The sequence below is a fragment of the Arctopsyche grandis genome, chromosome 2 (genome assembly GCF_051622035.1).
Source record: "Arctopsyche grandis isolate Sample6627 chromosome 2, ASM5162203v2, whole genome shotgun sequence".
NCBI classification, from domain to species: domain Eukaryota; kingdom Metazoa; phylum Arthropoda; class Insecta; order Trichoptera; family Hydropsychidae; genus Arctopsyche; species Arctopsyche grandis.
The window spans coordinates 3,633,918-3,778,096 of NC_135356.1; the positions used below are offsets into that span (position 1 = coordinate 3,633,918).

The following is a 144,179-nucleotide window of genomic DNA, read 5'->3' on the forward strand; positions in this document are numbered from 1 at the left end:
AAGTTATGTGCCTTTATACATACAAATGTATTGTTAGTTAGTAAGTTCAATTAATAAGACTGATTCAATGTGATACTTATTAATAGAATATGGTGTGTTCGATACACACCCTTTTATTGTACGGTTTTTAGAATGTGTATGCATTAGCTATTGGTCAGTTGTTCCGATAACATACATATAAGACTGATAAATTCAATGTGATATTTGTTAATTGAATATTTTTTAAGAAAATATTGTGATTTTTATTATAGAATTTTTAATTTGTGGTGTAGGGTATTAATTACAGTCATATAATACTACACTAGTGAGTTTATTTAATTGTTATTCAGTATGAAATCTAAAATATTTATTAAATATAAACATTTCAAATAGATGTTCCAAGAACTACACTGATATTAGAGTACAATTTCCTTAATAATTTTTGTATTCGATGTAGACCTCTTTTGGGTAACATCTCGTTATAATATTTAGTATTTTACATAAACGTAGCCTTATATAGCAAAGCTATTGAATATTGTAATTGGCAAAACAAAGTTATGTGCCTTTTTACATATGTATATACTATCAATAATTAGTAAGTTCAATTAATAAGACTGATAAGTTCAATGTGATAGTTGTTAATAGAATATACCTGTTTCAACCAAATATGGTGTCTTCGACACGCGCCCTTTTATTGTACTTTTTTTATAATGAGCATGCATTAGCTATTGATCAGTTGTTCCGTTAACATATAAGACTGATTAATTCAATGTGATATTTTTAATTGAATATTTTTTAAGAAAATATTGTGATTTTTATTATAGAATTTTTAATTTGTGGTGTAGGGTATTAATTACAGTCATATAATACTACACTAGTGAGTTTATTTAATTGTTATTCAGTATGAAATCTAAAATATTTATTAAATATAAACATTTCAAATAGATGTTCCAAGAACTACACTGATATTAGAGTACAATTTCCTTAATAATTTTTGTATTCGATGTAGACCTCTTTTGGGTAACATCTCGTTATAATATTTAGTATTTTACATAAACGTAGCCTTATATAGCAAAGCTATTGAATATTGTAATTGGCAAAACAAAGTTATGTGCCTTTTTACATATGTATATACTATCAATAATTAGTAAGTTCAATTAATAAGACTGATAAGTTCAATGTGATAGTTGTTAATAGAATATACCTGTTTCAACCAAATATGGTGTCTTCGACACGCGCCCTTTTATTGTACTTTTTTTATAATGAGCATGCATTAGCTATTGATCAGTTGTTCCGTTAACATATAAGACTGATTAATTCAATGTGATATTTTTAATTGAATATTTTTTAAGAAAATATTGTGATTTTTATTATAGAATTTTTAATTTGTGGTGTAGGGTATTAATTACAGTCATATAATACTACACTAGTGAGTTTATTTAATTGTTATTTAGTTTGAAATCTAAAATATTTATTTAATATAAACATTTCAAATATATACGTTCAAAGAATTACACTGATATTAGAGTACAATTTCCTTAATAATTTTTTTATTTGATGTAGAGCTCTTTTGGGTAACATCTCGTTTTAATATTTAGTATTTTACATGAACGTAGCCTTATATAGCAAAGCTATTGAATATTGTGATTGGCAAAACAAAGTTATGTGCCTTTCTACATATGTATATACTATTAATCATTAGTAAGTTCAATTAATAAGACTGATAAGTTCAATGTGATAGTTGTTAATAGAATATATCTATTTCAACCAAATATGGTGTCTTCGACACGCGCCCTTTTATTGTACTTTTTTTAGAATGAGCTATTGATCAGTTGTTACGTTAATATATAAGACTGATTAATTCAATGTGATATTTTTAATTGAATTTTTTTTTAAGAAAATATTGTGATTTTTATTATAGAATTTTTAATTTGTGGTGTAGGGTATTAATTACAGTCATATAATACTACACTAGTGAGTTTATTTAATTGTTATTTAGTTTGAAATCTAAAATATTTATTTAATATAAACATTTCAAATATATACGTTCAAAGAATTACACTGATATTAGAGTACAATTTCCTTAATAATTTTTTTATTTGATGTAGAGCTCTTTTGGGTAACATCTCGTTATAATATTTAGTATTTTACATGAACGTAGCCTTATATATCAAAGCTATTGAATATTGTGATTGGCAAAACAAAGTTATGTGCCTTTCTACATATGTATATACTATCAATAATTAGTAAGTTCAATTAATAAGACTGATAAGTTCAATGTGATAGTTGTTAATAGAATATACCTATTTCAACCAAATATGGTGTCTTCGACACGCGCCCTTTTATTGTACTTTTTTAGAATGAGCATGCATTAGCTATTGATCAGTTGTTCCGTTAACATATAAGACTGATTAATTCAATGTGATATTTTTAATTGAATATTTTTTAAGAAAATATTGTGATTTTTATTATAGAGTTTTTAATTTGTGGTGTAGGGTATTAATTACAGTCATATAATACTACACTAGTGAGTTTATTTAATTGTTATTTAGTATGAAATCTAAAATATTTATTAAATATAAACATTTCAAATATATACGTTCAAAGAATTACACTGATATTAGAGTATAATTTCCTTAATAATTTTTTTATTTGATGTAGACCTCTTTTGGGTAACATCTCGTTATAATATTTAGTATTTTACATGAACGTAGCCTTATATAGCAAAGCTATTGAATATTGTGATTGGCAAAACAAAGTTATGTGCCTTTTTACATATATACTATTAATAATTAGTAAGTTCAATTAATAAGACTGATAAGTTCAATGTGATAGTTGTTAATAGAATATACCTATTTCAACCAAATTTGGTGTCTTCGACACGCGCCCTTTTATTGTACTTTTTTTTTTAGAATGAGCATGCATTAGCTATTGATCAGTTGTTCCGTTAACACATAAGACTGATTAATTCAATGTGATATTTTTAATTGAATATTTTTTAAGAAAATATTGTGATTTTTATTATAGAATTTTTAATTTGTGGTGTAGGGTATTAATTACAGTCATATAATACTACACTAGTGAGTTTATTTAATTGTTATTTAGTTTGAAATCTAAAATATTTATTTAATAAAAACATTTCAAATATATACGTTCAAAGAGTTACACTGATATTAGAGATTAATTCAATGTGATATTTTTAATTGAATATTGTTTAAGAAAATATACAAAGTCTATTCTGTAACTTGAAGATTTAATCGAAATATAATTTGGTATTGAATAAGGTCTTTTTATTTTATTATTTTCTCCCATTGTCTATTTTTGCCTGCTTATATCTTCTTGCACAATTGGATTGACTTCAATTCTTTGGTCCAATAATGTAAGAAGCGAATGGGCATCACAAATATTTATTATGAAATTTTTATTTTTGAATAAATACACTCTTGTTTTCAATGAAAATATATATTATCACAACTTTATGACTATTATAATAATTTTTAATACTAAATAACAAGAATGTATTATAATCTCAACGTCGCAACTAGTATTTCTATGTACATATGGATCTATAAACAATTTTCGCTTGAAATGCCATTTTTATGTCATTTGACTTATTGACCATACCGGTGACCAAATGCAAACATAATACGAAAGCCATGTGAAATGCAAAGGAGGTATGTAAAAAATAGCATGCACAGCCCATATGGACGAGCCGCCACTGGTTCAGATTAAACTGTAGTAAATCGCATAGGTAAGTGTGATCGAACCGAGTGACGTTCGCAGCCACTGGCGAGTCACTTGTCTGAAAGGAAAGGAAAGGAAAGGCAGTGAAGATGGAAATGATTCGCAATTCCAGTCCCACGACGAGATGGACCGAGATGAGTTGCCGCCGCACGATCGTGTGTTTTCGGATTTCGCTCGGCTTCGCGCGGCAACTGAACTAAACACCGCGTTGTCGCGCCATTACTATACCACTAGCGTCCTTCTATAAAATCATGATATCTATTGTCATATAAAAAATCAATTAATCGATTTCACTTATTTATATTTTTTTATTCGCTTCGTCTATTTTGTACAATTTTTTTGATTCATACCATAGTTACTTGTGTATATTTAACATGTCAAAAAGACGTTACGTTATCACATGATAAGTTTTTATTTTCATTCGGGAATCAAGTACGCGCGCGTCTTTGCTTATTCTAGTTTACAGCAGGCTGCTTTTTGAATTTTCTTCAAATGTTACTTCATACACACTGTTTTTCATATACATATAACATGTCGATATTATTTTGAATAACTGAAATAAAAGACACTGTATATTTTTTGTGGCTTGGTCGCTATCTATATATTTGGTTATATTTGTGCTAAACGACGTGAAATTGATGTCTCTGCAATGTTGCGTTTTGCATTTCGCTCGAGTGAGGTTGGTCAGTATGGTCTACGACTGTTGCTGGAGGGGAAGGAGGGGGAGGGGAAGGTTATTTAAGTCGGGAGCATGTAAATTGGTCGAATGCTATACACCGAAATCCATTCGACCATTACTTTCGACTTAATACAATAATATTTAACCTATTTCCAAACTGATAAATAATTTTGTTTTCGATTGTATTTTATAAATTAAAATATATTTTGACCTATAAAATTAAATAATTTAAATTTACTAGGTTATAAAATAAAATAATATTTAAACTGTTGTCAACCGGATAAATAATTTTGTTTTCGATTGTATTTTATAAATCAAATGCATTTTGATCGATAAAATTTACTTTAGTCTTTTTTGAAAAATAAAATTATATTTGATCTGTCGTCGACTGGATAGTTTCGACTGGAGTATTTTTATTCGATGGTAATTTTTAATTTTTATTTCGATATTTTGTACGCTACTGGTTCTAAAGCCGATCCTCTTCGCTTGCCTTCGTTGGCTTAATGTGTACGCACCATTATAAAAAGTTGTGTTTTATTACACAATTTTTGTTTGTTTACTACACAATACAATATTTTGTAAAATTTTGTCTAATTCTGGTGATTGGCGGAAATTAGTGTTGCAACTCACTCTTTTACTTTGTGTAGGGTTGCCAGATTTCTTCCAAGTACATATTATATAATCACAGAATAGAGATACATAAATTTATACACTTTAAGCTTCTCTGGGTGTGCAAATCTTGCAATCCCAAATACGCACCCAGAGGTGAATCAAAACTAAATTTCACAAGCAATACGAATTCGATTGAATGGAAGGTTATCTACAAACATGAAACATATAACTACATTTATTTGATAGACTTACATAAAATCGACATGTACCTAAAGACGTCTTCAAATTAAAATATAATAAAAAAAAAAAACATTTGACAAGTCCCATATTATGCCAGTCGTAATTTTTTCTTAAAATCGTAATGGTTCCACATGACTTATATTTTGCGATTTTGCGCAGGTGCGTTTTGTCTTAATAATGTGTACAAGTCATGAGATGAATTGGAGTGGGTGTGGGATGTCCTTCGGCGCAAGCTCCAACCCCTAAATAATGGAAAATGTAAAGAGAAAAACTTGATTATGAAAATTTTTAATATACATACATACATTGTATGTAGGTATTTCAGTGATTTTATTAATTAGAATACATACTTATATGTATGTATATGCAGTGCCAGCTTTACCTGAAATCAGAACAACGTTTAAGAAGAGTATTGTCGTATACATAAAGCACTATACGTAAATTAAATTAAAAATCAAAAAAGGCTCAAAATTATATATCTGTAAGTTAAAACGCGATTGTAGAATTGTCTTGTACTTGTCTCTGTTGAATGTACTTGTCTCTGTTGATTGAAAGATTTGAGCTTTTAACAAGTCATACTCAAATTTTCAATTTTAATGAACTTTGTATATTGGATAATAATAGGCTGTAGCGATTTACAAACTGCTCTGAGTGAAGGAAAATAAATAGACGTAGTTTAGTGCAGTGCTACTCAAACGCTAGTCCGCGGACAAAGACGTAATTAACAAATTAAATCAATAGCTTATGACAACGTTGCATCATATTATGTATATTATATAAAGACAAGCCCTGCAAACTCGAGAATATTTGGGATACTATGCCAATATATGGGCGCTGATTATAAACGACTATTATCGCATGTTGCCATACGTTGGTTGTCAAGCGGTAAAGTGCTGAAGAGAATATATTTCAGCTCAGGGATGAGATCGCCATATTTCTACAACAAAACCAACAAACTATGTCAGAACTATTTCAAAACATAAACATAAAGCCAAGCGAGCTTTTTTAAAAGATATTTTTTGCATTTTGAATGGCCATAACTAATCCATGCAAGGAAGAATGTCATCTTGTTTTACAATAGCAGACAATACATATGGGTTGAAACGAAAACTATGTAAAATCATGGAAGATTCTTGCTTCAAAAGATTGCCACGACTAGTCACCGGACCCAGAAGGTGCCGCGTATTGCTCAAAGGTTGTGAATGCATCGTTAAAGGTTTGCCGAACCTTTTTTTACAAAGGATTTACAACAATGGAATGGAATGTGACTATCCGGTGTCTAGCCATGACATGTTTCACAATTCGGCTGATATTATTCACGAAGGAGGAGAAGAGCTAATGACATGACGTCTTTGCGCGATGTAATCACTTGTCATTTGACAAATTTATCAGAAGGATTCGATTTCCACCAGTTGACGATCCCCGAAAGAGATAACTGGAAGATATATCAGTTATATTTTTCACGATGGAAGATATATCAGTTAATTTGGAAGATAAACTAATTGATCTGCTACAAATCAATAATTAAAAAAGTGTTTTGAAATCACAACTTCACTTGCGACATTTTTGGAACAAATATAAAGCAGAATTCCCAAAACACTTTTACCATTTTTGTACATCAACTTACCTTTGCGAGACTGGTTTCTTAACCATGAGTTTAATGAACACAAAAAATCGTTATAATGTGGATATCCAAGATATATTACGGGTACATACTCAGAATCGATCACTGATCACTTTTTCATGATCTAGAAAAAATGTGTGTGTGTGTGTACACAAATCTATATATAGGTATATAAAAATGGGTTCGGTGATTACTGGTCACAAATTACTCGTCACAAAGTCACTAAAATCTCTATAACGGAACATCTGGCAGCCGAAAAGTCCCTCATACTAACGATCACTATCATAGTAACGAGAACTTGAGTGCCAAATATTGTGTATTCGCGATTTGCATGACAAAAATTGTCTTTGTGACCACCCCAATGTGACGAATAGTCCAATTACCCAAAAAAATGAATGTCTGTTTTTCTACTTGTCTGTCTGTCTCGCATAGGCTCCTAAACCACTCAACCGATTACGATGGAACTTTCAGAATTTGTTGTATGCATGTCCGGGAAGCTTACTGTAAAAAAATAAGCGTAAAGTAAAGAACGGGAACGGGAGCGAGAATTGCATGCGTTATTATGGCATTGCAACGCATGTCGGGTTCAGCTAGTGATTTGATAAGTGTTTTTCTTAATTTATCTACATATTTCATTGTGCATACTATTGACACTTCCAGTATCGGTAGCTACTGGGGAAAGATCATTTTCGAAGCTGAAATACGTAGATAAAATCGTATCTCCGTGCTACTATTTCCCAAGAGAAGTTTTTAATGTTTGTAACTTTCAATAATATCTATAGATAATTAATTGTGTGAAAAAATTGAGCTAAATGAATTGTTAAGCGAATTCGTGTCCGAAAATTTATATTTAAATTCTTTATGTACTAACTTAGAGCTGATAAGGTTTTGGCCAGAATTCGTAAACCAGAAGTAGTATTTTTTTTTAAACAATATTTCATTATTTTATTTTGACCTCATAAATTATTTTCTTGATATTTAATGTGTATGATATTTATCGTTATTTTACAAAATCCGACAATCCTACATTTGCGATCAATTTGTATCGAAAATGCTCTCATAAACGGTATCAATGAACGTGTATGTACATATGTTTAATTATCGAATTTTGTTTTGTGACCTTCTTATATTCCTCAAATACATAGATAAAGTCATGGGTTGGTCACATAGCATGAGATAATAAGAATCTAATGAATTGATTTCACTTACTCAATTAACTGGTGCTCAAACAGCAGACTATAAATTCACATATGAATTTATATGCGCCAGGGTTAGGACATGTTGTCACGTGAGACAAAAGAAAAACTTTGCACCCTATGAAGCTTTTTTTTCAATAATTATAATATACTGGTATTGTGCCCGTTGAAATTCCAACGGGTAGTCTCAGAAAGGAATTGATACATGATTTAAATTAGGGTTACGAATAATACCGGAATCGGAACCGGAACCGAAACGGTTGAAGAATCTCAATTATCTCATTAAATGGTCCCAAAATTGACTTGATAATGTATTGACGAATTATTTTATACCATATGTACGAATGTATTTACATATGTATGTACATACATACATTCGAAAATGCTATGTTATTTATGTGTTGTAGCTGGTCGCTTCTGATAACATAAACTCAGATGTGATACACACCGGATGTGAGCTGCAAACGTTCGCCACAAAAGACTTTTTATATACATATGTATTAGAATACTATATTAGTATATCCAAGTGGAGTATATCTCGTTCAAAATTTTACTCAACTTCAAAATCGATACGGGTAGACGGGTATGATATGGCGGGTATGGCTTGAGCACAGGAATAGCTCGACGATCTACCTGTTGCGAAGCGACATATAATACATAATATATTATCATACTGTATAATATACATATGTATGTACTACTAGCTGAACCCGGGAATTGCATGCTACAATGAAGCATGCAATTCCCGTTCCCATTCCCGTTTCAGGCGATGTTTGGAGCTCAAACATCACCTGAAACGGGTTTTTATATAATACAAAATAAAACGTATATATATATATATATATATATATATATATATATATATATATATATATATATATATACATATATACGTATATACATATATACTAGTGGTTTTACCCGGCTTCGCTCGGTATTTGTAATATAAACCGCTTAAACATGACTAATTTAATAGTAAACATTTTATTAAATAGTTTTATTTTATATAAATTTATTTGTTTTTTTTTATTAAATTGACTGTCACGAACCAGAGAAATGTTTGAATCGAAAAAAAAATCGAATCATTTGTTCGATGACGTCGCGGATTTCTACGACCCAATAATAATAAAAGCGCCTTTTCGAATACATTTCTTGTTTCAATAAAACGCGTACCGTTTCCATAACTACGCAATATTGTACGCGTACGCGTATGCTCTTGCCGAATGTCGCTTCCATATACGATGTTAATTGAATAATATGTTACTTTCATGATCAATTTACTTATCAAAATGTATCCCATGTTGTGTATCGTATGTTTTTGAATGCACCGTGCAATTGTTAACGATGCACTTGCCCGTTGACCTTGCCCAGAGGAGTTTTTATCGGACATTATGTATGTACGTCGAGCACCAAGCATCAAATACGACTGATGCTAAGACTATTTAGGAATATCTGTGGACAATCGTCACTTGACAACAATATAACGCCTAAAGCCACTTCTATTATTATAACATTTCTCTGTCACGAACAAACAAACACATATATATATATATATATATATATATATATATATATATATATATATATATATATATATATATATATATATATATATATATATATATACATATATATATATACTAAGTCTCTTTTGAAATTATATGTATACCAGAATCCGGCGGCCTCCCCGACGCCTTTGGCCCCAGGGTCTTCGAATCCTTTGAATCGAATAAAAATCGAATCGGCGCCTATGAATTGTTGTTTGTGTTGTTTAAGAATACCCAACCAATGATACATATATGCTGATGCATATATACAAAGTCTCTTTCGAAATTATATATTAGATATATATATATATATATATATATATATATATATATATATATATATATATATATATATATATATATATATATATATATACCCATGGAAACCATTAGGGTGATACCACTGCATACACGTTAGAGTTACACCCCATCGCGACCAATAGCATTTCGAACAGACAATGAAACATATGTACATATATTGTCTGCAGGAAATGCAAGCGGCTTAGTATAGTCAAAATATATTTAAACTTTTAATATATTTTATATATTTTTGTCAATTTCAACAAGATACACTTCAACTATAACATCTATGTACATAACGAGAGTTGCTATCAACGTTTACTACATATGTATGTACGTTGTATTTTCTCCCCCCTCCCCCCCCCCAAAGTCTCCTTCATGTATCCAATGTATCCAATATACATACATATGAGATATATTATATATTTGTTGATCAATAATGTAGTTTGAGGGACTGTGTTTCCTATACATTTAAAACGTGCATCATAGAATTTGATAAAATCACTACTTTACTACATATGTATCAGTGCATATAGCAAATGCAGAGTTGAATCTGGTTTGCAAGCAGGGAAATGGAAATTTTCACGAATGGTAGCGCTCGGAAATTTTCAAAACAAGCTTTTGATTTTTTTATTATAAATTTATTATATACAGAATGCACTACAGATCGATGCAAATCTTGTTAGAGGTAATAGAGGAGATTGTTTAGAAAGCGTCTAGCCACCTTAGTACAAAGTCTGACAGTTTCAAAGAAAATCCTGAAATATCGTAATTGTGGTCTGATAACACACACACACTGATTAACGGTGCCATCTTTATTTTTTTGTCATTTTCTATTACTACAGTGCAGCGTTTCTCAACGTGGGTCCACCCTTGCCCCCTCGGGAGACCCAGACCCTCTCAAGGGAGGCACAAACCAAAATTCTACTTTTGGGGAGGCATAACGAGCTCTAGGGGAGGCACAGTCAGAATAAAATTATGAAACTTTTATTTTTAAACTTGCTGAAACCGGCATGCGTTGCAATGCCAGTATAAGGTATGCAATTTCAGTTCCCGTTCCCGCTTCAAGTGATGGTTGGAACTCTACTAACGTCTCTTCAACCCCGTGTCGTCATAAACGTGGTCATAAATGTTTTCATTGGTAACGTGGTTACCAATGAAAACATTTCCTTGACTACACAATGGCGCTTCATAATTTCGCGTCGGTGAAATCTTAATTACGAATATTATTATTAAGAGATTTTTTCCCAGTAATCTTCCCGGACATGCATACAACATATCCTGAAAGTTCCATCGTAATCGGTTGAGTAGTTTAGGAGCCTATACGAGACAGACAGACAGACAAACAGACATTCAATTATATATATATATATATATATATATATATATATATATATATATATATATATATATATATATATATATATATATATATATATATATATATATATATATATATATATACTAGTGGTTTTACCCGGCTTCACTCGGTATTTTTAATATAAACCGCTTAAGCATGACTTATCTAATAGTAAACATTTTTTAAAATTTATTTGGATAGTTTTATTTTATATAAATTTATTTGGATATTCATTTTTTATTTTTATTAAATTGACTGACGCGAACCAGAGAAATGTTATAACAATAGAAGCGATCTTATATAATATCGATAAAAGAGCTTAAATGTTTTATTTGCCATCAAACTGAATATATGTACGTTTGCATTTCGGAAAATATATTAGATGGGGCAAATAGATGCTTCAATGGTTGGCAAATATCGAGGATTTATCGAAAATTTAAAAGTAGATGTGCCAAATATATTTTTTTAAATAAGGTTGGGAAGGTGTTTACACGAATCTGGATTTAGTCGAGTTATGCATCTCCTCTCAAAAGCTCGTAACCGACTTTATTTTGTTAAAACCTAATTAAGAAATCACCAATTCTCTCCGTTAACTTTGATCATGAGTATGGCAAAGTGCTCAACTGCCATAGCGAGAGGGGGGCGAAAAAGGAAAAAAATGATCAGAACAGTGTGGACCAATGGAACGATAGACGTCACCATGAAAGAAGATGCAGTATTATCAAACGTGTCTATTGCGATTATTTTTCACCATGGTAATGGCGGACGTCATTTCCACTTATATTGATGATCAAACCGAGCAAAATGGCAAAGTTTGAAAACGATCGGAAAATAACCCAAACGACAAAATCGATTCTGAACTAAGAAGAGGTTAGTAATAAAAAAAAGACCATATTCGTATGTCACTAACAACATTTGAGCCAGATATATGTAAATAAACTCGCCAGTTTACATCAGGCACAAGGATAACACTAAATAAAATTATCTTTCAATTTATTATGTTAAAAAATAAATATTACGTATGTACATATGTTCAAATTTGTAATTATAAAATAAAGTTTATATAATATATTCTAAGCCCGCTTTAAAGGTCAAGGAATTTGACCATTAAAGACCTCAACATGAGGTCACCACCCCCCCAACGAATACAGTAAAATAAGTGAACATATATATAATATATAATATTTTTTATATGTATGTTCTTCTATGTATTTTCCAGGAAAAAGGGGGGGGGGAGGCAAAGAAAAATATTAAAGGTAAAAGGGGGGCACGGTCCAAAAAAGGCTGAGAAATGCTGATCTAGTGTGCATTTATCCCGTGATATACGTTAATAAGTGTTTTTGACAAAAAGTGCTTTTTTCTCATGGCGAATTGAGGGCTAGAAAATATATTTAAATACATTTTAAAATATCTCTGGTTTTTGTCGTATCGAATGGAATATCCTAGAAGTACATATTTACGGCGTGCGCAAATAAGTATTTTTTTGTAACTTTGGAAATTCTCAAATATATTCGAATACTTGCACTCCTCTGGGCTTCAAATCTAAATCCAAAAAGTTTTTCTATTCTAAGCATTCGATGTTTTATTTATATTTTTAAAAAAACATGAAAACGTGATCAGTGGTCGATCAGCAGTAGTGATATTTCCAGCAGATTTCCTTGAGTTTCCGAAAACTATTTATTTAAAGTATAAAATTGTCAATTGCCAACAAATTTTTCATTTTTGGCAACGAAGTATTTTCGAATAAAGATAAGTGGTGTGTTCTTGGATCTCAATGGGGGATTTGGATCTTGAATGTTCACTTATTTATTTAATAACCATCAAACAACTCGTATTATAACCATTTCTATACAACCCCAAATTACCATAGAAAAATGTATGTATGCTAAATTGGACTCATTGAGAGGCAAATCGAGTATCATCTATATATGTATATAAAAATCAATGTTTGTCTGTCACGTATGCGTTCCTATACCGTCAGTGCTGGCCTTACACCTAATGGCGCCCTCGAGCAATTGGATTACCATCCTCCTTTTTCCGGGCTTAGGACCTTGCTACAGTTTCAGGCAGTGCCAGCAAAAGCATAGCAACACAAATGTTTGGATATAATTCTTGTAAATCATGCTGTTAAATGCATATAAAATGAATTACAATGAGTGGATTAATTTTACCTTGAACTCTATTTGAAAGAAGGGAGCTTGCTCTCTAGAGAGCAAAAATAAAAGGTTAACAATAGAAATTAACAATAGGAAGCCATTTAATTCGAGCCGGCACCGTGATGCGCCGGTCTTTACTCATTAGTAGAGATCGGCAGTCGAGTTGCCGCCATAAAATAACAATAGATCTGTCCGTTGTCCGAGAAAGCAGGAGAGCAAAAGAAATGGTTGACAATAGAAATTGACAATAGAAATTGACAATAGTGAATCACTTTTTTATCTGTCGGGCATCTTTTCCGCCGGTCATTAGTAGAGGTCGGACCGGAAGCGTGCCGTTCTTTGTTTATTGTTCGTTGTGCATTGTTCATTTTTATGATGAACCTTTGTTAAAGGTTCGCCGAACCTTTTTTTATTGCACTCTGGCTTTGTGAATAGACCCAAAATGCCGTGATTCCTGGAAAAAGCACGCTCTCTATCCGCCCTTTAGTCATTAGTAGTCATCGGACCCAGAAGGTGCCGCGTATTGTTCAAAGGTTGTAAATGCATTGTTAAAGGATTGCCGAACCTTTTTTACAAAGGATTTACAACAATGGAACAAAGGATAGCACTGTGACTATCCTACCTCTAGTCATTAGACATCTGTACATATATAGTGTAATTTCTGGAATTTCGGGATAGCAATAATTAAATACTCGCATTGAAAGAGTTTGTTAACCCATTAGTATAAAAACTTTTTTATCTTTCTTGGCGGACTTTAGAGGGACGTTGGGTGATCTAAGACCTTGAACTACAATTTGAAGACAGAGAGTTATCAGACATCTGATAGCTTAAATGCTTTTCAGTATTAACCACTTGTGTTCAAAATTAAATTTGAATGATCATGATACACATTTTTTTGTACTGCTTTTGTTCACCCTGACAAAGAGATTACAAAAACGCTTTTCAAAACGAATAAAAGTATAAACATTGAACAGCACTATTATGCACAGTGGAATATATTTTTGAATATCGATCATATATGTACATGCTCGATTTTTCCAATTCGACATTTTAGTTCATGTAAAGTAGTATAACTGGGTCTACTTTGATTTTCCGACATCAAGGACAGCTGAAAGTCGACTAATCGAAATGTTTTAATTCAAGTTTGACCTAATCCAACCTAACATGCATCGTAAGATGATGAATAAGAAGCCTACTTGTTCTATATGTGTCAAAGGTTATCAAAGCGCTCGTCAGCAAGCTCATAGAGGTGACTTTCGAAAAGAGAAAATATTCTATTTACTAATAGGATTCTTAATATTTTACAATACGTCTTCATGAATTAAAATAGATATATGTATGTATGTACCTATCACTTCATAGTCCCCAAATTGTTCACAATTTATGACTTTATTAATTACGCAGACATCCAATCCAACGTTAAATATTCGAAAAGAAATTAAGCATCTCCTTGAAGGAGACAACAGACGAGGCCACTTATCAAGCGATAACTCGCTCAGCAAATTGCATGCTACGGTCATTATCGTAGCAAGCAATCATACCAGCGACCTTATGGGGATTTACCCGACTTCATATCCGACAACTTTTGATGAACAAAGACTCCTTTGTCAAATGCAATTTTAGAATTACAATGATAAAAGAAACTACGCGTCGTCGTTTCACATTGTATCGTTACATACATGTATCTAATATATAGTTTCTAAAGAGACTTTGTATGTAAAGTTTAATGTAACTATGTATGTAAGGTTTGATAGGAACATCGAAAACAAATCAAAGTTTCTATAAGTTGAATATTATTTTTTTTCGATTCACATAAATTTAATAAAAAAACAAATGAATGATATTAGATTATTTTGCCATGTTTAAACTGTTTATATTACAAATACCGAGCGAAGCCGGGTAAAACCACGTGTAATATTTATATATGTCTAGCTAAGACCCCATTAACCCCATGATTTAATGGGGTCTACGTGACGAGCCAGAATGTTAAATTACAGAAAACACAAATATCGGAAGGCAAAGATCGAAAATCAAAAGATCTTAAGTCGAAAGATCAAAAAAAAAGGGTGCATGGTAAACGGTACATACTCACTTAATTTGCGCGAGCAGGGTACAACAGGAACAAGAGGAACAGGCTTTTCCTCCCGTATTCTGCGCGCGCACATTAATACGGGAGGAAAAGCCTGTTCCTCTTGTTCCTGTTGTATCCTGCTCGCGCAAATTAAGTGAGTATGTACCGTTTACCATGCACCCTTTTTTTTTTGATCTTTCGATCTTTGCCTTCCGATATTTGCGTTTTCTGTAATTTAACATTCTGGCTCGTCACAGAGACCGGATTTAATGTCACGAGCCGCTAATGATGATTTGACAAATTTTAGATAAATAATTTATAAAAAAACTACAAACAAAAGATTTCATATGTGGCTAATTTATTATGTTTATAAAAAAGGAAACTTGATGAAATAATTTCCTTGTCGGAAAAAAAGGACACTTGTCGAAATAATAAGATCGTACAAATAAATAATGACATGAAGAAACGCCTTTCCCAGCTGGAAACCACGAGCACGTGTATGGTGTATGATTCAGTGTGTTTGCGCCTTTAGTTAACACGTCTGGTTAAAAGAGCTAATAGATATTTTCAAATTTATCTCAATCGGAAAATAAATTGAATTTTACAATTTGAAAATCAGAGTTGGAGTCGGAGTTAGATTGCTGGAAAATGTCGAATTTAAAGTCAAAGTTTTTTTAACGGCTCCACATTCTTACTCATTAAATGAGAAAAAACATAATTTAAATTTTTAAAATCTTAAAATTTTGTTTGAAATTTTTCAAATCGGAGTCGAAGTCGTGTTTTTATAACGACACAACCCCGATTCTTACACTTTGTATAAGAAAAAAATTAATTTTTAAATTTTTTAAATCAGAGTCGAAATCAAACTGCGGGAAAATGTTAGACCAGCTGTCCTTTTTTTCATTAAAGGCTCCACAGGCTTGAGCCTTACACATTGTACATATGTATAAGAAAAAATATAACTTGAAATTCTTGAGTCGGAATCGTATTTTTATAACGACTCCACAGCCCTAATTCTTACGCATTGTATAAGAAAAAATATAATTTTAAATTCTTAAAATGGGAGTCGGACTCGGGGTCGTGTTTTTAAAACATCTCCACGAGCCCCGATTTCTACACATTGTATAGGAAAATATATTTGAAAATTTTGAATCGGAGTCGTGTTTTTTACTAGCCTCTTCTATACTTCACTTCAAACAGATAGACAGAATAGCGATATTATGGGTCTGGTTCACGGCATGGAAATTCGAAAGATCGAAAAGTAAATATCGGAAAGCAAAGATCGAAAATCGAAAGATCTTAAGTCGAAAGATCGAAAAGAATGTATGCAAGTGGTTGAAGGAGCGGGTCGACCGAGCCTCGCTTCCGAGCCTAGAGAATTCCGATTTCTACCGAAAATTTGTAGTGCTCCACTAAAAATTTTCAAATATATGAATTGTACATAAATTTTATTGTACATTAATCATCCTTCAAATAGTGGTGACATATGTATGTAGTAGGTAGGAAGGATTTATAGCCAATTTTTAAACGAGAACCGTTTCAACAATGAAATCAGATAAAATTGGCAAACTCTGATAGGAAACCGATCGACCTGGAGCACAATATCCAAGTCTGACCAGCAGCACTACAGATGTACTCAGAAAAATTATTTTCCAATCGAGGTCAGCTCATGGGATCGAACCCGGCGACTCTCGGCGTTAAACAATTGTGCAATTTTTAACGATGCACTTGCCCAGAGAAGTTTTTATCGGACATACATACATACGTCGACCACCAAGCATCAAATACAACTGATGCTAAAATTATTTAGGAATGTCTGTGGACAATCGTTACTTGACAACAATATAACGCCTAGAGCCACTTCTATTATTATAACATCTATCTGCTTCGAATCATTTGTTCGATGACGTCACGGATTTCTACGACCCAACGAACGAAGGTTACATATATACAAAGTCTCTTTCCAAATTATATATTAAGAAGAGTCAATATTTGATAGTTTTTTATCCTGGAATCATTTGACATGTGTATCCCGCACGCCACTGATATATATATATATATACATTCTTTTCGATCTTTCGACTAATTGAGGCAGCGAAATGCAAGGCGATGCGGGGTATATCCTCAATATATCCAATATTTAATCGCCATAGTTCTTTATCAACGCTAAATAAAATAAAATTATATCGCGCGCTCATATTACCATTATTAACCTATGCTTCACCTGTATGGAATAACGCCTCGAATACTAACCTTTCCAAGCTCCAAGTAATACAAAATAAATCCCTAAAAATAATTTATAATACACCCATATATACTAACCTGAAAAAACTGCATGCCAAATATAATATTCCGTTTGTTACAGACATTACTAACAAACTAACCAGTAGATTCTATGACAGAATCACTAATAACCATACTAACACACTTGTGAAGAGTCTCGGTGATTACAACAAAATGTCTATACCCTTCAGGTATAACACACAGATTGCCTAAACACAATCTGCTTTAGGTCATCGACTTTAGAGAGTCTTTAATTAATATTATGTATTAGATGTATTATGAACATTTATAAGGATTGTAAATAGGTTTTTGAGCTCTTTTTCCTATTATGCTTTAGATTAACATTAGAATAATATAATACTGTGATTACTAACCAAATTAAATTAAATTGTAAAATAGAAAATGATCAGTAGATCAGTAGCTATTAAAATAGATATAACATGTATTGTGAACATAATTTCGTAATAATAAAAAGCATTTAAAAATCAAAAAAATATTCATTCAAAGATTTGGATCTACCTATGGCTTGACGATCATAAATAAATCATATCAACAATGTACATGTGTGTGTATGTAGATACATACATACACACATACATACATACATAAATATACTACTGATATTTAAGAAATACTCACTATAATCAAATTGGATAATTGGATAAGAAACGCTAAGCATCACTATACGATTACATAACACATTTTTTATTTTATTTTATTTTATTTTATTTTTACATATATACCAGGAAGGCCTTACAGGTAAATCCCAATGCAAATACAAATACAGCATTTTTATTATAAGTCGTTGAATTGCGAGACACTGAAAAAACTCGCAAATTATCGAGACATCTATGAATTGTACATAAATTTTTATTGTACATCAATCAAATTTTTCAAATAGTGGTGACATAGTAGGTAGGAAGGATTTTTAGCCAATTTTTTTTTCCGGGAACCGTTTCAACAATGAAATCAGAGAAAATTGGCAAACTCTGATAGGAAACGATCAACCTGGAGTCACAAATCCAGGTCTGACCAACAGCATACTCTGAAAAATTCATTTTCATTCAGGGATAGAACCCGGCACCTTCTTGACGGTAAGCAGAAGCTTAACGTCCGAGCTATGCTGCTGGCTAAAAAGCATATAAAGTCTAGCCTTTTAAGCAATTTAATTTATATTTAATATAATAATAATATAATACACAAACACTCACTTATTGAACTGGATCAGTTACTTACTCAATATGACCGAAGATGACCGAATTTCATCTAATAATTATAATATTTTTTTTTTAGAGATGTGGTCTTTGATTAATACAAACAGTAAGATACTTTTAAGAATCCACATTTTTTATTAATAATCCAAGAATAATACAAACTATTCATCTTGGAATAATTTGTAGGTAGAGGTAGAATATGTGTATATGTATGATTATTAACTGACAAAATCAAATCTTTTGACTTAAGATCTTTCGATTTTCGATCTTTGCCTTCCGATATTCGCGTTTTCTGTCATTTAACATTCTGTCTCGTCACGGAGACCGGTGTATTATGGTGCGTACGCACCAAGCCAACGAACGGCCCACAGGCCAACTTTAAAAACCAGTAGCGTACAAAATATCGAAATAAAAATTAAATTTAAAAATTGAAATTAAATATCAAAATTAAAACTATTATTATTATATTAAAATTAAATTCAAGTATCAAAATAAAATTATAATCATTATATTAAAATTAAAATTAAATATTGAAAGTTAAAACAGAACATGCACAATTTAAATAAATTTTCGAGATTGACCTAAAATTAGATCATCAACAATCACATACAGGTAATCCTCGACTTTTGTTTGTCGAAGATGTTTTGACTTACGAAGATACGCACTAAGATCGAAAAAAAAATTAAAGAATTATTATTTTTACTTCCCCGTAATGCGCAGTTACTGAGAATATATCATGTGTTAGTATGGGTGATCCAACGATTTTTGCTAACCCGGGGTGTTGTCGGTCACATCAAACGGATTTTTTTATTCTTCAATTGTTTCTCTCGTCGAAATAAATCAAGTAATCAAATCATTTCAGAGGTAAAATTTATTGGATAATGTGTGATTATTAATTTTATTTCGACGAAAGAAAAAAAACCATTTGACAAATCACCGACATTCGACACCGCGTTTTTTTATGAATTGTTTTTTTTTATCGATCATCCAAGTGGAAATACAGTAACATCTCGTGACGACTTTAACAATATTTTTTTTCGCTCGTACGCAGAGAAATTATAATATTTCTCTAGTTTTAAATGCGGTATCGTCGTAATTCAAAACATTGTTGTAATTCAAAACATCAACGATGATCTAATTTTAGCTCAATCTCGCTCTTTAGCTTGATTTTGATATTTAATTTCAATTTTAAAATTTAATTTTTATTTCGATATTTTGTACGCTACTGCTGGTTAAAAAGTTGGCCCAAAATCGTCGTTGGTTTAGTCCGTAAGCACCATTGATTACATCAATGAGTGGAGCACTACAAATTTTCGCGCTCCGGCTCCGCTCCTGCTCCGCGCAAAAACTCGTTGCTGCACTACTCCGCGCGCTCCTGCTGTAAAATAGTATTCTACAACAGACATTCATAAATGGTTACTTTTACCTCACATACATTCTCCACCGTGTTTGGGATTATGAAATTAAATTCGTTCAATATGTATGTATGTATGTATGTATGTAGTACCTGAAGTTTCCAATTAGACTTTGTCGCGCCAGGATTGGCAGGCCCCGTTCACCTGCAAAATTGATACGGTCGCATTCAGCATTGTGTGGTGCTATGCAGGGTGGTTGTGGTGGTGGTGGTGATAGTGATTCGAGTGGTGTTGGCGGTGGGGGTAAAAGGTAGGCCATGGTGGGGGTTGCAGCATCCGATCAATATAACGGGCGGCGGCCAGACGGAGGGCGAACATTCGTCTGAGTAGCACGCGCCTATATCAGGTATGAAGTCGAATCTCCATCCAACCCCTTTTCACTCCAACCCTTGCTCAAACTAATCGCCTAATCTAAACTACCCCGCCTATTTACAAACCAAACACGAGAAAAAAAAATTCAATCAAATCCTCCCCCATCCACACATCCACACATACATACATATGTTTCATATACCCATTTACAAAAGAAAAAAAAACAGATACACAGTAAGCAAATAAAAATCCAAGTCGAAATTTCGAACATATTGGAACTGATAATTCCAATATAAAATAAAAATATCATTTTATATAATTATTTTTTCATATTCAACTCAATAATTTTTGCTTTGAATTAGTATTAGTATATAATCTTTCAGAAAAGTGTGTGATTTTATTTTGCTTATTATGTATGTATATCAAATTCGCGGCGCATTTTGCGTAGTATCTACATACATATGTATATCTACAATTTTGTATGTATATTTTGCTGCTAATATTCAATGTCGTATGGCGAGTCGAAATATAATGCGAATTTATTTCAGATGTAGTTTGAAAGTGAGTGTTTAAATATTCATTTGATTTTAAATATACGTGATATTTTATCGAAAATCGTATGTATGTATATTAGATTCGTCCGCGCTCTATGCTTGCCGAAATTTTTCATCATTCGTATTTCGCAATATTTCTATATAAAGATTCAAATGGTGAAGGTCTCTCAGTTTGATCAATTTTTTTATTATATACATATACATATATATATATATATATATATATATATATATATATATATATATATATATATATATATATATATATATATATATATATATATATATATATATATATATATATGTATATATTCGGTTTCGCCAGATTGCCAGATGGTATAAATTACAAATAATATAAATGCAAACTTTCATCATATTTATGGAGCCATTGATTCATTTATACATATATGAATTATATGTAAACGTGTATATGCCAAAAAAAAAATCTTATCTTTCGTACTAATTCAATTTATATCGTTTCTATTTGATTCATTATTATTACAAGTAATATCAGTTCTAATTATTATTTCTCAATACTGTCAACCTTTGACAATTTTAATTTATTATCGTAGAAGATTGCTGTTCAAACTATAAATATTTACGTGTATATATATATATATGTATATATATATATATATATATATATATATATATATATATATATATATATATATATATATATATATATATATATATGTGGCGCATTAGGTTCTTTCTGTAATGCCACAATGGTCCAAAACTTTTAAATAAATAAATAAAAAAAATGATATATATATATATATATATATATATATATATATATATATATATATATATATATATATATATATATATATATATGTATATATATATATATATATATATATATATATATATATATATACATATATATAAATATATATATATGGATTTAGCCATGTGTAATTTAATACTATAATATCTATGTACATATGTATTTGTATCGTCGAGTCTAAAGAGCACTCGCAAGCCAAAATGCGTTGTATTTAAATAGCATTGCTGGGCGATTTCTTTTTTCAGTGCGAATTCTTTTACACGTGCTCTTTTTTATTTTCAGCTTAATAAAAAATTGTTTGAAATTCGTCTTCATTTGAACTATTGATCGTCGATCGCCCAAAGATTGTAGATCAATTGGTCGCGGTCTTCATTATTTTCAATCAAATTTAAATTCAATTGTAAAAACGGGATAAAACGCTTCAACAGCAGTCGACCCGTCAACCAAGATACACTCATCAAATCCAATCACGTCGTAACGAGTCGTAAATCACCGTGCAAGACGAAGAGTCGTTGGGACTAAAAGCGATGGGCCAGCTCGCTATTTGTGTCGCTCAATTCGAATTGAATCCAATTGACTGGATCCAGACCTCTATCTAAGCATCAAGCGATAACCCCATAGTCCGGTTGTTGCTCACAATACACAGCCATTTGTTTGCGTATGTGTGGATTTTTTCAATTTTTTAATGCCTTCTGCATTATTTATTTTTTTTCTCTCCTTATCGGAACGTGGGGAATAAAGATAGCCACTGGCAATTGCTATCCTCTCCACATACATATGTATGTACTAATCGCTCGTTGCAGCGCATTTCTCTTTTGCATTATATATTTCTCTACGTATAAATTTATGTCTGTGTGTGTGTGTGTGTGTGTGTGTGTTCGTTGTGACCTATTTGCATTGTTGAACAGGAACAGGAGCATTATCCCTGGTACCGATAACTTGTTGAATTAATCAGACACCAATGTAAATGTACCGTTGTTGTGCATCGTCGTACCCAACTCAATTATTCTAATTTACATATTTATATACCCGAATTTATAATCGGCGAGACTATGATGGGGTAAATGGTAGAATCTGGCCAGATCAAGTTTCTAACGACTATTCTTTGAATGATGTTTTTTTTTTTTTTTCAAAAGCTACCTACATATATTTAGATTTTGGTTGTGAATTTTGATATTGTATAGTTGGTATAATAATTGAAGTTTTTAATGAAATCACCAGAATTAAATTTATTTATTTTATTATAATATACAAAATAGTCAAATTGCTCAGCGTTGCTTGGGTGGTAGAAAGTAGGAATAAAAAAATAAAAAATTATAGTTAATGATTAACATGGGCAAGTGTACCAAATTTGATGGTCCTAAATTGAAACTATTGCCATACGTACATGTATAAAATTAATATTTATATGGTAGATAAAGCAATTTTCTTTGTATCGATTAATCACAGCCAAATTTTAAACATTTATTTTTAGAAAACATTTGACTTTTAAATTACGGAATTTCACTGACTGGTTAGATTAAATATCAGCGTGTACTCGACGATTACAGTTTATCATCAAATTGTTTAATATTTTCCACATTAAATTTACGTAACTAATCTTATAGCGATAGTATATGTATCTACGTACATATATGTACATATTTAAAATCTACTTTCTATATAATCCTGATAATCGCTGCGTCTCGTGTTTTTGATGTTTTGATGAATCGCATACGCCATAAAGACATTTATTATACATATGTAGATGTGCTTGCAATATTTGTTTGTGCTAATGTAATCGAGTCTAAATCTTGTTTCAGGGTTGTAAACACTCTATCGGAGTTCATTTCTACTTTCCAATCAAAGTGTTCAGATACTTAAGGTAGCTTCATATATTATACATACATATGTGTTTTATTATTATTTTTTTTTTTATTATAATTGTGAACTTTGCGTTTATGTTGGACTGTGCGAAAATATATACCTATACATATTCACATTATATTAGAAAATAAACTGATTATTTTTTATCAATGCCTACATCCCAGCATAAAGTCAAGGTTCACCGACTTCTAATGAACTCTATTGTTCCCCACGCATGAAAATATGAAAAATTAAAATCTATAACCGCAAAGCTTTATTAAATAACTTCCAGATGAAGTGGATTGTGTTGGCTTTGTTACTTCTGTCGATCGTATTCACCGTCTCGGGTGATGGTGAAATATGGGAAGACGAAGATCACGGAGAGGTACTTATTCGAAATGAACGGGGAGCAAAAGACAAAGGTAAAGGTAATATGTCTTCATTTAACATGAAATCGAAATTACATTTAATATTTCTAAATATTGTATAATACAATGAAGTTTTCAGTAATAAATAGATATCACGCCTCTGAAATAATTTCGAGTATTCATCATATACATACACATACATATGTACTATATACATGTATATATATATATATATATATATATATATATATATATATATATATATATATATATATATATATATATATATATATATATCAATTTTCAATTTGACTATTCCCAGATGCATGCCGATACAAGAAAGGAGAATGGTCGGAGTGTGATTTCAAATCTAATATGCGTTCAAGAACATTGACCTTAAAGAACGGTGGTGATACATGCGAACCGACGAAACTTATTCAGAAGAAGTGTAAACGAGGTACGTTTTTTTTATTTTCATAGTTATTTCTCCTCTAATTATAGTTTTAAATCATCACATTATTATTAAAATCATCGAAGAGAGGAATACAAAATATAAACATATCTTGAAAACATTCCTCGGGAAGTAAAATCTTGTAAGTATGCCAAAAAATGAACAGTTATTGTGTGGAGTGTTGTAAAATACCAACAATGTGTAAAAATTACATCAATATATGTATCTACCTATAATCAATAAAATTCGATATGCAGCTTGCCGATATGAAAAATCTCCATGGAGTCAATGCAAGGAAAATGGTGAAATGACACGAACAGACATATTAAAAGCAAACAGTGATGCTAGCTGCGAGCCTAATCGCCTTTTAACAAAAAAATGCACTGGAAATAAGCCCGCCAAAAACAACAAAGATAAAGGTATTGCATAATACATATGCATTTGAAATATTGCCAATGGCAGATGGTCACGTAGTAAAATAATGTTCATTGAATTGTTCCAGGTAGTCGACGCAATCGTCAGTAAAAATGATAAAGAGTATTAATCTCATCATGTTTCTAAAATGAAATGAAAATTAATTCAATGTATTTATAGTTTCTGATAACTGCTATCAGTAATATAATTAAATGTATTTCATAGTTTATAAACTACAGTAACAGTATATGTATAAACAAATATATCACATCGCATTACTTCCATATAAATACATAGATGTAATTGCTTCACATATGTAGTTCATTTTACAGTTTTTCATTACTATATTATATTTAACGACTGAAAAATGTACATTGACTGCTTGCATTAAATAACCTACAGTCATTATAATGTTGCCAAATCATTGAATTTTTCACATACCAATAAAATAGATATTCCATTACATATGTAGGTTAACGCTTAATTATCCCCACATTTTATTATATACCAATTGTATAGTTAAGGAAAACGTAGTCAGTTTTGTTTTAAATACGTCATATCGCATTATAGATATGACATTGTATTTACAGTTAATAATCATACATATACACATATTCTACCTCTACCTACAAATTATTCCAAGATGAATAGTTTGTATTATTCTTGGATTATTAATAAAAAATGTGGATTCTTAAAAGTATCTTACTGTTTGTATTAATCAAAGACCACATCTCTAAAAAAAAAAAATATTATAATTATTAGATGAAATTCGGTCATTTTCGGTCATATTGAGTAAGTAACTGATCCAGTTCAATAAGTGAGTGTTTGTGTATTATATTATTATATTAAATATAAAAATTAAATTGGTTAAAAGGCTAGACCTTATATGTGTCACGTAATCGTATAGTGATGCTTAGCGTTTCTTATCCAATTATCCAATTTGATTATAGTGAGTATTTCTTAACTATCAGTAGTATATTTATGTATGTATGTATGTGTGTATGTATGTATCTACGTACACACACATGTACAAGTATGTATGTATATTATTATTATATATTTATATATTAGTATAGTGAAATATAAAATAATAAAATTCCTATATGTCTTTTATTTATTTCTTCACATGATTATTATGCTTCCAGTGATAACTCTGATAAAATATCATAAGATAAGTTATTTGAAAAATTACGATTACAACATTATGATTTTGAGAGTTGGTCAATTAAATAAGATTAAAAAAAACCAATCATCTATCAAGTTTTCGAGGAAAAAAAACCACTTAGCTGGTTGATATGATTTATTTATGATCGTCAAGCCATAGGTAGATCCAAATCTTTGAATGAATATTTTTTTGATTTTTAAATGCTTTTTATTATTACGAAATTATGTTCACAATACATGTTATATCTATTTTAATAGCCACTGATCTACTGATCATTTTCTATTTTACAATTTAATTTAATTTGGTTAGTAATCACAGTATTATATTATTCTAATGTTAATCTAAAGCATAATAGGAAAAAGAGCTCAAAAACCTATTTACAATCCTTATAAATGTTCATAATACATCTAATACATAATATTAATTAAAGACTCACTAAAGTCGATGACCTAAAGCAGATTGTGTTTAGGCAATCTGTGTTTATACCTGAAGGGTATAGACATTTTGTTGTAATCACCGAGACTCTTCACAAGTGTGTTAGTATGGTTATTCGTGATTCTGTCATAGAATCTACTGGTTAGTTTGTTAGTAATGTCTGTAACAAACGGAATATTATATTTTGCATGAATATATATGTGGTAATATATCAACCTTGGTCAATGATTGATAATCCATCATCTAAATTTTTTTTGACTAAGTCTTCAAATCAAGAATATGGACCCAATGTCGTATTTCCACGTGAATCCACACTAGGAAGATATTGTATACCAAAAGTATTCAGTGAAGAAATTGAAAAAATTAAAGAACAGCTTAGTCAAGAACATAGAAGGCAAATATATTTACGTCAGTGTGGATGAAACAATGGACAAATGTGGTAACAATATAGGTAATTATGGAAACTATGAAACATAATTGTGGAGGCTTTACGTGAAAATTCTATTATTAATAAAGCACATTTAATATCACATAAAAAATTATATAAAACGAATTCCGAATAATCGAAAAACTAGTTAAAAATAGTTTATTTGATTTATGGGAACATATAAATGATAAAGTTCTTTCATTGTGCATACAGTTTTAATTTTTCCAAGTTCTCATTTTAACTTTCAAACATGTATTTATACAAAAAATAAGTCCTTAAAATTTATGGTCCAGTGTTTTAGACTCGTTTGCCCAACTTTTTCGATGTATTTCATCGTCAAGTTTGTATATACATACATAAACAAAACGGGTCTACCTCACGGGATCGAAAGTGAAAAGCCCGAAAACGCAAATATCGGAAGGCAAAGATCGAAAATCGAAAGATCTTAAGTCGAAAGATCAAAAAAAAAGGGTGCATGGTAAACGGTTTTATGTATATATAATATATATGAGTGGCATGCGGTGAAATTATCTATCTTTTGTCATACAGCCTTGTTTAATGTGCGAGCTTACTTTAATGTGAACTCACTTAATTTTCGCGAGCATGATATAACAGGAACAAGAGGAACAGGCTTTTCCTCCCGTATTAATGTGCGCGCGCAGAATACGGGAGGAAAAGCCTGTTCCTCTTGTTCCTGTTGTACCCTGCTCGCGCAAATTAAGTGAGTATGTACCGTTTACCATGCACCCTTTTTTATCTTTCGATTTTCGATCTTTGCCTTCCGATATTTGCGTTTTCGGGCGTTTCACATTCGGGCCCGTGAGGTTAGGGTTGCCAGATGGTATCCAAAAGGAGGACATGTCCTTCTTTTCCATGTTTTGTCCTCCCGTCCTCCCTTACCTATTGTAAGTCCTCCTTTTTTCTAAACATCGGGCGGGACTGGCGTAACATAATTCCGTTCTGGAAATTTCAAAGATACTTCTATCCGTACTTCATATGCTTCGTAATCGAAGAAACAACAATTTTTTGCCACTAAGCGTAAGAGAACAGCTTCGTGATAATGACGAAGCCGAGTAGTCCATTTCCAACGAATTTTTCAGTGTTTAAAAGGCTTGTGAAGATTACTTGATGGAATGGATGAAACCCTTGGAAAATTTCAAATGTTTTGAGTGGATGACATTGCTGAAAGAGAACGAAAACCTAAAATATGATGATATAGTTTCATGCATTGAGTTCTTGAGCATCAGAGGTGTAGAGATTGACGATGTTAAGCTACACGATCAATTTTGTAACTTGATTTCATTTCTTAAATCAAAATCAGATGAAGATGAAGCATATTATGATTTGAAGTTACACGAGCAGTGGACAATCTACTTCAAAAGTGTTAAAAACACTGAATGTTTCTCAGAACTGCTCAAGATCTGCGAGTTTTATTTTTGTATAAGCGCACATAACGCAAATGTGGAAAAAGTTTTTTCACTGATTAATACTCAGTGGAGCAAAGAAAAGAATAGACTAAGTGTGCAGTCAGTTAAATCTTTAATTGTTACTCGATACAACTTCAAAAACATGACATGTGAAGATTTTTATAATTATTTGTTAAAAAACCAAGAACTTCTTTCCAAAATTGGCAGATCAGCTAAATATGATTAAAATAAAGTAAAATAATATAAAAAATTCGTTTAATTTCGGAATGTCCTCCTTTTTTACAGAAAATCCTCCTTTTTAGACCCATCTGCCCTCCATTAACAAATTATCATCTGGCAACCCTACGTGAGGTAGACCCGTAAATTTTGTACTGCATCCATTTTGCATTGTATTTTTCTTGTGTGCATTCATTTTGTACGTATTTTAGTCCAAATCGCCAACTACTATTGTGTACATGGCCAATGACAGTGGTATTACTTCTATTTTATTGACTTTTTTCATTATTTTTACAATGGCAACATTACGAAAAATTTTACTATGACAACACATTTCCACATCACACTAATGACAGCTGTCAAAAAGGAGTTAATTCAATTCGTGCTAACGTATTCTTGTACATATAAGGCATTTCTATGATTAGGTATCACAAGATGATAAATTTTCTTGTGACATATAGTGCAACAATGGCTGAGAGTAATATTGCAAGTTACTCGATTGTACACTAAACGGTAAATATTCGCATTCAAACTAGTAACGATTTAACCTCAATTTATCGACAAAAATTTACACACCATGCGTATGGAAACAGCATTTTTCATGTATTTCACTATCGTTTTATATAAGCGATTATGTTTCGTATCAACAAATATGCAATATTCATTATTTGTACTAAAAATTTCACACCACACTTGAATTTATACTTGTTGATTCAAAACTGCGATTATTTTGCCTGCGATAATTGTGTTTGACCTCTGCACTTCCTTGCAATTTGCGAATTGTGAAAATGTGCAGTTGCGATTTGTGTATGTGTAACACATGTTTGTAATGTTTCGTCTATATCTAAACTATCCTGAATATTTTAGACTTGAATCTATGCGATTAATCGCCACAGAAAATATATAAATTATGTCTGGGTTGTAGACACTATCGTTAGTATACATAAACAGCAAATAATGGAGGTAAGATTTCCAGTTGAGATTGAATTTTTGTATTTTATCTTTAACTACTTCTAACTACTGATTTTATATGTATTGTTTTTAGATGCATCGTACAAGAACGAAAATCCCGATTAAAATGGTGTGCAAAGATAATGAAGATGAAGATTTGCTATCTTTATCGAATACTACATCGACAAGTACATATTATATCACGATAATGCATTTTTTTTTGTTCATTTAAATTTATATAGATTTTTCATTCCCGGTGTGATTGATTTACAGGCATCAATGAGCGCATCACATACTATCCCAGAGGTCAAAACTGGCGTAAAATGTTCGACGAGGAAACGGGGTGTGATATAACAATAGATGTGGACGGGGCTCTTATCAGAGCTCATAAAAGTGTACTTATGTCCAGGCAATGAAATACAGATACTTTATCAGATTATAAGATTTTTCGATTTGGTTATCAATAGCGGTTACCTGACAACTCGGTTCACAGATTTTCCGTAAACCGAGGATGCGCTCCAGGCATTACGTATACAGCCGTCTCTTTCTCACCCCGTCTGTTCACCAAAATCTCGTTTACTATGCCATCTCTTTCACAGACCGTCTGTTATCGGTGAACAGAAGGTTTGTGAAAGAGATGGCTGCATACGAAATGGCATAGTAAACGAGATCTTGGTGAACAGACGGGATGAGAAAGAGATGGCCGTATACGTAATGCCTGGAGCGCATCCTCGGTTTACGGAAAATCTGTGAACGAGTTGTCGTGTCACCATCAATAACATGCTAATTTGTCCTATAGGTGTCAATATTTTGCGGCTATGTTTAGTGGAAAATCCAAAGATTCCATTAACATAATGTATTTGGATGGGTGTGTATACTATAATATATGTATTTTATAGTTTTGGTGTTTGTTTAATTATCTACTTGGCGTTTAACTTTACAGATTTTCATTCGAGTGTGTGCATTTTGCTCTGTGCCAGATATATTCTGGTAATATGAATGTCCCCCAGAATATAGATATATTCGAGCTGGCCGATTTGGCTGATTTGTTAAATTTAGAAGGACTCAAAGAGCTAGTCACACACATTCTAGAACTCGAATATTTCCACAGTTTTCACAAGGTACTTTATCTATTTATTTTATTTATTGCTGTCAGCTACAACCTTTGTAAATTGATTTTTTACTTTCAAAATAACCATTATTGTTTGTAATTGCATGATTTCACTTTTAATATAGGATGTCCAGTACTATATAGTTGACTACATTACACTGTCTCGAATTATTTAAATACAAATGTAAATGCACTGAACTCGGAGTCCGTATATTTTGTATTCCTCGGAAGCATATCAATGCATTTAGATAAGCTATCGCAACATTAAATTATTAACAAATGAGTGGTCAGACAGCATTTGGTCTGGCACCTTCGTCCAATATACATTTATTTGTTGTTATGATCAGAGAAATGTTATAATAATAGAAGTGGCTTTAGGCGTTATATTGTTGTCAAGTGACGATTGTCCACAGACAATCCTAAATAATGTTAGCATCAGTCGTATTTGATGCTTGGTGCTCGACGTATGTCCGATAAAACTTCTCTGGGCAAGGGCAATGGTCAAGTGCATCGTTAAAAATTGCACAATGCATTCAAAAACATACAATAAACAACATGGGATACATTTTTATAAATAAATTCATCATTTAAGTAACATACTATTCAATTAACATCGTAGTTTGACAGTTTTTAAAAGTGTCATGGCGATCGCTCGCATTCTACATAACATTTCAGGGGTGGCACCAGAGAAATGTAAAAACATTTCTCTTGGTGGCGCCGAATACTCAATTATATTAATAACCAATTATTTAAGTTGAATATATATAATCATCGTTCATTTTATATTATATATATTTTTGTTGAAACTATACATTACACGTTAATTTAAGAGTTCCCAAGGACCGACAAATACAAAAAAGGGGATAAAAATAATCCGCTAACTGTGAAAAGAAACGGATTGGCCACCATATACTCAAATTGTAAATAAATCTATATCAAAATAAAACTTTAATTTCTGTAGTGAATATGTGATGACCCTGATTGTATTCCGTGCGTTTTAGCGTATTTATAGAGACGCGTTATTTATTCATAAAGGCGCTTCTATTATTATAACCTTTCTCTGGCTATGATACCTTTTTGTCGTTTCTAGCCTATATTTCGCATTAATTATCTTTTTTTTACATCAAATCTACGTTACTTAAATTGAGATAATTATTTTTTAATATTTTAATTATGAAGGCTTAAACCTTAACATGATCATGATAGGTAAGGTTTATTACAGTAAAAGGAAGGTTGACCTTCAAGCATTTTCAGAATAGATAACCTGTTATATAATACTGAAAAATATGGAGCGTACATTCAGTGTTGGTTTGCAATAGAAAAGTGTGTATTTATGAATAAAGATACATTTTGCCGACATCTCTTAGAGCCTGATCACACCGGGTGACTTGCCAACAACTCAAATGTATGCAGATGTATGGAGCATGCCACACCGGGCAACTCACCGGTTGCTCAGTCGATATTGGTTGCCGGCGATGGGTCTGGTCATTTTATTGATTACGGTGATTTTATTACCTAAACAACCGTTGCGGTCCCTAAAAATGTATAGCGTTGTATTGAATGGTGCCACTCTCGGTGATTATTTGTCGGCGACTCCTTACTGAAAGAACTATGAACACGTGTGACTATCGTCATGTATTGAAAACTGATAAACGGACTATTGCGCAAATTGCAGTCGCTCGACATTGTTGGCACAAAAATCGGCACTCGAGTTCTTGTTAGTACAATATTTCGCGTGATCGATGGAGATTGTAATGACGTGCGCGAGATCGCTTTTTGCGGAATAATCACCGAACCTTGAAAACTCTATAGTAAAAAAGTATTAGCTGTGTGGCTGCATCGTCATATATTTAGTGGATTCTCAGTCGATTATGCTTACCCGAATTGGGCAATCAAGAGTGACAAAGTCACTCACAGAGTTGCCCGCAAGTCACCTCTTACATATGTAGGTGTCTGAATTGGAAAGATATTTCGTCCCTCTTTTAGAGTGGTTTTAAATCAAAATTAAAAATCTTTTTGTTAAGTTATTATTATTACCAGAGATCAGTGGACAAGTTGCTTTTGCCCACAATAAATGGTTCACTATTGCCAATTACTAGAGACACGTATTTTGGGCATCTACTTTTGTCAATTTTAGCATTTTCATTTTGCATTTTAGCGTTTTAGGGCATTAAAAATGTTCAATTTTAGCATCTATGTATTTTTATGAAGAGTTTAATTTTAAATAATAAAAAATTTCGATGAATTTTAATAAAATTTATATACATACATTATACAACTTATAGAAAAATTCAAAAATGTTTTGTAATTAAAATTATAATGAAAAAAATATGCATATAAAAATACAAAGACAAAAAATATGAATATAAAAATATAATATCAATTAAAATTTATTAAAACTCAACATGGAACATATTTCTACAGATTCTTTTTTGAGATTCGTGCGATTATCGATAACAATTATATTGTATTTAGTAAAATACCTTTCAGCATCCACACTATTGACGGGACACCAAATAAGATAAATTTTAGAGCTGCACAACCAAACGCTTTATATTTAATTTTTATTGTCATCAATAATAGCAATATATTCGGCATGGATTCACTTTTTATATTCTCTATTAATTGTCTGAAAAAAGTGCTGATATCCTTCCAAACATTGAGCCTCTGTTAATACACTAAACAATGGCAGGTTTCTAAAAAACAAAACATTAATATTAGATTTTGTACCTGCCACAGATAGATTGAATAGTTTACTCAATGTTTGGAGGAATAGATTTGTCTCATTTAGTCTCGAGTGCAAGTCTAGTTTTACAATAAAACAATACTTCATATCACAATAATAACATTGACTTGATGTCTACAATGATTGTATCTACTTGATTTTCAGTACAAAGAAAATAACAAGAAAGTAATGTTGAGTTGGGACCATATTTTTTTAATCTAGAATTGATATTTGGATAAATCACAATTGATTCAATAATATATGAATATGTACCGATATATGATATTAAGGCTATCCCCATATTCTATAGAACGGTGCTTCTTAAACTTACATACATATATAGGCCGAGGACGCCCTCTTGAAAAACATTTTTTGCTGACCTTACCCCAACCCTAACTATTGTTCGTTGTTCTTGAGACTTAATTTCTGTCTCATCATTCAATAATGTTAATACATTACAACTTTCTTCGTCAAAATATTTCTTATTATATGATAATATGTTTTTTACAAATAACTTTTACATAATGAGATAGGTTTAATTGTTTCCTTGAAACCAGGACCGCAATGTCAGGCTCGATTTTTGAAAGTTTTATTCTGAGATCTCTGAGGTTCCGCTTCTACATTCAGTTTGTTTCTCTACTTTGATTTTATATATAACAATTCGGAAAAAGTCTATTCACATATGTAAATATGTTACGCAGTATGGAATCAAATGTGGAAGTGCTTTATTTGCAATTGCAGGGTGTTCAAATTTGAGAAGTTCAGAGTTCAGTTTTGTTGAATGGTAGTTTCAAAGATATATCGAATATATGTAGATAAATGGTTATCTTCGAATATAAAGTAATGGTTAGCATTAGTAACTTCCTTGTTAATGGATCCCCAACCCAGTAACATAAAAGTTTTTTTATTTATTAATGTCAAAATTGTTTAGCGGACCCTTGATAATGACTACGTAGACCACAGCTTAAGAACCGCTGCTCTATGACATAATCCAACTGACAAAATATGGGAAATTTCTAGAAAGCTCCATAAAAATCATCGAACTCTATGCTAAGTGCACAAAATTATTAGAAGAAATCAACAGTAATTTTATACTCAAATATGGAAACTTACAAGAACAACATGGAAAAGAAAATGATATGAAATGATGTCTATTTTAGTTTCAGAGTAACATTTTATGAAAAATGATATGGAAAATATACAGCTTTTTTGAAAGACAAAATACAACTTAACAGCGAGGCGAAACTACATATGTATTAGCAAAGTTACTATATTTTATATCACTCCATTAAAACCTTTACTAATTTCATAAAATTAGTACATCTGCGTGAAATCCGAAATAAAATTCATTAATAAAGAATGCCAATAATATTGAGTATTTAACGCCTGCCTATATAATGCTTTTATTCCTTACTATTACTAACATCACTCCGATTTTGAATCAACAATACTCATATTGTAATATTTTGAAACTGTAACTACATAGTGATCTCTGTGTCTCACTCAGAGATCACACACACACACTAAACAGCTTGATTTCATCCGCTTCAAAATTTTGAATCATTTTCACGATCATCATCATCAAATCCTATACATTATCACTATTTTAATCATAAATTACATATGTAGTTACGATTTATTTATTCGTATGTACACAGTGCCGGCCTTACACCCTATGCCGCCCTCGGGCAATATTTTCTAAACACCTTTAGAAAGAACTTTTGCCTTTGGCGTTCTAATCCAAAATTTTGAATGGCTTTTGGCGCTCTAATTTTAAATTTTAAAGGGCTTTTGACGCATCGTTCGGCGCCCTAACTTATTTGGCGCCCTCTGGAGTTGCCCAACTTAGCCCCCCCCCTAAAACCGGCACTGTATGTACATATGTACCATATGTACTTTGCAGCCACCATGTAACAAGTAACAAGTTTGACTATTATCCATCAGATATAGGAAAACACGTACATATATGTTGTCCTTTTCAACCAATCTCGACCAATAGCATTTCGTACGTACAATGTTTTATTGTCTATACGAAATGCTATTGGTCGAAAGGCGCTGAAAGAGATAGCATGTGCTTTTACCAAATAATGCACGCTTTCTTTGAACATATTCGATGAATTTTTTACTCATATACGTACACATGCATGTATTATAATTCAAGTTTTTTTAATTATACATTTAAAAACTCAAAAGGACGTCCCTTAAAATGAAAATAATAACCATATTTTAATTATTACATACCTCCTTTACGTTTCACTTACGATTACAATTCAGGAAAAAATTTGCCTCTTATCCGATCGTTTTCATACTTTGCCATATTGCTCATTTTGGGGTCATCAATATAACTAAATGGACCCTTCGCCATTACGATGGTGCAAAAATATAGTGGAAGATGCGTTTGAAAGTTGAATTTCTGAAAAGTGCCTGACGTCTATCCAGTTCTTAGTTTTAAACATAGATGGCGGTAGTAAAATAAAATTATTGGTATTTTTAATCAAAATAATAATTTTATATACAAATTATAGAAGAGGTATGTTTTTAAAAAAACTTTTTTTTATTAGATAAATACACTATCCCCGTACTGCTTGTAATATTTTGGTTTGTTTCGTTTGATATTTAAGTTTAAAATCCGGCTCTTTATTTGTTGTAAATATTTGGTGCTTTCTGTATATTTGTGTCAAATTTAATCAAACAAAAGAAAAGGGTTTAAATAAAAATAAAATTTCAAATACATTTGTATATCTGAGGCATATTTACTCTTGTTGTATTTATCTATATAATTTTAGCTATTTAGCTAATTTAAAAACACATTCTTAATTACTTAACTCTAAAATTTTATATATAAATTTATATGCACTGTCCTTCACAGAGGTGTCTCCTCGTACCTCGCAAGAATGCATCCTCGGTCTTAGAAAACCTGACGCACTCAGGGAGGGCATTTGTATAAACTGTTTATTTAACCCTTTGAATGCTGACCAACACCGATCGGCGTTTCGCCAACAAGTCCATGAGCTAGAAATACGTATGTAATAAAATAAACAAGAATACTACCCGCTAAGCCGTTCCAGGTAGCATTGAACATGGGTCGTGTAATCCGTGTCAAATTTCTGAATTTATAACCATAGCAGAATTTCTGTGGAAATCCCTAACTGCAGAGTATTTTAGATTGTGGCTTGGCATTTAGATTGTGAGCATTGCATTTAACAACAATGAAGCAGATGGAACTAGTTTTGGAAAAATACATTCATTAATAGACTTCTTTTGCTTATTTAATATTGTTGCAAGATATATTAGAGAGTCTAAACACACCTTTACAAAACTCGAAATCCTCGGCGGTAGTTATCTAGGGTTTGTTTGGATCAGCTACAATTTTTATACCTGCTTTCTATTGGATTTCTAAGTAAATCTAGTTGGAAATTTTCAGCGTGGCGGCTTTCAACAGAAAAGACGTCACCACTCAAAGGGTTAGACATTGAGTGCTTGAATTTAAATTAAAATATTAAAACTGAGTATCTTTTGTGCCTTTGATGGTGCTCTTGTTCATTACTAATCGAGCAATATACTAATATATTTATTTATTTAAGTTTAGACCATTGTGACATTACAGAAGTCCCTAATGCATTAGCTACAATTTTTATACCTGCTTTATATTGGATTTCTAAATAATTCTACATAGTTGGAACTGTTGGTGAAATTTTCAGCATGGCGGGCTTTCAACAGAAAAGACGTCAGCACTCAAAGGGTTAAAACATTAGTAATTTTGTTTTTAATTTTTCATTTTCGCTTTAATTTGGATTTATTATCCAATGGTAATGTCCAATTTAGGTTTTTTAGTGTTTTTTTTTTTTTTACTAATTGAATCTGCTAGGTACATTTGATGGTCTGTGCCTTATTAATCTGGAGACATCCATCTACTCGCCTAGTAGGTCGAATTAACCCTTCCATATACTGTGAGGTTTTTTTGCGATGTCTGCCTTAACCACTTAATAGCCATAAGCGCAGAAAAAGTCAATATTTTTCCTTAGTTTGTTATACATTCAAGAGGTAGTGTCAATGGTTGGCACTAAACACAAACATAAAATAATCGAATCGGTTATAATAATCCAAGTGGTTAACAGTTTCCATTTTTAGATCCTTTTTTATTTCTTCGTTTGCAACGAACCATTGGGGGGGGTTTACCAGCATTTTTTTAGAACTTTGGACTTGAATCGTTCTAGGATGTCTATGTTCCAACAAAAATCTTTAGTAAACTTTAAATGTCCATGGGGAGAGGAGGGGTAAGAGCAGTAAAATTCATACTTGCACCAAGACTTTGTATTTTATTGAAAAAAAGCTTGTGAAAAGGCAAACCAGCCGTAACGATATAGTACCTCTGTATGTGTAATGGTTACCTGACAACTCGTTCACAGATTTTCCGTAAACCGAGGATGCGCTCCAGGCATTACGTATACGGCCATCTCTTTCTCACCCCGTCTGTTCACCAAGATCTCGTTTACTATGCCATTACGTATGCAAAAGAGACGGTCTGTGAAAGAGATGGCTGCATACGTAATGGCAGAGTAAACGAGATCATGGTGAACAGACGGGGTGAGAAAGAGATGACCATATACGTAATGCCTGGAGCGCATCCTCGGTTTACGGAAAATCTGTGAACGAGTTGTCGTGTCACCATGTGTAATGTATTTAAATTTTCAAATTAAGTGATTTTTTTTTTATGAATCTTCATATAATAATATTATATATTATTATTATTATCTATTCCATCATTACTTACACTTTTCCATCAATCAATAATATAATATAACCCTTTTCATTTAATCAACATATACCTGTATATAAAAAAAATTCCCCGTTCTAATACCAATATTAGAGATTAAATAACTGCTCAATTAGCTGAAATTATAATCACATAATAAAACCATACATGTTTTGGATAGCTCTTTGTTCAATGAAATAAATATGTACAATTTTAATTCCAGCCGTGTAAAGAATGCATTTATTTGATATCGAAATTTTTACCATGGTCAGGCGCCATTGGATACGGCGATATATATTACAAAATTCTATTATGGGTTGAGAAGTATTGCGACGAGATTTGGCCGAACAGAGAATTCGCACTGATGCCGCATGACGTGATAAAGAAATGTTTTCTGCATAACACACTGGACATTGTAACTATATTCGCATCACACCATCGGCATACGCAATTCGGCAACAGTTAATTTAATTTAAAATCTTACAGGATACGGAGAACGTTCTGGAAACGGTGAATCGATGCGAGAAGCTCATGTTCGTGCTCCCCAAAGTTTCATGGACGGCAAGTATATTCCGATTCTCACTGCAACTCCTCCGAGACTGCGTCCGATACATAAGCGCGCATCTGGCCGACGTGCTTTCAGCAGACTCGTTCTTGTCGATGGCTAAAATGGCTGATCGAGAGGCTATCAGACTGGAAGACAGGATTACGGCCGCTATTGAGCGAGCGAATCCATTACAAGTGTGCGCCGCATATGCCCAACTACACCGGCTGCTACGAGCCCCTTCCGATAGGCTGGTGTCCGAGTGGCGAGATTTATTGACCAGGCTGGCGATCCATTGCGAGGACGCTCTCGTCTGTTGCGCTTCGCAAGCAATGTCCACCTCGGCTTGGTTGTCGCTGCAGCCAGATTTGCAAGCGAGGATCACCACATATTCAGGGGTTGTAACGTCGGCAACTTATTCCAAATATCTACAGGTATATGGCAATTGAAATTTATTCAGTTTTTACTATGCTTCAAGGTATAGGGCAGTGATGGCGAACCTATGACCCGTCGGTCAGACACTGACTCAAGTGTTGACGCGTCAGACACTGATCCAAGAAGGCTTTTTGAATGACCTACATACATGTTGACGCGTGAAAATTTTAAAAATTACTAATAACATTGAACGAGAAGTGTACCGAATTTAATAATACATTTAAAGAAATTGATATCTTCTTCTTCTTCATGTGCCACGTCCTCCTAGAACGTCGGCAACTAGATATCCCATTCTTATTTTGTCCATTGCTGCTCGGAATAGTGCTCGGGTGCTGAGGCCGTAGCACTGCCGAAGATTCTTTAGCCATGATGTTTTCCGCCTGCCGCGACTGCGTTGGCCTACGATTTTCCCCTGGATTATTAGGCGCAGGAGATCGTATTTTCCGTTCCGCATCACATGTCCGAAGTACTCCAATTTACGCCTTTTTACACTTTTGAGCACTTCGACATGTTTTCCCATCAGGGCAAGCAACCTCGGCATTGGTACGATGCGCCATCCATGAGATTCTCAGCATCTTTCTGTATGTCCACATCTCAAATGCCTCTAGTTTCTTGCATGTGGCATCCGTCAGGGTTTGATATCAACTTACAGAAAATTGTTTCCGTAACGAAAGATGGTGCTCCGAAAAAATATTGGGAAAAAATATTGGTTTTATTCAGCAGCTTGAGCAAACTATTAGACATTATCTGATTAAATTTCATTGTATAATACACCAGCAAGTTTTATGTGCAAAGCATGTTTTAAAAACATTTTTAAATGTAATTCCATTTGTAATAAAATTCATCAACCTCATAAATGCGAGAGGTCTTTATATAAATTTTTGACGTTGACCTTCATTTTTTGCTCTTTACTTGTAAAAGTATAGTAAAATAAAAAGAAAACGTAAACCTTTTTGGAGGATCAACTGTTAAACTTTTCTGTTAACAAATCTTTGTATTTCCAAATTTATTAGTATTCTTTTTACCCCCCCCTTCAAGTGACTTCACTGACTTAATAACCCAAGGGCTAGTTTAAAAAATAATAATTAACGAAATTTGACCCACTTCTCATTGATCGCCATCACTGGTATAGGTGTCCCAAAATTCACGCAAGAAGTAATTTTGATAGAAAACACAGGTTTATAATTAGAAATTGTAATTTTTTATTGATTCATAAAGTACATAAACAGTATAGGGTTATGTATAGAATATCATATCGGGTAAATGGCCTCCACGGCCTTGTCCCTCACATACGCACTCGTTTGTTGAAGTTTTCCATGGTCGTTTAAGATAAACCTGGCTGAATTTCGTTAATACAGCGCTCAATTTCCTTCTTCAAGGCGTGGGTGGTCATGGACTTGTTGGCATAAACCTTAGACTTCCCAAAAACCTCAAAAAAAAGTCCAACGGCGTCAAATTGCATGATCTGGATTGCCAATTCTGATCACCAAAACGGGAAATTACACGAACAGGAAATGGCAACTGCAGTAATTGAATTAGTTAATAATTATTTTGATATTTTTTTCTCATTTTTAATAACCCTGAACTGTCAACTATCACGCTGTCTTTTAATTTCGTTGGCAACACTTTACCGCACAAATGGCGCAAAATTCAAATGTTGCATGAATTTTGAGACACTTTTGTATATAATTTAATAATATTTTTGCAAAAAATAATTTGTACAATGCATAAATATACCAATTTCTTGGAAAAAATTATCTTCAATTTTCTTTTTCAGAGCACAAACAAGTTTACTAGAGAGCGTAACGTTGAAAGAATCAAATACATACTGTATTCTCAATTGGGAAATATAAACCGAGTTCCGATGAGTGCTTCTCGGCAACACTTGCCCGCTCCAACGGCTTCCAAGCGATTTTTCGTAGCTCCCGGAAATTCAATGGTATCCTCAACGAAAACCACCAATTTGGCAAATATGCGAAACTCTCATCCAGTCTTGCCCACAGCTCAAAGTATGCAATACAAAGACGTCAAACCGAGATATATGAATACTAATAAACCCATCAAAAACAAAGAAGCAAACGTTTTGCCAAAGAAGCAGATGTCGTCTCGAAACGTATCTTTGAATAGCAAGCAATTGTGTAAACCTGTAAACTACACGTCGCCAAACGTCAACAAAAAATTAACGAAGAAACCTAATAATGTGAACGTAACAGACAATTTGAACGTTGCAAAACAAACCCATTCGAAAAGCTACCTCAATCATAGTGTTGATAGTAGTCTCAACGGAAATAGAAAGAGCAAAGTATCAGATATTTTAAATGAAAATCAAATCAAGAAGTCGCTCACAAAAAGCGTTCCTGTTTCGTATGTATCACCGTACAGCTTTCGACCGTTGGATAGTGCGAAGCTTCAAAAGAATCCATTCCAAACTTCAATTACATCGAAATATAATTACAAATCAAACGACAGGAGCAATAGGGAACTGTTGAAGACTTCCTTAACGCTTCCGGAGAAGAGTAAATCGCTTGCAGAGGATAAGAGAAATATATCGGTGAGTGATACGGCTCTCTCTGTGGACAGCAAGAAAAATTACAGAACGGCCTTCAACAAATCACCGACATTTAAGAAATCAAGCCTCGACTACAGCAGCAGTTATTCTTCGCCCATCAGCCACTCGTCACAGAGGATCATCTCGACGAGTCCAAGGTTGAGGAAGGATAACGCGCCGCTGAACGTGGTCAAGAGTTTAAAAAGTAACACTAAAGGGAAGAGCACACACACATTCGCCAAGTCCACTGTCAGCAGCAGCGCAAAGGTTACCAGGAAACCCAACGCCAAGGAATCCAATTCAAACTCGCAATCATTCTCAAACAATTCCAACAAGGCAAACCCGTGTGATATTATCAATATACCCACAAAGAATCAAGAATCTGACGGGACGTCCGCCGACGACGCCACCATTTCTATGCTGATGACCCGCTCTAGGACATTCTTAAAAAGCGAACCGTCCGTCATCAGCAAGGATATCACCTTGGATGCGTCCATTGAGATGTATCCAGAGTAATTATTACTATTTTATATATATATATATATATATAAATTTATTGAAAACGGTGTTGTAATAATATTTATATTTTTATTGTATGTTGTTGTACTACATATATGTTGCTCAGAAATAATACTCCAGTCCAGTGAGGGTGTTTTAAGTTGGCATTTTTATCGAAGGGTGCGATTCGCTAGACAAAATTAATTAATAATTGCATCGATTGGTTTATAGAAATGTTTGCACAATTGCTCATTTCTTTTGCAAGATTAAAAATTATAGTAAATATGTACAAGCATAGATAACGTTGGGGATGTTTACCCATTTTTTGTTGTCTAAAAATTAGTTACAATTTATACGTTACAATCAGAGCCGCTCTAAGGGGTGATTTGAAGGTGCAGAACACCTGGGCGCCAAAGCCAAAGCAAAAAAATTATATAAAAAATACATCCACATATTCTGTTAACCCTTTGAGTGCTGACGTCTTTTCTGTTGAAAGCCTGCCACGCTGTAAATTTCCAACTAGATTTACTTAGAAATCCAATAGAAAGCAGGTATAAAAATTGTAGCTAATCCAAACAAACCCTACATCACTACCGCCGAGGATTTCGAGTTTTGTAAAGGTGTGTTTAGTCTCTCTAATATAGCTTGCAACAATATTAAATAAGCAAAAGAAGTCTATTAATGAATGTATTTTTCCAAAACTAGTTCCATCTACTTTATTGTTGTTGAAATGTAATGCTCACAATCTAAATGCCAAGCTATAATCTAAAATACTCAGCAGTTGGGGATTTCCATTGAGAAATTCTGCTATGGTTATAAATTCAGAAATTCCGGTGTAAATCAGTCTTTATAAACATTGACACGGATTACACGAGCCATGTTTAATGCATTTTTTTTCAATGCTACCTGGAAAAGCTTAGCAGGTAGTATTCTTGTTAATTTTTTACAAAAAACAACCCCTATCGGCGTATTTTAGGCTTGTGGACTTGTTGGTCTACAAGCCTAAAATACGAAATTGAAATTCTGCTATGGTTATAAATTCAGAAATTCCGGTGTAAACTAGTTTTTATAAACATTGACACGGATTACACGACCCATTTTCAATGCTACCTGGAAAGGCTTAGCGGGTAGTATTCTTGTTTACTTTGTACATACATTCCGAAAAAACAACGCCATTGGCGTTGGTCAGCATTCAAAGGGTTAAAAAAAATTGAAATAAATTTGTAACATCACCGAAGTCTACGTTTCGTGTGCAAAAGTGTGGAAAAAATAGCAGCGATGGCAAAAATGCACATGCACATTGACATGTATTCATGGGGGCATCTTGTGGGTACCTCGCTATCTCTATCTGTCGCCATAAAAAATAAAATATATATATATACATATATTCTGATGATAAGCCAGGTGAACAATGTTTGATATTTTTTATTTTATTATAATTTTTTGGGGGAGGAAGGCGCAAATTTTGTATTGTAACTACCCTTAGAGCGGCCCCGATTACAATCATACTAATTTAATAACACTAGTAAATATCCAGAACACTCAAGTTAAAGTGACCATCAATTTGTTGGAGAAATTTGATTTTATTAATATGTACATCTAATTCTCCGGGTATACGTGTTACAGTATCAACGTTTGAATACTGATATTTTTTAATTTTATATGCTTATTCTGAATCCGCATTTATGTACTGATACGTATACTCATTGGAATACCAATAAAATCAAATTTCTAATACAAAGCAAGAACACCACAGTCATTGACCATGTTTAAAAACGTGGCCACCTGGATTTTCAAGTTGAAAAATGAGAACCCGTGATTCAATTTTATATATATATATATATATATATATATATATATATATATATATATATATATATATATATAAAATTGAATGTCTGTCTCGTATAGGTTCCTAAACCACTCAACCGGTTACGATGGAACTTTCAGGATTTGTTGTAAGGATGTCCGGGTAGCTTACAGTGAAAAGAAAACGGGAACAAACCTCTTAATAATTCGTAATTACGATTTTACCGACGCGAAAGTTTGAAGCGCCATTGTGTAGTCAAGGAAATGTGTTCGTTGGTAACCACGTTACCAGTTGGTTTATGACGACACGGCATTGAAGAGACGTTGTTGAGTTCCAACCATCACTTGAAACGGGAATTGCATGCTTTATTCTGGCATTGCAAGGCATGCCGGGTTCAGCCAGTTATTAATGAAAAAAAATCACATTTCGAAATTATATAAAATAATAATGTTCGGTGAAAGCATTAGAGGAGACTATTTTTGTTAATTTTTTATCGACAGGCAAATCGAGCGATATTATGGAAGGAATGGTATATTTTTAAGAAAGAATATATCATCATACAATTTACTGGCATCTAATTCTACATTTACGTATTTTGCAGCATCTAAAAATCTTGGTATTTCAAATTTTCGTTCTTGTGATTAATTGCTGAAAATTGTTTGAATGGGATGTTTTCAAAATTAAAAAATTTAACCAAGTAATCTATAGCTTTTATGGCGAAAACACACAGCGATGCACGTGGCATGTGGTTTTTTTTTTTTTTAGATACTTTTAACCACTTATTCGCCACGCGTTTTTAGAAACCGATTCGATTATTTTACGTTTTTGTTTAGTGGCAACCCTTGACACTATCTCTTGAATATATAACAAAATAAGGAAAAATATTGACTTTTTTCAATTTCATTAGTATCACAGGATATTTTTAGATGTCACTGTGAAGTAACTAAAATTAATTTCAAATCATAGTCTTTTAAACACCGGTGCGCTTATGGCGATTAAGTGGTTAAACATGATGTCTTGCACATATTCATGGAACGCCCCGCCCCAAAATGACCCTCTGGAGTGTTTTCGGTAAAATTGTATACTTGCTTGACAGTGATCGATAACGGTGTATCCCATGTTTGAAGAAATGTAGGAGACCACCCACAGCAGGGAGCCATTCACACGACGTGCCGTTCTTCCCTGTGTGATTTCGCCCCTTACCTTCGCTTTAGAAACAAATTTTAATACTCGAGATATGGCCAAATATTTCTACACGAGATATGCAGTTGTGAATTTTCAATATACTATTTTATTTATTTTTATCATTTTTTTGGGGGATTTACTACACACCCGGAGAAATAACACTCAAAACTGGAGCTGGGATACGACTAGCTGACTCCGGGTCAAAACGGTAGGGGTGGCAACCCTACATATGTATGGCATATGATAATGATTGTGACTTAAAACAAAGCTTAACCTTCCTCAATTAAGCTATGAACTGATATAATTTAATGCTTACCATTAATGAAATCTTTGGGTTTTCTGTTATAATTCAATCATATATCCAATTGTAAATTATTTTATTTTAGAAAATGAAAGATAATGTTTTTGCGCTTTTTTTCGTGTTAAACATTGCTTTACTATCTTTAAGTTGATGTTATTATGAATTTAAACGAAATTGTTGAAAGGTTAATAAAGTATGTAGAAAAATTTCGCTTATCATGAAATATGATCGCTAATGCTAATAAAGATAAGGATTAGTAATTCTCAGATAAAAATAGGAATCACCTCACAGACAAGAAACAAATTTTATAACTGAACTTTTATACGTATATATGTATATTTGGATTAATTTGACTAGTGAGGGTTAAAATTTTATAAAATTAAATGTCAAAAAAAAATTTTTGGAACATACTTTGAATTTTATCAAAAAAAAAAAAAAAAACAACTGTCCTCAAAATATTCTAAATATTGCATACATATATTTATGTAGTTATTGTGCACATTTAATTAGTTGGAACATAAAATTTTACATTATTTTAAGAGACGCTGTGCCTTTGTTTCTTTACATTAAATAAGTATGCAGCACTGGTTAGTACCATTTTATAAAAAGAATATATTATACATTATATATATATATATATATATATATTTTTTGCAAACTGAAGTGATACATATATATATATAATTTTAATCGTTTGAGTGTACTTTAATTTGAAACTTTTGATTTTAGACAAATAATGATACGTATGTATCTTTTTAATGTAGACAGAGAACTTTGATAGATTAATTTAGTACGTATGTATATTTAATATTTTAAAAATGCGTGCTTGTACAATGTACTTAAATACATGTTATTATAATGTGTTTTCTAGTCCATAAAGTTAAAACAACACGACACCGTATGACGTACATATGTATGTAGTAACGTGGTTTGTACATCTTGCACATTCCATGATTTTTATTACATTTTAAAATAGATTTACATACATCATTGTAGGATTATGTATTGACATTTTTCGTTGTGTCATATTTTTAAATTGTATTGACAAATTGAGATGTGATTTTTTATGCATAGTGTTTATTTTTTGATATTTGGCTTGAGTACTGTTCTTTTTTTACTTAATATTTCTGTGATAATTATCTATTATTATATATATATATATATATATATATATATATATATATATATATATATATATATATATATATATATATATATATATTAATAGATAATTACATTCAGATCATATTCCAAAAATATATTTACATATTTGCATTCCTGCATCTGATTTAATATATTGTATTTGAATGACCGTGAAAAAGTCGAAAATATTCGTTTATCATGCATACATATGTAAAACGGTTAGTATATATATATATATATATATATATATATATATATATATATATATATATATATATATCAGTGGCGTGCGGTAAAAGTCTCTCTCCCCCCGTCGTACATCCTCACTTAATTTGCGCGAGCAGGATACAACAGGAACAAGAGGAACATGTTTTTCCTCCCATATCCTGCGCGCGCACATTAAACAAGGCTGTATGACAAAAAGAGAGATAATTTCACCGCATGCCACTCATATATATATATATATATATATATATATATATATATATATATATATATATATATATATATATATATATATATATATATTATATATACATAGTACCGTTTACCATGCACCCTTTTTTTTATCTTTCGACTTAAGATCTTTGCCTTCTGATATTTGCTTTTTCGACCTTTTCACTTTCGGTGCCGTGAGGTAGACCCATTGTATTTATTTATTTGTATAACTTTATATTTTGTTGTTTTGTTTAAAATGAAAAATATGTACTTATTTTCAACGATTCAACATTTTTTATATCAATCAATTACTTTAAAATAATTTTGATCTGATTTTTTTATTCTATGAAATTAATATATTTTTACTAATATTATTTTATTACTAAAGTATGTAAGTAGTGCCATCAATTTTACCATTTACTGTAAATTTTGATTTATATTTCAGAATACAAATGTAAACTATGCTATATACTTAATAGTGCCATCGTTTTTACCTAACCTGTATTTGGCCAGTTAGATCAGATTTACATTTTTCTACCAATTTACATATACAAAAATTGTTTGCATATACCTGAACAGTAAAACCAATATTTGAGCCTGACCTACATATGTGTACACACATATATCAAAATGTATGTGTATACATATATATACATATATGTATATATAAATAATGTTGTATTATATATATATTTAAAAATATATTATATAAATAAATTATAAAAATAAACTCAGGTGGTTTAAATAATAAAAATTGTTTAATTTTAACAGATAGTCAACACTGAAAACTTACATGATTTTTTTTACTTTACCTATAGGTATACTTGAACGAAGTATTGATAGATAAAGTATTGTGATAGAAGGAAACAACATCGTTGACATCCATTTATTTACACAATTTCGGTTATCTACCTTTTTAAAAACTGATCCAAAAGATAACTTGTTCAAACGTACTTTCGAATGTGTCTTAAAAGGTGTTACGACAAGTCGTTCATGAACAGAACTATCAAAGACTAACATTTTGAGGTTTTCATTAAAATAAAACTGTTTGTTTACGACATTTAAACAATATTAATGTATATTTCGATTTATACATCGTTTTAAAAATTACAAACGCACGCTATTGTATCAATCTAAAATCATTTTTCTCCAAATTAATTTAAAATGTACATTAAGAAAAATACTTTGTATCTTAAAAAAAATGTTTGTGCATTAAGAGGGCTGCACACCTGAAACCTTAATTTTGTCACCGTTCCTTTCTTCGATATATATATTGAGTGTATGTATATATTGAGTGAATGCGACAATATATATCAATATATATATTGAGTGAATGCGACAGTTGCGCTTCGACCAGATAAAACGTATTTTAAATTGACAAAATCGAGGTTTCGTATTCTACTATTTTCTCCTCCAAAACTGGACCAATTTTTAAAAAAATTTCATCATGGGTATGAGAAAGATACTTTCTGTGCATCTATCGGCGTATTTTTTTAAAAATCGACCGTTAAATAAGCATGCTGGACTCGTTTCGTGGGTGTAAAAAAGAGGCAATTTTATAGATGTTTGGCGGCTCCTAGCTCATATAAAAAATAATTAATCAAAAAAATAAAACGATAGATGCACCCCAATGGTGGATATCCATAGCATATTAAAAAATTATTTCTCTAGTGCCATAATTGAGGAAGGGAGAAGTATAGTACGTTTGTATGAATAAGGCGCTGCTGTCCAGCCCTCTTAAGCAATCTCATATTGTGCATTGAATAAAATATTTTGGCATTATAAAGTGATCATTAAAAAAGTAACTGGATTATTAGCCACATTGCGATCGCCCAAAAGACAAATCTTGCCATGAAAATTGCGAATACGGAATATTTGGCACTCGAGATGTCTCACCGCTCATAGTACGTTATATCTCTGAAAACATTACTTGGCCGCACCGCACCGCTCCGTTTAGTTCCTCCTTGTGCATTCAGACCTTTAAGTACCTGAAAGGTACATCTAATGTATGTATGAAACCGACTTAAGCCTCAAAACCTGCTCTAGCTCGTGTACATGTACATATTGTTGCGTAGGGGTGGGTTCAGGATCCAAATGAAAGTGGGTTCAGGATCCAAAGTCAGGTGCAAATACTTTATTTTAAACAATAACACGCGTTGAGTATCTGCAACATTTTTATTATAATTAAAAAAAGACACATACATTTGATATCGAAATATGTATTACAAAGTAATATTAAGAAGTTAAATACTTTTCCGTTGCTGCCTTGTGAAATAAAACATCTGCATTTACTTATAGATATGTTTTTAAGTATCATAAATTCAACTACACATCAATTATTAAAAATTCTTATGCACTACAATAAACTTAAATTAAACATAAAAAATATACATATATTTAGTATATTGACTCTTTGAGACCTACAAGATTGTGGAAATTATAATATTTTTAACAGTAAAATGTGCCAAAATTAATTAATATACATATATAGACAGTGGTGTCACCCCAATTTTCGAACAACGGTTTTCCATTTTTTTTTCTCAATTTATATACATATATATATTTTTTTTGTTTTTCGTCCGAGGCATTACGTGAAAATTAAATATACATTTTAATTTATACGTAATAGTGACTTGTATGAAATTTTTTCTCATTCTTATTCACGTGCCATGTCCTCGCAGAACATCGGCAACTAAATGTCCCGTTCGTATTTAGTCAATGGCTGCTCGGAACAGTGCTCGGGTGCTGAAGCCGTACCACCCCCGAAGATTCTTTAGCCACCATATTTTCCGCCTGCCCCGACTGCGTTGGCCTACGATTTTCCCCTGGATTACTAGGCGCAGGAGATCGTATTTCTCGTTCTGCATCACAAGTCCAAAGTACTGCAATTTAAGCCTTTTCACACTTTTGAGCACTTCGACATGCTTTCCCATCAGGGCAAGCACCTCGGCATTGGTACGAAGCGCCATCCATCAGACTGAAGATACGATAGACCAAAAAGGCTGAAATGAAGCTGTCCTCGGCACGATATGGAGAGGCAGGGAGCTTGTATCTGTCACCAAGCGGAGAAAGATGAAGTACCTCGGGGTACCATACGTGGTACGGGGTCCAAAATAAGAATTTCTCCATTTGATAACCATGAGGAAAATAGAAGGTAGGATATGGATTGGCAGGAAGAAGTTGTCTTGGCTTCGAAACATGCGCATGTGCACCGATATGAGCGGCGAAGAGCTGTTCCGAGCTTTCCCATCAGGGCAAGCACCTCGGCATTGGTACGACGCGCCATCCATGAGATTCTCAGCATCCTTCTGTATGTCCACATCTCAAAGGCCTGTATTTTTTGCACGTGGCATCTGTCAGGGTCCATGCTTCTGTCTCATACAAAAGGATGCTGAAAACGTAGCATCGTAGAAGTCGTAGTCAGAGTGCTATACTGAGATCACGTGTGGTTAGGACATTTTTCAATTTCAATAATTCAGCTCTTGCTTGCTCCACTCTAACGCGAATTTCCTGTTTACTTTCACACGCAGATAGCACCCAAGATATCTAAAACTATCTACTCTTTCCAACATGTTGTTATTAATTTGTATATGAGAGTTGTAACATACATTACGTGAATGTTGTAATATTTAAAATAATTATGTATATAAATCCAGTAGCTGTTAAATTTGAATTCAATAGTGTAATTTGATTTATTTGGGTTTGCTTTTCTGACGTTTCATTATTAATGAGTTTAAGAATGATATTTTATAGTTTAAAATTACGTTCGTATTGATTTATTATATGATATTTCAAAATCAATTGTTTTAAAATAGTAATTAAACGCGTTTATTATTTAATTACAATATAATAACTGAAAACAAAATAAAATTTTGAACTGAGAGCAAACACCGTGCGAGAAAATCAAATTAAGTATTAAGATTAAGGAAATCGGAGATACAAAATCATGCCATTAACATATACATATAACACAATGATATAATACAAACAACAGAACTTTAAAATGAAAGCACAATATGTAGATCGATAGGTAAATAATAATTAACACTGGAAAAATAACATGCAATACAACTTACAGATAATTCTCCTTCCCAATCGACATTACACTAAGACAATAAAGATTGAAATATTTTGTCACCTTAAATTTTATAAATCTTAATCTAAAAATCTTAATACATTGATGAAAATAGTCTAACAATTCAATCGAAATAAAAATACAACCTTTTCGAATCGAAGAATGTGCCAAATTGAGATCTGGCTATTTACAGAAGTACACAATAAAGTTATGACTTTCAATAAGAAGGATGATTCCAAGTGTCCGAAAAAAGGTCTTTTCAAGGTTGGTATAATTTTTTAACAACAATTTTTAAGATTTTTAACAAAAATTATATGAATTTTTAGATTTCTAACAACGGGTTTCCGGAAACTTTTGATTTTTAACAAAGGATTTCCAGAAACCATTATGGTGACACCACTCCAATGTGAAAAATACATAATATATATTTAATTGTACACCTTGTTGTTGTGACAATGGTTTTGAAATATCCAAATACATGTGACTTTGCTTCTGCAAGTTAATTAAAAGTTAAATATTCATTCTCATAAAGAAAATTAAATTTTTGTAAAATGAACATCATATAAAAATACTTCTTAACTTATTTTAACATCACTCATCTCTTAATAATAATCGTTTTTTTAATTATTGGAAAAACGAAAAATATTCTCAATTTTTTTTACAATGCAAGTACTGAATATTGACAAATTAACAATGTCGGCGCTAAAAATACGAAAAAATCACATTTGTATACATTTACAACTTGTGAATACGATTAAAAAGTGATTAGATATTTGACATCCTCATTATTAACCGTTTGCTTCTATGGAAGCTTTGGGCGACAAGTCTGTAGCGCGGCTGTCTTCCATAGAATTTCTGAACTTTGCACGGGATTTTGAGCCTTATATGCACCTATTTCAACTGTTTTAAGGTTCAAAATTGGTTGAATATATTACTGAGAGTTGAATGCCATCTATTAAATTTGCTTAAAATGAATATATACCAGTCAAAATTAGTTTTTTGTGGAACCATACTGAAACCTCGTTTATGTGACGTCACGTCTTCATACAATTGTATGAAGAATGATTATTTGACAATTAAGCTAAAACTACGAGAAATATTGTGTATTTTATTCTTTAAAATAATACTTTGTGTTAATTAATACATCTGGTTACTTGAGTAAATATTAAAATCTGTATTTAAGAGGGCTGTACACCCGAAACCTTAATTTTGTTACCGTTCCTTTCTTCGATATATATATATATTGAGTGAATGCGACAATATATATCAATATATATATTGAGTGAATGCGACAGTTGCGCTTCGACCAGATAAAACGTATTTTAAATTGACAAAATCTAGGTTTCGTATTCAACTATTTTCTCCTCCAAAACTGGACCAATTTTTAAAAAAATTTCATCATGGGTATGAGAAAGATACTTTCTGTGCATCTATTGGCGTATTTTTTAAAAAATCGACCGTTAAATAAGCACGCTGGACTCGTTTCGTGGGTGTAAAAAAGAGGCGATTTTATAGATTTTTGACGGCTCCTAGCTCCTTTAAAAAATAATTAATCAAAAAAAAAAAAACGATAGATGCACCCCAATGGTGGATATCCATAGCATATTAAAAAATAATTTCTCTAGTGCCATAATTGAGGAAGGGAGAAGTATAGTACGTTTGTATGGACAAGGTGCTGCTGTACAGCCCTCTTAAGGTCGAAAACTCGATTGCCAAATTCGCGAAAAAGGTGCCGCGTACAGGGCTTGTTTATTGCCGTGGGCAAAGGGTTAATAAGTATACGAATTTTTCTGCACGAGACGCCACTGGTAATTAATATGGTAACCGAGTAACCAGAGTTTTCAAGTTAAATTGTATGAAAATAGTCTGGTAATGGTAATTTACACACAAGTGTATTAATCTTTGGTATTTATGACTAATCGTCTTTAGGCACTTGATTTTTTCTCCACCAGGTGCCATCGCCCAACATGGGACTTCTTAAAAACGGTGACAACCAAACTAAATACCACCTGAGACCAAAGGCTTCAGCAAAATTAGCTTTGAGTCCACGATTGTAACAATCGGAACCCGAGTGCTTTGATTCGCCAGCAGTTTTACCCGTCACTAGAGATTGAGTGTGATACACGAACAGTATTCCGGTGAACATTAACAGCACAAAGTTCACCCCTATAAGCAGAAAGTGCCAATTATCTCCGTTTAAACTGACCATCAGAGATGCGAAGGGAAACAAAAAGTACACTAGAGACATCAAACTGAAGTTATCCATTCCTATGAACCTGAAAAAGAAGGCCAGGTTGACGCACATGGCATACAGCATCGATATAAACACGTACATGACAAACATGTAAAAGTATCTGAAGTTGAAGTAGCCCACACAGCAGCCGAAGAAGTGGCAGTGGTGGTCCCGTTTGAAGACGCAATATTTACAAGTGGTGCAGTGCCACGATCGTGGTGGTGCCATGCGATTGCAAAACGAGCAAAACTTCCAGTCGGCCGTCGGTTCAGGCACAAAGTTCTCTCGTATGTTACCCGGTCCTTGTATGCCCAGACTGAAGTTTCCAGCCACGTTGTGGATCAAAAATAACGACATGACAAAGTGAAAAGTGTACCAGAAGCTCCATTTTTCATTCAACGCTGGCAAAATCAAGTAGACTTCCGCGAAATAAAACGACGGAATGATGAAAATCGTCACAAATACTAAAAAATACTCGGCATATCGACTTTTGGGCATCGCCATCTTTTCCAATCTGAAATCAAAGAACATACAATATCAAAAATAGAGTTGATTTAATGATCAATAATCGAATTAACCCTTTGAATGCTAACCAACAAGTCCACAAGCCTAAAATACGACGATAAGCGTTGTTTTTTGTAAAAAATAAACAAGAATACTACCTGCTAAGCTTTTCCAGGCAGCATTGAAAAAAAAATGCATTGAACATGGCTCGTGTAATCCGTGTCAATGCTTAAAAACACTGGTTTACACCGGAATTTCTGAATTTATAACCATAGCAGAATATTCCGATGGAAATCCCCAACTGCTGAGTATTTTAGATTGTGGCTTGGCATTTAGATTGTGAGCATTACATTTTAACAACAATGAAGAAGATGGAACTCGTTTTAGAAAAATACATTCATTGATAGACTTCTTCTGCTTATTTAATATCGTTGCAAGTTATATTAGAGAGTCTAAGCACACCATTACAAAGCTCGAAATCCTCTGCGGTAGTTATCTAGGGTTTGTTTAGATTAGCTACAATTTTTATACCTGCTTTCTATTGGATTTGACTAAATAATTCTAGTTGGAAATGTTCAGCGTGGCGGCTTTCAACAGAAAAGACGTCAGCACTCAAAGGGTTAAATAATTTAACTTACTTTAATTTGATCTTCTTTTAAACATTTAACTAGTATATATATTTGTGATAAATTTTCTGCTTATCGATGAAATCACAACAATTTCTCAGAGTTCTTCGTTTTTGAACATTAAATTCAAAGTGTTAAATAACTGCACATTGGCTCACTGCAGCATTTATCTTATCGTAACTTAATTTGTTACAATCACAGAAAGAATCGACCTTTAACAAAATAAAAAAAAAACAATTTAAATGACAATGTAGAGTCAATCATTTGATGATTTTTATTCGCAACAAATGCAATTACATATATATATTTAAAATTAATAAAACCGCATACACAGTACATACATACATAAAACAAATCACTTGTGAAACATAATGACGCTATGGCAAAAAAAAACACAATGCTTATATATTAATACTTGGTAAACGGATTATTTCGCACATTGCGATCGCGCACACGATAATTGTTGCCACGAAAATCGCGAATACGGAATATTTGGCACTCGAGTTCTCGTTAGTGTGATAGTTCGCGTGATCGACTCTCGATGGATGGACTTTTCGGGTATCAGATGTTCCGTGATAGAGATTTTATCGATTTGATAGATAGTTTTGTGCGGAATAATCACCGAACCTGGTACTTTAGGTACATGTGTACACAAAGAAAGTCTTTTTATTTATCTATCGTCTTTCATTTTAGTTAACTTGGCAACAGACAGTCAAGATGTCGATTCCTATTAGTCGACAAGCTTTGTCATTAACCTCTATCTGATCCATAGGAATTACGAATCTTTCTATCTACTGTTAAGTTAATTGAAATGGGGTATAGATTAAAAAATAGGTTAACAGAATTGATCATTTTAAATCAAGATATAATCATATATATATAATATTGCTATTCTGTGTGTCTGTGTAAAATAACGCTCTAATAAGTATCTGAGCATTTAGTGCCATCTATTGAAAATTTATTTAATTAATTAATTTTTCTATTGTTGTTTTATATTGTTCACATGTAGTAAGGTAGGTAGTTTTTACCATATTTTTTTTCATATTAAACAATTAAATATAAACATTAACACGATGGCGGCCGCTGACTCATATTTGTATCATGTTAGGTGCACAATGCTTAGTGGCCGCTGGTACATATATGATTTACGACTCCAGGAACTGTATCAGTTGGCTGATATATTTTTGTATCACGTTTGCGTCAATCGTTTGTGGCCGATGATTCAATTTTGTATCATGTTTTCGTTTATGATGAAAACGTGATACAAATATATATCAGCGAACTGAAAATATATTCTGCACGGAAACTATATATTGGCGCAGTTGTGAATCATATATGTGTCAGCGGCCAGTAAGCGTTGTGCACCCAACATGATACAAATATGAGTCAGCGGCCACCATAGCGTACGGATCAAACACAGGACCGATACAATTCTTTTAATTTTTTATTTATTTAATAACTTAACCGGCCAACACCCATGCATGTTATTTCAGGTATAACACTAGTAATTGATAAAGATGAATAAGTTTCATTACATATTATATAATATAAATCAAAATCTAAACACACCCAACAGTTGTATATGTCTATCTGTACGCATACATAATTGTTCTGAATATTGCGCCAATTCATCGACATGCTAACATATGTACATACACACTTTTGATAATACAAAGACTCTTTAAAACTTCTTAGGGTTTATGATATTTAAAATTCGATATACCAAATTGTTGTGTTTGGAGTGGCGACAGCAAAGTATTCCTGTAGATCTCGGTACATAAAACGGAAATATATTCGGCGTGTGTGTGTGTGTGTGTAACCAACGAACAGTCTTTTCTAGAAACTATATTCAATAGTATATCAATGGTAGTCCAATAATATAATATAGTGCAGAAGTCGTTATCGATATTTAATGTTGTGTGATAATAGTATTCGCACAATCAGCTATCAAAGCTGCAAAAATTTTCCAGCAAACGGCACGTCAGACACGTGAATGACGGGAATCACGAATAACAAGTGGCAGTTACCAACATTGTGATAACGAGTCAAATGTGCAGAGTTCTCAAAACGTTTTTGTCCCGTAAACCACGTGTTGATTTTTTTCTGTTTTGGGTGGACGCCCTGCTTTCCTAATATTGATTTTTACAAATTTGTTTTTGAAGCTGTCACACAGCTTCTCACTTTGATAGGGCTTTCTGTAGAGTGGAAAATTTTAAAAGGATGGATATATTTTGATCAATATTTATTTACTAACCGATCAGTAATTTTATACCAAAATCAGTAGCGTGCGGGGAGTGCGGTCTGCACCGGGTGACATCACTTTTGGGGTGACACCAAATTGTTCAAATTGAAAAACACTAATTCGGCATATGCGTTGTATGTATGACGGTCCTCGATCACTAATATTGATCACTTGGATACTGCTTATTTATAATTTTATATATACATACTCAATGCCGGTTTTAGGGGGGGCTGGGTCGGGCGGTGCCCGAGGGCGCCGCTCGATGCGCCAAAAGCGCTTTAAAATTAAAATTAGAGCGCCAAAGACCCTAAATTTGTACTCAAATTATATTCAAACAATCTACTGGAAAAAGCCAATCTTCAAATTCAGCTCACCGCGAATTCAAAATCTGATATTATTAGCAATGAACTTATCAATTTAAAAACCTTTCACTCATTTTATTAAATTTTATAAAACAGCACAATTTACAAGAATTATATCCAAACATTTGGGTTTCTATGCTTTTGCTGACACTGCCTGAAACTGTAGCACGGTCCCAAGGCCTTAGTGTTTAGATAAAATTGTGTTTAGATAAAATTATAAAGTGTTTAGATAAAATTGCCCGAGGGCGCCAATAGCCTCCTTTACATAGTCGTTCTATCGCGCGTTCTCAGGAGCGTACAGGATTGCGTGCGGGTAAGCCTGTGCGCGATACTGTTTTCGCAGTTGTGAACACTAACGCTCTTTCGCGCGCGATTACTCCTACCACTTTTTGTTAAAACGGAAAGAGCGAACGTGTAAAGGCTAACGTGCGTGATAGACCGCGCGAAACTGGCGCGTGTTGGAGTGTGTGCGAAACGCACAGTTTTACTGAAGTAACGCAGTTTTATAGTAATGTTGCGGTGAAAAATGGATAGAAGAAATATCATGGCGCAAGTTATGATGTTCGTTGGTGTTGATTTAATCAAAAAGAAGAAGAAACGATCCGTTAAATGAAAATTTTAATAAAATAAAATGAAAAATAAATCAAATACGAATAATTGCCATCACTGATGCAGTGTATGTTCCAGAATCTAAAATCCATTGTATATCATATCTAAAAATAAATTAAATTCAGCACAATTTTTATTATATTATCAGGTGCTATTGTTGAAAATTATCAAGAGATAGGTATGAAAAATAAAGCTTTTCTCTTAAGCTTTGAAATTTTTTGGTAAACCAACCGAACCAATTTTTTGACAACAAAATCTCGATTAGCATTAGAAAATCCTTTTTCTTTAACGAAGTCAACTATTTTTTTATAAGCTTCCTCTTTCAGATTTTTGTTTTTATATTCCTCGGACTTAATTTTCCAGTGGCACGGAAAAGACTGGTACATTAAAAGTAATTCCACAATCAATTCTTTACTCCACGTGCGTAAGTCCGCCATCTTGTAACAAAAACGCGCCCGAAAGAATTTTCTGTGTATAGACAACGTCAAGCCATACGATTGCGCGCAGGACTGCTGAGTTTATCCCTTCCCGGTCCAAGATCTTTACACGCGCACTCTTTCGCGCACGATTAGCTGTTTCACGCGCGATAGAACGACTGTGTAAAGGGGGCTATTGGGTGTAAGGCCGGCACTGTACATACTGACAATTTTGTATAAAATACTGTTAATTCGTTAAATATAATACTGATCAAAATGTATAAAATATTCATCGCTTAAATCAGGGCTGTGGAGTCGTTAAAAAAAATCACGATTCCGATATTTACTAACAACACGACTTCGACTCCGACTCAAAAATGTTAAGTTTTATCAGGTTGTTTTCCTACCTTTGCAAATATTTTTCATGTTATAGGCATAAAAATAAAACAAGATCAAACTTAATTAATTATTGATTTGAATTTATTCTTAAAAAAAAACATTGCTTCTATTAAAACTGTGTTTGTAGAAGCTCTCAAATCAGAATTGAGGATTTTGAGAGCGGAAAATAACCGCTCTACTTGAGATGACGGCAATGCTGTAACGATCAACGCTGAATCCTTTACGATTTTTGGATACTGCTGTATTGCCATTTTAACATTTAAATTATAAGCTCGGGTCAATTTTTTCGACCATTTTTAATACATCGTAAAATTCATTTTGAAATTTTGAAATAGCGTCTCCTTCGTCTGCTATATTGGGACTTGTAGGAATCTCGTCATAGTCATCGTCATCGAAACATTCGAGAATATTCCGCAACAACAAACCACATTCCTTGCGGAACTCACATTCATCAAAACAGTTACTGCGACGCAGAATACATTCCCGAAAACCAGACGTCGCACACCTGCAACCATTATATTAAACTCAAGCGGAACGCCCTACCAGTCGAGTGGAACCAAAACGGTCGAAACACGCCGCCACCATTAAACTACATCGAGCGGAACGGCGCCAATCATTCCAGAAAATTCTACGCCTCGACAAAAGCACATTCCTCGTTTACGCATCAACAACCACATGCGCTTACGCATCAACAACCACTTCCATCAATCATTCCAGAAAATTCTACGCCTCGACAAAAGTGCATTCCTCGTTTACGCATCAACAACCACATGCGCTTACGCATCAACAACCACTTCCATCAATCATTCCAGAAAATTCTACGCCTCGAAAAAAGCAAATTCCTCTCTTACCTATCAACAAACCACCACCATCGATCAGGTGATTCCAGAAACACTATAAAAGGAGGTACAACCCAAACAACGCCAGTCGACCCACAGCAGCAAGCGTCGACACACAGCAGCAGACCAGTCAACATACAGCTCCTGACCAGCCACCACTACACTACGCGGACTTGGAAGATCAACCAGCCGGACGAGCCAGCAACACACTGCCGTATCCAGAGGCCTTCCGAACATAGCCGAACAACGAGCCAGCAACACACTGCCGCATCCAGAGACCTTCTGAACATAGCTGAATGCCGAGCCAGCGACACTCTACCATATCCAGAGACCGCTGAACGACATACTTTTGCCCACAAATACCATACCTTTGTACAACCATAGGCAAACAATAAAACTTTATAAAACTAGCACAACAGTGTTTCGTTAGGCCGGGATACGGTCAACACACATGTACCCCGCCTACAGACTCAAACGAGGACGTTTTATTTTATCTTATTCATTGAGATATTTTTCAAAATCGTCTTCAGATTCGGCGGTGTCGGATGAAGATGATGATAATTCAAGTACTGATTGATCAAAGCTGCCTGATGTTGTCTCGTTTCCCACTCAAAGACCTTTCATACGAATCGTTAATTCAAACAGAGCGTTCTTAGCTCTATTTATTTGTCATAAATTTCGTAATTAAAAAAATGCATTTTATATAAAAAATGTTCCGAGTCACTCATTTTTCACGACTCCGACTCCGACTCCACAGCCCTGGTTTAAATACAAGCTATAGTCATCGAAACTCTAGGAACATTACTCATTGTGATCATGAATTTATAGTCACCATACTGCTTTAGAATTTTTAAGCTTACGTTAATTTTTTAGCAACGGTACGATAATTATTTTTTAATTTAAAATTGCATTTTGCTCCTTATTATCGTCCAAACCTCTTTTGTATATTATTCTCGAAATTAAAACGCGTATGGCTGTAAATTGAGTTTAGTTTAGACCTGATCTTTGTGCTGGTGACATCAGCACACTGCGACTGGTCGTCGACATGGCCGTTCGTCGTTCGACGTGCGCTTTCGCGCTCGTTGCACTTTTATTTACCTGTTTTAGTGCGGCTATTGCACATTCCTCATCAGGTAACGTCTAATACTATTATGTTTTGATCCGGAATTAACATAATTAAACGCGACCAATCTTTTTCTGTGATATTTGTTATTAACATGTTTTAAATAACATCCATTGACCCTTACATTGCGGTAAAACAGACTGTGATTGCATCGGCCTCAGGTGACACGTGGTGTACGGGGTGAAGAATTTAATTTAACGACCACCGACGAATGACGTGAAAACAATCAATTCCAAACAATTCAACTGCTTACGTCTTGCATATTTTTTTTAAATCATAAAGCTTAACAAAACAACAATAAACAATCTGTGCGGCTATGTACAATATGTCGCAGTATTTATTGACAAACTTTACAAATCAAAATGGCTACCTTGCAAAAGTGAATCTGACAGTTTGGATTTCGTATGTTTTCTCGAATAGTATACGTAATATTACAACAATGGCATCACGCAATGATGCACTGTAGTTTATTGTGTTTTTGTACGTTCATTGAAACGTCGAAATCGAGCGTAGGGGTCAAGTATGACGCATGCGCGCAACGGAAGAAAATCTGTCGATCGAATCGCGATGCACTTTATCGACTTGTGAAAGCGTAAAAAATTCAAGGTCGCAATTGTGATCCAGTGTATGACATGACGTATTCAATTATTGCATGCAAAACCCAAACCGGAAGTGTCAATATACTCTGGCTGCTACTTCCCGTTGCCCTCCTGCCCCGTACTAACGGTTCATAACTCATTCGATTGATTTATGAATCCACAAATGACTTTTTTTCTATATCAATTTAATTTCGGGCGTAAATTAGTAAATGAAGCGTCTGATACAACAATGTTGCAAGCGCAAAAAATTCTAATTCGAATTATATTATACTAGTGGTACTACCCGGGCTTCTCACAGTAAATGGAAATTAAATAAAAATTTTCATTTGTTTTTTTTTTTATTAAATTTATTTGAATCGAAAAAAAATTTATATCATTTAACGACCGACCAATCACAATCGTCTTTGACCAATCCATCCAATCACAAACAAACTACACTCACCGTTTCGGTTTTATATATAAGATTCCTTACATTGAAACAATAAATTGTATGTTAGAAGAAAAACTAAAGCATCACTTAACATTATTCTAGCTGATATTTCGATTACAGTAGAACCTCTATTATTTGATTTAGATAACAAAGAACCCCAATATGAAAATATACTCTTCACCTTCATTTAATTTTCTTTGATACATATCGCGACTTTAGATTACCAACGCAATAACTTTACGATCTAAATTGAGTTATGAATGCAGTTTTGTTCCTGTTTTCATACTCTCTTAGACCACATTGGTATCCTTTCAAAGGTTTCCGCAAAGATGCACTGAATAGTAGCGCAGTTTCGATCCTAATTTTCAAAGGCCTTCAAGAAGAACTCGTCCAATAGAGTTCCGCAAAAAAGGGTCAACACCCTCGGATAACATACAAATACCACTTGACGCTTTTTTTGTGGAATTCCATTGCGTTAGTTTTTCTTGAGCACCTTTGAATGTTTGGATGTCTCGAGAGTGCAGCTCTCTTGAACGAATTACGATTGAAAGACAGAATTATTAATCCAAAAACACAGTTCTCTCGTGAAAAATCAAAAATTTCCATACCTTTTCGTAAGCTTTGAAAAAAATTTAAATTAAATAATAACAAGCTAATATTGTAATATCGAATCACAATTATTTCAATTCCTCCAAAGGCATATATCTGCATATCTTTAGCTGAGAACCGTTTACACTATTATTGTGTTTTTAACAAGCTGGGTGCACAAGTGTTACTTGCAAATAACGGATTCCAAATTCTATTCAATTCGAGGATTTTATGATTCAATGTCGACTTTGAGCAAAAAGTTTCAATTTTGAGACTGACGATCAGCATTTCTATGAACTTACTACAAACATGTGACCGAATTCGATTCTTTTCTATTCAATTGTCGGCTTTCTTGGTTTCCTCGGTTTGAGGATACAATAAAGTCTTTGCTTATTATGCAACAAATTCACCATTTGTTTTTTTTTCATTGAATCTTAATATATTTATTCCTTTGATATATTCATGCGATTTTTAACCCTTTGCCCGCGTCACCAAATTTAGCGAACATGCCCTGTACGCGGCTGCTTTTTTGCGGATTTTGTTATCGCGTTTTCGACTATAAATATAGGTTGTAATATTTTTTTGAATTTTACAACCTATATTTATTTTTTTTGACTACTGCCATCTATTGAATTTGGTTAAGTATACATTTAGTAATATTTTCAACCAAGCTATAAAATTTTAACACAATAGACGGCTCTTATACAGGTTGGAACTTCCAAGACATCTATGCGTGTCTCGCGCGCTGAGGGCATGTTCGCTAGGACATGTATAGTAGTCGTACGCGGTGGAAAGGTTAACCGAGTAATTTTGTGACAATTTTCGCAAATCTTTTTTTAATACTTACCTCATGCAAAAGTTACAAACGTTAAATAAAAATACTAATGTGGTTTGATTATATTGAGCCAATCAAAGTTCATCCACTTGGAAAACCGCAATATAAATTACTTAAAACTCGGTTTGTAACTTGTAAATTGACGCTGTTTTCTTTTTTTTTTATCTGATCAGTCAATTTAACCACTTAATCACCACACGTTTGTAGAAACCGATTCGATTATTTTATTATATGTGTTTAGTGCAACCCTTGGCACAACCTCTAGAATATTCTCTTAATTCCAAGTTGTATATAACATTCCGTGAAAACCCGTCAACCGGAAGTGTCACTTCACTCTAGTTCTATTTTTCTTCCACTATTTTATTCGACTCTTTAAATATGGGTGCTCTTCATGAGGAAACTATGAAGTATTAATCTTTGTATCAATGTGATGAAAATAATACAATTTAATAAACCGGAAGTGGAATTTTTCCACAGAAAAGTAAAAATGTTGTGACGTATCAAGTTGAAAATTTATATTTGTATTCTTTATGTACTAATTTATGTTAATGAGGTTTGGGTTAGAATTCGTAATCCGGAAGTCGTCATTTTTTTAAAGCAATAATTAATTATTTTATTTTGACCTTTTACATTATTTATATCTTCTTAATATTGTATGTTTATAATATTTATAAACCTTTGAAGGAAGGAGCGTCGAGATCGTACGTGTGTCACGAACCGGGTTCGAGTAAGACCCCGGTATTTTTTAATCAAAATATAGCTTTTCTCAATACAAATGGGTTCAATATACATATCTTTTTAATCATTTTATATATCAACATAAAAAAGTTTTAGTCCTATAGCATGTTTTCGACTACTTTTGTATTTAAAAATAACGACAAGCATCAACATGCAAACGCACATAGGCAAGACCAACAGGCGGCTGCATGACTCAATAGCCACGTGCCAAACGCGGCGAAAACAATAACTTACGAAAATATAGCTGTCTCTTTCTCTCGAAAATATAACAAGAATATGCGAGCGAACAGTCAAAAACGTGACTTATCGCTACCGCCTTTAAATCATACTTTGAAACGTAGAAATGTATTTTTTACGAGTACCCCTTTTTTAAATCATACAAAATCTATTCAAATAAATTTCTCGTAGTTCATTCTAGGAATACAAGAAATATAGCTTTAAAACCACATAGATATTACGAAAAACGTATAAATTGGGGCACTTGTATACCCCACTTCGTTGAGGGAGGGTTAAGTAATAAAAAAATTTGAACCAAATCCGACGATGAAGGTAGAACTTTTATCTTGTCTAAGTTTCCATACATTTGCACTCAATTTATATCGAAAATGCTCTCAGATTCGGTATGTCTGAACGTGTATGGATGTTTCATTATCGAATTTTGTTTCTTATACTTGTTATATTCATCAAATACTTAGATAAAGTCGTGGGTTGGTTACATCCGTTTTTTTTAAATATATGACTAACATTACGCAGGCTGGAATCGTATGTTTCAATGTTTATTATTTGCTTATATCATTCAATATTAATATTTTGCTTATCAATATTTGTTCCCATTCAAAAATAAATAAATGCTACAACGTCACGTACATATTATATATGATGCGATAAAATTCGCTGAGATTTTACCATAGAAAACATATTGGTCGTATTCCAGTGGTGAAAGTGAACACTTGTAAAAATGTAAATGCAACGATAGATAGTAATTACAGCGTATACCAGTGTTTCTCAAACACCGCTATATGATTGTCGATAAGCTGCTAAAAGTTTTTTGTAGCTTCATTTATCACTCTCTTCGTAAATATTAACACTTTGTCGACGTATTATGAAATCACCCGCTCTATGCATTATTTCAAGTAAATGCCGATTTTTGGAATGACAATTTCGTCATTATATTCTCATTTCATTTAGCCTGGCAGTGGGTAAGCTTTGCATCTCGATTCTTATCGGTCAACCATCAAAGTGATGAACTCAAACTAAATTATGTGGGTGGTAGACATCTTGATTTGATGGTTGTACCTCATGCCTGCACAGTTCTTTATCGAATGGCTCCTATTCCAAGAGCTATCCGACTTCTCAATGAAATCGTTGCTGCTGAGCCTGATTGTGATATTTTCCACCTCAGTGAGCGTAGATTATTTTAACCTACCTGTCTGGTAGCCTGCACTCATCCTTATTTTCATAATTGAATGTGATGCATGATTGGAATTTTGATCTTCTCCCTATTTGGGCATCGCAGGGATGTTTTGTATCTGCAGCTGGTTCTTATATATTGGCGCTGGCTTTTACTCGTCTCTCTGTATTTTTTCAACCATTGTGGCGCATTAGGGACTTCTGTAATGTCACAATGGTCTAAACTTAAATGAATAAATATATTAGTATATTGCTCGATTAGTAATGAACAAGAGCACCATCAAAGGCACAAAAGATACTCAGTTTTAACATTTTAATTTAAATTCAAGCACTCAATGTCTAACCCTTTGAGTGGTGACGTCTTTTCTGTTGAAAGCCGCCGCGCTGAAAATTTCCAACTAGATTTACTTAGAAATCCAATAGAAAGCCGGTATAAAAATTGTAGCTGATCCAAACAAACCCTAGATAACTACCGCCGAGGATTTCGAGTTTTGCTTAGACTCTCTAATATATCTTGCAACAATATTAAATAAGCAAAAGAAGTCTATCAATGAATGTATTTTTCCAAAACGAGTTCCATCTTCTTCATTGTTGTTGAAATGTAATGGCTCACATTCTAAATGCCAAGCCACAATCTAAAATACTCAGCAGTTGGGGATTTCCATTGAGAAATTCTGCTATGGTTATAAATTCAGAAATTCCGGTGTAAACCAATCTTTATAAACATTGACACGGATTACACGACCCGTGTTCAATGCATTTTTTTTTTTTCAACTCAACCTGAAAAGGCTTAGCGGGTAGCATCGGCGTATTTCAGGCTCACGGACTTGTTAGCGAAACGCCAATCGGCATTCAAAGGGTTGAACACGGTCATTTTTTCAATTATTTTATACGATTTAGTTAATGGAGATTCGGCCGAATCGACCCACATCCCCGTGCCGGATTAATTTTTCATCACGTCTCTACTAACACAGCTCAATTTTCAATTACACGGCAGCAACATCACTCGAGATAACGACACACCGGCTCAAGTGTTGTCGTTGTCATTTGCATACTTTTGTTTACACCCCGTACGTACATACATACATATCTCAACTCAATATCCCATTGCTTAACATTATTTTCCATAACCAAATGTAACCAGTTAACACCGGTGCGTCTGAAACGACTAGTTATCGCGCGTGCGTGTGTGTGTGTGTGTGTGTGTGCGTGCGCTTCGATTCCGAGGATGAGTATTTTTGTTTTCGGCGGCGAAAAGTGTGCACACACTTATATTTATTCATAATTATATGCTAATTGATATTAAATTTGCAGATGGCCTCACAAATTTGCATATGTATTTGCCGTTTCAAGACGACGCGACGGCAAATGTACGATCGCGTAGAACCCTGCCCGAGGGGATCCCGAAGGATGTGGTCACGCCTCAAAGCACGTCGGTGCCCACATTAGAGTCCACTCTGGCCCCGAATAATAAGACGGCTTCCCCGAACAAGAATGCGACGTCCACGTCCTCGTCCAATGTTAAAGCAGATGCGGCTAAAAATGTCACCCTCACGACCAGTTCGACGCCAAGTGAATACCTTTCCTTATCTCGAATATATATTTGTGTATTTTGTAATCTTTTCCTGTTAAATTTGTATAGTGTTGGTTCGCCTTGTATGTATTGTAGTGTTAACTACTCACCATGTGGAGGTTTTTTAAACTGTGTGTCGCAATTTACAGCTTTGGTTTACTGTTAATTCTAGTCGAACACTGTTGGATTGATAAAACTATTGGCAGATTGATAAGGTCGTGGCTAGAGGTACGATTGGTTGGTCCCCTCTCTCTCTCTCTCTCTGGAATGTTAGCATAACCAAAGTCATTCGTTTTAATGCATATGTTACACAGGTGACCGTCACCGCACCCAATGTTAAAAAGTCGAAAATGTTCCTTTACCATGCATACATATGAAAAACGGTTAGTATATATATATATCAGTGGCGTGCAGTCAAAGTCTCTCTCCGTCGTACATCCTCAATTAATTTGCGCGAGCAGGATACAACAGGAACCAGAGGAACAGGTTTTTCCTCCTGTATCCTGCGCGCGCACATTAAACAAGGCTGTATGACAAAAAGAGATATAATTTCACCACATGCCACTCATATATATATTATATATACATAGTACCGTTTACTATGCACCCTTTTTTTTTGATCTTTTGATTTTCGATCTTTGCCTTCCGATATTTGCTTTTTCGGGCTTTTCACTTTCGGTCCCGTGAGGTAGACCCATGTATATAATAAAAATCAATGTTTGTCTGTCTGTCACATGTGCATTCCTATACCGTTGAACCAATTGCGATGAAACTGTAATGTTTCTGTAAAAAAAATCGCTGAAAAACGGGAACGTGTATGGTAAATTCAGCAAATTGATATTGGAGTTTGTTGGTTTTATCTGACGATAATTTTCGATCAGAAGATCACCGTGCCCAATAAAAATCATTATCCATTCTTATTCGTCATTTTTTAGACTCGAAACCATTGGAGAACAAATCTTACCCAATAAAACTTCACTATATGGTAAATAGAAAAGAAAAAACGTTTCGACTTGATAAAGTGGGCTACGCTTGAGATTAGAATATGTATGAAAAATAATCACCATTGAGAACATTCTATTACAGCCAAGATTTTGACCCACAGACAACCTTGGAGTTTGTATTAAAAACATTCAACTCGAAAGATATATGACACCAGAATGTAATAAATCAGTGTTATCTATGTTAATTATTGATGAAACGGTAACGGTAAAGTTGTACTGTTTATATTATATATAAAAGTCCAGCGCATTTGTAGGTACAAACATATTTCGGAAAAAATCTACATATCTTCACTTCAGATGGCCGTTTACTCATTGACCTCCCAGTTTACCATAAATTAAAATGTATACAATAAGTAACAGAGACTAGTTGCGTAGTATTCTAATTACAATTATGCACACACTCCTAATTAGAATGTTGATAAGCAAATCAGACCTTTTGATCGGATCTGGTTATCTTAATTTGTATTAAAAAAAAAAATGTAAATAACATATTTGCACAGTATCAATAATAGCACTGTTGTTCAATTTATTATAAATATGTATATAAATACTATATGGCAGAACGTGGGAACAGAATGGGGATTTCGAAAAAACAAATTTTAGAGTACCAGGAGCATACATATGTATGCAGAGATAATATAAAATATAATATCCAGTTGCAATTTCAGAATAAGCTTTGTAATTTTCTAATATATATGCAAATTTGGAATAGGCTTTGTTAAGTTAAATGTATCTTAACACTATGGTGGCCGCTGACTCATATTTGTATCATATATGATTCACGACTGCGTGAATATATTTTTCAGTCCACTGATATATATTCGTTTATGACGAAAACGTGGTTCAAATTTGTATCATCGGCCACAAACGATTGACGCAAACGTGATACAAAATTATATCAGCAGACTGGTAAAGTTCGCGCCGTCGTAAATCATATATGTACCAGCGGCCACTAAGTGTTGTGCACCCAACATGATACAAATATGAGTCAGCGGCCACCATCGTGTTAAGGTTTTTCGATTTCGAAAAACCAAATTTTAGTATGCCAGGATGTATGTATTATTAATTATTATTATATAATTGATTTCGAATGCGATTTACATTTTGATTTCGAGGGCGGGCGCGGGGGGTCCAGGTCGGTGGGGTGCCCCCTCGGTACGACAGCTTCGTTTACTGTTACGGATCCCGATTACTGTTTCAGTTCCGCATCCGGATTCCTGTCTCAGTTCCGGTTCCCGACTTTTGCTTTAATTTCTGATCTGGTTTCCTGTTACTGGTCCGGATCCCGATTACTGTTTCAGTTCCAGATCCGGATTCCTGTTTCAGTTCCGGATCCGGATTCTTGTTTCAATTCCAGTTCTGGATTCCTCTTTGTTTTGGATACGGACTCCATTTTCAGTTCCAGATACCGATCCCTGTTTCAGTTTTGATTCCCGATTTCTGTTTTAGTTCCGATTCCAATTAATTAGTACTATAAGTATTGTAATTTGTTTCCGAAACCACCCGTCGAAATTTCAACGGCCACAACAGAGAAATGTTATAATAATAGAAGTGGCTTTAGGCGTTATATTGTTGTCAAGTGACGATTATCCATCCATATTTGAAGCCTGGTGGTCGATGGTATGTCCAATAAAAACTTCTCTGGGCAAGGGCAACGGGCAAGTGCATCGTTAAAAATTGCACGATGCATTCAAAAACACACAATAAACAACATGGTGTACATTTTTATAAGTAAATTGATCATTTAAGTAACATATTATTCAATTAACATCGTATATGAAAGTTTTCATGAAAGCGTCGGCATTCGGCAAAAGCATACGCGTACAATATTGCGTATTTATGGAAACGGTACGCATGCTATTGAAACAAGAAATGTATTCAAGAAGGCGCTTCTATTATTGTAACACTAGTTGTAAATAAAACGAACGGCTCGTTTCAACATCGGAGTGTTGTTTTAGTTTTATTTATTTACATACGTACAGTTCCTAATCAAAATTAGCACAAAGGGAGCGTGAATGAATTATTCACGGAATTTATGATTGCATGCCGACAGGTTTTCGTGTATTATTTTTATGTACGATTGTATTATATTTTGTGTGTGTTGTTTTATATTAACTGCAACATATCATTGTTTCTAATTGACCTCAGTTGGATAATGAAAATAATGTTTGGCTGGCTTTCGACCGCGATTACGAACGGGTGTAATCGTTGTCGGTTGACAACGCGGTGTGCAGACGTTGTTCTGGTCGAAAGTCGTATGTGTAAGCATTGATGATGTTGTTTATAGAAGCAGAGGGCGGTGCCGCCCATCACAATCTGGGCGAAGATGATGTGGACTTGAGACGCTTTAAAGACTGCGAGCGCGGCTCGAATTTAAATTCTTCCATATGCGTGAGCAAACCCATAGTTCCCGATGAAGGTAATGCCAACACGGCAATTGTTCATATGTACATAAATTGGAATAAAAAATAAAAGCCTTCATAAGTTGAATTTCATTTTAATGTATTCGTATTGTTGGTTTTTATTGATGTTGACATGACATTTTAATTCGGTATTAAAATGCTGCAGAACGGGTTTTCGCCACCTTTTTCCTCAAATCTCATTTAAAATTCATATATATATATATATATATTCATTGAAATAAAATAGTAAAAAAAGAAGAAAAAAACAAAAGAATTCGATCGCACATTTTTAATTTAAATTTTTGTACTTTGGATGGTTTCATACGAAATGATATATTTTTATTTCCTATTAACGGAAAAAGATTCAATTAACATTTTGACAGTTTACATTTCTTATAGTATATTGTGTGGTAGAATCCTTGTTGAATTGTCGACTATGTACATTTGTTATAGTATATTGAGTGGTAGAATCCTTGTTGTTGAATTGTCGACTATGTAAATACGGTCATTGGATTATTAGTCACATCACGATCGCCCAAAAGACGATTTTTGACATGAAAATCGCGAATACGGAATATTTGGCAGTCGAGTTCTCGTTAGTGTGATAGTTATCGTTAGTATGATGGACTTTTCGGCCGCCAGATGTTCCGTTATAGAGATTTTAGTGACTTTTGGGCGAGCGCTTTGTGACCAATAATCACCGAACCGTTTGGTACATCAATATTGGTGGTAGTAATAAATTATCAATGTAAAAAATGACAGTTTTATAAAATTGGTACTTTCTTTTCATATCTAGTTTGACTCTGAAACGGTTGGTGTTTAATATTGTGTATTATTAATTAAGTAGAAATTTATAATTTTGTATTTTGGATGCACAATCTTTTGGTAGAATTTAATGTGTGTTGTTTTACATTCGGGTCAGTATTTCTTATATTCGATCCAATGTAGCGTGAGACTTACGAGAATTGAGCATGCTGTCACATTCGTGCGATGTGTTGTAACATTGTAAGGACGTATAATAATTTCCTTAATTTAATTTCCTTATTAAATATATAATATTATTACAATGTAATTCAATGCAAGGTCTTTAACCACTTCATCGCCATAAGCGCACCGGTGCGCGCTCTTCGTATTTATGACTCGAAATAAATTTTGGTTTCTTAACAGTGACATCTAAAAATATCCTGTGATACTAATGAAATTTAAAAAAGTCAATATTTTTTTGTTAGTTTGAGATATATTCAAGAGATAGTGTCAAGGGTTGAATCGGTTTCTACAAACGTGTGGCGATTAAGTGGTTAATAATATTACTGTAAGTTATGCTTTTCATAACATGATGTAGACAATTACTTTTATCGTCTAAAAAATATAAATTTCCATTCATTTAAAATATATACGTATTCCATAAATAAATTAATAATTTCAACAACGTACGTATTTTATATTAAAATTTTATCAACACTATGGTGGCCGCTGACTCATATTTGTATCATGTTTGGTGCACAACGCTTACTGGCCGCTGATAAATATATGATTCACGACTGCGCGTATATATTTTTATACACGCAGTATATAGTTTTATACAAAAATATATCAGCGGACTGAAACAGTTCGCGCAGTCATAAATCTTATATGTACCAGCGGCCACTAAGCGTCGTGCACCCAACATGATACAAATATGAGTCAGCGGCCGCCATCTTGTTAACGTAAATATTTCAAAATACGAAACCCAAACTCAAAACTCACAAAAAATAAAATTCAAACTATACGCACGAACAATGTTGTACTTCTTGACCAAAATTCAAAGCGAAACTGAAACGAAATGTAATTGGTCATTGCAGATCGAGTACATTTTACGTGAGTCTCATGATAGATCGGTTCGAATATATCAGATGGTGTCAGTAATTATTTTGTATAATTTCTTATTAATCGTGTGGCTTATATCATATTTCATCATATAAGACGAACTGGATCACCGTGAAGTCGTGAGCTTTCTCGTTCGTCTCTAGTTTCGTTCGTTATCATTTTGATAGGTGCATATAAACAATAACATTCCTCCAATTCTGATTTTAAGGAAATGGCAGTGCTGTCGACGATTTTAATTCGGACGAGTTCACCGAGCTACAAGAGACGCTGCTCGCCAGTCACAATGTGACTAATATAAAGAATGTAAGCGATAATGTATTTTATTGTGACAACAAAGTCACGCTTGTCATCATTTGCTTGAGAGTTTTTTTTATCGACTTTTTGCAGGACACTCACGAGTATTACAACAGTACGTTTATTGTGGACAAAAATCGTTTCGAAGAATATTGGAAGATGATTATGAACAGCGGTGCGGTCATCACGACTCCAGTTCTAAGCCAATCCCATAAAAGAGCAGTGGTATGACTCGTTCGTTTATTCGTATTATGTATCTTTCGCTTTATTCATGTGCGAGTTGTTTTCGAATGATGCGTGACTAAAAATAATATCCAAATTGTACGTGTTGTGTATTTTATGACGTAAGTGCTAATATGATCAACGCAGCGATTTGAACATTCTATTACCGTACTCTGATTGTGTTTTATTGACATTTGAATTTATACCACACTTGCAAGAGAAAAATTTAAAGACACCGAGAAGACTTTTATTTCCATAGCGAATAATTGAATTCTTCTAATGTCTTGTCCGCATCCACCTTGTCGATTACATGCGCAAGTGCACCGATATCAGTGGAACAGCTTGATTCGTAGCCAAGACAACTTCTTCCTGCCAATCCATATCCTACCTTCTATTTTCCTCATGATCATCAAATAGAGAAATTCGTAATTTAGACCCCGTATCATGTGTGGTACCTCGAGGTACTCCTTCTTTCTCCGCTTGGTGACGGAAACAAGTTCCCTGCCTCTCCCTATCATGCCGAGGACAGCTTCATTTGAGACTTTTTTGGTCCATCCTATCTTCAGTCTCGTGGATGGCGCGTCGTATCAATGCCGAGATGCTTGCCCTGATGGGAAAGCATGTCGAAGTGTGAAATGGCGTAAATTGGAGTACTTTGGACATGTGATGCGGAACGAGAAATACGATCTACTGCGCCTAATAATCCAGGAGAAAATCGTAGGCCAACGCAGTCGGGGCTGGCGGAAAACATCGTGGCTAAAGAATCTTCGGCAGTGGTATGGCCTCAGCACCCGAGCACTATTCCGAGCAGCCATTGACAAAATATGAATGGGACATCTAGTTGCTGATGTTCTGGGAGGACATGGCACGTGAAGAAGAAGAAGAAGTATCTTCAGCATACGCTTGTGGACCCACATCTTAAAAGCTTCGATGCGTCTGATCATCCTGGCCTTCAGAGTTCACGTTTCGCATCCATATAGCAACACTGACCAGACGTAGCCCTTCGCGAATCTCAAACGCGTACGATTTGATAAACCTTAATTTTGATAAACGCTGTTCTAAACAGATTCTTAAATATTCATCTGGGTCCATCTGTTCATTTAACCAAGTACCCAGGTATTTAAATCTCTTGACTCTTTCTGACACCTATCCATCCAATGTTAGATCACCGGTGTCTGTTTGTATTTTGTCAACTGGTATAAGTTTTGAATAAGTGTGCTTTAATGAGAGTAAAATATGTATTCGTTTCTAATTCACAGATTGTTAACTTGTCGTTCGGCTTTCCGTTCTATGGACACTATGTGTGGAACATAACGATAGCTACTGGTGGATTCTTATATATGGGAGATTACGTTCATAAGTGGATTGCAGCAACCCAGTTCATCGCACCGTTGATGGCCAACTTCGACGCCGGTCTTCATAATGACAGTTTTGTCAAATACATAGATAACGGTTAGTTTGTTACTGTTAGAGATGCGTAATTTTCGCATTTTGCGATCGCCATTGCGAAGAATATATGTATGTACATATCTCATTGAAATAATGTTTGTCTTAATTGCTATGCTCTTTGTTGGGATGGTTAGGTCAAAGCCAAGAATGTTGAATTCTGACTTACTCCTTACATATGTAATATTATACAATTTTCTCCTAACTTACTACTACATTTGATTAAATGTATGGTCTTATTGAAATAATGAAAAATATTCTGATGCACTTTATTATTATTATTTTGCGTTGTAATATTGTCTGTTTTGCGTTGTTCTAAATTTTATAAGCTGCGTATGTACTTGGATTCAAACATTGCTTTATGTTAAAACATGTTCATTTCATATAACCAGGGTTGTGGAGCATTTCAAGCGGAGTTGTAAAAAATCAACCGACTCCATTTTTTTAATGAATAATATTCCGGTATTCATTAACTATAGTTTTTAAACTACTGTTTTATTAAAGTAAATCGATTAATTAATTAAAATTCCTTTCCTCGCCAATTACAAACATCGATATACAATTTTTAGAATATTTTTAAAGAAGGATCATAGAGACATCAATAGATGATAATTTGCAGCATTTTTGTACGAATCAGCGAAATTCCAGATGCTGAAAACTGGAAAATTGCGAGAAATGAGTAAAGTTTGCCAATTTGTTGGAGCCGTTTCAATGAAAATCAGATACGTTGGCAAACTCTGATAGGAAACGATCGACCTGGGGGCACAAATCAAGGTCAACCACTGGGGAGTAAACCCGTGACCACTATGTTCGAAAGCATATGTGCTAACCACTAGTCCAAGCTCCTGGTTTAATTTACCAATAATTCAATAAATTGGATTACATTTGAATTTTTTTGTATTTTGAAAATCGCTGTTACTTTTATTACTAATAGTTGGATACGTTGACAAGAAAAGTCTGAGTTGGTAAATTTTGATCCGACTCCACAGCCCTACGTATATGTAACACATAATAAGCATCACATTCAGTATTGAAAATGAATAAAAGGAATGATGATTTGGTTTGTTTGAAATCATACTTAATTTCGGATACACTAACATTTAAAATGTGTTTTGATTACAGTAATGTTTTGATTTACAAACTTTGCAAAATTATATATTTTGCCTAATTTTATCATTTTTTAACATGTTTAGCATTAGTTTGCGTATTATTTTATTAGTGGCATGTTGAAGGTGAATTCGCACAGCACAATGTCTTATTGTGTTTCTCGTTTTGTTATTAAAGGTACGTCGTTCACGGTCATCTGGGAAAATGTCACACTGCAGGACAAGAATCAAAGTGAAAAATTCACATTCGCCACGCATCTCCTAGCCAACGGTGATATAACGTTCGCTTACAAGTCGGTTCCTATACCAATTGATTCCATCCGGAATGACAGCCATCCGGTTAAAGTCGGACTCAGCGATGCTTTCATAATTGACAAAATGTTCTTCCGTGAGTATATATATGCTCAAGTTTTATTATTTAACGTACATTTTCATAAATCTTATTATATATGCTTTACCAAATCGCCATATTTAAACATTCGCGTTGAAACTATGAAGTTTCGTCACAGAAGAATTATATTTAAAAATTATTTTTTCGTCTGTTTCAGTCTCTCGAAGAAAATCCATATACGAGTATCACCTGGTGGACTTCCGCAGTAAACCCATCACAAATAACACATTGATATATTTGACTGCGTTGCCGACTTGTCTACAATATAACACCTGTAGTTCGTGTATTCAACATGAAACTGGATTTAATGTAATTTTCTTATTCGAAACTCCTCAGAATTACTCCGACTCTGAGGAATTTATCTCTTTTTGCTATATTTTCGATATTAGCTAGCAAAAGTATTAATTGTTTGTTATTTACCTTAATTTCTAGTGTGCATGGTGTCCCAATATTAATCGATGCTCTCACGGAAATGATAGAAATCGTCAAGATTGGATTATTAAAAGTCAGTAATGATAATATTGAACTGAAATGAATAATTTTTATTCAAAATACTAATGTAATGTTTTCAATTTACTACAGATTGTGAAGAGACAAAAATCAACAAATTGTCTCAATGCCAAACAACAGTCACCGTAGCACCTAGCAAGAGTCCTCAGGATCACATTGCGCCGAACATTTCTAGCAAAAATAATTCAGAAACTACATTACACCCTAGTAAGTTTCAGTGGAGTATCATATGTGAAATTATTATACAGTAGAACCTGGATTATCCGCACTAATTGGGGATGAAGGTAGTCCGGATAATGGAAAAAGTCACAATTGGCAGGGAAAGACGTGTACATTCAGTATGAATAATTTTTATTTGTCTACAATTCTCTATTAAGAAATTCAATCATGTATTTTTGCTTAAAGTTAGGCTGTTCTTTTTGAAGCTGCCAAATCGCGAATACTTTTCATACAATAATGGACCAGATATTGGGTGTCGAGACGATCGTCTTTGAATGAACCACATAAAAATACAGTCTTCAACTTCTTTATATCCTGATTTTTGCATAACCTTACGCTCCGAGCTTCCATCTTATGACATTAAAGAATCAGTAAACTTCATAATTTTCTCACTTTGTTTTTTTATATCCAAGATCTGTTCCAACACCTAATTCAACAAAAAAAACGTACTAAGAAACCGCTTTTTAAAGCATTGATTTTATATGTGTCTTTTATAACACGATGGCGGCCACTGACTCATATTTGTATTATGTCGGGTGCACAACGCTTAGTGGCCGCTGGTACATATTTGATTTATGACTGCGCGAACTGTATGAGTCTGCTGATATATTTTTGTATCACGTTTGCGTCATTCGTTTGTGGCCGATGATACAATTTTGTATCAAGTTTTCGTTTATTACATATTTAATAATAATATGACGAAAACGTGATACAAATATATATCAGCGGACTGAAAAATATATACGCACAGTCGTGAATCATATATGTATCTGCAGCCAGTAAGCGTTGTGCACCCAACATGATACAAATACGAGTCAGCAGCCACCATAGTGTTAATGATAAAACAACACGTTTTCTTTTCCATATTGGTAATATTAAACATAGATATTTAAATCGCGATCAAGTTTTCAAGCAACAAACGCGTCCTTTGAATATTGAATTTTGAAGACAACTGATTCATTTCTCGTTTTTATTTTCGAATTTTTATGTTATGCATATCAAAGCAGTAAAAATTTTGTTTGTTTTTAACAGTCCGGATAATCTAGGTTCTAATTACTGTATTACGAAAACATTGCTCGGTCGTGAATTTTCATTTTCACCTCATATTTAGCAGACGACGTCTACTTTTTTGGCAATAAATTTTTCATATAATTTTCTAGAAGCTACAAATGAAGAGGTGCATCAACCGAACAACGAAGGGGGACAGACAGCAGTGACGGTCAGTTTGGTCGCTTTATTAACGACCGTAGGATTGTTGGCCTGGTTGGTGTATGCTTATCGCAACCCCCACACATATAGTGGACAACTACTGATTAAAGTGAGTACTATGTGGAAGTCGCCAAATTGATCTAGATAAAGATGTTGAAGTCACAATATTGATCTGCCACTCGGTTCTTAAACGCATCGCAATTGATGACAATGTTGTTACTATTTTCAATTTTTTTTTTACATATTTTGTATGTATGTGAAAATTGTGTATTATTTTGGTTTGAAAATTTAATCGAAAAATCGAATTACAACAGATTTCAAAGTGAGTGCAATCATTTTAATCATTGAACAGATTTAATAAATTTTATTTATTTTTTACATATATACCAGGAAGGCCTTACATGTAACCCCAATGCGCCTTCCTGGCCAATTACAAACATTTCAGCATTTTTTTTATTATATTATACATGTCGCTGAATTACGAGACATCTATGAATTGTACATTAATCAATCTCAAATAGTGGTGACATAGTAGGTAGGAAGGATATTTAGCCAATTTTACTGGGAACCGTTTCAACAATGAAATCAGAGAAAATTGGCAAACTCCGATAGGAAACGATCGACCTGGAGTCACAAATATCCAGGTAGCACTACAGCTCATGAGATCGAACCCGGCACCTCTCGACGCTAAGCAGAAGCTTAACCGCTTGCCCGCGACCGTCTCCTATGGAAGCTTTGGGCGACAAGTCTATATTGCGGCTGTCTTCCATAGAATTTCTGAACTTTGCACGGGATTTTGAGCCTTATATGCACCTATTTCAACTGTTTTAAGGTTCAAAATTGGTTGAATATATTACTGAGAGTTGAATGCCATCTATTCAATTTGCTTAAAATGAATATATACCAGTCAAAATTAGTTTATTAGAAACCTCGTTTATGTGACGTCACGTCTTCATACAATTGTATGAAGAATGATTATTTGACAATTAAGCCAAAACTACGAGATATATTGTGTATTTTATTGTTTAAAATAATACTTTGTGTTAATTAATATATCTGGTTACTTGAGTAAATATTAAAATCTGTATTTAAGGTCGAAAACTCGATTGCCAAATTCGCGAAAAAGGTGCCGCATACAGGGCTTGTTCGCTATACTTATTGCCACGGGCAAAGGGTTAACGACCGAGCTATGCTGCTGGCTAATGTTTTTTTATTGTTATTATTTATTTAAAAATTAATCTAAACAACAACAAAAACGATTCTGATTTTAAATTAACGCCATACTTATAAGAATTAGATATTTAGTTATGTATTTTATAGAAATTACAAGTAATATATACCTTCTAGTGTAGTTATTTTAACGGATGGTTTCGGAAAGGAATTGATACAAGAGTTTTAATTAAGTTATATTTTATATATAAATATAGTGTATAAGGTAATTTATAGGCGCGCGCGCGTATTAATAGTAGAAAATCGAGCTTGCCGTTCACCCACATCGAAATGATGCATGAATCTGACGCTGACGTCACCCATTTCAACGCAAGTGCTCAATATCAGGAGCACATGTCAGACGCTCCACCCCCCCCCCCCCCCATTTCCCCCCCGTCTCCTCGACACGATCGGTTGTCACGTCACATCCCTATGCACAACGTATACTCTTGGTATTCTAAGATACGTTTTTTAAGAAATCTCCATACTTGTCGATGCACTCGCACACACCCACAAACATACATCGCGTCTCTTTTTTTTATATATATACATGTAGGGTTGGAATTGAACGAAAGGCTGATGTATGGACTATGGCTGAGAAAGGGTATGTTACGACTGATTGTGAAAAGGGGCAGGGATGTAACGGTTAGTCGCAGTTGGACCTGTGCTCCGCACGGTTGGTCTTAATAAACTACATGATTGAAAACGCATGTGTTTGGTCTTCACCTCAACCGCCAGGTCCTGAACAGCGTCATCTGTCAGGATTCTCTACCACATACATATGTATATGTATATATATTATTATTATTAATTTTATATACTTATTTCATGCTACCAGGCTGGAAAAGGTGTTAAGGTATATTTAATTATATTAATCAGTATTATGAGTTTTACCCACTTATTTATATACGAATACACAAAGAATATCCTGTTCTTCATATAAGCATTATAAATAAATTTAATATTGCAATTTTTTCTATACTAACTGTTTGTTTTTAAATATTTTTCAGTACCGTCCATCTCAATGGAGTTGGCGTAGAGGAGAAGCTCGTTACACAGCAGCCACAATTCACATGTAATGGAATCGATTAAAAAAATAGAAAATTGGCAATGTTCTCAAAACTTCTTGATCACATCGGTAATTGTGATACTGAAAAAAAAAAAAATATATATATATCGGCCAAAGGAGTCCCCTGTTTGATCACCAAAAAATATTTTAACCATTATCGTGGCTGTTGTAAAAAATTAATCACTCGAATTTTAATCACAATCTGTCACATCTCAGTGACATTATTTTTTTCAATTAGCAGTAAGAAAATTAATCACTCGAACGTCATCAACAATGTGTCACATCTCAGTGACCTTATTTTCAATTAGTAGTAAGAAAATTTGTGAAAAATGTCAATGTGTACATATATCTTCGTAATAAATGTATTGTCGTATTGGGAAATGTGTTCATTTAAAAAATAGAATGAACATTTGAATGCAAAAAGTGCCTGTATTTTAATTGAACTGTATGCAAATGTACAGTGTGACCGTTACTTATCAATTCGACTATTAATGAAATTATCTTGGTTTGCATATGTATCTTGTTACTTGCGTGTTTTTTTTTGTTTAGCCGAGATCGATTGGGATATATTTGAGATATTTTTATATTTTTTTTTTTGTATTGTTTACGTCTTAGGTGTAGCCTTTTTTATCTTTTTTTTTTCAATAGATAAAATGTTAATTAATTTCTATTATATAATATGTATACCTTCTGTTGTGCGAAAAATCGGCAAAATTGTATCAAACGTTTTATATAGTGGATATTATTATGATTTAGTTGTTAATGATTTTAATGTATTTCTTTTCATATTATTTTAATGTACTTACAGTGGTAAGCACTAAAAATTCAAAATTTCGGTTGTGTAGTATGTGAGATATATTTTTTTCGATTTAAAACATCTTTCGATCTATATTTTTTTTCTATATTTTGGCGCTTTGTATGTATATGATTTTTTCCTATGTTTATCTTTTTTTATATGCATACGTACACTTTACATATACTGTGCAAATCTTTATTTTTTTATACAAACATATATTTTTACACACCATTTATTTTATTATACATAATATACTTCGTAGATTCCTGTGAGTTTGTGTGCAAAACACAATGTATTCATATGTGACATAAAGTTCCGAGACATGTTTTCATAAATTATGCTATGAAAATGTCCAAAAATACGAATTAACAATACATAATATTGTATTAATCGTTTTATTTTTATTTATTTATGAACGCTTGAATCAAGTATCTGAACTGTTATACTCATTTTACAACTCGAATTTTCCATTTATAAATACGTATTGTCCGTTTCATTCAATTTTTTTCTTTTTATTCCTAGTTTTAGCACACGCATAATATATATTTTTATATATATATATATATATATATATATATATATATATATATATATATATATATATATATATATATATATATATTGTTTATGGTGTAAATGTTGCATTAAAAAATCATAAAATTGTAACATCTTTTATTTTCAAGCAATCGACTGTGTGAGATCTGAAATATTATAATATGTATTTATAATTAATTATTCCAATATAATTAAATAAAAAGCACCAACAGTTGATGTGTTGAAATTGTTGTTTTTAAATGTTTTTATTTTTTATTAAATTTACCATTTTATATTATAAATTGCACACATGCATACTTTGCTTCGTATTATGTGAGTTTTTATTATCTAATTAATAAAATTTTAATTAAATACTAACGTAAAATATAAAAATCATGTACCGTATGTATATAAAATATTGTTACTAAAAAAGGAAAGGAAAGAAATGCAATTTTGTACGGCCTTGCATTCATTTTGTGATAATTAATTTTATTATTACCATTAAGTAATGTTATGAATATCAATAATAAATCATAGTCAAATAACAAGATATTAATATCTATAACCAATAATATATCATATATTATGCAAGCAATGGGTAAAACAAAAAAACACTATTAAAATTGTTAATTTCCTTCCGATGGAATCACATTGAAAATTGCAGTGCTTTCCGATTTTATACATGAATTAATTTACATCATTTTTTTCTCGATTTTTAGCCCTTCCAAAATCGTCTACGATATATTTTTATATAGACGGCACTTTTTTATTCTACTGAACAAATTGTTCTTATTCTTATACATAAAACTTTAAGGATTTATACAAAACTTTATAACAATTGCATACTAATATGAATCAGTATTTTTTTTATTGTATTTTTTTATGGAAAGCTAGTTGTGAACTTCTTACGAATGTTGCTATGTATTATGGTATGTGCATTTGGATTTTTTAGAATTATAAATTTTACAATTTTACAGATGTTTCTCACTTAACTTTTAGAAAACCATTGATTGCAAATATTTAACTTTAATAAATGAAATGCGAAAGTTTGACTTTTATTTCGAATTCTATATACATCTAATTCTCACCGGCAGCTATAGACAGAGAGTTCGTTTGACTTTGACCAAAGTGTGAGCCAGAAACCAAAAATGAATCAGCAAATGTTCAATTATTATTTTGAATATAAATATCAATAATTTTATTTTACTACCGCCATCTATGTTTAAACCTAAAAACTGGATAGACGTCAGTCACTTTTCAGAAATTCAAATCTGAAACGCGTCTTACACGATATTTTTGCATCATCGTAATGGCGGAGGATCCATTTACTTATATTGATGACCAAAATGAGCAATATGGCAAAGTATAAAAACGATCGGATAAGAGGCAATTTTTTTCCTGAATTGTAATCGTAAGTAAAACGTTTTTTTTTTAGTTTGGAACTCATAGTTTCTTAATCTCACTGTCGAATTTTTAATCAGCACGAAAGTTATTTCCTATGTAGACAATGTTTGTGGGTGACAATGCTTGCTATCAATTTTTAACCTTGGTCCTTGCATTGTTTGCGAAAGTTGATAAAAGCTATGATGAATACATGTTATCTTAAAGACTTGGTTATCATATCAACATTCAGAACTTATGTACATTATATTTTATTAATACGCCAAATTTTTCCATTAGTCAAGGGATAAAAAATTAAATATAAAATAAATCCATGTAATATAAAAAGTGTTTTTACCAGGGCTGTAGTCAGTTCACAATTTACCGACTTCATTTTATGATTCGACTCCAACTTGAACGATTTTACTAATATCGACTTCTGGCCAACGCATAAAATTGTTAGTAATAAAAATAATAGTGATTTTCAAAACATAAATAATCAAAGGAATTAAAGATTGGCAGGTAGCCCAATTTATTGAATTACTGGTAATTAAATAGGTATAAATTAAAGTAAGTACATAAATAAATCAATGAGAATAAAAAAAGGTATTAGACATGAAACATTTGGTTTTGGCCACAATTCATAATAATGCGTGAAGAAATTCAACGATTTTATTTATAATGTAATTTAAATTCATGATTTTGATAAAGAAATCATTAAATTTAAATTTATTAGTGGAATTTCTTCTATAAAACTAAGAAGAAACTAGTTGACACATACCGTAATACTATTAATTAAAGAAAATTATCGAAATAAATTTCTATCGTTGACCAAACCGCGCAAAATGGCAAAGTTTCAAAATGATCAGAATAGTGTCAGACCAATAAGCTAAGTGAAACATAATAAAAATGGCCAAATAAATGTGAGGTGTGGAATTTTTTGTAAAAATACACTTAACTTTAATGCAATATTTAAGTATATACCAATTGGCTCATGTATATTGGTAAAACCATTTTTTTTTTTTTCAAATTGAAAACCAGGACATTTTATCAAAAAAAATATATATTTTTCTAAATACTTCCATTATTAAAAACTAACATAAAGAATTCATTTTCTTCAATGCTCTTATTCTACACAAAACTGGTTAAAATTATATAAGTTTTAACACTCAATATTGCGTTTTATCACCACATATTGTTCATCGAAGAAAAAAGTAATTCGGCAGATGCATATATTCTTGGTAAACAAAGACAATATGACTAATTTGCCAATATTTTTGTAGGAGACGATAATTTTCGCTAAAGGCTTTGTATATTTAAATTCATCTATTAGATAAAAAAGTGTACTGGTTTTATCTCACGACTTAGCAAGACAGATACTCAAAAAAACAGTACAAATGGTCACCACGTTGCTAATGAACCAAAAATAAATTACAAAAACCAGTATTGCATTGATTTATTTTTAAAAATTAATAGATTACTCGAAAATCATTGACGAGACAGCCTGTTCATAGAATGTTTACTTTCTAAAAGTCAATTTGAAATGGATTAGAAGTGATAATTACATAACCTCAACCTAAATATGACAGTTACTATGCGTAGACATTGAACAGATATTTTACTGAATACATGAAATCGTTAATGAACATTGAAGTAGAATGTACTTCAATGTTAATGAACTATCTTAATTCATACATAACATTATAAAATCGTGCGTAGCATATATAACTAAATTAAAAAAAAAAACAAGTTCATATAAAAATAATCGGTAATCTAACTGAGAAGAGCAAAATGCGGAACCAAATTTTTTCTCCTTAAACCAGCGGTTTCCAAACTGGGAGGCGCGGACTATTGCCAGGGGAGGCGCCAAAACTTTTTAATAAAAAAATAATTTTCATACTATAATATCTACAAATAAATAAAACTTCATATCGTATCTTAACAGTAAAAATTCAATGCGTGAATGTTTATTTTTAATTAGCAACCTTTCTCGAAGAAAACCAACATGAAGAGACATGAACTTGCCTATTTGGTTGAAATTTTTGGAAAATTCAGCGGTTTAAATAAAGCAATGCAGGGATCACAAATACATCCACTTGTTTAAAAAGACAAAGTAAAAGCTTTCATTAAAAAGTTGAAGTTATGGAAATCAAATTTACAAAAGAATGAGTTGGATATGTTTTCACTTTCCAAAGATTTCTTGTCCACAGCCAATATTGAAGCAAGTAAAAATCTTTTTAATGACCACTTGGATGGTTTAGTGCTGCATTTTTCCAATTATTTCAAAGACCTTGATTTCTCAAAATTTTTGTGGATACAGAATCCATTTACTATTAAAACTACAATGAAGAAGACGAATTCGAGCTGACAACCATCGAAAAAGAAAAATTGATAAAACTAAACTTTGTGCCAATAAACAACAACATCCTTCGCATTTAATTTTGATGTGTTCTGAGATGTAGTTTAATTAGTAATTTAATATATAAATTTATGTTATAGCCAAACATTTTTATTATTCTGTCATTAAAGGTTTATTATTTAAAACGTGTCTATATTATTATATATATTGAAAAATAAAAGGTAGCATAAAGTTTGGAAACCGCTGGTATAGATAGAAGCATTATATAAAATATTATATAGAAACTGTCATCCATATAATAATAAAACATGGATAATATGTACATAGAAAGAAAAATATAGAAATATCATGCGATAGGTCATTAAAACAAAAGTTTCAAAATTAAACCAAAATTAAATTTTGGATGAATCTTAGTGGATAGTATGAATCTTTGTATTGCAAAACAATGCAAGTGCTTCGACCGTTTGTAACGTCTTATTTATTCGAAACGGGCTTTTCGGCACTAGCCGCAATGAAAACCAAATATCGAGCCAGGTTAATAGTCGAAAATAAGTTACGAGTGGCACTCTCCATATTGCCCCACAAGCTTTGATAAACGTTGTGCCAATAAACAACAACATCCTTCGCACTAAATTTTGATGTGTTAGACGTAGTTTAATTAGTAATTTAATATAAAAATAAATATAGGTGTTCGTATAAATTTATGTTATAGCAAAACCTTTTTATTATTCTGTCTATTGTAGTGTTCAGTATTTTTTTTTAAATAAAGGTTTATTATTAAAAACGTGTCTATATTATTATATCTATTAAAAAATAAAAGGTAGGGAGGTGCGGAAAAAAAAATTTTTTTTAGGGAGGCGTAGTAGCATAAAGTTTGGAAACCGCTGCCTTAAACAGTACATACTATACAAAAATTTATTTCCAATATTAGGTTTAAATGCCTGGTTTTCATAGACGCCAATCTTCATGGTAAGATGGTTCATCAACATGCAATTCATTATCCATAGCTATATAGTTGTGTACAAGCCGGTTACTGAGAATTGGTGCATTCTGAGTAATTACACGGATGCGTGCGAAAGAAAAGCGTCTTTTTACAAGGTTTTTCTTGGTTTTTTTTTATTAGTTATTATTGAATCCAGTGTGACAGCATTCTATGCACCCATTCAGACACTACACAAGCGCAATTGTACTCGCCAACTCTTACTAACTGACCTGTATTGACTGTGAGTATACATACATAGTTAAATGGATTAACAACGGTGAAGAGATATCGCATTCAGTTTTTGGTGTCTGGATATCCTTAAATAAATTCCGAGCGAACGAGCTACACTCGTTTTGACTATTTGGTCTGGTCATTAGTACATTGAACTCATAGCTGGGTTATGAATGTATGTATCTGGTTGTTTGCATTGGATTATTTAAAAAACTGTTACCATGGATAACGTGTCCTGTTTTTAGGTAGCCCATCCCGTTGTCCCGAAGCACAGCTTTGGGACGTCGATATGTCCCTTTTTCAAAAGGAGAACAACCCACGGTAACAATTTTTATGCCTGCACGGCACTAATGCACCCATAGAAAGGGTCTTTTCTTTTATGAATAAGTTGTGAACAAGCGAAACACAGTTGCAAGTCGCAGTCCTTAAGAGGGCTGGACAGCAGCGCCTTGTCCATACAAACTTACTAAACTTCTCCCTTCCTCAATTATGGCACTAGAGAAATTATTTTTTAATATGCTATGGATATCCACCATTGGGGTGCATCTATCGTTTTATTTTTTTGATTTATTATTTTTTGTAGGAGCTAGGAGCCGCCAAACATCTATAAAATCGCCTCTTTTTTACACCCACGAAAAGAGTCCAGCGTGCTTATTTAACGGTCGATTTAAAAAAAAATACGCTGATAGATGCACAGAAAATATCTTTCTCATACCGATGATGAAATTTTTTTTAAAATTGGTTCAGTTTTGGAGGAGAAAATAGTTGATTAGGAAAGCTGGATTTTGTAAATTTAAAAGAGGTAGAATCTGTTGGACGCGCATCTGTCCCTTTTACTCAATATATGTGCGGGGGTCGGGGGGGGTCCGAGGCTAGTACACGTACACGTACACTATACACACACACTCGCACTAACATACGCACTCCCATACGACTCATATACCACTGTTCACATGACAAGTTCATACATACGATATACAATTCGCTCGAATCGTAACTACACAATATGTACGTATTACATATTTCGATACATAAGTACTATATTCGCTCACACCAAATTGCAACTTCTGACTTGTCGATTTCTTTTTATTTCTCCAGATTGGTGTGTCTATGTATGTACGTGACACTTTTATACGAACTTCTAAAATAAAACAATGTGTTATGTAAAGTAATTATTGAATTTATTCAAAATATTTTTTCATTTTGTTTGCGGAGAAAATGAAAATAAAATACTAAAATCTATTTTCTACATATATATTAGTGAAATATTCACATTTTTTAAAATACAGGAAAAGATTATAGTAATTAAACCCTTTCACGGGCAAATTATTTTAAATTGATATATACGATTTTTTTCTTCTTGAATATTGTTCACAGGTACAAACAGAAGGCAAATATATTTTTTATTAAAACAATTAGTAATAAAAGTGGGAAGTATATTTTCCAGGGATCTTTCCTTGGTGCAGTTTTGAAAAATGAAAATGCATTTACAGATAACAAATATACTGAACATAAAATAATAAATGAAAATAAAACACACATTATTAAATAAAATATAGATATATTTAAATAGACTTATCAGCTTCCATGACATTAGCGCTGTCACGCCAATTTTTAAAACACTTGTGCTCAGTTGCATCTATATTTAATTTTGTAGCTCTGGCACATATGCAGCAGTAAGGGCGGTTTCAGACTAGCGTTTTATTTCTGCGCGTATACGGTCATTTCGCCATACGCGCTTACACGCGCGCTACTTTTTGCGCTTCAAAAAACCGAACGCGCGTACACGGGCTTATTTCGGCGTTTTCGCTCGAACCGGTAGTGGTGATTTAGTATCAACATGGATAATACGAGCTTATAAGCGCGTCTACGCTCGTACGAGTTGCGCGTATGGAAAACGAAACGCCTATACGTGCCTACATGCACTTCAAAAAACGAGATTATACGCGCGTATAAAACGCTAGTCTGAAACCGCCCTAAGAGTTTCGTACTCCGAGATATAAAACTTTTTTAGTTCGGAGCCCTACTATGCACGCTGCACCAGACAAGGAGTTAAACCCACTTTTATATGATATCTTTGCCCAAGAACCGTCTGCAATGACTGTCAGTAAGGGATATCCTTCCTCGTCTATGTCACCATTTAAAATGGCGAGCCTTTTTTCTTCTTCACCAACGACAATCATTTCATCAAAGGCACATTCTTCGATTGTTGGCGCTAAATGTTGTTCTATGCTTGTGTAAGTTCCACGACTCAAATTTCATTTAATTGTGAATAGCCATTACCTGTACAAATAATTCCTTCTACGAAAGCAGTATTTGCGGAAACTTGCAGTTTCGGATCTTCGGAGTATACAGTTTCCTTTGCTAAGCACATTCTACACCGAAAAACATATTCGCTGAGAAAACCTTTTCTTATTTCTTTCACAAAATTTAAGTCAGATAATGTACAATTAGTGTGTTCATGCTAAATTTTTGAAAGCGCTGAAAATAAATATTTAATATCTACTATTCTGCGCCCTTCTAATTGTTCATGAATATCTGTTTCGTTGGGATTGTCTGCTTCTGCTTCTATAACTAAATCATCAAGCCTCGTTGATGACGTTGAACTAGCTGTTTCTGATAAATTTTGATCGAATAAATATCGCGGAACTGTATACAAAGATGTCGGTCCAGAACTTGTGGAGGCTACAGCTAAGTTTCCAACAGCAGCAGCATTGGCGACATCGATGTCACTGTAAATCGAGAATACTATAAAGTAAACAGGAATTCCTCGACTTACGACGGAGATACGTTCCTGACCGTCGGTCGTAAGTCGAATACATATGTATATGTGTATGTATGTATGTATGTATATGTATATGAATGTATGTATTTGTGTGTGTATGTATGTATGTGTATATGTATAAATATATATATTTATAAATATATATATATATATATATATATATATATATATATATATATATATATATATATATATATATATATATATATATATATATATATATATCATCATCATCATTTACAGCCATTCGCCATCCACTGCTGGATGAAGGCCTCTCCAACACGCTTCCACTCGTCTATGTTTTGCGCAACACTCATCCATCTCATTCCGCACATTTTCCTAATTTCGTTCACCCATCTTCCTTGCGGTCTTCCTTTTACTCTTTTGCCTTCTCTCGGGTACCATTCAAGCACTTCTTTTGTCCACCTTTCGTCCATCCTCCTAGCTACGTGACCCGCCCATTGCCATTTCAATCTCTTCACTCTATCCACTATGTCCACTACCCTTGTCATATTTCTCACCCACGTGTTCCGCTTCCTGTCTTTCCTCGTTATGCCAAGCATACAGCGTTCCATACTTCTTTGAGTGCATTGGATTTTATTTTGCATCTTGGCGTTCAGTGTCCAAGTTTCACATCCATACGTCATCACTGGCAAAACGCATTGATCAAAGATCCTTTTCTTCAGGCAGAGTGGCATTTTTGATTTAAAAACAGCATTCATCCGTCCAAATGCACTCCACCCTAATTTCATACGTCTCTTTATCTCTTCATTTTTACTACCAGACATGTCAATTATTTGACCTAAATATAAATAATTATTTACTACTTCTACTGGTTTATCATCTAAGGGGATGCTATCAGGCATGCAATAACTATTGAACATTAGTTTAGTCTTATCTACGTTAATTTTTAATCCTACTTTTCTACTTTCCCTGTCCAGCTGTGTTAGTCTGATAAGTAGGTCAGCTGAATCACGAGCTACTAGAACTATATCGTCTGCGAACCGAAGGTGACTCAAAAAGCGACCATTGATGCTTACTCCGGCTGTATCCCAATCCAATTTCCTGAAAACTCCCTCAAGCACCGCATTGAATAACTTGGGCGAGATTGTATCTCCTTGTCTTACTCCTTTTCCTATGCTATGCTCACATCACGACATTTTGCATAATAAATAATAGTTACTAAGTCACAAGAAAGCATTATTACCTGGTGGTCGAATGTGTTGTAAGATGGATATTTCTTTTAAAATATCGTTTTTGTCTTTTAGTCGACTGGAACATACGTTATTTCTTCCCTTTTCTTCCATCCATTGTAAGTACTCAGTTCTTAGACTTTCGTACAAACAAACGCTGAACGATATGCATATGACACGACGGAAAGGAGAATTCAAAGAAGCGGGACGCGTAAATACATTCATAAGCGCGAGCGACCGAAACAGCATATTACGAAAGATGCATGTTCCCAAACGTTGCAAGTACAAATATTTCCCGCTCGCATCAATAATACATCAATAATATTCGATGTTTGGGAATTTGTGCTCGATGCAAAACGCGCGCGCACACACACACTCTCACTCACTTTCGTGGTAGTTCGGGCTGTAGCTCGAAGACAGAAACAAAAACAACATTTTTTATAAAGCGATATTCAAAAGTGACGCTGCTATCCAACCCTCTTAAGAGGGCTGGACACCAGCGCCTTGTCCATACAAACGTATTACACTTCTCCCTTCCTCAATTATGGCACTAGATAAATTATTTTTTAATATACTATTGATATCCACCATAGGCATGCATCTGTGTATGGACAAGGCGCTGGTGTCCAGCCCTCTTAACGTAAAGCTAATTACCAAAGCAAATTTTAAGAAATCCTGCCAAGAATTTCACTATTATATGAAATCAACACCAAAAATACTTAAGCAAATTTGTTCCTCAGAAAAATTTAGTATATTTATTTTCACTAATAAATAAAAACTATGCGTTTTCTTGAATACACATATGAACATAACTAAAAATTGGTAATGTCCCGTTTTGAGGAAAAATAAATGGTCACGTTAGCCATAGAGTTAATTCAAGACAAATTAGGTTTTCTTAGTAAGGAGTCTAAAGATCATACATATGTAACCAAAAAAAGCCATTATGAATCAACGATTCATACTGGTTTCTGTAATTAAGTGGGAGACATTGTAGAATAGGCGTTGATAAATAAAAAAATTTGTTAGTAGTATATAATCAATGTTTATTATTTAATACCACAATATCACAAAGTAAATAATAATAAAAATGAAAATAATAATCCATTACGCGATATTGATAAAATTGTAGGCAAAAATTACCTTTAAAATACGAATTTTTGCATCGTATGCATTGTAAAAATTTATATATATCAAAAGATAAAAATCGCACTATGAACTATGATTGATTAATGAAAAAAAAAAAAAATAATAATGAAATTTTGACGACGCACATTTTATTTTTTAATAGATAATATTGCTTTATTGTACGTATAATTAAGTGAGGCTGTTTTGCTAACCCTTTTAGTACCCTATTATATTTTACCGAACTGGCCAGAAATAATAAACATCAAACATTTTTATATTAAAATACAGCAAAACTTTGGCCATTATAATTAAAATTTCATGATATTGGAACATAACAAATCAATTTATAACAATTCGTTTAAATTGTGAATTGCTCCGTGGGAAAAAAAGGGTTAGACATGTGCAACTAATTTACGTATAAAACAGAGTTAAAAAATTACTCGTTCGTACTCTAAGCTAACGGTATTTAAAATTGCTTTTAAAAATTCGCTATATATGTAGACATTAACCCTAAATTTGTTAACGAACAATTATTGCCATGGAAATTACAAAAATAATAATTGTGAATGAACTTTATGCGAATGATTATCTAACACTTTAAATATTCAAATATACTAGTATATTAAACGAATATCACCATTTTATATAATTACTACTAATCCGAGATTATAAAAGTCACATAATCACTAGTACTCAATTTTCTAAACAATTTGCATTGCGGAGACAAAAAAAAAAAAAAACTGCAATAACGCAAAACAACAAAAATAAAATACCAACGGCTGAGATTTAATGGATATCTATTTTTTTATATTGGTAAAAGCAAACGGCAATATGAATGATAGTCATCGTAGTGCAAGAGTAATTTATGAAAGTGGCAAAATTCAGAAAATTTCTCTATTAACTATTTCTCTTTCAGCAATTTACTAGCGTTACTAGCGTTTTCTTTTAGAATTTTATTTTTCAGATGGTCCTTGTATTTAATAATACCACCCTGCCACTTTGTGCACGTTCCATTTTCACAGATCCATATTTCTTCAGCCACCTAAAATCGAATTAAATCATAACAATCAAATCAGTAACAGAATAAGAGCAAATCTTACAGTACATGTACGAAAAAAGTCATTAAATACCTGATTGATGAGCCTGAAGTCGTGACTGACGAGTACCATCCCTCCTTCGAAGTCGTTGATAGCGTCAGCGAGAGCGTCAATAGTTTCCATGTCAAGATGATTGGTAGGTTCGTCGAGCAACAACAAATGAGGGACCTGCCAAGCAAGCCAAGCGAACACCACTCTACACCTCTGACCGTCAGACAACTGTCGTATCGGACACACCTGTTGGACCACATTAATTAGTATTGCATTTCACATAAAGTACACGCGAGACGTATTCAATTTACACACTTGTTGTCTGCCTGTGAGTCCATAGCGACCGATAATCTTCCTCATTTCCTCGCGCTCCTTCACTTCGGGGAAAGCTTTCATCATGTATTCGAGCGGGGAAAGATCCAAGTCGAGCAACTCGTGCAAGTGCTGATGGTATCGTGCGATCCGCAAATGCGAATTTTTACGTATCATACCAGAAGACGGAAATAACTGTAACGATTTTAAAATTTGAAATACACGTCTCATACCAATCAATAAACAGGGCCGGCTCAAAGGTGCAGCAGCCCCCAGCCGGCTCAAAGGGCGCCCCCATTTTTCTTTCGATTATTAAATTGAAAAAATAATTTGGCTTTCTTTGAACTTATAAAACATTCTATACATATTCAACTTAATTTTTATACTCGAAGTAACAATATTGCTTGTAAAATACTACAATTTACGAGAAACGCAAGTAGTTTACTGTGAAATATCAACGATTTACGAATAAAACTTGTAAAATACTATAATTTACTAGGAACGCAGGTAGTTTACTGTGAAATATCAACGATTTACGAATAAAACTTGTAAAATACTATAATTTACTAGGAACGCAGGTAGTTTACTGTGAAATATCAACGATTTACGAATAAAACTTGTAAAATACTATAATTTACTAGGAACGCAAGTAGTTTACTGTGAAATATCAACGATTTACGAATAAAACTTGTAAAATACTATAATTTACTAGGAACGCAGGTAGTTTACTGTGAAATATCAACGATTTACGAATAAAACTTGTATAACAGCAAACCGATATCGGTACAAATGGTAATTTGGAATTGTATTTTATATAAAAATACTGGTGAAACATATACATTGATATCAGGGATGGATTTGTTTCACAAATTTAAAATCTTAACCAAACATATTCCAAAGAAGAAATTTCACTCTATAAAATTCATTGTTGAATATAAATTAATGTCTTCATTACCGAATTTATTTGTATATAAAACGTGCCTATTTTGAATAAAAATTTTAAATTTAATTTTTTATTTATCTTGACATATTTTTCAAGATAAAATTTATTGTTTAAAAATTTAAAGGGGGGCTCTGAAACCAATCTGCCTAGGGGCGCCATATACCCTCGGACCGGGCCTGTCAAAAAACATAATATAACAATTCTATTCACCTCTCCATACAGCAACTTGAGTAGGGTAGATTTGCCGGCACCATTTGGTCCGACGAGGGCTATCCTCGTATCGAGATCCATTCCGAACTCCAGATTCTTATAGATCCACGGTCCTTTCTCGGTGTATCTGAACGAAACATTCTGAAAACAAAACAACCAATCAATATAAACAATGCACGAATGTATTATACACATTTGATACCGAACAACAAAATAAGCTTACTTGAACCATGATGACTGGCGGCGGAACTGAGCCACAGCTAGGGAAGTAAAAGTTTAGCACCTTATCGTCGGTAACCTTCTCCGTCAAACCTTGGGCGACCATCTTTGCCAAGGTCTTTTCTTTGGACTGCGCTTGTCTGGCCAACTTTGCAGAACCGTGTCCAAATCGAGCGATATAATTCTGCAACCATATAATAATGAATAAACTCAGTAATAAAAAACAAATAAGCAAAACAGCAAATGAAAAATCTACTAGTACTAATATAATAATAGTGTTTCATAAGCATTGAAATACATCAAATCAATCTGAGGGTTTTATAGATAAGGTCAGCTAGCATATGTATTATAAAGTCGATTTATCGGCAATGATTTTGCATGAAACAATAAAAACCGACCTTCATGTGTGAAATCTGATCTTGCTCCCAGTTGTATTGTTTCATTTGATTTTCCAATAGTTCCATACGGGTGCGGAAGAATGTCTCGTAGTTTCCCGTGTAATATTTGAGCCTCTTTTTCGTCATATGAACAATGTTGGTACAAACGCCGTTGAGGAAATCTTGGGAGTGAGAAATAAGCACTAATATTCTTTTGTAACTGAAAACAAACGCAAAAAAATCATCAATTAACATCAACCGTGTCGTAGATTCGGTCGAAGATTCAAAAGAAATCAAACCCACTGTTTCAGTTCTTCCTCTAGCCACACACAAGCGTCTAAATCTAAATGATTTGTAGGCTCGTCCAACAGCAAGAGATGTGGTTTGACATAGAGCGCACGAGCCAACGCTATTCTCATCCGCCAACCTTTAAACCACAAACACTAGTTATTTATACATTCGTCATCGTCATCATATCATGGAGAAAAGATCGAACACGAGAAACAAACCTCCTGAGAAATCTTTGGTGGGTTTGTTTTGCATATCTGTGGTGAAACCCAGACCGTGTAAAATGTGCGCTGCCCTTGCTTCGGCAGTATCGGCACTTATGTCATCCAATCTCTCGTAGACGTCCAACAACTGTTCCTGAGCATCTGGAAACGGAAATGGACACACAATCAGTCTCGCAATTCAATCACACCAATTTCGTCTTTTGGCGTTGGCTACGTACCGTCGTGATCGCAATGCACCAGTTCCTCGGCTAATTTCTCTAACTTAATCCTCTCCTCGTCGACTTCCATGACGCACTCCAGTGCAGTTTTATCAGAAGCGGGCATTTCGCGCGTCAAGTGAAATATGTCTATGTGCTCTTGGATCGGCACTTCTCTATTACCCAATACACTCAAGAGTGAAGATTTTCCTAAAAGGATTTAAGTATTCATATTGAATGCTGTGAAGAAAGATAACAATTTGAACGGGTGATTTGATTCACTCAACGAAAACCTATGGAAGTGAACAAGTATTAGATTTACGCATACAAATTTCGCACAAAGCAATTATTTCTCATAAAAATTCCAATAAATGTGTGGCTTTTATACACTAATCAACGTTTACATTGAAATGATTCTTTATAATTGGCATCTATGTAAGTAATGATGCACTTTCCGAATAGGTTATCTCGACAATTAAACAGATAATAGGAAAATACACATATAAATATACGGAATTATTAACACTTTGCAATCGGGTCACGAGAATTCTCGAGTTTACGTAGTCTGCACTTGGACTGCGGATCCCGAGAAAATTCATGTTCTTAAAATATTTTTAAATAAATTATAACGACATCTCTGTAACTGGATATGTACTTCATATACAAATGATAAAACAGGAATCTGTTTTATATTTTTTCTCCTGGAACTATTGGCGTCATCCATACACGATATCTACTAACGATATTTGCAATATTTTCCATATCCAGCTCCTAAATAGCAACCACAGGTTGCAAAATGGGAACTGGATACTGAAATATCGTATGCAGATGTCGTGTTTGTGTAAACTCGTAACACGTGTTTCTTCCTATTTCACCCCAAAATGAAATCCAGATGTAGTTTGTCGTGACACGTCCACCTTTTGGATACTTTTGGTTACATTGGTGAATTTAAATTTGAATTAATCCTGTACGAATTCCTGCCCACATTAAATAGGCTTATCCGCTTGCTTAACTTAAGTGTTGGTATATACCATTTTTTTCACTATACATACATTCAATTTACGCAAATTTAGAAGTATTTCAGCCAGAAAAGTATACGATAGAAGAAAAAAATCAAATACATGCAATAAAATATCACCGCAGTGCGAACAAAACGCGTTTATTTCTAATGTATACATTAAATTCGCTTGCAATATACAAATCAATTTTTGAATTTTGTTACAAAAAACAATAATTTCACCGAGATAAGCCTAAGTTTTCGCTCAAATGAAACAAATCAGTTAAATGTATGTGAATGTAAAATTCTTACCACTCCCGTTTAAACCAAGTAACCCATATCGTCTACCGCAATTGAGTTCCAACAGAGTGTCTTGTAACAGTTCTGTTCCGTAAAAGGTAATAGAAAAATTGGCTATCTTGACGTCCCTAGCGCGTGGATGAATGGCCAACGATCCAGTACAAGACCGAGCTTCACAGTTGATTTTCGCTTCAGCGTCTAATTTCATACACAACAGCTCTGAAAAAAAAAAAATATATATATATACATAACATGATCATTATAAAATGTTATTATGGTAAGAGTTTGAAGGGTGAAAAAAAAGTCTTACCTTCGTGGGTGTATTCCTTTTCGTGGCCGTTTTGGTCTGATCGTCCATTCATGTCGGATGGGTCATTGCCCTGATTATTTGAGCTGCCGCCGCCTTTCTTTCCTCCGCGAGCTTTCGCTGCCTCTTTCTTCTTTTGCTGTTCGCGTTTTTTAGCGTCGGACGGCATTGCGACAATCTGCAACAAGAAACAATCGCAAATTAAAATACAACTACTAAATAAATTTTATCCGTCAATATGGCGTATACATTTATTTTATTTTATATAGATATATACAGAGGTGTGACAAAATGGATGGACCACTAAGGTTAAATAGTAAAACAAATATGAAATTTACACGTGAACAATTGTAATATAAACTAGTAACGAACAAAAAAAAAGGTTTATTAATTAAATAAAATTTAAATAAATATTTTTAAGTCTTATGTGAAATAAAATATTAAATTTTTTCCTGAACCGTATTAACACAACCGAGGGCGAAAAACTGCTAATTGACCGATTTTGCATCCCTCTTCGACCCTTTTATTATTCTTTTCAACTTGAGTCACTCCCGGAATCCTAAATTTCACAAATATTTATTCATATTCAGTAGCCGGTTCCATTATGGCCCTGGTCCATTCATTTTTTCACAACTCTGTATATACCAAGAAGGCTTAACAGACTCTAATGCACCTTCCTAGATAATTAATTACAAAACATTTGATGTAGGAATGGTTTCAACAATGGAATCACAACAAATTGGCAAACTCTGGTAAGAAACGATCGACTTGGTAGTCATAAATATCAAAGTCTGACCAGCAGTATTAAAGATAAGCATGAGATTGAACCTCTCAGTGCTAAACATACACGCAACCGCTGAGTCATACTGCTGAGACATGGCAATGTATCAATTCCGAGAATGGTATATGAAAAAAATGTTGTATTAGATATGGACAGATTATTACTTGTAGGAATATACATATACAATGTCGACTTAACCCTTTGAATGTTGCCTAACGCCGATTGAAGTGTTGCTGACAAATTCACGGGCATGCAAAACGCCAATAGGCGTTGTATATTGAGCATGTATAAATTAAACAAAAATACTACCTGCTAACCCTTTTCAGGTAGTATTGAAAAAAAAAAAAGTGCATTTAACTTGGGTCCTGTAATCTGTGTCAATGTTTTTAAATGGTTTACACTGGAATTTCCGAATTTATAACCATAGCAAAAATTCCCGATGGAAATCCCCAACTGCTGAGTGTTTTAGATTGTGACTTTGCATTTAGATTTTGTGAGCATTACATTTTAATAATAATGTGTAAAAGATGGAACTAGCTTTGGAAAAATACATTCATTAATTAATAGACTTTACATATATTTTTTGCAAGATATATCGAAATCCTCTGTGGTAGTTATCAAGGGGTTTGTTTTTGTATTAGCTACAATTTTTATACCGGCTTTCTTATAAATAGGTTTTTGAGCTATTTTTCCTATTATGCTGTACATTAACATTAGACTAATATAATACTATGATTACTAACCAAATGAAATTAAATTGTAAAATAGAAAATGATCAGTAGATCAGTAGCTATCAAAATAGATATAAGATGTATTGTGAACATAATTTCGTAACAATAAAAAGCATTTAGAAATCAAATCATACCGGCTTTCTATTAGATGTGACTAAATAGTTCTAGCTGGAAATATTGACGAAATTTTCAACGTGGAATTTTTTCAACAGAAAGTCAGCACTCAAAGGGGTTAATACAATATAGATAATAAAATTTTAGTTTCATATTTATATATACAAAAAAAAAAAAAAAAAAGATCCAATTGGATTTAATCAGTATTGTTAACTTTGCTTCACAAATTAGAGAATGGAACAAAGAAAGTTGTTAATATTTAATATATATATATACATATCAGATCAAGTTCAATAACCAAACCTATGTATGTGAAGTCAATTGATACATCACGACTCGAATGATTGAATGATCCAAAAACGATTAATAAAATCGGCTACTTTCTTCTAATATTTGAATCGACCTATTTAAAGTTGATTTCAGTTTGTATGAACGTATATATTATTGTGAACAATGGAGCTGACTAGAGGAGAGGTGGTACTCTTCGCACCATTGAATGACAGGTGAACGGGAAAGAAAGAGATGGCACGATCATTAGTCAATTAGGTACACTGAGACACATTCTGAGGTTAGGAACAAACGGACAGATATGACACGTCGTACGGCGATGGTGAACTTGAACGGCCACGTGTTCGACGACCCGGAAGCCACCAGCCCACGCGTCCACGCTCGCGTGCACCAATCATCTTGGCCACCAGCTCGACGATTTCTATTCGCGCGTTAATTGAAAGTGATGGGGTTGGGGAGAGGGGGGGGGGAGGGCGGGGGTAGAAAGGGGCGTAGCGCCGATGGGCACTGAATATGCTGGCAGTGAAGAGTGTCGTGTAGCATCGCTGTCTGCGTGTTCCTATGTCGCCATGGGGTATATAAGATGGATGGAAGGTCTTCGTACCTGGTATGGTTCTCGAGTGCTGATGACTAACTGCTCCGACTGGACGACTGCCGCGAACCACGCGCCGACACGAACTGGCGACTGCCACTGGATGAGTGGTAGCAGTGGCTTCCCCCCTCTACTCGACTCCGGATGCCATAGACAGCACTTTGGGGGCATCGACACCGACAATATTACTTACAATATTTTCCGTTTCTAAATGGCTACGTCCACACTACCGATATTTAGGAATTTTTCCATAGCCAGTTTCTAAATAGCAACCATAGGTTGCAATGTGCGAACTGGATATGGAAAATTCGAAAATATCGGGTGTAGATATCGGTAGCAGTGGCATAGCCAGGATTTTGTCAAGGGGGGGGGTTTTGACAGGAAAAAAGGCGAGATAATTTAAATTTAATTAATATAAAATCACAACATATAAAAATAAAGTAAATACGTAATAAACATATGGTATTGTAACGTACGCCACGGATTAAGCGAATAGAATCCCAGAGACTGTGTGACCGTTCAAAGATTATCTATAACGGATATCTGTTAACGGATTAACTAAATGCATACCGTGCGACTGGTATAAGTGGGTTTTAAGGATTAGCGACAAGCTAAGTGCATGAAACAATGATTGCACTTCTCATACCGTGGGAATACATATCCGAATACGTGACTATACAGTAGGTAAACAGATTAGACGTCCTGAGAGATCTACCCCTTATAAGGCGGTACGTAAGCGATCTCAGGTCATTCTGGACTGAACACTGGCAATACGTGTATCTCCTTAATCATCAATAAATGCTGTGAAACGACTGTTGGCCTTTTACTTGGATCCTCCACCCACCCCTACGCAACAGTATGAACAAAATTCAAATAAAATAAAAATAATGAATACTATAAAAAAGTACGAAATTCACAGATCCAATCTTCGCGTATTTATTTAATATTTTTTCTGCACTAAAATGTATATCTCTATGAATATCTAATAAAGCAAGTCCATTTAGTCGATTTTCTGACATCGTATTTCTTAAATATGGTTTTAGTCATCGTAGTGTGGAGAAGCTCCGTTCACTTGTGGCTGTTGTCACCGGAAGTGTTCCTAGAATTTTTAGAAGTATGTATGTGTTACACCGAATCCATGAAATTGTCTATTACAAGCATTCGGCAAGAGAATTGCCGAATGCGTGAAAAATGCAAGCACGTTGCCCAGTTCACGGATTCCGTAAGTTATTTGCCGAATGCGTGAACTGGACAGCGTGTTATATTATAACCAAGTGTCAAAGTGACAGCTGAATAAGGATGTTTAATTTACATATTATTATGTATAATATGACTACATACATATGTTTCACTGTTAAAATATTGATCAAAATGTATAAAAATGGCATTAATTTATGTATAAGTCATATGAGATGATCTAAACATATGTATGTAGTCATATTATACATAATAATATGTAAATTAAACTAAATTAAACATCCTCATTCAGCTGTCACTTTGACATTTGTCCACGCTGTCCAATTCTAAAAAACAACACCGGAGCGCTGCTGTCTATTTGCCGACTCCATGCTTTGAGCAGACAAATTCTTGCCGAATACACGCATTCGCCAAAGAATTTGCCAAATCCGTGAACTGGGCAACGTGCTTGCATTTTTCACGCATTCGGCAATTCTCTTGCCGAATGCGTGGGACAATTTCACGGATTCGGTGTAACATATGTAAATATTGAAGGATTTCAAATTGCAATTGCAGCTAGTGCGTTTTTTGGTCGATTTTCACTAATACTTATATATTGCCACCACATTTCCAACTCTCCAGTTAGAATGCAAGGCCCACAAAATATATCTTGGTTGTAAATTTCCCCCGAAGTCTTTATCTTATTTTTTAAAACACTTGATGGTCGAGAGCTTTTTCCATCAGGAAGCAAACATTGGAAATTTTCAAGTATATGTTTACGTCCTAAAAATCTGTCATGGATTTGGGATAGAAAACTATCCAAAAATGGTACAAACGATCAATTGCGACAGGAGTGGGATATTTTGCCGCCGACTGCACTCCGCCAAGGGGGGGGGGTCCAGACCCCCTGGACCCCCCCCCCCTTCGCTACGCCACTGATTGGTAGTGTGGACGTAGCACTGGGACCGTCGACACCAAAAATACATCTTACAATATTTTCCATTTCCAGTTCCCAGTGGTGTCACCCTAATGATTTCCATGGGTTTCCGGAAACCCTTTGTTAAAAATCAAAAGTTTCCAGAAACCCGTTTTTCATCTAAAAATTCATATAATTTTTATCAAAAATTATAGAAAATCATGAAAATTTAATGAACTTTCATGTAATAGTGCTTTGGATCACAAAAAAAATGTATATGTTACACCGAATCCGTGAAATTATCTTTTACACGCATTCGGCAAGAGAATTGCCGAATGCGTGAAAAATGCCAACATGTTGCCCAGTTCACGGATTCCGTAAATTCTTTGGCGAATGCGTGTATTCGCCAAGAATTTGTCTGCTCAAAGCATGGAGTCGGCAAATAGACAGCAGCTCTCCGGTGTTGTTTTTTAGCACTGGACAGCGTGAATAAGTGTCAAAGTGACAGCTGAATGAGGATGTTTAATTTACATATTATTATGTATAATATGACTACATACATATGTTTCAATCATCTCATATGACTAATACATAAATTAATGTCATTTTTATACATTTTGATCAATATTTTAACAGTGAAACATATGTCATATTATACATAATAATATGTAAATTAAACTAAATTAAACATCCTTATTCAGCTGTCACTTTGACACTTGGTTATAATATAACACGCTGTCCAGTTCACGCATTCGGCAAAGAATATACGGAATCCGTGAACTGGACAACGTGCTTGCATTTTTCATGCATTCGGCAATTCTCTTGCCGAATGCTTGTAATAGACAATTTCATGGATTCGGTGTAACATATATACATATATATATATTTTCAAAATAATTTTATTGAATCAAACAATTGGAAAATTGTTGTTAAATTGGGGTAAATAGCAATTATTTAGCTATTGGGAATGTCGACACTAACAATATTACTTACAATAATACCGTGAATCGAACATATGAGAGCATTGCGTTCGAACGCACGGTATTTACTAGATTCAGTAAATATCGTTAGTTGATATCTTATGTGTGGACGGCTCTATATAGCCACCTGTGGTGGGAACTGTATACGGAAAATATTGTAAGTAATATTGTTGGTGTCAACGCCCCCTAAAGTACCCGTATCAAGGTAAATTTAGCCTTACAAAGTCTCTTTCGAAATCATATATTAGATTTATTTAAAATTAGGACCAGTGTGGCATTACAGGAATTCCTATTGGGCTTCAATGGTCAAAACTATAACAGAAAAGAAACAAAATAAATTATGTCTAATATATAATTTCGAGTTTCGATTAAGAGACTTTGCATATAAGTAACCTTCGTTGGTTGGTTTGTAGACAACACAATCGATTTATTACTTTATCTTTTTGTTTTCGATTCATAGACCCCGATTCGAATTTTTTTCGATTCAACGGATTCAAAAACCCCGGAGGCGAAGGCGCCGGGAGTGAAGTCTCCGGGGTGCGAAGGCGCTTTCGCGCCGGGGGGCCACCGGATTCTCGTATACATATAATTTCGAAAGAGACATTATATATGTTTGTTTGTTCGTGACAGTCAATTTAATAAAAAAAAACAAATAATTATTCAAATAAATTTATATAAAATAAAACTATTCAAATAAATTTAATAAAATGTTTACTATTGGATTAGTAATGTTTAAACGGTTTATATTACAAATACCGAGCGAAGCCGGGTAAAACCATTGTATTAAATAAAAGATAAACAGTATTCATATAATAAACAATATTTTTATTTACATATTATGTTATTATTACATCCAGTGGCGGCTCATGGAAAATATTTTTGGGGTTGCTGCATGATAAACATTTTTTTTTTTTTAATTTATTCACAATTAAATAAATACGCAAATAAACAAATCAAAAATGAAATAAAGACGTTTACATGAAATCAACAAAATTTAACACAATTTAAATTATATAGATACATATATTTACGCAAATATAAAGTTCATTCCACTAATTTTTTATTTAGAAAATAGGTCAAAACTGGCAATCTATCTTCATTCATAGTAGATCTAAAAAATATTTTATTATGAAGAAAAGCACCGTTCCAATTATGCTGTTGTCATCGGAAATGTAAGGGTTATTTAAGGAAGATTTGATAATTCACACAATATTTCCGATAAATTATTATACCAGTAAATTGGTGCATTTCTGTCCTATAATTGGATAAGCTTTCACAATTTCATTCACTTCTTAACTAGGTATTTTTTTCAGAGAAGCTCCTGAATTTTTCTTTATTGAATACTTTTCCAATAACTAAATGGTTTATAAAAGTGTATCTTTTCTTCATATCGATACATATGGAAATACATACTTTATTAGCTTCTGACATTTGAGTAGCTGCACAATCTTCCATTTTTTTTATTATCGCCTGATCAATTCATATTTCAATCTTTCAATAATTGTACATATAAAAAACATATTAGGATCAATTATAAATATATGTCGAAACATACTCTTATTTTTGGTTGGGAATGTTGGGGTGCTGCAGTTTCGCGGTTCCTATGGAAGAGCCACCCCTGATTACATCTTATGAGCACTTTTATAACTCACGAGCAAATTCTTTGTACAAACTGACTGTCAGTATTAGATCTCAAGTGATTTACAAGATAGCGTTAATTAGAAAACGATTTCAAACACATATGACACTGGTACGGTGTGGAAATGTAAATGCCCCACAATGTAATATGTATCAGAAAGTTATATCAAATGTATTTCATATTCACAAGACTAGTTCTTAGAATGAGATCTTATATGTTTCATGAGGTACGATTTTTCGGTGAATGATTTTAAGCAAATATCACACTTGTGTGGTTTTATCACAGTATACGTTTTTTTATGTGACACAGGGTCAGATCTTTCCCCCCGTTTGAGATCTTAAATATTTAATAAGTACATATTTGTGTAGTTTTATCCCAGTGTGCAATTTTTCATCTGACGCAAGGCTAGATTTTTGAAAAAATGATTTTAAACACATTTAGTGACAAGAGGCTAGATTTTTAACAAATTTCACACTTGTAAGGCTTTTCCCCCGTGTGAGATCTTAAATGTTTTATAAGTCCATCTTTATTGCTATATGATTTTAAACAAATGTCACATTTGAACCGCTTTTCTCCAGGATGTGATCTTTTGTGTAAAACAAGTTCAGATTCACTGGGAGTTGGCTTTAAACAAATGTCACGATTCTTTTGATGAATTGTCTATAGTGAAGGCTCATCGTCCCATATTAAATCCTCCAACATAACCTCTTCAGTCTTGATGTTCAAGAAATCACCTAGCCTATGTTGGGACGTTTCGTTGCTTCGAAAACAAGCCTTTCGAAAGCTGATTAAAAATTCCAGATTGGTCTAACACGAAAGACATACCGTGTCCGGCAACCCCTCGCCTCTTTTAACCTGCATATGAAAATATGGGATTTAACGATGAGAAGAGTTAATCAATTGGGTCCACTCTAGTTTTAACCTGTAACCAGCAACCGACATGAATTTGACAGCAGGTCCGAATGCGTTGCTCCAGACGCTCTGACTGATTTGAAGTCAGAATCGATCACTGATCACGTTTTAATGATCTAGAAAAAATGTGTGTATGTGTGTCTATGTGTGTGTGTGTCTGTGTTTGTTTCTGTGGGTCTGTGTATTTTGGGGATTTTTTGAACACCGTTAGTCCTATCAAACTGAAACTAGGTATTGGTTACTGAAATTTTTTTCGACACTACGTAAATCTTTTACAAAGTTTTAAGTTGACCGGAAATGGTACCTTCGCTTATAGGTGTCCTCTTTTTTTTAAGTTTTTGAATTCAATTATCTCTCAAGCCGCTGACTGAATCGGACTGAAATTTTTTTATATGTTATAGAAATTATAATCTTTGTAACTAGTATTTTTTGAATATTTTTACTTGAACCGGAAGTAGTACTTTTACTCTAGAGAATCGAGGTTTTTTATGTTTTTATCAGAAACCTTTTGATTTATAGAACTGAAATTTCATATCTAGAAGTTTAAGCGTAATACTAAGTTGTGTATAAAATTTGTTAAGCATCCGTCAACCGGAAGTAGCACTTTACTCTTGTTCGATTTTTCTTTCACTATTTTTTTTCGACCCCTTAAACATGTGTGCTCTTCACGAATAAATTCAAGTATAATTCTTGTATCAATTTGATGAAAATAAAAAAAATCACTAAAATTTATAAACTGGAAGTGGGATATTTTCCTCTAAGAAAGTTTAAAATTTTTGTGGCCACTATTCTTTCCACACCCTTAGTGTTGATAGTGATTTTAAATATTAAAAAAACTTCGAACAAAATCCGACAACCGGAAGTAGAACTTTTGTCTTGTGTAAGTTTCTCTACATTTGCGCTAAATTTGCATCGAAAATGCTCTCATAACCGGTATGTGTGAACTTGTATGTATGTTTAACTATCCAATTTTATTTTGTGAACTTCTTATATTCCTCAAATACATAAATAAAGACATGGGTTGGTCAGATCCGAATTTTTATTTTATTTTACTGTACTAATTTGAATGGTAAATGGTTTTAAATTGATTTAATTGACTAATACACTTCGTGGTAATATTTAAGACACCGTCGAAAGTCAAAAGAATAATTTCAATGAAAAAATAATGTGGAAAAAGCTAGATTGGCCTAATCGACGAGGTAGAAATGAAATCGTGTCACTGAATTACCATTAGCATATTATTGTACTTTCTGTGTATGTGTTTAAAATTAAAACCGATTGATCTTGGTTTATACAATAAGAAATGTTAAGTGTAGCTTCATTTTCATTTTATTCTAATTATGTTTTAAATTATTATTCGGTATTGAAAATATGATTTAGTATTTTATTTCACATATGTATGTAATTTTATTCGTGTCATATTATTGCATTTAAACAATTTCTACAGAACTTAAAACACTTGGTTTCATATTTTAATTTTTATCGTTTAACTAAATATCATATTTAGCACATTACGCACATTGAAACATCTACTCGTATATCATATCTCACGAAATAAATATCATATTCAGCACATTATTTACATACATTGAAACGTCTACTCGTATATCATTTCTCACGAAATTAATATCATATTCAGCACATTATGTACATTGAGACGTCTATTCGTATATCATTTCTCATAAAATAAATATGCATTCTATTGCATTATCAATCGACGATTCCGAAAATCGGGTTGAATCCCACGATAATAACGCATAGCTGATTCATCACAGTTAAAAGTACATACATATATACATATCTGTATGTATGTACAGTAGCGGGCGATGAAAGGTGTCCACCCATAGAAAAGGGACAAAAGCTTGTGTACATTTTTTTTGCGTGTCAGATGTTCAGGTAAAAGACCTTTTTTTGTTGAAAAGGATCCTTATCTTTAGGTAGTCAAACAGTTGACCACTGTTTTTCGAAGGATTAGCACGTTTTGAAGTGATTTTGTGTACGATATGTCGGGTGTAAAACAATTAACCGAAGCGAATAAAGCGATAATTCTAACTCTGGCTGAAGAAAAATTTAGTTCTCGCTACATCGCTCAGAAAGTAGGATGCAGTAAGACCTCTGTGCTTAATTGCATAAGAAAATATAAAAATTCAGCATCCCTAGAGAGGAAAAAAGGATCGGGAAAGCCCAGAAAGACCAACTCCGCCGAAGATAGACTCTTAAAAAGAATGTGTCTACAAAACCGGTTCAAAAGTGCTGTGCAAATTAGATCGGAGTTTATAGCAGCTGGGGGAAAAGAAATCAGCATCGAAGTTGTACGTCGTCGCCTCAAAGAATACAGTTTAGTTGCCAGGATACCGGCGAAAAAACCATTTTTGACCAAGAAAATGAGAATGCAACGACTGAATTGGGCCAAAAAATTTATTAATTGGACAGAAATGGACTGAAGGCGTGTTATCTTCTCGGACGAAAGCAAATTTAATTTGTTTGGGTCCGATGGCATCCACTACGTTCGACGAAGATCGGCCGAACGTTTGAGTGACGAATGTATTCAGCCTACGGTCAAACACCGTGCGGGCCAGATGGTCTGGGGATGTTTTTCTTTCCATGGGGTTGGTCCATTGGCCATAATTGATGGGACAGTTAACGCCGAAACATATAAAAAAAATTTAAAAGAACATTTGATACCAGCAATAGAAATGCACTATGCGTGGGAATCTGAATGCATTTTTCAAGACGATTCTGCACCATGTCATCTTGCCAAAACTGAAAGTAATCTTTTTTTTTATTGCTATGTATCCTAATCAACAAATAAAAATAAAAATATATCATTAAGTTATTATCTAAAATTTTAGGTCAAGAACTTCATTGCGGAAAGTGGCATTTCGCCTTTGGAATGGCCGGGTAACAGTCCGGATTTGAACCCAATAGAGAACCTATGGGATATAATGGGTTCTAAAATTAATAATAAGAAACCTTCCTCTAAATTAGAATTAATTGAAAAAATAAAATATATATGGGATAACGATATCACAGATGAATATATTCAAAATTTAATTAAATCAATGCCTCGAAGAGTTGAGGCTGTTATAAAAAATAAGGGGGGGCCAATCAAATATTGAAACAAATTTTATATATAAGTATTATTATAATAAATGAAATGTGATTTTTAGATTTTTTATTAATACATTAGTTTTATGAAAAAAAAAAATTTTAATTACACTACTAAATCTTTCCATACATCACCGACTCCTAATAATTTGAATAACATTGTAGTTTCGTTTTAATTTCTTCGCATTACTACTTGAATTTCTTTCAAACTTCATAAATGCAATTTTAATAAACAAAAAAAATAAATACAATCGTTTATAAGTCCGAAAAACAAGAAAATATGAGTTTTTTCGAGGTGGACACCTTTCATCGCCCGTTACTGTATATACATATTATTTTCTCGTTACATAGTCAAGACTTTTGAATCTTCTAGCGTTTTAAGATTTCCTAACTGCAAGGATCTTCGACTACATCCAGCGGCGTATCATCTACAATTTCAGCCCTAAATATTAATTCAATTCATACCGAAAATGAATTTTATACAGAAAAAGTATTTTATTCCGAAATTATGACTGATCGCAAAAATACTGTTTATATCTCGAGAATATATGACACATTTCGAAAATATAATTTTTATCCAATATGTAATATTATAAATTTTAAATTTTAAATAGAGGTAGCAGGGGCGCAAACAAAGGACGCTGAACATACTTTACAAGAAGAAAACACAAGAGCGATATTTGAATGCATTGACCGTTTTCATTTTAAACTTCAGATCAGATCAAGAACCATTGGCGTCGTCCACACACACGGTATCTACACCCGATATTTATGAAATTTTCCATATCTAGTTCCCATATACCTATGGTTGCTATATAGGAACTGGTTATGAAAAATTTCATAAATATCGGGTGTAGATACCGTGTGTGTGGACGACGCCATTGACGCGCGGTACATTGTCAATGGCGCCGCGTTATCGTTAGTTGATATTTTGTGCATGGACGGCCTCAATAAAAACTATATTATCAGCCGTTGGGGCCGTGAATACCAACAATATTACTTACAATATTTTCCATATCTAGTTCCCATATGACGGCCCCATTGGGTTGGGCGAGGGGGAGAGGGTGGAGGTGATGCTCCGACATTCCACACCAACCCTAGTGACACCACTAGATATAATCAAAATACGTTTATTTTGTATAATCTAAATATGGTATATTCGAAAATACGCTTATCATGTGCATATGTTGTACTACTCAAAATAATTTATCGCATATTTGTTCAAGAAAATTGTAAAAATAATTCAACGACGAGAACGGAAGTGGTTTTTTCCCCCTCATTATTTATAAATCGTTAAAGGTCTGTTCATACCTATCCAGCACGACTCGAATCCTGCAAGTATCCTGCAAGTACGGACAGTATTCTTTAGTACATTATATATGGACGCGCATGAATGCGTAAATGCGCATGCGCGAATGGAGTATAAATAGGTCCATATAATGTACCAAAGAATACAATCCGCACTTGTAGGACACCTGCAGGATACTGGTCGTGCTGAATAGGTATGAACAGACCTTAATTGTGATTACACGCATTATTATCAAGGGTAGATTATTTGAGTAATGTATTGATTAATTTAGATATGACATTCACGATAAACGGACTATTTCGCACGTTGCGATCGCACGTACGTGACTAAAATGGGTTTGGTGCAAACGATCGAAAAGCGCCAGACAGATTGAACCACAGATTAACTGGATAGCTGCTTTAAACGCAATTCTCGACTTCACGAATGAAAAATTGCACATGAGATGACGAGTAACCTTTCGATGTGCACAGATGCAATTATTAAAATTGAGTTGGATCTTTCTGGCGAGTTTAATAAGGCAAAATTCGAAACTAAAGTATCAGAAGCACAGAACGTATACAGGGTAGGTATGTCGGGACTTCGGGTAGATTTCGCTTAGTGTAAGTGCGAGCAGTGCGCACGCATAAGGTACACGTGTCGTTAATCTGTGGTTCAGTCTATAGAACAGGTGGTCGAGTGAAAGGTTTCGACCGTTTCCAGGCCTATGGAAATTCAGTTGAGTTTGAAAGAGGATCGTTTATTTTTGTTCAATTTGGTACAATGGTTATTGTATGTACGAAGAGGTTTCTTCGGAGATGTGATCTAGTTGAATTCTAGAGGCTCACTCTGCCGGTGGAGGTTGCTGCGTTGCTTTATAAACGTTTTGGGTTGAAGTGTGTCGTGTGCACATCTTTTGTTCTTGGTACTCGCGCTGCCCTAGTTATGCTGCGAGCGTGGTTTTATGGGTTCATACGCCTTGACGTAGTTCGTGGTTTTTATGGGTTCAGTGTGTTCTTCCTTTGTTTCCCAGATACGTGTATAGAAACACGTGTCGACCTTTTGACGAGGCGAGCGTGTGCCATGCGTTAATGACTTTCCTAGATATGTGTCGCAGTGACCTGATGAGATCATTTCAGTTGTACTATATGCCTACAAGTCTGTCTGGCGCTTTTCGATCGTTTGCACCGCATCGGACTAAAATCTCGATCACGGACCATCTGGAACTCTAGTTCTCGTTAGTACACTATTTTGATTGATGGAGTTTTTGGGTGCCAGATGTTGCATGATCGAGATTTTAGTGACGTGCGCGAGATCGCTTTTTACGGAATAATCACCGAACCATGAAATTCCCACTATTGTCGCATCTGACAGCTGAGAGAAAGTGCGATGAACTGGCAACACTGTGCGGCGTCTAGCGAGTGGCATCACTGTTCTACCTCGTGCGCCGGGTTGCGTTAGGTTAGTGCGGCGCCGGCCGTTGCGTAAGGAGCAGGCCAGTTCGACCTTTGATTCCGCTAAGATGTCTTGGTTATTTGGATATGGAAAGAAGAGCCCGACGGAAGTCGGCGACGCCCCTCCTCCGTCGGAGCCCCCGCCTGACTCCGGACTAACCAAAGCTGAAAAGAAAGTCATGGAGGCCTACCGCTTCGACTCGAGCGCCCTGGAAAGAGCCGCTCAGGCCGCACGCGAGCTCGAAAAATCAAGTAAGTCACCAACTATTCAATTAAAACATACTGGTATAGATTTCATCATGCGGAGCCACATTGAAGAATTCGTCTAAATCTAATAATACCATTTTGTATAGCAGACTATATGAACCTCCTGATAACCTTTGTAGCCCGTCACAATTGTATGCAATTGACAACTATACATACATCTATAGAAAACTCTCAATTTATTCAAGCTTATGATGGAGATGAAGCTGACGACTAATCGACAAATATTTTTATTTATTTTTAATATACAATAACATATTTCTAAAGCAGACTATTATTTTATATGTTCAACGCGTAAGAGAATCTGCTTATTTTATTTATGGAAAAGTCAACATTTTTCTAATATCAGTGTGAAAAGTTGTATCATTCAAATACCAATCCGTCGATATGGAGAGTGTGACTATTTATTTAATAGTTTTATTTAATAGTTTTGGACCATTGTGGCATTACAGGAAGAACCTAATGCGCCACAATGGCCTACATTTGAAAAATATATAAAAACAAGTAAACTGTAAATAAAGGAAAAAAGCAAAAGCAGAAAACATGGTAAAATAAAATAATAAAAAAAAAGTAACAAAAAGAAAATAATACATCATTCAGAGAGAAAAAAAAATAACAAAAGTGTAAAAATTAAAAAATAAAATCCATAAATCCCATTCTTTGTTTACACTGAACAAAATTAAAATAGTATGTAAAAATGTACAAAGGAGACAGAAAAAGTAAAATAAAATAAAACAAAATATGAATAAAAAATAAAATCACAGCGAGGCCCAAATGGAAGAGAGTAGATTAAGATTCCACTCATTCATCACATTCAAATTAAGAAAGTAATGATGAGCGCAGGTTACCAGATAAATATGTTAAGATAATATCCGATAATCTACGCTCCCCAAGGTGGAAAATATCACATTCAGGGACAGCAGCAACGATTTCATTGAGGAGTCGAATAGCTCTTGGAATAGGAGCCATTCGAAAAAGAAGTGTGCGAGCAGCAGGTACAACCATCAAATGATGATGTCTACCACGCACATAATTATTAAGTCCCAACTGTTCCAGCAACAACGGAGAACGAAACGAATTAACGAGAAGTTTCTCCGAAGTTCAAGGGAATTATACCCGAGCATGCCCAAAAGGAAAGGAGTAGGATAGAGATATGGGTAATACCCATACTCTTTCTTATAAAGAAAACGAAGAAATGGTTTTTGCACTTTTTCTATAATAAGAGAGTAGTTTGCTTCATGCAGATTCCACACAATTGCATTATACTCTAGCTTACTTCTAACAAGCGAGTTGAAAAGCAAGCGAGAAGACAAGGGGTTGGAGAATAATCTAGCATATCTCAAGACAAATCCAATTCGACGTTTATTATATAAATGCATTTACATGTATGCATTTATATAATAATTATTGACAATTTCATATGTTTAACCAAATTTTGATTATATTCTTTCTATTATAACAATTCCAGAACATTCCAAAGAGGCGTTAGAATTGAGTAAATTGCAAGAGATTACCAGACAACACGAGCAGATGGCTAAAATCAAAGAGTACGAAGCGCACATAGAGCAACAAAAAACCGAATCAAAGAGAGTCGACTATGAAGAGCGGCGGAAAAGTCTTCAAGTATAATTAATATCATATAATTGAATGCAAATTCAGAACATCAAAACTTCTTCAGAGTGTTGATTTAAGCTTCTCAATGTTTTTTTATTCTTTTAGGAAGAAACCAAGCAACATCAAATTCGGGCTCAATTTCAAGATCAACTGACCAAGAAACGTTATGAAGAACAGTTGCAAATGCAGCAACAAGCGCACGATCTGAATTTAAAAAAGTGAGTTAATTACTTAACACTATCATCACATGGGTTATGACATATTAAATTATTAATCACTTCATCGCCATAAGCGCATCAGTGCGCGCTCCTTCGTATTGTTGCGTACGGGTGGGTGGAGGATCCAAGTAAAAGGCCAACAGTCGTTTCACAGCATTTATTGATGATTAAGGAGATACACGCAGTGTCACTGCTAAGTCCAGAATGACTTATATCGCCTACGTACCGCCTTATAAAGGGTAGATCTCTCAGGACGCCTAATCTGTTTACCTGTTGTGTAGTCACGTATTCGGATATGTATTTCCAAGACATTGGGTCTTCCCGTACCGATTCTGAGAAATAACTAATAACGGTCATTGTTTAGCCTAAATGCACTTAGAGTCCAGATATAATCTTTGGAAGTAAGTGCATGCATTTAGTTAACCGATAACAGATATCCGTTGGTCTAAGTACAATTCGCTCAATCCACGGCGTACGTAACAGTATTTAAGGCTACGACTCGATATTAATTTTGGTTTCTTCACAGTGACATATCTAAAAATATCCTGTGATACTAACGAAATTGAAAAAAGGCGATAGTCTTCGTTCGTTTGTGATACATTCAAGAGGTTGAGATATATTAACCGTTTGCTCGCGGCCGTCTTCTATGGAAACTTTGGGCGACAAGTCTGTAGCGTGGCTGTTTTCCGTAGAATTTCTGAACTTTGCACGGGATTTTGAGCCTTATATGCGCCTATTCCAACTGTTTAAAGGTTCAAAATTGGTTGAATATATTACTGAGAGTTGAATGCCATCTATTCAATTTGCTTAAAATGAATGTATACCAGTCAAAATTAGATTTTTGTGGAACCAAACTGAAACCTCGTTTATGTGACGTCACGTCTGCGTATTATTTTCAAATACCTTTAAAACGTAATTAATTTAATGTTTATATTTAGTTTAAAACCGCGTTAAATCATATTACCGTTATGTATTTTTATATGGCGTGACGTAAGCAATTTCTAACCTGTAATATAGTGATAGACCCGATGAAAATTTAATCGGGTGCATTATTATAAGTAAAAAACTACCTACGTAGCTACATATATGCATATACAATATAAAACAGCAATAGAAATATTAAATAACTTTCAATAGATGGCGATAAATGCTCTGAGACTATTTTCCTAGAGGAAACATTGGTAGCGAACAGTATACAGACCCACGACAGGAAGTTCTTACCACTAGCGTAAAACTCGTTTTTTGTCGATTTTGTTAAATTTTACAACAGGAAATGAAACAAAACTTTTTATTATACACGCATAATATATTCATCAATAATATTTACAAAAAAAAACTGTAATTAACTTAATATTTAGTTGTCCCTCCCCTATTTGTTATAACGGCCCGAATTGATCTCTATGCATGACTATTGTTTTTTTGATTTTTGAATTATTTTTCCATGCATCAATTATTTTTTCTTTTAAATTATCTAACGTAGTATTAGGGCTGTTATAAAAAATACTTTTTAATACCCCCAATAATTTTCAATCGGATTTAAATCTGGTGAATTACCTGGCCATAAAAAAATTCGAATATTTTTTGTGATCAGGTAGTTGTTAATTGTTTTGGCCGTGTGACATCTTGCATAAAATGTAATTATGTGCATCCATCCCCTCTGATTCAAAATAAGGCAAAAATCCTTTCAAAAATATTTTTTGTATTGATCCTGCACCAATTTACGGGTCCAGCCCCTTTTCCGCTAATAACGGACCACACCATACATATGCATTATATTTTGTTGTTTGAATGGTGCATTCGTCGCTCAGCTTCTCGGAAGGTCGTCTTCTGATGTATTGGACAACATCTGTCATTGTCCTTAGAATTGTTTCGTCAGAGAAACAAACCTAAAATGAATGAAAAATTAGTACATAGGAGGTTATCAAGTATTTTTTAGTTTAATATTAATATTTAAACAATACCTTTTTCCAATCATCAACAGTCCATTTCTGATGTTCCTGAGCTTTTTTTTTTTCATCGTTGGTGTCAATTTTGGCTTTTTTATTGGAGTTCGGCTCTTGACGTTAACTTCACGAAATCTACGTTGCATCGTCCTTGTGGAAATATCGATACCCTCTTGGTTCAGAATAGCTTGAATGCCTTTATTAGGCACCTTACGGCGCTCCAAAGCTATGGTGATAATTTTTCGATCCGTTCGCGGTGTGGTTTTTCGTTTTCTCCCACATTTGTCGTATAATTATCTGGTCATCTTTTTATTTATCCCATATTAATTGTATTGGGAAAGTTCAACTTAAATTTATTAAATCCTTACGCTACTTTTTTCCTACCTATACCCATTCTACTGTTTCCGACATTTTAAAAATCCTTTCTTTTAACAATGTTTCTGTCAGGCGACGACATACTGATGCTATATTCATCTTTAAGCTCATAAATGGTTTGCTTGATTGTTCTGATTTACTGAATAAGGTTAATTTCAGAATCCCAGTTCGGTACTCTAGACGCGTTGCACTCTTTTCACTTGATCCTTTCAATACTAATTCCCAAAAATATTTTTATCTGCAGCGCGTTTATCGTATGTTTAACGGAAAGCTGAATGAGGTTGATCTATTTGGTATTTCCCTACATCAATTCAGGTCTAACATCAAGAGAATCTTGACCGATTGATTCATTTCTTCTCCTATTCTATTTTTCCAATATTTCCAATATTTTTATACTTTAGTTTAGTTATGTAATGTGCTATTTAATCATATTATAGCTTTCATTCTTTTCCTTTTCATTTGTTTATTTTGTATTTACCTTTTTCATTTGTTTTATATTTGTAAATTTAAATTTCTTCTTATATTCTATTTTATAACCTTTTCCAAATATTTTAATACTATAGTTTAATTATGCAATGTTCTACATATTTTGTCATGCCTTTATTCTTTACTTTTTAATTTGTTTTCCTCATATTTATCTTTTTCATTTTTGTAAAAATCTATTATTGGACTCGGATGTTACATATATTATTTATTTACTATTTGTTTTTTTTATACATACATATCTATGTACATCCTGTCTGTTGATTTTTCAATTAATAAAATAAAATAATGTAGCAGTTGGAGAAACTCCCGATTGCACCAATAGTTTTTGATTAAAAAATCAAAAAATATATTAAAGCGAACGTAAAAACACAATAAATTATACACAATAATATTAATTCACAACTTATATTTAAAATATTTAAAAATAATTAAATCTTAAGTCTATTTTTAAATCAATAATTGTTAATTTACGCAGCGTGTTAACAGGGCGAAAACTGACCGTGAACTGATTCTTTGTTTCAATCATCCCCAGTTTCAAAATTTTCGGCTTTTTTCACCACCACATGTGGGTGGCTATTCAACCTATCTACCAGTGTTAAAATAAATACGTGTTTCCCACATGTTTGTCAAATTTGTCACAAGTTTCGCAAATAACGCTAGTGGTAAGAACATCCTGTCAGGGGTCTGTATATGTTACAGTGAAAGCATATTTCAAGTGAAAATATATTTTCACTAATGAAAGCATATTTTCACCAATTCAAGCAGTGAAAATATATCAAACAATGAATTTACAACGTTTAACTCTATAAATTTAACCCTAACAACTCAATTTTAAATGAATAGGGCAAACCCTTACTTAACCTAACCTATGCTAACACTTAAATAATACCAATCCTAACAATCTAATCTTAAATGAACAAAACCAACCCTGAAAATGTAACTGGTTATGATTTCACTTGAAATATAATTTCACTGTGACATATACATACATATATAGAAGTTTTTTCTTGATTCTTTATTATATTCGTACGTTTTGTCGGCAGTGCTTTAACTGCGACATACGTATGTCGAACCGACAATTATACTGCGTTATCGCAGACATACATATATACATATATGATGATGATTTTTTTCTTATATTGATTATATCCATTTTTTTGGTGGTTTATTTAAACATGCATGTACTTTTTTTAGACAAGAAGAGTCGGTTGCTAAGCAGGAAGCATTGAGAAAGGCGACCATAGAACATGAGATGGCATTACGCGAAAAGAATAAACTAAAATTAATAGAAGCCGAGGCGAGAGCAAGAGCCAAGGCAGATCGTGAAAATAGAGACGTCACTTTAGAACAAATACGCCTGAAAGCTCAAGAAAACAGGGTCACGTTATTGGAAGGAATTAAGTCAGTATCGATATTACTTCTGTTATACAAACATACCTTTCGATTTTTAAACACGTCTTTCATATTTCCAGAACCACCGGTAATGTATTGGGCACAGGTTTCAACACGCTCCTCACCGATTGGGACAAAGCTTTGATGTTTGTCGGCGGACTGTCGGCAATCGCTCTCGGCGTGTACACGGCCAAAGGGGCCACTTCAGTCACGGCACGCTACATTGAAGCCCGTATAGGTATACAATTTTGCCAATCTACTGCAAAAGCCCATGCGATTCCTATTGCGATGTGTGTTCTCTGTTGTGTGAAATTTTGCAATGCGCGTATGTGTCGTATTTCAATCACTATATTGTATTGACGAACGAGTGACTCGTGTTCTATAGGCAAACCGACGCTCATCAGCGAGACGTCTCGGTTCTCTTTGTTGGAAACGTTGAAGCATCCGGTGCTGACGACTCGGCGTATGATCGCCTACTACAGACGGCCAAAGGATGCCCTCGCCGGAGTCATACTTGAGCCCAAGCTGGAGGAGAAGCTACGGGATGTCGCCATTGCCACGAAGAACACGCGCAACAATCGGGGAATGTACCGCAATCTTCTGATGCACGGCCCACCCGGTTGCGGTAAAACTTTATTTGCCAAGGTAATTTCAAGCTGAAATATTTATTTATTTATTTGGAAAATTTACAGTTTATTAAGTTACATAGATTGATAGTAAAAAAACATAATTATGTTAAGTAAACCATTAATAATTTTCACATATACATAGGTAAAAAAAAGAAAAGCTCAAACATTTAAAATAAGAAACAAAAATGATAATAGAGTAAGATAGTTAGAGAAAACAAAAAGAAAAAAAATAGAAATAACAGTATAATAAAAATATCAAAATAATAAGAATAATAATATGATAAAAATTATGAAATAATAAAAATAATATAATATATAACAAAAGGACAAAATAAATACATCAAAATAAAAATTCATAATCACAATCGTAAATTTTCAATAAAATGAATCATCGAAAAACAAATTTACAATAATCACTCTAGCTTGTATAGCATTAATATTAAATAAGTCAAACATAGAAATTGTTAAAATTAGTGTTTTGACGGTGGAGCTTGCACGCCAGATGAATGAGCTTCTTCCATAATTAGAAAAAGTATTAGGTATGTAAAGGAGCTCATTACATCTAGTCATTCTATTTGGCACACGCAATGATAGTCTGCTCAATAATTGAGGACAGTCGATCGAGCCGTTAAGGATGTTCAAAATTGTTGAGATGTCAGCTATCTCCCTTCTTTTGACAAGTGGAAGTAGATGCTGACACCTACAAGCATCTTCATAGGAAGTATGGGATAATCCAAAACGGCTACTGATGTATCTCAAGAATCTCTTCTGAATGCGCTCCAATCTGTCTCTTGCACCAGATTACTCTGGGTTCCAAACTTGGGATGCAAACTCAACAATACTTCTTACGTATGCACAATATAGTATTTTGTATGATTTAATAGAAGTAAAGCATTTGGAGGACCGGATGACGAACCCGAGGGCCTTCGACGCTCGAGCTACAACATTGTCAATATGTTTACTAAAGGATAGATCAGAGTTTAAAAAGACTCCCAAATCCCTAATTTCCGATACCCTTGTGAGTCTATGTCCGTTGATTGAATGAGGAAAGTCAACTGGACATAGTTTTCTGGTGAAGGTTATGCAGGAGCATTTTGCGAAATTCATTTCCAACTTATTTATGCTGCAATAAGCCTCTAGCCTGAACAAATCATCTTGTAGGGCCAAAGCATCATTTCGGTTGTCTATTCTCTTGAAAATCTTCATATCATCAGCAAATAATAATAATAAATATACGTAGTTTATTTCTTTATATGTTTACTAATGAAATAACGTGTGATTTCAGAAATTAGCGGCGCACTCCGGAATGGACTATGCTATTATGACAGGTGGAGATGTTGCTCCGATGGGTAAAGACGCCGTTGCTGCTATTCATAAAGTATTTGATTGGTCGACTACTAGTAGGAAAGGTTGGTTTTTTTTTTGGTAAACATTACGTTTCCGTTGCTGTTTAACCCTTTGAATGCTGATCGACGTTTTGCCAACAAATCTATGAGCCTGAAATACGCCGATAGCCGTTATATTTTGAGTATATAAAAAAGTAAACAAGAATGCTACCCGCTAAGCCTTTCCAGGTAGCATTGAAAAAAAATGCATTATACATGGGTCGTATAATCCGGGTCAATGTTTATAAAGACTGGTTTACACCAGAATTTCTGAACTTATATCCAGTGGCGACTCGTCCATACGCACTGCGGTACTGCAGCACCCCCAAGGAAATTGAGAAAAATTTAATATTATTATATACGTAAATGTATGTATATTATATGAAAATATCAATACTATTTAAGCGTGTATTAAGCTCGCCCGCACACCGATACATCCAATAATGATCATACATCGCGGTACTAATATCAGAAAGTGAGGCATCGTTTATGATTTTGTGCAGTACGGTTTTCAATGGAATTGCTCGAGTGGGCGAAGGAGGGGCGCGGGGGCAGCTAGAAGCTTGGTCCGTACTGCACTCCCAACAGTGCTATATACTTGTTGCGTTCGTGTGCGCTCGACACGCTCCTCACTTTTCGTCATTTCTTCTGCACCTTTTGTCTTTCTTTCTACACCTCTTACCCTTTTTATCTTTCTACACGTCACTCTAAGTATTTAAGATGGTATAAAAATCAAGAGAAGCTGAGCCAATGTTTTCAAGAACTTAAATATTCTTCCGAAATACTGATAAAACAATAACAGATTCTACCAATTTACTGAATACAATTTTTTATTTTAGTCAGAACTTTTTCACAAGTTAATGCCGCATGTAGAAATTATTTATAACCAAATGCAATCTAGTAATATCGATGCATTTTCAATTAAAGAAAACTTAAAAAGCTTTACTAATGTCATTATACAAATACGAGAAAAAATAGAAGCCAAAAATATGTGATGCATATATTATCGCATATATTATAGAAGCCAATGAAAGATCTACTACTAACCGTTGAATCATATCCAATGCTAGATAAAGAAAAACTTCAAACTGAATTAGAAGTGTTTTACTTAAGGAATGAAATGCATAGTATTAACGATTTATTAATCATTTTAAAACTTATTTTTGCAATCAATTTATGCAAAGTTCGTGTGGAAATAACAAAACTTATTCAAATTCTGCTTACAACTTCAACTACCTCTGAGCCAGAACGGTGTTTTTCATCAATAAATAGAATTAAGACATACATATACGAGTATAAGAAACACAATGGTTCAGGAAAGATTGACGGCTTTGTCTATGCTGTCAATTGAAAAAAAATGATTATGAACAGTAAAAAATTTAACGAAAAGGTGATAGATCTTTTTTCAAGGAAAAAAGACAGAAGAATCAATTTTATAATGAAATACACATAGTGTTTAATTTTGATAATATTATGTTAATAGTAAAATATAATCCAAATAAACATTTTTTTTATTTTTAATCAACCGCAGCACCCCCAGATATCTTATCCACGAGTCGCCACTGCTTATATCCATAGCAGAATTTCTCAGTGGAAATCTCTAACTGCTGAGTATTTTAGATTGTGGCTTGGCATTTAGATTGTGAGCATTACATTTTAACAACAATGAAGAAGATGGAACTAGTTTTGGAAAAATACATTAATTGATAGATTTTTTTTTGTTTATTTATATTGTTGCAAGATATATTAGAGCGTCTAAACACACCTTTACAAAACTCGAAATCTTCTGCTGTAGTTATCAAGGGTTTATTTGCATTAGCTATAATTTTTATACCTGCTTTATATTGGATTTCTAAATAATTCTAGTTGGAAATGTGGGTGAAATTTTCAGCATGGCGGGCTTTTAACAGAAAAAATGTATGCACTCATAGGATTAATGACCGCTTCAATTGGTTTTTTAATATTTTAGGTGTGCTACTGTTCATCGACGAGGCTGACGCTTTCCTCCGTAAAAGATCTTCGGAGAAAATATCTGAAGATTTGAGAGCCGCTCTTAACGCTTTCCTTTACAGGACATCGGAACAAAGTGAACGTTTTATGCTTGTGCTTGCGTCCAACACTCCACAGCAGTTTGATTCCGCTATCAACGATAGGTAATTCAAGTTGTTTTACAATACTGTGCATTTGTAATTCATAGGAAGGCTTATTGACATTATGTGAATTTTAATTTTCAGGGTTGATAAAATGATTGAATTTGGTTTGCCCGGTCTAGAAGAGAGAGAGAGATTGATAAGACTTTACTTTGATAAATTCGTTTTACAACCAGCCGTCGAAGGTCACAGGTGAAATTATACACACCTTCAACTCTTTCAAGTTCAGCATAAATTTTGAGTACTTGAAAATTTTAATGTCTTTATTTACTTTTAGACGTTTAAAAGTCGCTTCATTTGACTATGGCGGGCTATGTCAACGTATGTCTGTAACGACTGCGGGAATGTCTGGACGAGCCATCAGCAAATTGGGAGTTGCATGGCAAGCCGCTGCCTACTCATCAATCGATGGTATACTCACCGAAGAAATGGTCTTGGACATTTGCGAAGAAGCTTTGGAAGATCATCGGCTTAAGGTATATATATATATATATATATATTATATTAGATGTATAATTAGTTTCCAATAATGACCAATATGTAGAGACACGTATTTTGGGCATTTTGCTATTAATGCTAAAATTCGGAATAGATGCCAAATTCGTAAGATATGCGAATAGATGCTAAAATAACAAACAAAAGTGAAATTTGCATAAAATTTATAAAATTAATAAGACAATTTAGAAGGGTCTTCCTATCCCTTTGCCTATTTATTTTGTGAAGAAATTGAGAGGATAAAACAGAGCTTGCAGTTTACCATAGACAGTGTTTTTCCTGTCGAAACCAAGCAACTGCTTTTGTCTACTACTGTAAATAGTAGACAAAAGTGTGGATGCTGAAAGGTATTTTAGTAAATACCGATCGTCGCACACATCTCAAAAAAGAATCTGTAGAAATGTGCTCCATGTTGAGTTTTAATAAATTTTAATTGGTATTATATTTTTATATTCATATTTTTTGTCTTTGTATTTTTATATTCATGTTTTTTTCATTGAAATTTTAGTTTCAAAACATTCTAAAATTTTTCTATTATTTTTTAATTGTTATGTTGTCTTTAAATTGTATATATGTATGTATATGAATATTATTAAAATTCATCGAAATTTTTTATTATTTAAAATTAAACTCTTCATAAAAATATATGCTAAAATTGAACATTTTTTTTAATGCCCTAAAATGCTAAAATGCAAAATGAAAATGCTAAAATTGATAAAAAAGATGCCCAAAATACGTGTCTCTACCAATCAGCATTTGTTGTTTTCTTTGTTCTCGATCATCATACTTATAGTGATGATTATCATTTACTGTATAGTAATTATTCAATAATCGGCAATTTAATGGTGAATTTATAATAAAATGTGAATTGTTTATAGATGGAGTGGTTGTCCGAGGAGGAAAAATACCGAGGGATGTTGACTTACCTCAGCAAGACGATGGACACAGTTGAACTACCGAACATAACCGATGCGGACAGTAAACCAACGACAAAACCCAGCAATGACATGTGATATACAACGGATGCATGTAAATCGCCTGAATTGGGCGAGGATTCGAATCGTCGAACACAACCGAATATTAGTTTATTAGTTAATGTTGATTCCGAGAAGGTGTCTGATACGACGCACATTATTGATAGTAGTAGTAATAATGAAATGAATAAAGAAGAAGAAACCGTAGCCGTTAAGGGAGATAAAAAATTGAAATGTGTAAAAGTGGGTAGCATTACGGTAGCGCAGTTGTTGTTGATGTATAGATGAGTGTTTTTTTTTTATTAATTTGTACAAATTGAAAAGGCAACAAAAATTATTATTTGCGCTTTGTTGATTTGCTTTGTAACTTTTAAAACATTAAAATATATCCAATCTTGGGATATATGTGTATGTGCATTTATAACATATTGTTATATTAGTTTGATTTTTTTATTATTATATTATATGTACATATGTGCATTGCATAACAGAACCAATAGCCTGGCGTTTTACAAACTATGAAGCGCAAAGTTATGGTCAAAACTGTTGGGTATTTCACATTCTTTCCACTGTCACACTATTTTTTCTTTGTATAATCTAATAAATAAATAATACTTTTTCTCATTGTGTCGTTTTATACATACATACATACGTCGGGATATCCGAATATATGTAGTTTGAAAAAGGCTGGGATAGATAAGCAATGAATTATTATTATATTTTAGTGTTAAAAGTTGAATATGATTTGTTAATAAAATGAATCAATAAGCCTTTGTTTATACTTTTGAGCTCGTAATGATGACATCGACACTTAAGAAAGGTCACTTCAATAAACTGTCTTACAGAACAATGTTATTCGTTCTGAAGCTATCAACGTAGTCAAGATTGAGATGTTTGACTACACAGAGCCGTATAATGTATACAATTATAGATACAATTCAAATTGAATTTACTACATTCTCATATTGAATGTCATTGCATGTGAAATATTAATTCTAGTAGTTTATTGGCTTATTATTCGATTCGTTTCAGAATTCACTGATTTTTACTTTATTTTATATGTATGAATGTATATTTTTTTATTATTGTTTTGGAAACGGAGGAGCAGGCAGATGAATAGGATTTTTTTTTATATACACATAGGTATATTATAAAAGAACTTAACATTATTGAGAAATATTTTATATTTATAAGTAATCATATGATATAATGTCATCAACAAATTATAAAATAATCAACGCAACCCTGCAACTTAATAATTAATCGGTAGAGTTTCTTTTTTTGCTTACAAATACAATTCAAAATATACAGACGAGAATATATATATATATATATATATATATATGTAATAGCTTAATTTTGCATTGAAATGTGACCTTGATGTTATCAAATAAGTTAAAAATTGTTCAGTCATCCTCGCTTACATGTATTCAGATACTTATGTACGAATTCTAATGAGACATCAATGCATCAATTCCTTATTTATTTATTTATATATATATATATATATATATATATATATATATATATATATATATGTATTATAATACAAGATTGAGTGCTCACCATTATGCTTGTTTTCTTAATAATATATTTTTTTTAATGTATACGCTATATAATTTATATGTTGTGGTACACGTCTACCACACTCTGCACTTGTGCTTTGGATTCATTTTTGATCCTAGAGGACAGTTGAAGTCTTTGGCGTATTCTTCCATGTTGGAGATCGGTCCGACGACTCGGAATCGGCCTGGCGAGTGGAAGCCGGTCGTTATGCGAAGTTTCAACGCTTCGGGTCTGTACACCGAGCACCACGTGTTAGCCGCGCTTATCCAGAACAACTATAAATTAAATTGAATGATTACTGTTGTCGATCATTTACGTATATATATATATATATATACAAAAAAAATAATCTTGTTTTGTTACTTGTTGTGGAGTATAATTCAATCCTGGCAGCTTCTGTTCTCCTCCGTTTCGTTTGGCCCACTTGAGATACGCCAAATATGCAACCTTTATTCCACCATTATCAGCAATGTTTTCGCCTTGAGTATTGATGCCGTTTAACTGAATAAAGAATATAAAAAAATAAACGTTTCATAAATTTATATTATTACATATATATATTGTCGGCATACATGAAATTACGAATTAAATGGTTTTATAATATACATAATGTAACATAAACAAATTGTTCATGGTGTTAATGGATTTTTTTTTTTTTTTTTTATGTTTTTTTGTTTATACATTTTGTTTTGTAGATCAAATATAAAATTATATATTGATTTTTTTTTCATTTATTTATTACCTGAAAGTACATTGCTTTCAAAATCTTAATTTTTTTAGCTCGAGACCATTTCCTTTGTATGAAAAGTTATCAAACCATTACTCAATTATGCATTTTTCTTTACTAAGAAGTATTATGGCATAAAATAAATTTAAACTTAACTTAAAATATACACATAACCAAAATTGTATTGTTCTTTTTTACAAGGCTCTCCTATGTAAGGTTTACTTCGCAAACGATTCAGTATCTTTTCCGATCGTTTTGAAACTGCCATTTTGTGCGGTTTGGTCAACGATGGAAATTTAAAGCGATTCTGATAGTTCAAGGGTGAAAGATAATCGTAATAAACACTTCTGAGTTTGCGTCATTTTTGGACACGGTTAAGTTTGATAGCTAGTGGGCTTATGGTTCGGTGATTATTGGTCACAAAGCGCTCGCCCAAAAGTCACTAAAATCTCTATAACGGATCTGGCAGCCGAAAAGTCAATCATACTAACCGGAACTTGAGCGCCAAATATTCCATATTCGCGATTTTCATTGCAAAAATTGTCTTTTAGGCAATCGTGATGTGACTAATAATCCGATCACCGTGGGCTTATATGTTTAACTTTCCGCCAACCATTCATCTTGTCAGATTTTAATTGTTTAAACGCCTATAACTTTATCGTTTTCACACTATATCTTAAAATTTGCATTATAGGCTCGCACTATCACTCACAGTGCCGGCCTTACACCCAATGGCGCCCTCGGGCAATTTTTTATTAACACCCTTAGAAAAAAAATTCGTCTTTGGCGCTCTAATCTAAAATTTTGTATGTCTTTTGGCGCTCTAATTTTAAAATTTAAAGCGCCTTTGACACATCGAGCAGTGCCCTAATTTATTTGGCGCCCTCAGGCGCTGCCCAATCTAGCCCCCCCCTAAAACCGGCACTGATCACTCATATATTTTTACTTCACTAATAGGTTGTATAATTATGCTCGATTTCAATAAAAAGTTATGGCACTGATTGATACACAGAATTACATTTAAATTTCGATCTTATGTATTTAATCGAACTTTGCAGCTTTAATTGAATAAACGTGGATAATTTGTTTGAATTTTACTTACGTTGAGGCCGACGTCTTTCACCGAGTAGTTGGAATATTGATCGATGATGCATTGAGCCTTTTCCAAGTATCGGTGCTTAGTTTGTGCTTCCCACCAGTCAACAAGGTTTCCGTCCTTATCGAATTGTCTACCCTATAATTAAAAACAGAAATCAAATTAAAACTAAACTGAGGCATGCAATTTTTTGTCAATTTATTAATACTTTTCGCAAAGTTACAAATATACTGTGTAAATGTAATTTTCCATTGGAAATTCCAATCAACTAAAATGGACAACTCAAAAGAGCAATTAAATATTTGTATTTTTTTTTTATTTGTACCATGGTACCATTACAGGTTGACCCAATGATTTTAAACATATATAAATTTGAAATTATATTCAAATAGTAGGCAGGTCGGTCGCCAATGTGGTGAGGAGCCGTTTCAACAATGAAATCAGATAAATTGGCAAACTCTGATAGGAAACAATGGACTTGGTGTCACAAATATCCAAGTCAGACCAGCTGCATTAAAGATTAGCACGGGATCGAACCCGGTAACCTCTCGGTGCTAATCACAAACGCAACCACCGAGCCATACGGCTGCTATTTGTATCGAAAATGCTCTCATAGCCTGTGTGAGTGAACGTGTATGTATGTTTCATTATTGAACTTTGTTTGGCAAACTCTGATAGCAAACGATCGACTTGGTGTCACAAATATCCAAGTCTGACCAGCAGCACTGCGGAAATACTCAGAATAAATTATTTTCAAACCAGGGCTTGAACATGGGACCTCTCGGTAACCACTGGGCTATACTACGAGCTACTTGTATTAGTGTATCGAAGATGACGAGCATATTTCAGGATCATATGTATGCATGTAATACAAATGTGTATTTTATATTGTTAAGGTATATGTAAATGTGAGTAACAAACTTGGTCGTCGAATCCGTGCGTGATTTCATGTCCGATGACGAATCCAATAGCACCGTAGTTCATGTATCGAGGCCGTTGAGACGAAAAGAAGACACCTTGCAAAATTCCGGCAGGGAACTCTACAAATACATACCACAAACGGTGTGATTATTTCTGATCGCATGTACATATATGTAAGTATAATTTCAGGATTATTATAATATCAAGATCATTACGTATGCTATTTTCGATGGACGAATAGAACGCGTTGACGATGGCAGGACGGCCGTGTCGTATCCAGTCAGTTTTGTTCACCGGTTTCCTCAACTGTTTAAACGAATAGCCGGTACCGAATAAGGTGAGATTCAACACTGATTCCAAATACGTATCTGGAGATATTTCCAGCTGAAATGATAACATGTTATATTGTTGATTTCACTTACATATGTAGTTTGGGAACATATGTATGTGTTATTTTGTGTGTAAGTACCTCGCTGTAAAATTCTGTTAACTTTTCATTTTCGAGCAATTCTTGAGGGTATGCTATGTGAGTCGCCATGCTTCCAGCCTTGTCCACGGCCGATTTCTTCGTCTTATCGTCCATCCAATCCACGTCTTCGAGTATGTTCAAGAATTCCGATCTGATTTTTGTATTAAAATTATTGTAAAAGACATTTTAAAATAATTGTTTATGATCTATGTATGTATGTAATAAACAGTAATTACCTTATATCGTTGACCATTTCCAAAGCGTTTTTCTTGGCATTTTCATCGAAATATTTTTTAACGTACAAAGCTCCAACGGCTAAAGCCAAGCTAAAACAAACAAGTTCAAATTTTACTTTGTGATCATTTATATAAATTTGAAGATGTGATTTTGACATGATATTTTGCATTTTACAAACATTTTGCACTTATTATGTATACGAGTCGTTATATTTGAAATTGGCGCAAATCCAGTTTTCTTAATTTCGAGAAATATCTTGTAAAACATTAAATATAATGTTTAAAAATATTGGTGGCCTGTAATACGTTTATTCTGCTTTTCCCAGATTCTGGACATATCGAATTAAAATAAGCGATAACAATTTGGGAATTGAGTCAAACAGAAATAGTGTTTTTGGAACTGAAAATTGGACTTCCGCCACTTTCAAATGTATCTTTATAACAAATAAAAGACTTTTTATAATAATGCAGCTATCTATTGCTATCATAGATATGTAAATTGTTGAAGCAAAGTATTTAAATTTTTTATTAATAAATACAAAATAATTTGGTAATCATTTAACTTTTTTTTTCAATTTTTTTTAATAAACTTTATTTGACACAAAATAAGTTAAATAATAAATTGATATTTTAGTGTGAAATTTCATTGTTTCGATCGATAAATTACGTTTGTTTTATTTTTTTAATCAATTACTGTACGGCTGCTGATAAAAAAATACAAATTGACAAATATAAAGCATTGCTTTGGATATTTTAAAAACAAACCTATTTCCAGCTGTGTCCACACATTCTTTCCAACGGCTTTCCCGTTCGGTTTTTCCCGACAGTACAGTGCCGAAAGCCAATTGACGTCTCCGCAACGTCTCCGTCAAGTACGATACTGAAGCACCGACAACTCTCCACAGCACATAATTAGCCTGAGTCCTTTTGGAGGTTTTCGCCAATATTTCCTAGCAATCAAAGAAATGCCTTCCGTATACTACATGACCTACATTTGGATATGAATGATGATTAGAAATAAAACTCACTTCTAAACCTGTGATGAATTTGGGCACGTTCACAACCACAACTTCCTCATCGTCGATATTCACATACGGAGCTAATAATGTATTGAAGTAAATCTTCCATGGAATGCTGGAATTCAAAATTAATACGTTACCCGACTGTAAATTACTACGTGCATTGCGAATAATTATACATTATATTTCAAACCTTGGAAACTTCTGTTGCATTTCTTTGATAGTCATTGGATTGTACAGTGCAGTTGCATTACGCCTTTTTTCCAAAGGTAATGATATCTACAAATGAAATGCTTGCATAAAACTTGTTATATTTTATATATATGCATGTAACGTATATACAGTGGGACATTACGTTTAAAACTCGTATAAGGCAAAAGTATCAAAAAACCTTGCATCCTTATAAAGTTTATAAAGTAGCAGCATTTTTTTTTATAATACCAATAAAATATTTTGTATTCAACTTTTACTCATAATAATTACAAATATTAAAGATTCTGAGCTTCACTTTTAAACTATGTAGTTACGTTGCAAAAGTAGTGAGTAGTGGGACAAATTGGCATTTTTGAAAATTAACATCATTTAAACGGTAGTTGGATTACTACGCACATTGCGATCGCCCAAAAGATGATTTTTGCCATGAAAATCGCGAATACGGAATATATAGCACTCGATTTCTCATTAGTATGATAGTTATCATTAGTATGATGGACTTTTCAGCTGCCGGATGTTCCGTTATAGAGATTTCAGTGACTTTTGCTCGAGCGCTTTGTGGGCTATAATAATCACCGAACCTATTTTTTTACAATTGAATTCCGGATATGTCCACTACTTATTGTAGTGAAACTATATTATAAATAAATTTCAGCTTTGATATTTGTTATAGTTTTAACTAAAAGTTGAAAACAATCTAGATTTATTCGCATTTTAATGAAAAAATACTGCCGAGGATTGAGTTCCGGACGACGAATGGTATTGATACGTTATATGTTTTAATTTAACTACAATCAAAAATCTCAGTAATTAAAAATAAAAATAGTATCCAAGGATGTTTATCCATGATGTTTGTGGATAAATTAATTTCAAAGTTGTTTCGAATAATTCAGTTTAAAAAAATGTTATGTTCAGTGTTTGTATGAGATATACAAGTATTCAAAGGAAATATATTGGTTTATTTGCTATTAATTGGTGACTTATATACATATAATATAGAATGTAAGCTCTTACGTTGGCCAGAGCAATCTCGAACAGGATGGATTCCTTCAATTCAACTTGGGCACGCTCTTTATTCGCTCCGAGCAATACAGCAATGTCCACCATATAATCATAGTAAGCTGTCACGAGTTTGTCTGAAAAGCCCTTGGTCAGGTATTCTCTACTGAGGCCGAGTGACGCATCGTCGACCTGATAATATTCAATAGTTACACTTTAATTACACACACATTACATAGATTCTACATATCGCTAATGCACAGTTCATATGTACACACACACACATCCGCATCGCGACATTTTTATTAAAATGAAAAATTTACAAACGCAAATGCAAAACGAAACAACGCAAATGCACAATTCTAGTTGCAGAGACCTTTGTGTTTGTCTGGTACTTACATCGATGACCCTTTTTGTTGAATTTTTGACGTCGACACCGACCGATGTATCGATGAAATAATCTATGGAATAGCCGATTTTCCTCATCTTGTATACAATGTCCATCCATGTGAACTCTGACTCTTTCCATTCAGGTCCTTCGAGCAGAGGCCATCCTCCCAATTTTTTCAAAATCTTATGCAACGGTTCGACTCCTCTAGATTCAATGCTAGCTAAAAATAAAAATTACATATTTTGGTTAAGTTTTACAAATATCTAATGTACAAAGCATGAATATTGCCAATAATTTTCTTAAATATAAACCATTTTTTTTCAAATGGTTCATTTCAAAGAGTCATAATAATTTATCTTACATAGTGAAACTGGAAAGTGGTGAGATTGGAAATATGAATATATTGATTTAAATTTGTGCTTAAATAGATTTATGAATGCAAAATTTATTTGATTGTTTTAATTTATACTAGCCAAATTAGCTAATATTGCAAGTTGGAAATATAAAAAACTAAGGAACATTATCAAAAAATTTCGTACGGGGATCTAAATTAGAGTACCATGAAATAGTATACTGAATTTGGTTTGAAATAGTATACTGAAAAAGTTTCATAATATGTATTATAATCATTTGAAAAATTATAAGTAAATAAATACTCACTGAAGCAATCAATGGTAATCATTTACAAATCCGAAATTTAAAAAATTGTATTCTAATTTTTTTATTTAATTTAAAATGGTTAATTTTTTCATAATATAAAACCCAGTGAATATATTTTTTTTTATCATTTATGACGTAAATTCATATAAAAACAACTTACTAGTATTCATACAAGCCAAGAATAAATTTCTAGCCAGTGTAAATGGTTTTGGTTCATTTGGTTGGGGCTTCTCGTCCAATATTGTCCTCAACTGTTCCTGAAGCTCATCACCAATAATTGAGAACGTGTTGACTGAGGATTGGTCATCAGGAATCCGTGTCTTTTTCAAAAATTTGCCACAAGAGAACTCATAGAAGTCGTCACATGGATCAACGGAATCATCTATATTTTTCAATATACCGGAAGCTGCGACAAAAAAATTCAATTATCATCGAAATACATATGTATCTATATATAATTTTTAATTAAATTTTTATTAGTTATACCTGTATGAATACAACCGGGAGATAAACATATGTCAGGTGTTTTGGTATCGCTGTTTGGAACAACGACAATGCTATTTTGAGGACCACCGTTCAGAGCTTCTGCTACACTCGAACCTGTATCTTAAAAGAAAATTATATATATACATATAAAAGAATCTGTTGCAAATTTTTCCATTTTAATAGAAGCTTTAGAAATGTTAACCCACCATTGTTCGCTGACTTTTGATTGATTACGACAACGGCTAAAGCCACTGCAAGTGCGACCACTACTAACGAAGAAGCTACTGAAATTAACGTTAGTAATTTTTCGGTTCCCGTGCGACGTTTCCACCATCCTGGATTTCTGAAATTAAAATAACACACGTTTAAAAATAAAAAAAATTCGGATGTGACCAATGGTTCGGTGATTACTGGTCACAAAGTCACTAAAATCTCTATAACGGAACATCTGGCAGCCGAAAAGTCCATCATACTAACGAGAACTTGAGTGCGATTTTAATGGCAAAAATTGTCTTTGTGACCACAGTAATGTGACGAATAGTCCAATTACCGTGACCAATCCACTACTTGGTTCCGCGACAAAATCCCCGGACAAAACGGTGACCGACAAAACGTTCCCGACAAAATGATAACGCGACATAATGTCTATGGACAAAATGAAAAGTATCAAAATCGAAATTCGACACAAATACATTCCACCTATAAGAACGTTCTCAATACACGTTTGTGGGCTAATGTATGGAAAATTACACATTTTGGATTTTCAATAAGACAAAAGCGCTACTTCCGGAGGTTGGATATATTACATATCCAACCTTTAAGAGGGCTGTACACCCGAAACCTTAATTTTGTTGCCGTTCCTTTCTTCGATATACATATATATATTGAGTGAATGCGACAATATATGTATATCAATATATATATTGAGTGAATGAGACAGATGCGCTTCGACCAGATAATACGTATTTTAAATCGACAAAATCGAGGTTTCGTATTCTCCAATTTTCTCCTCCGAAACTGGACCAATTTTTAAAAAAATTTCATCATCGGTATGAGAAAGATATTTTCTTCGCAACTGTGCGCGAATTTTTTTTTTAAATCGACCGTTAAATAAGCACCGTGGACTCTTTTCGTGGGTGTAAAAAAGAGGCGATTTTATAGATGTTTGGCGGCTTCTAGCTCCTATAAAAAATAACTAATCAAAAAAATAAAAGCACAGATGCAAGCCAATGGTGAATATCCATAGCATATTAAAAAAATAATTTCTCTAGTGCCATAATTGAGGAAGGGAGAAGTGTAATACGTTTGTATGAACAAGGCGCTGGTGTCCAGCCCTCTTAATTACCTATAATTCCGGAAAGCTATTTTATCGTGAATTCAGAACATATACAGGCATATTATTGAATAATGTTACATTAAAAACGTAGCAAACGGCGTATTGTGCATTAGGTTGCCTGGAATTTGCTTATTATTTTCTGTATTGTATGTGACAATTTAAAATTGAAATAAATGTGATCACAGATGGTTGTTTCAATTATGATCAAAAATTTAAAATAAATAAATACGATTGGGTAAAAATAAAAGAAGTAAAATTTATTTATTATTACGAATTTACTTTAATATATTTATATTATATTATTCACCTGAGATTTAGCTTAACGTTTTTAAGAAAAGTAAGCACATACATTTAAATACCGGTATACCCTCAGGAGAAATCGTTTACCATTTACCAGTTTATTAAATTTGACGGTAAATTGCAATCCCCGCTAATGGCGGATCTTCATCAAATTAACTTATCACTAAGTTACTCAATATTAAGCAGAAACTTCTACATAGATATGATATCTCAATTCGATACATTGAAGAGTTTTTGAGAAAGATCTTGAAAATCAAGAGTAAAAGTACTATTTGCGGTTGAAAAAAAAATATTTAAAAAACACGATTTAATCGAATATTACACGTATGAAAATTTTAGCTCAATTAATTGGCTGATAATTAAATCTAAATATATATAAGAAAGAGACGTACTAATAAGGGGGGGGGGGTATTATTTCCGGTCGATTTAAAAAATTACAAAGTAACGGTAAACATTTCAGTAATTGATACTAAGTTTCAGTTTGATAACGGTATTTAAATTATCTCCAAAATACCCAGCGACATCCTAACACACGTTAAAAACCATAGAAATGTGATCAGTGATCAATTCTGAGCTAAGAAAAAATCGGTCAATAGTGTATAATCAATTGGAAACAGTGCCACTGTGATTTATTTGCATACTGGTCCAATTATGAAACGCATTTTATTATTTTTCTCGGTATATATTGTATGTATATGTATAATACGTATTGATTTTGCATTTATTTATGTATAATGCTATTGTATTTAAATTGTTTGCATCCAAGAAGAATGTTGAAATACGACAAGGAATATTGTCAAATTTCTTTAATGTGTAGAGTAAAAATGTCAATAATAATAAAGTAAAAATAAGTATGTACGAAGTTATCACTGAAGCTTAAATAAGTTTAATAAATAATCAAAACAGAGTAGTTAACTTGCCCTAGTTGAACGTAATTAACGTCAAAATCGAACCAAACCATACTGTTTATTCAGAGGTGCTGTCACAACTGAAACGCAAAATATCAAATGCTTATCAAACAAAAATAATATATATACATATTATATATGTATATGCTATCGCGAAAAGTCAACCAAGATAACAAACAATACACAAATACTCGTCTTATGATATAGTAATATCTTCATAACAAACATTTCAGAGCGTCGATAATATTTGCTGAATTTCATTTCCACAAATATTCGAATATAATCGAAATACATATTGTAATCCATTTGAAGTTATAGTTGAACTAGCATGAGACTCATCGGCCCGCGATGGCCAATTACATTTCGTTTCAGTTTCGCACTACGTTTTGGTAAAGAAGTACAACATTGTTCGTGCGTATAGTTTGACTTTTATATTTTGTTAGTGGACTAGTGTTGGTAACGACCTATTTCCCCCTCCATTCAATTTAATGCTCTAGAAGTTGCAATGCGCACGCACAGTCAGGCAGACACGTGAAATCAGTCACTCAAGCCCACTCATACAAACGGCTGCCGTCGACACGAAACTTATGGAGCAAGCCAGGAAACTGTAATTTAACATAAAATAAATGTGGGACAAAGAGAAGAGAGACTTTAATTATAATATTCTTGATCCTGAACGCAATCCTCACACACATTCAAACATGGTCCTTCGAACAGGGTTTTTCAATCTCAAACAGTTAGTTTTGAGTTCGTGTTTTGAAATATTTACATTAATAAAATTTTAATATGAAATACGCAAGTTGTTGATATTATTATTTTATTTATGGAATACGTATATATTTTATATTAATGAAAATTTATATTTTTTAGACGAAAAAAGTAATTGTCAACGTCATGTTATGAACAGCAAAACTTACAGTAATATTATTAAAGACCTTGCATTGAATTATTTTGTAATAATATTATATAGTTAAATAAGAAATAATAAAAAAAAATAAAGAAATTATTTTACATCCTTACAACGTTACAACACATTTCACGAATGCGACAGCATGCTCAGTTCTCGTAAATCTCACGCTACAGCGGATCAACTATAGAATAATTCCATATATATTAAATAATTTAATCGATGCATGTCATTTTTTTATATATAAATTATAATATCGCAAAAATCACATTTTCGCTGATATGTGCATAAATATTTTAACCTATTATTTTATTATTTTAAATTGCGCACGTGCGATATTAAAATAAAGTGCCAACAAGTCAATATTACAAACGCATACACATATGCAGTTCGCTTATAGTGTAAACAAAGTGTTTACTTCCAAGTTATTGATCGTTTATTTACATACACTGATTTTTCTTCTTACCGAAGCGGAGATTAATCAATCTTTACTAAGTTTGACCTACTTAATTCGAATATGACAATGATTTTTGTTGGCTTCTTCTCGTTTATGAGCAGTGGTGGATCAAGTAAATTTGAGGGCACAACTTCAGTAAAAAAATGCTATCGTCGATTTTTGCCATGCTTTTCAGTATATGATTTTTCATTAGAACTTTACAAAACCATATATTTTTTTAATTATTTACTATATCTACTTGAAACATTAACAGTTTTTGGAATAAAATAGGAACTTATATACAAAATAATGGAATCATACTCGCATTATATTTAAATATAATTTATTAAAAATATAAATGCCAACCAAGGAAACGAATACTAAACAAAGACTCGAATTAAGCTTCAGTTTATCTAAAAAAATAATTATAAAAATATGTAATGTATTCAATCTTATGTTTCTGTATCAATCTTCAATGTTAAGCTTTATAAAAAGGTTAACAAGTAATCAAGTTGAATAAACCATACTAAACAAATTATTACACGAAATTATGATCAAATTAACGAAATTGAAAAAATTGACATAAATACAGATAGGGTAAAAGTACATAAACAAAATTCTCAAATTTAATAAATAAAACAGTTAAAATACGTAAAATAACTCGTGTTGGGGGTCCCAAGCGCGTGCTTATTTTAAATGTATGATAAACCGCCGCTGTTTATGAGATATATTTACATATGTAAGCGTTAAAAAAACCGCAATTTTTACAGATTTTTGGCTTTTGCAGTCTTCAACTCAAAATACAGTACTGCTGTGCCAAAAATAAGTGTTGGAATCAATAATCGACTGTTTTTTCTATTGATTGTGATTTTATTGCTTTGAAATACGTATAAGTAATTATCTAGCGAATTTTAAGAGTAAAATATATTTTCCTCCGTTATACTATGAGCTAATTTCGCTAATGTTTCACTTTATAAGGATTGGTTACTTGTGTTAATATTTTTCGTTGTATCGAAACGTACTAATTCGAGTGATGCAAGAGCGAGACATGAAAATTGAAAGCGCATCACTCCATCTCACTCGCCAAAACAGATTTTCTACATACATATGTTAGCCAGCAGTATGTCTCAATGGTAGCGTGCATGTTTAGCACCAAGTGATCAGTGGGTTCGATCCGCCATACTGCTGGTTAGATTTGGGGGTACTTGTGACTCCAAATCGATCGTTTCTTATCAGAGTTTGCCAAATTTATCCGATCATTGTTGAGACGGTTCCTCAAAATTGGAAAAAAATCATCTTTCCTGCTGTCACAAATCTTCTGTATTTATTGTATGTACAATTTGTAAAAATTATGTACAAATCTAAAATCCATAGATGTCTCAATGGATTCATTCTTTAATTAAATGTTATTTCGTGTTCATCATCAGCTTCTGGAAATACAGTGATTTATGTAATAATAAAATGCTGCATTGTTTGTAATTAATTGTCGAGGAAGGCGCATCGGGGTCTTCCTGTCAAGCCTTCCTGCTATACATATATCTATGTATGTAAAAAAATAAAAAATATGTATTTGAACCAGAGAAATGTTATATTCAGTGCCGGCCTTACACCCTATGGCGCCCTCGGGCAATTTTTTCTAAGCGCCCCTAGAAAATTGTGACAAATTATTTTGTGACATTGTAGACCGGAGATAAGTTTAAATTTCAAAAATCAATTGAAGTTTCGACTTTGGCACTCTAATTTTAAATTTTAAAGCGCCTTCGGTGCATGGAGTGGCGCCCCAACATACTCGGGTGCCACCCGACCCAGCCCCCCCCTAAAATCGGCGCTGGTTATATTAATAGAAGTGGCTTTAGGCGTTATATTGTTGTCAAGTGACGATTGTCCACAGACAATCCTAAATAATTTTAGCATCAGTCGTATTCGACGTATGTCCGATAAAAACTTCTCTGTTTGTTTATATTACTCGCAAGATGAGCAAGTGCATCGTTAAAAATTGCACAATGCGTTCAAAAACACACAATAAACAACATGGGATACATTTTTATAAGTAAATTGATCCGATTGTATTCCGTGCGTTGTAGCGTATTTATAGAGACGTACCGCGTAATATTGACAACAGTTATTTATTCGTAAGGGCCCTTCTATTATTATTTTACATTTCTCTGATTTGAACCGTAGCGCCTACATATTATGTATGTATTACAATGAAACTACATAAGAGACATTCGACAAGGTTCACTATCATGTAAATCTACATACATACATATACTTAACGGTAGGTATTTTCAATGCATCAATTGAAGCTCTCAAATATCATTACGATTGATTTGCATACTGTCAAATCTATGTCAAAATTGAAACCGCTTTCCATTGTAGTATATTGTCACATTGTCAATCGTCACACAGACAGAGCCCACACGCCAAACTCTGCCTGTTATAGGAAAGACAACTTCATTGTGTGTTTCAATCGCAATTTCTTTCATACATACTAATGATGGACACGCATAATTCAATGTATGTACATACATTTGTTGCATTGAAATACGGCATTAAATTGCGGTGTAACGATTCGATGCGAGTATATTATCATTCCAAGTTGATGTCATCGTCGAGGACATAAATCGTGCACTTCAGGTTTTTATAAATATATTTCCTGATCGGGTTTCCCGTTAATGACACGTAGTCAATGTATCCATCGGTTAAAAAAATCGGCACACGAATAAATTACAATACAAAAAATATATATACAATATATATATATATATATATATATATATATATATATATATATATATATATATATATATATATATATATATATATATATATATATATATATATATATATTGTATATATATATGCATACATATAATTTGTGTACATATATATTGTAACCATTGAATTTCAACGGTGATGATTTGAACGGATTTGCATAATTGTATTTTGAATGCAAATTTATATATAAAATTTTTTTTAATGACAATTGAGAATAGATGGGAAATTTTTCCAATTACTAACGAAATTTACAACGGAAGTCTAACTATGTAAAATGAACACTACGTCAATTGATCATATTTTTAACAAATTATACATCCGTTAATACATATCAGATTAATCAGGTCACACTTTCCGGCATTTTTATTTTTTACATAGATATACATATACCAGGAAGGCCTAACAAGTAGACCCCAATGCCCCCAATTCCCAGACAATCAATTACAAACATTGCAGAATTTTTATAACATACATAAATCACTGTATTTCAAGTGGTTGAAGAACACGAAATTAAAAATTAATTAATTAATTAATCCATTGTTAAGCAAGGATGAATACAAGGATAAAATATCAGCGAAAACACTCCAGGGAGTGATTTTTGGGACTGTGTATCATGTAGATATATGGTCTAGTGGTGCTGCGTTTTTTTCGCATGTTTAAGAGGGCTGTACACCTGAAACCTTAATTTTGTTACCGTTCCTTTCTTCGATATATATATTGAGTGTATGTATATATTGAGTGAATGCGACAATATATATCAATATATATATTGAGTGAATGCGACAGTTGCGCTTCGACCAGATAAAACGTATTTTAAATTGACAAAATCGAGGTTTCGTATTCTACTATTTTCTCCTCCAAAGCTGGACCAATTTTTAAAAAAATTTCATCATCGGTATGAGAAAGATACTTTCTGTGCATCTATCGGCGTATTTTTTTTAAAATCGACCGTTAAATAAGCACGCTGGACTCGTTTCGTGGGTGTAAAAAAGAGGCGATTTTATAGATGTTTGGCGGCTCCTAGCTCATATAAAAAATAATTAATCAAAAAAATAAAACGATAGATGCACCCCAATGGTGGATATCCATAGCATATTAAAAAATAATTTCTCTAGTGCCATAATTGAGGAAGGGAGAAGTATAGTACGTTTGTATGGACAAGGCGCTGCTGTCCAGCCCTCTTAACAGTCTCTAAAATAATACACGTAGCACGTACCACTCAGTGTGTTTTCGCTCTTAGTCGCGGCGTTATGCAGTATACCAACTTAAACATACACTCGACCCAAGCATGCCAACTTTATAAATAATTTATGATAATATTAAACAATACAGATTTTAATAACGTCTATAAAGTTTTTTTAAATAATAAATAGCGACAGTATGTTCAGCCAGCAGCATAGCTTGGTCGTTAAGCTTCTGCCTAATACCTAGAGGCGCCGGGTTCGATCCCATGAGCTTGCCTCATGGGATCGTATATCTGTAGTGCTGCTGGTCAGACCTGGATATTTATGACTCCAGGTCGATCGTTTCCTATCAGAGTTTGCCAATTTATCTGATTGCGTTGTTGAAACGGTTCCCGATTAAAAATTGGCTAAAAAAATCCTTCCTACCTACTATGTCACCACTATTTGAGTATGATTAATGTACAATAAAATTTATGTACAATTCATAGATGTCTCGTTAATTCAGCGAGTACTTCAGTGTCTCGTAATTCAGCAACTTGTATAATAAAAATGCTGCTTTGTTTGTTATTGGCCAGGAAGGCGCATTGGGGTTTACCTGTAAAGCCTTCCTGGTATAAAATGTAATAAAATAAATATGTAAACGACGAAATCAAAAATTAATAAAAAAAAAATAGCATGAAAATGATATCTATCGTATTATAAACTATGTATATGAGATCTGTAGAAGCGTAAAAACTCAAGGTATATGTAATTTTATCGTTACAATAACGATTAAAGTTAGTAAAAAATTGATGACACAGGTTGTCCACGTTTAAGTTAATATAATTGCGATTGTAGAGAAAAATAAGTGATAAAAACCGTTTCGAAAGTGTCATGAGCGTCGCTGAAATTTCGTGTGTTCAATTTGCAATTCGTGCAGAAGTGAAATCGAAGGTATTGTGCGAGTGGTGAGACAAAATGATGAAAGAAAGTAGATTACTGAAGATTGTACTGCTACTGTACGAGTAATTACGTATAATAAAAATGCCGATTAAAGAAAATCTATGCAATTAAAATGAAAAATATACATATACCGAATACAATACTCTACCTATCGATAATTCGCATGAAGCAATATGTCACAGTTTGGTATTACAATTTATCGTCAAATTTCATAGATCGGTGAACGGAAAACGATTTTTATTAATACCGGTATACCGGTATTTACCGGTAAATGAAAAAAATCTTAGATTACATAACTGTATGTAGTTACTATTCCTAACAACGTTAACCTGCATTGAATCGTTACACGTTACAATCTCTGGTGAATAATGTAATATAAATGCCTTACTGTTAATTCATAATAATAAATAAATTTAATTTTTAACCAACCACTATTTATTTATTTAAAGTTTTGGCCATTTGAAAGTTTGGATCATAATCGAAACAACCGTCTGATCACATTTATTTCGGTTCGGTTGGTCTGTGTTGCCAGTGAATTTATCGATTTGAAATTGCCACATTTAAATACTGAAAATAATAAGCAAATTTCAGGCAACCTAATCCACAATACGTCATTTGCATCGTTTTTTAATGTAATATTCTGCTGTAATACGCCTGTATATGTACTTAATTCGCGATAAAATAGTTTTCCGGTAATAACTGGTAAATTTTAAAATTAGCCGAAGGCGAAATTTTGTCAATTTACCGGTAAACCTATGTATTATCTATAACATAGATGTCTCGCTAATTTTCTTATATAGATATAGTATTTGTATTATGCTTATATGTCTGGTTACAGTGACGCAGAATATTCTGTAATGTCACTGTGGCAAATATGTAAATAAATAAGACACACCTATTTACACCTGGAGTCTATCTAGACATACCGTGCCGTACGATTCTGCGTGTCTGCGCCTCAGAAGGGCTTATATATATTATTTGTATTATGCTTATACATATATGGTCACAGTGACGCGTTAGAGTATTCTGTATTTTTAGTGTGGCAAATATGTAAATAAATAAGACACGCCTATTTACAGCTGGAGTCTATCTAGGCATACCGTGCCGTACGATTTTATGTGTCTGCGCCTCAGAAGGGTTTATATAGTATTTGTATTATGCTTATATATGTCACAGTGACGCGTTAGAATATTCTGTAATGTCACTGTGGCAAATATGTAAATAAACAAGACACGCCTATTTACAGCTGGACTCAATCTAGGGATACCGTGCCGTACGATTCTGTGTGTCTGCGCCTCAGAGGGGCATATATACATATGTATAGTATTTGTATTAAGCTTATATATGTATATGGTCACAGTGACATTATTCTGTATCATTACTGTGGCAAATATGTTAATAAATGAGACACGCCTATTTACAGCCGGAGTCTATCTAGGCATACCATGCCGTACGATTTTGTGTGTCTGCGCCTCAGAGGGGCTTATATATTTATAGTGTTTGTATTATGCTTATATATGTATGTATATGGTCACAGTGACATTATTCTGTATTATTACTGTGGCAAATATGTTAATAAAAGAGACACGCCTATTTACAGCTGGAGTCAATCTAGGCATACCATGCCGTACGTTTTTGTGTGTCTGCGCCTCAGAGGGGCTTATATATTTATAGTGTTTGTATTATGATTATATATGTATATGGTCACAGTGACATTATTCTGTATTTTTAGTGTGGCAAATATGTAAATAAATAAGACACGCCTATTTACAGCTGGAGTCTATCTAGGCATACCGTGCCGTACGATTCTGTGTGTCTGCGCCTCAGAGGGGCTTATATATAGTATTTGTATTATGCTTATATATACATATATGGTCACAGTGACGCGTTAGACTATTCTGTAATGTCACTGTGGCTAATATGTAAATAAATAAATATGTAGTAAAATCAGTTGGACGAATTATAAATAAAAATAATGAAGCATTTATTGATGAATATTTTCGTCATAAATATGTAAAGGGGCATTTGATGTAATCACAATCGAATTGTCCGGCGTTGCACGGGTCAAATTTGGTGGTTCCAAATTAATTGAAATCTCTACATTTATATAGTGTAAAAACTAACTAGCAATATAGTAAGTAAGATTTCAAATTTCAATTCAAGTACAATAATTTGTATTTATATAACATTTTGTAACATATTATAATACCTATATATGTACATATGTATCTTGTCATATATACCCACAGTTTGACAGTTTGTTGTCCGATATATCTTTCGGCATGTGTGTGAGATTTAGAAAATATCGTCCGCGTGTCGAATGTGTCACAGATTTGACAGTCGAAGATTAAATACTTTCTAAGTTCAGATTTATACATATGTAAACGTGTATGTATCTTTATGCACCCGCCAGTGACCCTATTGAAACTGGTTCTAAAACGTTTCGTATCGAGTTCACAATTTACATTTCCGTTACGAGTTGATCTTCGTTTTGTGTTTTTTCGTTTGTTATCTATAATGTGTATGTCATTAATAATAAATAATCGACGGGCAACTCTTTCTAACGAATCTAGGATGGACAAAACTGTTTCTCATTTCATCGTCTAAAACATATGTATGCATACGTATAATATTTATTTGGAATTTTTATTTAAATAGTAAAACCTCATTTTAATTTAAACTTAAAATATTTCTGAAGTAAAATCACATCTAATATTAAAAGTTTTGTAATCAACGTTTTAAAAGTTTATTATATATGTAGGTATAATGAAATTTATCTCGAGTGGATCCGAGTACTTTGGCTAGAGTTAGAGACTTGTAGAGAGAGAACCGATTATAAACATACAAGTTTAATTAAATAATTAAAAAGTTTTAATATGATATTTTTTAAACTATGTGACAAACAAATAATTGACATTTTTAAACGAATCAAAATTTCTAGATCTATAAATGCAATTAAAAAACAATATAAAAAATACGTCAATTTCTAGCTTACTCCTATTTACAAATTGTGTTGATGAAAAAAAAAATTGGATTATAGTCGAGTCGATGTAGCGTCCTTACAATGTTACAACGCATTCATGCAATGTGTTGTAACTAGTCACCGGACCCAGAAGGTGCCGCGTATTGTTCAAAGGTTGTAAATGCATTGTTAAAGGTTTGCCGAACCTTTTTTTACAAAGGATTTACAACAATGTAACAATAGATAGCACTGTGACTATCCTACCTCTAGTTGTAACATTGTAACAACGCATTCATGCAATGTGTTGTAACATTGTAAGGACGTACAATTATTCCTTTATTTTTTTAAATCATTTCTTATTTAACCATATAATATTATTACAATATAATTCAATGCAAGGTATTTAATAATATTACTGCAAGTTTTGATGTCCATAGCATGACGTTGACAATTACTTTTATCGTCTAAAAAGTATAAATTTCCGTTAATGTAGAATATATACGTATTCCGCAAATAAATTAATAATATCAACAACTCACGTAGTATATATTAAAATTTTATTAATATAAAATACGAATACAAAATACGAAACAAGTCAAAAGTCAAAATCTACCGTTCGCTATACGTACGAACAATGTTGTATTTCTTTACCAAAATGCAACGCGAAACTGAAACGAAATGTAATTGTACAGTAATTGCACATGTACATTTTTCATAAGGCTCATGCTAGATCGGTTCGACTGCAGTATTAAATATTACATATATAAAGTAAATTAATAATTCTCGCCTTTGATAACGGTGACGATAAGCTATAATCTTTGCAATGCATTTGTATTTTTCAACAGTTCCATTCGAGTGTACCTATTGTTATTTTATAGATTTATTATAAAATATGATTTAAAATAAATATACTGCAAAGACAATTACGAGTATGTATAAACATAATCTAATCACTAGGAATTGTATAACATTTCTCTATAAGGAAGATGTAGGTAGTACATATATGTAATTCTGCAACATTGTCTTTGTGTGTTGACACACATTTGTTACAGAGGAAATATCTGGAGTGATCAGT

General features: G+C 33.3%; 7 protein-coding genes across 12 annotated transcripts in view; 4 read left to right on the forward strand and 3 right to left on the reverse strand.

Annotated features, from left to right (window-relative positions):
- Positions 1-20,672: 20,672 nt before the first annotated feature.
- Positions 20,673-25,892, forward strand: LOC143922880 (uncharacterized). 2 transcript variants are annotated; one of them, XM_077446270.1, is made up of 6 exons: positions 20,673-20,766; positions 23,882-23,943; positions 24,217-24,352; positions 24,615-24,749; positions 25,001-25,162; positions 25,246-25,892. In XM_077446270.1, exons 3-6 carry the CDS (start codon positions 24,217-24,219, stop codon positions 25,266-25,268), a joined length of 456 nt encoding a protein of 151 aa, XP_077302396.1. In that variant the 5' UTR covers positions 20,673-20,766; positions 23,882-23,943; the 3' UTR covers positions 25,269-25,892. The 2 variants fall into 2 exon arrangements, with proteins under 2 accessions (XP_077302396.1, XP_077302397.1); XM_077446271.1 differs by having other exon boundaries at positions 20,703-20,766; positions 24,217-24,346.
- A 3,257-nt stretch (positions 25,893-29,149) lies between these two features.
- LOC143922838 (uncharacterized) lies at positions 29,150-42,413 on the forward strand. Its single transcript, XM_077446193.1, has 9 exons — positions 29,150-29,340; positions 29,695-29,790; positions 29,873-29,966; positions 30,052-30,187; positions 30,578-30,646; positions 30,722-30,899; positions 38,594-38,785; positions 38,857-39,348; positions 41,127-42,413. The coding sequence occupies exons 2-9, from the start codon at positions 29,785-29,787 to the stop codon at positions 42,411-42,413; spliced, it is 2,454 nt and encodes an 817-aa protein (XP_077302319.1). The 5' UTR covers positions 29,150-29,340; positions 29,695-29,784.
- A 7,028-nt stretch (positions 42,414-49,441) lies between these two features.
- On the reverse strand, positions 49,442-56,721 carry LOC143922960 (putative palmitoyltransferase ZDHHC24). The gene is made up of 3 exons (XM_077446399.1): positions 56,434-56,721; positions 54,723-54,922; positions 49,442-54,094 (listed from the first exon to the last, which is right to left on the reverse strand). The coding sequence occupies exon 3, from the start codon at positions 54,082-54,084 to the stop codon at positions 53,263-53,265; it is 822 nt and encodes a 273-aa protein (XP_077302525.1). The 5' UTR covers positions 54,085-54,094; positions 54,723-54,922; positions 56,434-56,721; the 3' UTR covers positions 49,442-53,262.
- A 3,851-nt stretch (positions 56,722-60,572) lies between these two features.
- l(1)G0289 (plexin domain containing lethal (1) G0289) lies at positions 60,573-81,011 on the forward strand. Of its 2 annotated transcripts, XM_077446397.1 has the most exons (12): positions 60,573-60,710; positions 66,615-66,872; positions 70,165-70,296; positions 72,354-72,448; positions 72,533-72,664; positions 73,921-74,113; positions 75,392-75,601; positions 75,762-75,913; positions 76,037-76,109; positions 76,187-76,321; positions 77,494-77,651; positions 79,762-81,011. In XM_077446397.1, the coding sequence occupies exons 1-12, from the start codon at positions 60,623-60,625 to the stop codon at positions 79,828-79,830; spliced, it is 1,695 nt and encodes a 564-aa protein (XP_077302523.1). In that variant the 5' UTR covers positions 60,573-60,622; the 3' UTR covers positions 79,831-81,011. The 2 variants fall into 2 exon arrangements, with proteins under 2 accessions (XP_077302523.1, XP_077302524.1); XM_077446398.1 differs by lacking the exon at positions 70,165-70,296.
- A 10,092-nt stretch (positions 81,012-91,103) lies between these two features.
- On the reverse strand, positions 91,104-99,309 carry LOC143922957 (ATP-binding cassette sub-family F member 2). Its single transcript, XM_077446394.1, has 12 exons — positions 99,186-99,309; positions 96,671-96,845; positions 96,373-96,579; positions 95,085-95,273; positions 94,864-95,007; positions 94,658-94,781; positions 94,376-94,574; positions 93,982-94,161; positions 93,759-93,899; positions 92,609-92,800; positions 92,336-92,539; positions 91,104-92,247 (listed from the first exon to the last, which is right to left on the reverse strand). Exons 2-12 carry the CDS (start codon positions 96,834-96,836, stop codon positions 92,107-92,109), a joined length of 1,887 nt encoding a protein of 628 aa, XP_077302520.1. The 5' UTR covers positions 96,837-96,845; positions 99,186-99,309; the 3' UTR covers positions 91,104-92,106.
- Positions 99,310-110,614: 11,305 nt separating this feature from the next.
- bor (ATPase family AAA domain containing bor) lies at positions 110,615-123,342 on the forward strand. The gene is made up of 11 exons (XM_077446395.1): positions 110,615-110,895; positions 112,376-112,530; positions 112,627-112,739; positions 116,738-116,944; positions 117,016-117,173; positions 117,321-117,580; positions 118,850-118,973; positions 120,919-121,102; positions 121,184-121,291; positions 121,377-121,575; positions 122,473-123,342. The coding sequence occupies exons 1-11, from the start codon at positions 110,712-110,714 to the stop codon at positions 122,605-122,607; spliced, it is 1,827 nt and encodes a 608-aa protein (XP_077302521.1). The 5' UTR covers positions 110,615-110,711; the 3' UTR covers positions 122,608-123,342.
- Positions 123,343-123,739: 397 nt separating this feature from the next.
- The window catches only part of Nep2 (M13 family metallopeptidase neprilysin 2), a 65,572-nt gene continuing 45,132 nt past the window's right edge, over positions 123,740-144,179 (reverse strand). Inside the window, exons 1-16 of one of the 4 annotated variants that reach the window (XM_077446391.1) lie at positions 133,908-133,978; positions 131,558-131,694; positions 131,352-131,465; positions 131,026-131,271; positions 130,214-130,425; positions 129,830-130,006; positions 128,796-128,881; positions 128,612-128,717; positions 128,349-128,533; positions 127,584-127,673; positions 127,348-127,498; positions 127,094-127,262; positions 126,879-126,997; positions 125,964-126,095; positions 124,498-124,635; positions 123,740-124,409 (exon numbers count right to left, since the gene is read on the reverse strand). In XM_077446391.1, the coding sequence (XP_077302517.1) occupies positions 124,209-124,409; positions 124,498-124,635; positions 125,964-126,095; positions 126,879-126,997; positions 127,094-127,262; positions 127,348-127,498; positions 127,584-127,673; positions 128,349-128,533; positions 128,612-128,717; positions 128,796-128,881; positions 129,830-130,006; positions 130,214-130,425; positions 131,026-131,271; positions 131,352-131,465; positions 131,558-131,694; positions 133,908-133,948 (2,304 nt within the window). In that variant the 5' untranslated portion in view covers positions 133,949-133,978 and the 3' untranslated portion in view covers positions 123,740-124,208. Of the gene's footprint in view, positions 124,410-124,497; positions 124,636-125,963; positions 126,096-126,878; positions 126,998-127,093; positions 127,263-127,347; positions 127,499-127,583; positions 127,674-128,348; positions 128,534-128,611; positions 128,718-128,795; positions 128,882-129,829; positions 130,007-130,213; positions 130,426-131,025; positions 131,272-131,351; positions 131,472-131,557; positions 131,695-133,907; positions 133,979-144,179 lie in introns of those variants that run through there. The other 3 variants (XM_077446390.1, XM_077446393.1, XM_077446392.1) reach the window with 3 other exon arrangements.

Coding starts and splice junctions, on each gene's coding strand:
- LOC143922880 (XM_077446270.1), top strand. CDS start 24,217: ATGAAGTGGATTGTGTTGGCTTTGTTACTTCTGTCGATCGTATTCACC. Junction 24,353..24,614: donor AGCAAAAGACAAAGGTAAAG/GTAATATGTCTT, acceptor GACTATTCCCAG/ATGCATGCCGATACAAGAAA. Junction 24,750..25,000: donor TCAGAAGAAGTGTAAACGAG/GTACGTTTTTTT, acceptor TTCGATATGCAG/CTTGCCGATATGAAAAATCT.
- LOC143922838 (XM_077446193.1), top strand. Junction 38,786..38,856: donor TGCATAACACACTGGACATT/GTAACTATATTC, acceptor AAAATCTTACAG/GATACGGAGAACGTTCTGGA. Junction 39,349..41,126: donor CTTATTCCAAATATCTACAG/GTATATGGCAAT, acceptor TTTCTTTTTCAG/AGCACAAACAAGTTTACTAG.
- LOC143922960 (XM_077446399.1), bottom strand. CDS start 54,084: ATGGCGATGCCCAAAAGTCGATATGCCGAGTATTTTTTAGTATTTGTG.
- LOC143922957 (XM_077446394.1), bottom strand. CDS start 96,836: ATGCCGTCCGACGCTAAAAAACGCGAACAGCAAAAGAAGAAAGAGGCA. Junction 93,900..93,981: donor CGCCAGTCATCATGGTTCAA/GTAAGCTTATTT, acceptor TTTTGTTTTCAG/AATGTTTCGTTCAGATACAC. Junction 92,801..93,758: donor TCAAGTTGCTGTATGGAGAG/GTGAATAGAATT, acceptor AAATCGTTACAG/TTATTTCCGTCTTCTGGTAT.
- bor (XM_077446395.1), top strand. CDS start 110,712: ATGTCTTGGTTATTTGGATATGGAAAGAAGAGCCCGACGGAAGTCGGC. Junction 121,103..121,183: donor GATTCCGCTATCAACGATAG/GTAATTCAAGTT, acceptor TTTAATTTTCAG/GGTTGATAAAATGATTGAAT. Junction 121,576..122,472: donor TGGAAGATCATCGGCTTAAG/GTATATATATAT, acceptor AATTGTTTATAG/ATGGAGTGGTTGTCCGAGGA.